The sequence below is a fragment of the Pelodiscus sinensis genome, chromosome Z (genome assembly GCF_052426305.1).
Source record: "Pelodiscus sinensis isolate ZL-2025 chromosome Z, ASM5242630v1, whole genome shotgun sequence".
Taxonomy (NCBI): Eukaryota; Metazoa; Chordata; order Testudines; family Trionychidae; genus Pelodiscus; species Pelodiscus sinensis.
The window spans coordinates 3,358,098-3,462,604 of NC_143085.1; the positions used below are offsets into that span (position 1 = coordinate 3,358,098).

A 104,507-nucleotide genomic window follows, 5' to 3' on the forward strand; every position below is an offset into this window, starting at 1 on the left:
AGTTCTGTTCCTGCCTCTGCAACTAACTCGCTGTGGGCCTCTTTGTCTTACTTCCCTCACCTGTAAAGTGGGGGTCACAATATTTACCCCCCTGCCACATGTGGAACATTGAAGGACGAATGAATGGTGTGCATAGTGGCCACTGGGCGTTAATACTGTATATACGTAGTGTGAAGGGTTGGATCACAGGGATCCCCTTGGGGCAGTCACCCAGTGTGCTGATCAAACCACTGATCATGCTCATCTCCTCTTTGGGATCCTCCTCCCCCCGCATCCTGCTGGACCAGAAGCTCTGGTCTCCCCCCTCAACCAAGGCACGGAGTTGGGGTCACAGCCCCCCTAACAGAGCTACACAGACACTGAATCAGCTCAGTTCTGGGAGAGCTTAGCTATAGCCACTTGCCAGCACCCAAGAGCATAGCCTTCAAAAAAAAGCAACCCCCCCCAATACATCTGTTTTTCTCTGTATAAAAGTTTTACACAGAGGAAGCTTACAAAATTCACCCTCTTGATCAATGAGAGAGATATACAGCGGTGGCACTGCCCCTCTCTAGCTCCTCCCTAACAGTTATTTACACTGGGCTTTGTAATAAACAAACGTATAAAAAACGGGATTGAAGTGATGGCAAGTGAAAGCAGACAGATCAAAGTCAGTTACTAAGCCAAAATACACAGAACACGCCAATTAAGCCTAATACGCAAGGAGATATAGTTACAAAGCATGATTTCTCACCCTAGATCTTATCTTGGGCAAATCCTTCAGGTCAGAACTGATCTTTTTTCTGGGGCTGCTTCTAAGGGAACATCTATACTGTAAGGCTATTTTGGGATACCAGAGGTATCTCAAAATAGCTACCCTGAGTCTTTTGAATGCTTCCACTATTGCAAAATATAGTGGATCTGCTATTTCGGCATCTCTGTAAACCTCATTTCATGAGGAATAAGGGATGTCTCAAAATAATGTATTATTTTGAAATCTGATGTTGTGTAGACATGCCCAATTTTGAAATAGTCTATTTCGAAATAGAATCAAAATGAGATACACAATTTGCTTAGCACAAATTGCGTATCTTATTTCGAGCTAAGGGTGCAGTGTAGATGTACCCTAAACAGCCAATAAAATAATATAAACTCAATAAAATACCTTAAAACCATGGGTGATATTGGCACTCTCAGACTGGAAAATAAAACAAACCCAATTCATCCACTTCCCGTTATTGCCACTTTGCAGTGACCAGTATTTCTTCATACATTCAGATTATATCTTCACAGTAGGGATGTAATAGTGTAGTTAATTAACCTACTAACTGATAAGCAAAAGCATATAGATGAATGGTACAGACTACATGCATCCTCTCCTCCTCCAGCCAGTAAATGTTTTAGCAGGCTGGCCAGCACCCTGGCTTGCACCAGGTCCGGGACCTACCCCCGCGGCAGCTCTGCATTTAAAGTGTATTAGGAGCCTGGTGGGCAGGCTGCCTAGCTCAGTTCTGGCTCACGTCCGGTAACTCAGACCACCCCTGGACAAGGATTGCTGCCACCCTGTGCTGCTGCCTCTGAATCAGAGGCAGCAGTGCAGGGCAACAGGCAGCTGGTCTGTGAGGGGAGCTGGTTTTTAAACTGGCTCCCCACGCCAGACAGCTCCCACCTGGCACCCCACACTGCTGCCTCTGATACAGAGACACCAGCACGGGATGACAGGGGGCTCCTCAGGAGTGGGGCCAGAGCATGGACTACAGAATAGTCGACTAACTGATAAGAATTCACGAGGTTACTCGACTAGTCAATTAATCGATATTGAACATCCCTACTTCACAGTAGCTGGTCCCTAAGCAATGGTGAAGCATGATGATATTAGTCAGGAACCATGAAGTTCCGTCATTGAATACACGTTAAACGTGTAGGTTTCACTTTGCAAGAGTTTAACATGAACACTTTCTAGCTGCGGTCCACATGGCTCTGCTCCTTCGAATTTCACAGTGAGTTTTAGGCTAGAATGACCCCCAAATCTTACAACAAGGTCAGCAGAAAACACCGAGTTTCTCAATGTGTACCTACAATAATGAGGTTTGCATGTAAGGCCAACTTTTTTACTGTCCCCCTGTAACACAAAACACACAACAGAGATGGCAAATCATTGGTATGAGAGTGGATTCAGGGTCACATTATGATATATTATGTTAGAAAGTGAAAAGCAGCAATAGGGCCCAAAGGAACAAGGGAGGGGCATGAACTGTATATAACTGGTATAGTAAGAGTACACCTACTTACATATTGGATTTCTTGAGGGTTATGTTAAAATATCAGCCTCAAAATTCCTCTTTTCCCCAGCTAGTGTGCACTGAATTTCATGGCATGACACAGCTGTTTTATGCTGGGTCAGAAGCAGGTACGTGTCTCCTACAAAAGATCAGGTGACTGACCCATCTGATTCCAGTTACTTATTTGGTGCTGCTGACTTTTTACCCACTTCCCTTCCCTAAATGACCTTACTGGCAAGCAGAAAAATGCTCTGTGTAACATTAACTGAATCAGCGGCTGGAATGGATTTTGGAGCATAGGTTAAGGGCCCGATCCAAATCCCATTGAAGTAAATGGAAAGATTCACATGGAAGCCAATGGGAGTCTACCACTGACTTTAATGTGAGTTGGACTGAACCTTGGGGAACCTATATTCAAATCAATTTCAGGGCAAAAGGAAAAGCTGCCCCACTGACTTCATGTTTCAGCAAATTAATTAGCAGCAGTTACCTGTGTGGCTGCCCAGTGGTCTGCATATCTTCTGCTGTTCCTGTCAGCCGTCAGCTAGAGTGCCTCAACCACACCACCAACCTAGGTGCTAGTTCTAGTACCCTAGTACCTGCACCCTTCTTCTCTTACCTAAGAACCACTACTAAACCCACACATTTGGTAGGGAAATGTGGGGGTGATGAGGGAGTCTCTTCAAATGTGGCGAAAAGCTGGATGGAACCCTACACATCTTACCTCATCAAATCCCGACAAATAGAGCACCTGGAGCCATCTGTATCACAGATGCCGTATGAATACAACCATGCAATACTGGCCAGTTTTTATACTTAAAATATATTTTTAGTTCTTAGATTTAAAACATCATGGATACATCTACACAGTGGGGCTATTTTGGGATGGCAGAAGTATCCCAAAATAGCTACCCCGCGTCTTTGGAATGAGCCTGCTATTTCGAGATAGGCCTCGAAAGAGTGGATGCGCTATTTCGATATCCCTGTAACCCTAATTCCATGAGGATTGAGGGATGTCTTGAAATAGCATGTGATTATGAAATTTGGCACTGTGTAGGAGAACCTGATGGGTATTTAACTTTCTGTAGTATCAGAGGGGTCGCCGTGTTAGTCTGAATCTGCAAAAGTGGCGAGGAGTCCTGTGGCACCTTATAGACTAACTGAAGTGACTTTTTGCCCACAAAAGCTTATGCTCCTACACTTCAGTTAGTCTAACTTTTTGTAGTGTCTTGGGACAGGTCTTGGTTGGTCATTGCTTGAGTCTGTAAGGGAGGAAGAGAGACAAGGAGCCTCTCCTCCCCTTCTCATTCCTCACACCGGGCCTGCTACAGACTTTGCCTCTTTGTTCTCCAAAGCACAAGGCCTGCTGATGCAGCTGCTAGAGAGGAGCAGCTCTCCCCCCACGCTGCTCAGGAGGTGGCGAAAGCCTGGTCTACACCTGCATTTTGGTTGATTTAGCTACACATCTCAGGGAGATTAAAAAAAACAACCCACACCTCTGAGAGATGTAGTGATCTAAGACCCCAGAGAGACACTGCTAGGCCAGTAGAAGAATACTGTCAGCCTATCGACCACCTCTTCCAGGAGTGGATTTACTACAGCCATGGAACTGCCCCTCTCATTGCTGTAGCTCTGTAGCTTTGCCACTGTAGCACTCTACAATAGAAAGACAAAGTAGAACCCAGAGTGTAAAGAATGGTCTTATTACCAGCAGAGGTGCTGACACTAAGAGTGCTGGCCACGCTGATGCATCCCCTCTCTTGAAATGGTTTCCATGATATACAGTGTTTATAGTTTGGTTCAATGACTCTCAGTACCCCTAGTATTCAAATTGTTCCACCTTCCCCTCTCCCCCATCACCAGTGAATGAAAATAACTGTGATGGTGTTATACTTTCAAAAATTAGGTCACAGGTTATGCAAGCATCACCAAGAAATTTAAAAAAAACTCTGTAGAAATTAAAACTTGTAAATGAAAGAAAATTGTTTAAAATCTCAAGCCAATAAAACAACAGGGCTGTGTCTAGACTGGCAAGCTGCTTTTGCGGAAAAACTTGCCAGCTGTCTACACTGGCCGCTTGAATTTCCGCAAAAGCACTGACGATCTCATGTAAGATTGTCAGTGTGTCTTGCGGAAATGCTATGCTGCTCCCGTTTGGGCAAAAGCCCTCTTGCGCAAATGCTTTTGCGCAAGAGGGCCAGTGTAGACAATGTGGTATTGTTTTGTGCAAAAAAGCCACGATTGCGAAAATGGCAAAGTGATTTTGCAGAAAAGCGCCCGTGCCAATCTAGACGCTCTTTTCCACAAATGCTTTTAACGAAAAAACTTTTCCGTTAAAAGCATTTGCGGAAAATCATGCCAGTCTAGATGTAACCCAGGTGTTTTCAGGAGCTTCTAAATCCATTCCCACTGCACAGCAATGAAGGGTTAAAGTTGTTGGTAAGCAAAAGGAGATAAATGCAAAAATCACCTGCAAACTTTAGGGCTTTGTCTTCACTGTGAGGTCTTCTGGCAGAAAATATGCTAATGAGGGACTCATTAGCATAAATCGTGATCTCATTAGCATATTTTCTGCTGGGTTTTTTTTTTTTTTTTTTGCACAAGGGGTTTTTGCACAAAAAGCAGCAGTGAGAACTTGGTTTTTTGCGCAAAATCCCCGCTTTGCACAAAATCCTTATGCCTGTCCTGGAGAGGCATAAGGATCTTGTGTAAAACGGGCGTTTTGCACACTGGAAAAGATTAAAGAAATTGGGCATAACCTCATCCTGCCGACGTGTGAAAATTACAATCTGATTTGTCTACACAAGTATTCGAATGTACATTAAAATTCACTTTATTCCTAGTGTATATGTGATCCACATGTATGCACAGTGCCCAGTATAGCACAACAGGAGCCAATAAACTCCCCAGTCTTCCCAGTTTTAGCACAATCCCAGGAAATAATTTTACCACTCATCTCTTCCAGAGAGCTCCTCTCATTATCCACCAACTGGGGCTATCATCTTCCGTCTGTATTAGTTAGTGTATCCTCTGCATTTGCTAGCCATGCAGCAAAGGACCACTGCAGCTTTACCTATATCTGCACTCAATTCCTTTGAGATTATCGCTGTGACCGGGAGAGTTAATGCAGCTGGCCAGGAAGCTCAGAGCCCTCAGAGACACAACTAAATCGTTGATGAAGATATTGAACAGAACCAGCCCCAAAACAGACCCCTGCAGAACCCCACTTGTTATGCCTTTCCAGCAGGACTGTAAACCGTTAATAACGACTCTCTGAGAATGGTTATCTAGCCAGTTATACACCCGCCTTATAGTAGCCCCATCTAAGTTGTATTTGCCTAGTTTATTGATAAGAAGGTCACGCAAGACCGTGTAAAATGCCTCACTAAAGTCTAGTAATAGAGATGAAGCCATGTTAGTCTGATCTTGCTGAAACAAAAGGAAAAACTATGCAGCACTTTAAAGACTAACAAGATGGTTTATTAGATGATGAGTTTTCGTGGGCCAGACCCACTTCCTCAGATCAAATTCTGGAAGAGGGATACAATGAAAAAAAAGTGAACACATTATAAAACTGACAAATCAGATTTAGAACAGAAGGGGAATGGGGGGGGGGGGCTTGTATCTATGAGATAGTGATAGTAGGGATAATAATTGGGGAAGTATCTTTGTAATGGGTAAGGTAATTAGCACCTTTGTTAAGGCCCATTCGTAAAATGTCAAATTTAAACACAAATGACAGTGCTGAGGTTTCCCTTTGTAGTCTGGTGTTAAAGTCTCTTTGAAGTATGATACATGTAGTAAGGTTGGTTGAAAATCTAGGTATCCCACGTCCACTGCTTCTCCCTAATCCACAAGACTCATTATCCTGTCAAAACAAAAGGAAAAACTATATAGCGCTTTAACGACTAACAAGATGGTTTAATAAGTGATGAGCTTTCATGGGCCAGGCCCACTTCCTGTCAAAGAAAGCTATCAGATTGGTTTGACATGATTCATTCTTTACAAATCCATGCTGGCTGTTCCCTATCACCTCATTTTCTTACAGATGTTTGCAGATGGATTACTTAATTATTTGCACCATTATCTTCCCTGCTCTGTAGTTTCTTGGGTTGTCCTTATTTCCCTCTTTGTAGCGGGGCAATGTATTTGCCCTTTTCCAGTCTTCTGGAATCTCTCCTGTCTTCCATGACTTTTCTAAGATGATAGCTAAAGGCTCAGATACCTCCTCTACCAGCTCCTTGAGTATTCTAGGATACAATTCATCATCAGGTCCTGGTGACTTGCAGACATCTCACTTTTCTAAGTCATTTTTAACTTGTTCTTTTCCTATTTTAACTTCTGATCTTACCTGATTTTCACTGGCTTTCACCATGTTAGGCATCCAACCTTCACCAACCTTCTCAGTGACAACCAACACAAAAAAGTTGTTAAGAGTCCCTGCCGCTTCCACATCTTTTGTTATTTATTTTCCTTTTTCACTGAGCAATGGATCTTCCACTTGCTTCTCGTGTATTTGTAGAATGTTTTCTTGTTACCCTTTGGCTGTGTCTATACTGGCAAGTTTTTCCACAAAAGCAGCTGCTTTTGCAGAAAATCTTGCCAGCTGTCTACACTGGCCGCTTGAATTTCCACAAGAACACTGACGATCTCATGTAAGAAATCAGTGCTTCTTGCGGAAATACTATGCTGCTCCCATTCAGGCAAAAGTCCTTTTGCGCAAAAGCTTTTGAGCAAAAGGTCCAGTGTAGACAGCTCAGATTTGTTTTGTGCAAAAAAGCCCCGATTGCGAAAATGGCGATCGGGGCTTTTTTGCGGAAAAGTGCGTCTAGGTTGGCCATGGATGCTTTTGCGCAAAAGCACTTTTGCGGAAAAGCATCCGTGCCAATCTAGATGCTCTTTTCTGCAAATGCTTTTAACGGAAAACTTTTCCGTTAAAAGCATTTGCAGAAAATCATGCCAGTCTAGATGTAGCCTTTATGTCTATAGCTAGTTTGAGCTCATTACTAAAGTCTCCCATCTTGAAATTCATTATCTTTAATTTGCTGTTCTCCCCTCTTACTTTCCTTAGAATCAAGGGTGGTTGGCAGATGTAGGGCCAGGGGATGCAAGCTCCAAGCCCCACCCCCAGCCCTGCCCTTTCTGCTAATACCCTGCCCCACATGGGAGCCAAGCCACAACTACGCGCCCCACCACAGCAAGGTGGGGCAGTGTCTGGTGTGCACCTCCCACCACAAAAGAGAGCAGGGAGGGCTGGCAGGCCCATGTGTGCGCCCTCTTCTTCCTGGCCACGGAGCACAGGGTGGGAGGGAGAGAAGCACATGGCCCCAGCTTCCCCAGCCCCAGAGCAGGAAGAGCAGACGTTGGGTTAGCAACACTCTGTCTCCAGAATGTCTACAGTAGGCGGCGTGTGGGCAGGGCCAGGCAAGAGGTTTGGGAAGTCAGAGCCTTCCCCCCACCTAGGATCCCAACCTCCCATGCTTAGAATCATGAACTGGTATCATTTCATGGTCACTTTCACCCAAGCTGCCTTCCACTGTCATATTCTCAGCCAGTTCCTCCCTATTTGTTATAATCAAACCTAGAACAGCTTCCCCCACCCAGTAACTTTCTTCATCTTCTGAATTAAAAAATGGTCTCCAGTAAATTCCAAGAACTTTTTGGATAGTCTGTGCCCTGCTGTGTTATTTTCCCAATAGCTGCCTGGGTAGTTGAAGTACCTACTGAATAACAGAATGAACACAGACAAATTTTAGGTGTACTAAACCTTATCTAATGGGCACACACAAAACCCCTAAAAACAAAGCAAACAGTACAAAGTAAAATTTAACTTTGACAGGTACAAACGGACAAGCTTCTTTTAGTCACTGGATTATACACTTAGAGAGGAACGTCCGAAACCAAACTGATAATTCAAGAGACCAGCCACAAAATAAAGAGCTAAAAAACTCTTAAACTGAAGATGGGTGACTTTCTTTCAGACGTGGTGAGTTTTCTGTCATTTATCTATGTGCCAAATACTTCATAATTCTATCTAAAAATTCAGCAGGGTGGCAGGGGAAAGAGAGAACATTGGGCAAGCTCTGTTTATTTTCATGCTTCCTGGATTTTTAGAATGGACATTAAATTTAATAATTCCATTATTTTAACCTTTTTCCCAAAATCAGAAAAGTAAATGTGATACTTGATACTATTTGCCCCTAACATTTTATTTTTCTAAATTCATATTATCCTGTTTTCAGCAATATGCAGTCAGTAAAGAATGGGCTTATTCATTCGATGTAGATAGTGACCCAAAGTTAGAAAACAAAATAAAAAGTAAATATTTTCAATCCTTAATATCTATATTTGACATAGTCCTATACAGCTGGAGAACACTTCCACTCTCAGAGAATGTCTATACTAGGAAATTATTTTGAAATAACTAAATTCAACTTAATAACTCTTGAAATAACAACATCAAAATAGTGTGTCCTTACTATGTGGAAGCCTCAAAATTAACCCGAGGCAGGCTCTATTAATGAGGATGAGCTACCTTGACTTAGCACCCGGGGAAGCACTGGGGAGTGATTAGTCAGAATGACTCTGGGGAGTAGTTATTTTGAAATAGCAGCACTGGAGTGTCCACACAACCGCTGTTTGGAAATAACTATTTCAAATTAGCGTTATGCCCCAAGGAAAGCAGGCGTACAGATTTCGAAATAAGTGGCTAACGTAGACGCTTTGCTTATAAATTTGACCTAAGGGGGTTATTTCAAAATAAGCCCTTAGTGTAGACTAAGTGAGAAATGTCCCTCTAATTCAAAACATTTCAAGTAACAATTTGTTGTTCAAATTCCCTGTTAACACATTCGAAAATCTGCTAATTTCTAAGAATTTTGTATGTGCAATGTGAGGAAGCAAGGCCAAGAATGTCCTAAACATAGTAAAAACTTCTCTTCCATCTTCCAGGTTCAGTGTCGGAAACTATTTCTACTGATCTTTCTATTGGGAATTGGGGGAACTTTCTCATACGGCTTCCAAATTTCTATGATCAGCTATCCTTCCATGGTAAGCAAAGCATCTGCAGCAATTAATTAGTGTCACATTCTGGCCTGGGAATGTTCTTCAGGACACCTTGAAATTCTTTCAACTCTTTCCTTTCTCATTCTGACAATAAAGAAGGGTAAGAATAGTTGGTAAAACCCCAAGGGATGGCCGCTTGGCAGAATTTATTCAGGGTCATGGACTTTTGTAAAGGAACCAGAGACTAACAGCACCAGAAACTTTTACTAGAAGATGAAGGCTCATGCGGACTGGCTGCTCTTTAAAATGCTTCTATTTCATTGCATGTATCCATATTTATAGGAGTCTCATATGGACCTTGATGGCACAAGTGTCCTTTATAATGAAAGAAGCAAAAAAGTGAAACAATATACAAACTAAAGCACTGAGCTATTAAAGCAAATTAAGAGCCTTCATCTCCTATACCAAAATCATCATAATGCTTCAAATGAAGGACGACAGTTCAGAATATGGAAAGAATTGATCGAACATACACTATATTTTTTTTCTACAATAAAAATTGTAGATACAATAAAGACTTCATTGTCACAGTTAAGGATAATGGGGCCTGTAATCCCCCTCCATGTTCCAGCATGGGCATCCAGTCTAAGGATATTAAGGACTAGTCAACTAGTCGATAAGCAAATACTTATCACATAGTCGAGTTGTCTAGTCAATTCCCCCCCTTGCTGCCTCTATCAAATAAGGGCAGCAAATGGGGGGGCAGGAGAGGGTACTTCAAAGGGGCAGAGTTTCAAAAGGGCAGCGCCGCACAGCTGATCCCGCACTCCGTACGGCGCTGCCCCCTTGAAACACCATCCCGGCGTTTCAAAGTGGCAGCACCGCATGGAGCTGATCACAGGCTCCATGAGGCATTGCCCCTTGGAAACCACATGACTGCGAGCATGCAGGCTGGGGACAGCTAGGACTCCCTAGCTAACCCTGGGCTCCCTGAGGCATTTCCCCCCGCTGACCCCAGGCTTCATGAGGGCACTTCTGCTCTGAAATCCATTCGGTATGTCTACACTCCACCCTAGTTTGAACTAGGGTGGCTTATGTAGGTATTCAAACTTGAAAATGAAGCCAAGGATTTAAATATCCCAGGCTTCATTTGCATGTTCCTGGGTGCTGCCATTTTTAAATGCCCCGTAGTTTGAACTACCTGCCTGCGGCTACACGCAGCACGGACTAGATAGTTCAAATTAAAGCTCCTAATTCGAACTACCGTTATTCTTCCTGCAAGGAGGTTTAACGGTAGTTTGAATTAGGAGCTTTAGTTCGAACTACCTAGTCCGTGCCGCGTGTAGCCCCAGGCAGATAGTTCGAACTACGGGGTATTTAAAAAAGGCAGCGCCCGGGAACATGCAAATGAAGCCCGGGATATTTAAATCCCAGGCTTCATTTGCAAGTTCGAATGGCTACATTAGCCACCCTAGTTCGAGCTAGGATGGCAGTGTAGACATACCCTAAGAGTCTCCTCCGCCCCACCCGAGGGGGCTCTTGTGCATTTCAAAGGGTAAGCGCCCTCATGGAGCCCAGACTCCGAAGGACTTCCTGGTGGCCCTGGGCTGTATGCAGAGTTCCGCATTCCTCCTTTGAAATGTAGAAGAGCCGCAGTGAGGCATTTCAAGGGAGGAATGTGGAAGTGCCTATTGACTAGTTGACTAGTTGATGGAAATTCCATCAACTGCTCGACACGTAAATTAGTCGCTAGTTAGCATCCTTAATCCAGTCTAGAGTCCCAGATCTTCAGCCATCAGCTGCCTTAGACAGAAATGTATTTTTCTCCCTCCATCCTGACCAGGATGCAACACCCCCATGCTGAAACCATGATACTCCCCCAGCAAGGCAGACTGTCTACACAGCCAGCTTCAGCACTGCAGCTTTGTCTTCAGAAGCTAACAACACTGTAATTGGCAACACTTACACGTCACCACACAGCTCTTAATAAGCAAGAACACTTATTCATGAGGCAAAAGCATTACAAAGAAGACCTTAACAGCACCTACCCGCATGTTAATAAGTTTACCGAAGATCGCCCCATCTCCAACACGGGCTCTGGCAACTGAACAGTTTTTCAAACTTACACAACGACTACCTATTCATCCCAAAATGTTTTTGCTCCAAACAAGAATGTTCAGTCTTATGGGGCCCTCTGTAACCCAAAGTCTTCCCAACTTTTCCATAAATATTGGGGCTCCCCTTGGATCAGAAGGAAGTCAGTTTTAACTTGGGCTATTTAACCCAAAACCCTTTATTTGTCATTTGGTCCCTGGCAAATCCAATTTGAATCAGTATATGCAAGCCTTTCTCCAGATGGAGGTAATTCATTGGAGAAATTACAACCTAAGTGAACATGTCTGACTACACTCCACTATTCTTAGTGGATTATGATCCTTCAGCCCCATAGCCATACATATAATCTTTCAATAGCACATAAATATTTGCACTAATACACTGAACTTCTAAAACACTTCAATTTAATTCAGTGAAGGAGGGGACTTGATGATTTCTCAAGGTTCCTTCCAGTTCTAGTATTCTATGGTTCTGTGATTCTATGATTTCTCAAGGTTCCTTCCAGTTCTAATGTTCTATGGTTCTATGATTCTATGATTTCTCAAGGTTCCTTCCAGTTCTAGTATTCTATGGTTCTATGATTCTATGATTTCTCAAGGTTCCTTCCAGTTCTAGTATTCTATGGTTCTGTGATTCTATGATTTCTCAAGGTTCCTTCCAGTTCTAATGTTCTATGGTTCTGTGATTCTATGATTTCTCAAGGTTCCTTCCAGTTCTAGTGTTCTATGGTTCTGTGATTTAATTCAGTAAGATCTGTGCAGCATATTATCATATTCAGGGCTCAACAAACTATAGAATCTATTCGCCCGTGGTGAGTAGATTTCAGCCGCGTGCCCCGTTTACCAGCGGCGCGCGCATGCGCAATGTGGGTCTTGCACATGCGCAGTGCGGGGCTGGCAAGCAGCTTTCGCCACCATTTGTCAAGCCCTGATCATATTTGTCATGCTTGTAACAAGGGAAATTAGTATTGAAACTCCTTCTCCTCCACCACCAATTTTTCTTTCTAGTACATCAAGAACTTCATCAATGACACCTGGCAAGAACGATACCACACTGTCGTCGATGAGCAGATCCTCACATTACTGTGGTCTTTCATTGTCTCTATCTTTAGCATTGGGGGATTACTGGGAACCATCAGCTCAAGATTCCTGTCTGCAAAATATGGAAAGTCTGTATCAAGTAAAAAAGCACTTTTTAAAACTGACCACTGTAGCAAGGTAGAAAAAATATGGTTGGCTTTGAGATTATTGTCCCTACAGAAAGGAAGAACAGTCCATATTTTCCCTGCCAGAATGTTGCATTAATTCACATATCCCTCTAATTAATGTTGTTCTATACAGTTCAGTGACAAGTTCCCTATTTTCCTCTTTTATCTAAGTTTTCAGTCCGTAATATTGATTAATACATTCACAGAGATAAGTAGATTAAAATTGACTGCGGTAAAAACAGTCTGGTGGCCCAGGACCCTGTAGTCCCATGCAGGAAATAAAATATTAATGGCTGTCAATGCTTCAAAACAGGTTGAACCTCTGTAGTCCAACACTATCAGGACTGGTGGCAAACCAGAGAACTTGCCAGACCACAGGAAGTCAATATTGTCTAGCAGCACTGGCAACACTTTTATAGCTCACTGGGCTCTGAGAAGACTCTGAGGGGTAAATCAGAGCTAAAAAACAGCACAGAACACTGAGAGCCAGGACTGGCATCTGTAAACAAATTTTATGGGATCACGGGAAACTTGGCCTCATCCATGATAAGTGGACTAAAATCATGCCGGATCACAGATATTGCCAGACTACAGAGTGCCGGACTAATGAGGTTCAACTTGTCATAGGTGCATCAGCTGCTGGAAAAGAATACTTTATGTTACTCAACTTTTTCATGAGTGAATTAAGGAAGGCACTGACCTACTCCACATGGAATACTGACTAATCCTCCTTGATCCAAAGTCTTATAGGACACAAAAACAATTGGAGAAATATGACACGCATCAACAGGGAAATTATTGTCCACTACTTCTAAATTCAAAGCAAATACTTTGGATTCCTCAGATGCTGTAATTCAACATGGTTTAATAGACTTCATCACACTTATCATACTTTTTAATAGACTTTATCATACTTACCCTTATTTGATTATCTTCACTGGCATAAATTAGCATCTTTCTTGGAAGTCTCAGCAGAAAATGAGCAGGAATGAATTAAAATGGAGATTAAGTGACTTTTTGGTCCCTCCTAAACATGGTGCAGATACATTAATGGAATAGGGTAGAGAAATTTGCACCGCAACTGGCATATGTGTGTGTTCAGTAGATAAACAGGATACTACCTATTATAATCACCAGCTACAATCTCTTTTATGAGCACTATACTCATATGAACAGAAAACATAATATCCAATAATGGATTTGACTCAATAGAAGTTGTTATGTTTCTAGGGAGGAAAGCTCTAAACTAAGAAGGATTTAGAAAATAAAATGCATGTTTATGAAATCTCCAAGGAGAAATGACTTACCAACAGTTAGAGAGACATATTGGGTGAGGCACTATCTTTTATTGGACCAACTTATACAGATGGGAAAGACAAATTTTTGAGCTCTAGTTGGCAATGACTCATGTTGGTCCTGGGGGCCTGCAAAAACCCAAGATGGGAACAACCCAGTCTCAAAGCTGCAGAGAGCCAGCTCTGCAATGAAATGTAAGTTCCACGCACTACTTCATTTTTCATCTTTTCCACCGTAGGAAAACAAACAACTACAAATGTAGCTTGAAATTTATGCAAGACGTAAATTACTTTTAAAAGAAACACATTTATAAAAGGACAAAATTCCTTGGATTTGTCCAGGGTTTGTTTGTTTGTTTTTTAAATATATACACAGGAATAAGATATGGGGACTCCAAAATATATAAAAACATAAGCAGTAAAAGGAAAAATAGAGGCACCCTGAAAAATTAAAATTCCTAGAAGGCAAGAGGGCTTGGAGGCCCCTAATTTATTGATGGAGGTTGTGTGACATCAGTACACTCTGATTATCTCCTGGTCCTGGATGTCACTGATCACAAACTTGCTATCACAGCACATTTATTTCACATGAAATCAGCCTTGACCATGACGTCGTGATGCAATATGATCAGAATATAGCAATCATACACATATGTTTTTTTAGAAAGAGTAGAGCTATGGATGACTCTGGTGGAATTTCATCACTTTCTTTGGAAGTAGTATAGACTATTACCATGCCATTTTAGAAGAAAAAAAATGAGTTCTCAAATTCAAGATGACTAGGATGAATGAGTCTCAGAGAGTTTCTAGTATAAAAATCTTTCCTTTCATCCAGTGGTACGGTCCCCAGGCACTTTTCACCCCATGAGACAGATTTTCTGATATACATCCTCATAGCACTGTTCAATTTTAGAGCATTTTTGAGGGTGGTGAGCTATTTCTGACAATTGGATAATACCGAGAGAATAATACATGCAAGACAGGGAGGGGAAAATCATCCCAAGCCTTCCTCCTTCGCAAGCTGATTAAATATGCATGAGCCAGGGGAATAAGCTCTGACTTCAGTAGGAATGCTTTCTGATTTTGCTGGGATGCTTTCCCCTTTGCAGGCATTAGACCAGTGTTTCTTAAACTTTTTAAGACCGAGGAACCCCAAACAATAATTTATTTTGTGAGGAACACCAAGGATTTTTTGTTGAGCCAAAAAAAAAAAGTTAGAGAAAAAAAAGGTCTCCTGCCCCTATAAAGGCAGCCATTTTGAATTCTGTTGTTCTCCTTGGCACACCTCCAACTACCTCACGGCACACCGCTGTGCCGCGGAACACAGTTTAAAAAACACTAAATTACAGGAAGTTTGGGAGAGGGAGGCACTAACTTTGAGTATCAATTTAAGTAATGTCTCAGCAGCACAGAATAAGCAACTATTAGGTCCCCCTTGCAAATTCTGAATTCAGTGATAAAATCACCACTATCTGCATGTTCAGAAGATAAAAAACAGAAGGCATTAGGGGAAAGCAAGAGCGGTGGTGTTACCTGTTTTGTGAACGTCTTTTATGTGCTGTTACAGAAAGAAATGTCTAATATACAATAACCTGGTTCTGATAGCAGCTGCATTACTCTGGGGCTTCAGTAAGATGGCAAAATCCTTTGAGATTATTTTGATTGGACGTTTCCTTTGCGGGTTTAATTCAGGTAGGTTGTGCTTCATTTTTAATTGTATAATAATCATGCGGGATTTCCCTGGATTTTGCATGGCTGTAAAGCAGAGGCAGGATAAACATTCCTAAGTGTCCAAATGAAAGGGGTCCGTAAATTGTTATAGGGTGAAAGAAAAGAGACGATAACCCAAGGAATGTGGGATGAAGGAGTTAAGAGAGAGAAATGAGAGAATGTGTTTGACTGCTTAAGACTACTTTTCCACATAATAATATTCCAGGCTAAGGGAAAACACCCTGGAAGGGTGAACTTTAAAAAAACAGATAATAAAACTGACTACTAAAATATTGCAGGCTTGCAAATAATAAATAAATACAATGCCAAATATATAAATAAAAGGTTCACTTCATATAGCTAGTATCATGCCCAGATTGAAAAGTTTTGCCTCTTTTATCCTTTATCTCTCCCTATGTTTATCAAAATTATGCTTTAGTCTGACTACACTCTGGCTATGTCTAGATTACATCCCTTTCCTCGAAAAAGGGATGTAAATTAGACACTTCAAAATTGCAAATGAAGCCATGATTTAAATTTCTCACACTTCATTTGCATAATGGCGGCCGCAGGGTTTTTTTCGAAAAGGGGCTTTTCAAAAGAAAAATGGCAGTTTAGACGGGGTTCTTTCTAAAATAAAACCCTTTTTGAAAAGATCCTGTACTCCTTAAAAAATTAGGTTTACAGGATCTTTCGAAAAGGGGTTTTTTGTCGAAAGACCCCCATCTAAACAGCTGTTTTTCTTTCGAAAAGACCCTTTTCGAAAAAACCTTCATTATGCAAAATGAAAAACCTCCATTATGCAAAGGGAGCACAGGAAATTTAAATCCCGGCTTCATTTGCAATTTCAAAGTGTCTAATTTACATCCCTTTTTCAAGAAAAGGATGTAGTCTAGATACAGCCAGAATATAGGAACAATATCAGTTACATTTGTTATTTTTTAAAGAGTAATCCAGAATTCACTCTATTTTTTAATTTGTAAAAATGAATTTTGACCTTTCTTATTTTCCACTCAGCCAGAACAATTCTCCTTTTCACATTAGTTTGTGATACACAGAACTAAACCTACTTCCATTGACATTAATGGCGAAGCCACTAATTTCTGTGGGACTCCAGTTCCATTCCCCCTCTTTTAAACAACTTTGTCCTTTGTCTCTTCCCCATTCAAGGTTTGGGTTGCTGTTTACATGGCCAGTATGTGGGAGAAATTTCCCCTAAGAAGCTGCGTGGATTTACAAGTGCCACTCTCACTCTTTTTTTAATCATGGGGAAATGCACAGGCCAAATTGTAGGACTAAGGTAAAATAAATGTATTAAGCTTCACATCTACATTCCTGGGGCTGGTGGTGGAGAGGGGTTTCTATTCATTCTTTATCTATCCATTGTTATCCCGTATACTTTAACTCAGTCACCCCATATATCACTCAAATATATTTGGTAAGGTTCCCAGAACTGTTTGGATTCTTGTTTTAACCCTATGCTCTCTAGAGAACTTTTCGGAACGGAATCCTTGTGGCCTTTACTGATGTCAGTCAGTGGAACCGTAGCACTGGTGCAGTTGGTCATGCTTCCATTTTTCCCTGAGTCTCCACCCTACCTCCTGATGCAAAAGGGAGATATGGAAAGCTGCCAGAAAGGTAACATGGACAGTCTTATCTCTCACTTTTTTCTAGCTCCTTCTATGCATTTACTCAAGCTGGAATTTTGGGAAAGAATCCTATATGTATTTTGAAGTCACAAAATACCATGTGTACACTATCAATTGTCATTCTGTTGTCAGGAGAGTTCAAATACAAGTTTCAGAGGGGGTTAACATGACTGTTAAAATTAGTGACCTCTAATTCTTTACTCTGATATATAAATCATGCAACATTAACATTAAGGCTATACTGAGTTGTGGTTATACTCAGAAAAGTGAAAGAATGGCATCTTATTACTGAACAGAAATATGATTTCTGTGTGTTTTCTCAGCTGCGGAATTTTTTTAAATTTTGTTGGGAAGGCCTAATATGCATCATCCTGAACAGCTAACCAATAATAACACTTCACAGCACAATCAATGGATAGTAACTATGACTAGTGGTGGTGAAAGTAATTTAACATTTCTTACAGGTACTCTCCTGTAACAACCCAGGTCCCTGCCAGCTCTTTAAATAGCTCCCTACGGGCTTTTGCTGCAGCCAGCTTCTGCCAGAGTTACACACCAAAGTGCACCCGTGTCCTTTCACCTCTGTTAAGACTGAGGAATGAATTAATTTATTTCAAATTAAACACTTTTATTTTGTATAGTCTTTCATAATAAAAGTATCCCAAAATACTATCCCAATAGACACTAGATAAGTTAAACCAATGAAAGAAGAAGAGAGAAACAAACAGGCACAGCCAACCAACAATTTTAAAAATAACATGATATAAAGGCAAATGAAAGAGGCAAAGAAGTAAAAGAAGACAGTTTCAGCAAGCAGGAAATGGAAGGGAAAGGGCTGTTACACCAGCAGTGTGAAGGCTGTGAAAGGAAGCAGAACAGATATTGTTAAACAAAGTAGCTAGAGGGAGAGAAGGAGCGTAGTAAAAATGGATTAAATGTGGGAAAATTATAATATAGCCCACAGTGGGAAACACTAATTCAATAGTGAATGATGAAGAAAATTAGAAAAAACAAATGCCAAAAGAGACACATGGAAGATAGTGGTACAGCAAGTGAGATAACCTGAAATAAATACTTATCACCAACATCACACCCCACAACAGAAACACTAACCCAGGAACTAAGCCCTATAATAAACCCTGTTGCCAACTCTGCCTACACATCTACCATAGTGACGCAATCCCAGGACCTAACCACATCAGCTATGCCATCAAGGGCTTGCTCACCTGCACATCTGCTAATATGATACATGTCATCATGTGCCAGCATTACCCCCCTGCCACGGACATTGGACAAACCAGACTGTCTCTATGCAAAAGAATAAATGGACACAAATCAGATGTCAGCATTAGTAACATTCAAACATCGGAGGGAAGCCCTTTAACCTGCCTGGACACACAGTTTCTAATTAGCAAGTTGCCATTCTTAGGGGAAAACAAACAAACAAAAACTTTCAAAAACCTTCAAGGGGAAACCGCTGAGCTGGAATTCATATGCACACTTGATACTGTCAAAAAGGGCCTGAATAAAGACACAGAATGGCTCCCTCATGACAAATAATTTCCCCTTCAAGTATTCTCATCTTTTCATCACTATTGGAGGTGAGCCACATCCACCCAGACTGAATTAGCACTAATGTTGCACTCCCATCTCTGTATCCTTGCCTTTCTGTTGTTATAAGCATCTGAGGAAGTATGCTGGATCTTACAAAAGCTTATGCCCTAATAAATTTGTTAGTCATTAAAGTGCATCTAGATTCATTGTTGCTTTTATTCTACTTCCTGACATATAAATTATACATCCTTACACATAATTTCTCATTTTGGCCCCTTTGAGTGGGACTGTGTTTGACTGGTGTATAATACACAGCAAGGAGATAAAAGAAGGTGTGTGTAACCCTCACCGTAAGGAAGAATCCTTCATCTTAATTTTAAATTAATTAGATTGATCCTCCTAGTAAGCATTTTTTGCATCTCTTTCCACCCCTTGGCTGTGTCTAGACTGGCCAGTTTTTCTGGAAAATCAGCCGCTTTTCCGGAAAAACTTGCCAGCTGTCTACACTGGCTGCTTGAATTTCCACAAAAGCACTGACAATCTCATGTAAGATTGTCAGTGCTTCTTGCGGAAATACTATGCTGCTCCCACTCGGGCAAAAGTCCTTTTGCGCAAAACTTTTGCGCAAAAGGGCCAGTGTAGACAGCTCAGATTTGTTTTCCGCAAAAAATCCCCGATTGCGAAAATGGCGATTGGGGCTTTTTTGTGGAAAAGCGTGTCTAGATTGGCACAAATGCTTTTCCGCAAAAAGTGCTTTTGCGGAAAAGCGTCTGTGCCAATCTAGACGCTCTGTTCCGAAAATGCTTTTAACAGAAAACTTTTCTGTTAAAAGCATTTCCGGAAAATCATGCCAGTCCAGACGTAGCCCTTGTGTATAACTTATACCAACTTATATTTTCTGAGATTCAGTGGCCCAAATGCAGAGCTGATGTATAATGAGTGAAAATAGGTCCGAGTCTGATGGAGTTGATACTAAATTGTAAATTTAGGCTGCTCTATGTTTACATAATTTCACATCTTCTGTTGGCCCAATGATAGTGCTATTGTTAGTGTTCCTGGTAGCAGGCACTACCAAGTGCAGGAAGTAAATGATGCTGAAGAGATCAATATCTAACCTCCACCCACCTATACATTACATAGCCTAACCCAGTTGGGTTCATGTCACAGATCTACCATTCTCTTCTCCCTTCTTCTCTTCTTCTAACCCAAATTCAAAAGATCTGGACTCTTTTGGCACCTAGAAGGAGAGAGGATTTTCACTAACTGATCCATGGCCACGCATGGAGAACCCAATGAATCCACTGATGGGTTGTTAAAGGACCAGGAGGCTGACAAAAGCAGATCAAGGAGCAAATTTAAGAAGTTCACCTGTTCATTGCCGAATAATTTTGAGATTTTTTTCCTTTACAGCTTTGAGGCAGCTTTGGGGGGAAGGGAATCATCAAGGAGCTATTGACGACATGGTGAAGGAGCAGGCTACAATGAAAAAAAACAAACCCATGAGTATCCTGGGCCTCATAAAAGACCGGTCTATGCGATATCAGCTATGTTTATTGATCGTCCTGACGGCTTCCATCCAGCTTAGTGGCGTCAGTGCAGTTAAGTATTCTCCTCTCTTTAAACTTTAGTGTATTGCTGAGGAATAGGGATGTGAACGGGTAACCTGTTAACCTTATCAGGCGCTGGTTAACCAGCACTTAGGAGCAGCTCCCCAGATCCGCCAGCCCTGAAGGGCCCACTGCAGGGCCAGAGGAGGTGGCAGCTAGAGCTGAGGGGGCCAGCAGCAGCCCCACATGGCGGGGGGAGAGGATGGAGGTGGCCCCATGAGGTGGGGGCTGCTCTCGGTGGGCTGCAGCGGTCCTCTCCCTCTCCCACTGAATCGATTAACTGATTAAACCCAAGTTTTAACTGGTTAAAACAGGATTTTACATCCTTACTGAGGAACCAACTTATTGTAATATCAGGTGTATTCAAAGATATGAGGCGAACTCACATAGTCTAGTGGTTCCACAAACATTAATGCAGCCAAAAGCGGCGACCACACGGCTCTGCCTCCCCTGAAGATACAGACCAGCACGTGTTCCATCCGCACGTTTGTTCCATTTTCCAGTCCCCTTCACCTCTTCCAAACCGTGCCCACCAGTGACTCAGCAAATCAGCGGGGAAGCTCATTGCAATTTGCACACTTAGGAGGGAGAGGAGTATAAAATGAATTTGAAAGGCATCAAATCTAAAATGGACCGAGGCATTATTTTTAAAATAATGCATCATTAATACACTCAACTCACTGCCACATAGCATCATAAGTCCAAGAGCTTAGCAGGACTAAAAAATGACTGGACATTTATATGGATTTATATGAAAATATCCTTGGTTCAGTATATATATTTGCAATTTACAGAGTTACATATAACCACAAGTTTCAGGATATGTGTCAGCAACTAAATGATGGGATTTAGGAAGAATCTTCTGTTACCAGCATTTTATACTATAATTGTCCATTATATGGGCTTGTATGAGGAATAAGGGTTATTTTGAGAGAAGGGTTTTCTCTCAAAATAACCGCGTCTTAACAGCGGCTGTTATTTCAAAATACTGCCATTTCAAAATAGCGCCATAACGCAAATATGCAAATGAAGCACAGGATATTTAAATCCTGGCTTCATTTGCAATTTCAAATGTCTTCATTTGCATCCCTCTCTCAAAAGAGGGAGCAAGTGTGAACATACCCTTAGAGACTAACAAAAATATGTATCGTACCATGAGTTTTCATGGGCACAACCCATTTATTCAAAAGAGATGAGTGTTGTTAATTATACATTTTTTTTCTTCAGCCAGAAAACTTGGACCAGATCTGGTGTGAATCGATTCAGCCCCATTAACTTTAATGAAGTTATATCAGATTTACACCAACTGAGAATCTGTCCTGTAGTCTTTCTAAGGGTGACAGGCTTTGTACCCTTGCATTACGGGAATCTGACATTTAGCAAGCCTGCAGTTAAATGTCCGCGTCTCAGTCTTACTCACCTCATTTATCCACAATGCCCCTGAATTCCAAGGAGAGCTGTGAATGAAAGCAGGAAAAGGGTTGACCTTTCCATTCATTTTTCCTGATTCTCAGTTTTTTATTTACATTCCAGGAGGCCACTTAGAAAGACAGGCAAAGTTTACTGAGCTCAGAATGGAAGGTGAACGTGCCTTAGAATTACAATATTTTTCTATTGCTATCTTACCGTAAAATGTCGAGTATAATGCGCACTTTTTTCACGATCAAAGCCGGGGTGCCCATTATATATAGGAGTTAATTTTTTAAGTTTTAAGCTGACAAACATGTAAGTAGCCCTGGGCCAGGGAACTCCCCCTGTCCTCTGCACAGAAACATTCCCACTGCAGTGCGGCATGGGGGCTGCCGCCTCTCCAGGCTCACGGACAAGGCAAGAAGCCGGCGCTGCCGCCAGACTGCAGCGCCCTGGCTCGCTGTCTGCCCGGTGCTCCTTCAGGCTGCGGCAGGCGCAAGCTTGGTGCAGTGCAAGGGCAGCTGTCTGGAGGGCAGGTTTCAAACTCCGCCACCAGCTCCCTGGGCTGCACGTGCATTTTCGGGGTGAGCCTGCAGTGGGAGCAGCACGTCCCTCCCTCCCGCTCTTCTGCTGCCCGGGGCCGGCTCCGGAAAGTGGGCGAGGCTGGGCTTGGTGCTGGTGGGTCGGCTCCTGGCTGCGGGCTGCACACAAGCTATATAGGAGTATAGATATATAGGTGCTGTGTAGGTGTGCATTTTATATAGGAGTTCAGATTTTTTCATTATGCTAAGATTCAAAAGTCAGGGTGCGTGTTATACATCGGTGCGCATTATACTCGAGACTTTACGGTAATTCAAAACCACTCAAGTAGCTTGTAATTCCCCACCTCCTGCTTTTGTGATTCGTCATAGTAATAGACTTTTGTATGTCCACAAAGCTGGAAAGCTCTTTCAGTAACAAAACTTCTTCCACTGAAGCTATTAAAATCTGTTCCCACATAAACAGCCTGACATAAATGTAGAGTAAGAGCTGAATATTAACTTGACTATGAAGTACAAACCAGATAAGCGGTCAGTAGGTGAGAAGCATTCTCTCCGAAATCTGGCCCATTACTCACAGGTGTGCATCAGTGATGTTTTTTAAAATGCTGTTCCTTTCATCCCAGATCTATTTCTACGCCTTTGATGTGTATCAGACAGCTGGATTTACTCAAGATTGTATCCCCTACATATCACTGGGGGCCGGGGGGTGTGAGTTCTGCGCTGCCATAGTGTGTGTAAGTTACATTGCAGTGGAAATTGACAGATGGAAAATTTCCACAAAATGGGTGAGGGGTGATTCTCTGAATCAACGAAAAGGGAGATTTTATTTCTGCAGAAGGTGTTCCCCCCTATGAAGTGGTGGACTTCTCTCCCATTCTTTAGTTGCATCTGGATAGACAAGGCCACCATTTTGATTAACTCTTGGCCCAAGCAAGTTTAGATGACACGACAGAATAAAAGCCAGCAGACACAAGTGCCTGCCCTACCCTCGTGCTTCCATCATCCTTCTTGCTGGAGGACCTCCCCTCGTGGCAGTGCAATGGAGGGAAATTATAATTTAAAAAATGCTCTGGCATTGGGATCCACAAAGGGCATTGCATGCCCAGCTAGCAGTAACACAATTTACTAGAACACCTGTAGGACAGGGAGAGCTTCCTCAGAGGTACGGTGAAGTATGGTAAGTGGAAAGAAGAGGTGGCAGAAGAACCTCAATAGAACTGAGGCACAGGTGAGGACCAGGCCTCTCGCGCCTCGTAACTCCAGGTTACGTGCCCCTGATTCTCTGACAATCTCTCGACCGGCATGCTTAGCTCATCCCATGGTCCCACTCGGTGTCTACTCAAAGAGAGCTCAGCCAATGGAATTCACCTTTCTAGGCATTCCAGGGAGGAATTTACACAACAAAGGGCAGAACGGGCACTGGGAAAGGACATAATTTCTGTGCCACATCTCTTCTCATGTGGGAGGGACACCCGTTGCCAGTTCCATGAGGCACTTGCTAGGAAAAGATTTGGAATCAGTGAGAACTAGAGACATTAAATTTAGATTAAACAGCTGATCGAGTAGTCGATGGAATTTCAGGGCATCCCTTCTCTCGCCTTCCTAATGCCAGAGGCTGCTCCATCCCTTGGAAAACTAGTGTTGGCCGTCCAGCTGCTCCAAGGGTGGGCAGGACTCAAGCTTGCCACTCTGTGCTCCCCAAACAATTATCCTAGCTGCTAGGCCACTTCAGAACTTACCCCACCACTTCACCTTCAGGCCTTGATAAGGAGGGACGGGCACTTGCTATCCCGCTGTACCTCTGCCTTTGAAATGTACAATAGCTACCCGCAGGTCTTGAACATTGCAAAGGAAGAGGTGCAGTGGGGAACCCACGCAAGGGGGGACTGAAGCAGTTCCCACTCACACGGGGTCCCAACTGCTGCGCCTGTCCCTTTGCAATGAACAAGAGCTGCCCGGGGCTCCTATCCCATTGTTTGATAGGTTGTTCCACCTTGCTTTCTATTACACTCATCCTTTCCCCTGCTGCACCTCTGCCTCCCCTACCTCCCACTCCTGAAGAGATAGTGCTGGGGGAACCAGCTTTTAAGACAGCTCTCCCTCAACACCAGCTCCTGCTCCCCCCCTCCTTGCTGCCTCTGTTTCAGAGGCAACAAGGGGGAGGGCGGGGAAAGGCTAATTGAGTAGTCATCCATTGACTAGCTGAATAGTCACTTACATCCCTAGTGAGAACTACAGAAGAGACAGGTTCTGCACCACGGTTCCACTAGTGCTCTTTTCCACAGATTACAAGACCAGAAGGGACCACACTAACCCTAGTCTGCACTCCTGCATAATACAGGCAATAGGACTTGCCTGAATTAGCTCTTGTTTCACCTACAGCATCTCTTTTAAGAAAGACTTCCAATCTCGATTTTAAAAAGTTTCCAGTGATGGATCCAATAATTAATTAACCTCACTATTAACAACTAGTGCCTTATTTCAAATCTAAATTTGACGCGCTTCCCCCGCTCAGACGACCTTTAGGCCATTAAAGCAGCATGGAGAAAGCAAAGTAAGAAGCTGCATTCAGAATGGAGATTTGCTTGATGAGGTCAAATAGCTTATTGCGCCATTGCAGTTAAGCAACATGTTATCTTTGACACTTTTTGTAGGGATTATTTTTCCTGTACCACTCTAGTTTTCATACTGGCAGTGGCTATACGGGAAGCCAGACACAGTAAGAGGAAACAGAAAGAAAGGCCTACCCCAGCATCCCAAACCGAAACACAATAGCAGGATGTAAAAAACCCCAATGAAGCCTGGAACCTGATTACAAATTCATGGCCCTATTACATGCAAGATAGATTAATCCTGTTTATGTCGCCCCAATCCCCCCCAAAAATAGGAAAGGTGGTTCTAATGTCTGACTGTTACTTTTGCATTTTGTGCCCTTCAGAGCTTCATGGTCGATAAGTTTGGCAGAAGGATGCTGTTCTTGTGGGGATATGGACTAATGGTTTTGGTACTCGTGCTCCTCACAACAACTCTCTCCTTGCAGGTAAAAAACCAGCTCCCTTTCTCTGTGTCCTTTACCAATAACTTTCCCAGCTGGGATTCTTGTCTCCGAGAACACATGCTGTCTACTGCGGCACTCAGTCAGTGTGTTCTCTTTGAGGCTTGCAGAACAGTCACCTCCGAAAAAGGAGAGACCTTGAGATCCCCTTAAGGTTTTCCAGATCCTGCTGGCAACAAGAAGTCAGCCTGGAAGTCTAGGAAGGTATCAACAAAGACTCACCACTATCCCTTTGTCTTCCCCTTTAGCATCAGTTCTTCTGGATGCCGTACTGCAGTGTCGTTCTGCTTTTCCTGTTCATTATCATCTTTGCAACTGGGCCAGGTTAGTACCTGGACGTGAGGAGAGAGAGAGAGACTGAGGAATCCAAATACACTAACATGGAGGGACTATACGCAGATAATGGAAACAATGAGATGAAATAGAATCTGATATTTTGCACAATGACAGCCGGAGTTTGGTACTCGGGTTAATACTAAGTACTATCACTCACCCCTCCCCCTCAGCAAGGCCAAATGGCCCTTCAGGCACCATGTTCGAGCCATGTTCCTTCCTTTCCCAAGGTGTCCCCCATACAGGGGGCTGGCACAGCAAACAGCCATCTTAGCGGCTCTGTATTGCCTGGGAACAAAGCGGCCCCAGACGCCAAGCCCAGGGTGGCCTGAGGGATTACTTGGGGGCCTGGTGTGGGGTGGCAGCAGGGATCGCATGCACCGCCACCCCCCTCCCCCCACTGTGGCCGTGAGAGCCAGAGCCACTCTGCAGCCTGCCCCGCCCACGATACCACCCTCTCCTGGCTAGATCAGCGAGAAGCAGGTGCCCCAGCTCCGGCCCAGGGTGCTCCCCTCCCCACCGCCACAGTGAAGCGGAGCACAGCAGAGTGGGACAGGCTGTCTGGTCGCTTCAGCTCCCACTGCCGTGGTGTGTGCAGGAGGGGGGGCCAATCCCAGCTGTCACCCCATGCTAGACTCCCCAGGAATCCCCCAGTTTACATCTGGGGGGGGCTTTGGGCAAGGGAGGGAGCAGGGGCAGAGCTTGGAGAAAGGGGTGGAGTGGGGTTAGGGAGGGGTGCGGCATAGCCCGCATTAAGGGGGCTGCCCTGGGACCCACACCTGGGGCACCGAGGAGATGTCCCAGGCCCCACATCCCGCTAGGGACAGCCCTTCCTGGGAAACACCCTTACAATAGAGCTGTTCTTTGAAGGCTAATTCTACTAACTATACACTCCTAAGACTCACTGTAGAGCAAATATGAAGCATGAAGGTTCTTACATTATAAATGTTACTGGCATGATCTTGATTTGCTCACACCTTTATAAGTTAAACTTAAAAAACAAGGAATAGTCTGATAGCGCTTTATAGACTAAAAAAACATGTAGATGACATCATGAGCTTTCGTGGGCACAGTCCACTTCTGCAGATGACCGGAGTATTGGATGTCCAGGACCAAAAAAAATAGGGGAGAAATGGGGGGGGAAGGAAAGGCAAAAATAGGAGAGGAGGACAAGAAGAGGCAGTGGGTAAAAAATATATCAAAGGGAAAGTCGAGCTGGAATGTAATAGGAAAAACAAAAAGTTTCTAAGTACCTAAAGGATGGATAGTCAAAAGAGGCAGTTTCTAAACAAGTTGCACTGTCATAAGTTCTTTCAAATGACACTGATCAAAAAGGAAGTTTACGACTGGAAAAATCTGAGTTCCTCCACTAGGAAAGACAGAAAAAGAACTTGCCACTGAAAATACTACTGGTTGTGTATGGCTGATGAGAACTGAACACCTCTGATTCTTTTTTCCCCATCTGAGACCAGTGTAAACTAGTGGTAATGCCACTGATGTAAATGGAATTATACCAGTCTAAAACTGGAATGAAATTAGAATCCGGTCTGATATCTGTAAACATTACACTAACATGTCACTGGATTTCAATAGCTTAGAAGTGAATGAGCATTTTATTTTTGTTACTATTTAATTATTATTCTGAGAAATCTGCTCTTCTCCAGCTGGAGCGTTTTTCCCAGTCATGGCTGACCTCTTCACCCAGTCATCCAGATCATCCGCATTTGTGATTTCCAATTCTCTCCACTGGACAGGACTCTATGTGATTGGGATGATTTTCCCTTATGTAGTGGTAAGTGAATCTAAACTAAGCTCTTCTTGAGGGGACCTGATTAATCTTTTTTTTTAAAGGAGACTATTTATGTGCCATACAGTGGCATCCCAATACACTAGCATACCATTTGCCGGGGTTTTGGAACAATCATAACACCCTGGCTTCCTAGCCAGGGACAGACGTACCTTATCACTGATATCAGCCCCTGTCCCTGAGGTGAAAAGTGTGAATTTGCTCACTTCATCCAGTGCCTTGTATTATCCTATCAATCACCATTTGAAATTAAGATAGCTCCTTTAAAAATTCCCAAGCCAGAACAGTCCAGAATAAACAAGGAAGAAAATTAACTTTTTTTTCTCCTTTGGTTTCAGAGGAGCCTTGGTACTTTCTGCTTCCTCCTTTTTATGGGCTTCATTTCTATAACATGGATTTTCATCTATCGGTTCCTTCCAGAAACAAAAGGCAAATCTCTCATGGAAATCAAAGAGGAATTCAGTCATTTACATTTCAGGAAGAAATATGTCCAGGGTAGGGAAGAGAATCCTGACAGGCATGTCACATGCACCAAGCTATAACTGGACAGAAGAGTGTTTCTTAATAGCACAGAAAATAGCGTTACTCTGAGATGACTATAAAAGAGGATTAGCTTACATATTTTACTCCTGTTATTCTGTATTCCATATGCATTTCATCATGCACCCAGACTTACTAGCATATCACCCCCATGTGATTCAGTAATATGAGTATCAGAGGAATAGCCAAGTTAGTCTGAATCTGCATATACAACGAGAAGTCCTGTGGCACATTATAGACTAACAGATATATTGGAGCATGAGCTTTCATGAGCATAGACCCACTGCGTCAGATGCACAAATAATAATCATAGTATATATTTTAGAAATGTGTGTCTGTCTGTCTGTCCGTCTATATGTGTCCATTTATTCAAGAACTCCTCCTAACCTGTAAGAGCGAGGACCACCACCTTTCATCCTAACTTAAAGCAAGGTCAGGGTTTGCTTGTGCCAGGACAATGGGATGTGCTTGGAATGGGATTGCTTCTCATCAAACGAAAAGAGGGGAGTGTGATAGCAGAGACAGTTATACTCACGCATGACCCCATGGGGGGGCAGCAAACACAGAGGACACTTATGAATGACTAGAGAAGGACTCATGAATGACTATAGCGTTCCAGCCCCTGGGAGCAGCTGCTGGCCAGCAGCATGCCCTCCCCTCCCCCCACGTCACAATTGGGGCATAGGGGCTGACTGTGCCACGTGGCCCCCACCTCATCCCAGGCCAGACCTGGGGAGACCCCAGAGGGCAGGCTGTGCTTCCCTTCCCCCAGCCCAGGGAGAAGCCGGCAGCGGGTCTGTGCACTCCCATCTGTCCTGGCGGGCCCCGGGAGAAGCCGCCAGCCACTCCCACTCCCTACCCTAAGCCCTCCACCCCTGACTCTCTACACCCTCTTCTGAACCCTCCCCCCTGCCCTGAGTCCCTCCTTACCCCTCTAGCCTGACTCCTGGGCCCTCCACTCCTCCAGCTTCCTGCCCTGAGCCTGCTACACCCCAAATCACTGCCCTGGCTCCCACACTCCCCATACCTCCAACCCCCTGCTCTGAAGGACTTCAGAAACACTGGGCAAATCTTCCAGTAGGAAATAAATAAGTATATGCCTGACTGTGTTGCCCTGTTGGTCTCTGTGATTATGCTGTCCTGTGGTTCAATAACCATGTCGATGGAGCACACTTTCATCCAAAGTGAGTAACTTGCAGACAATTCTGGATCTGAGAGCCCACGTTTAATCCAACAGAATATCACTTACAATTTGATTCCTGAAGCATCATTTTTCCTATCCTACAACGCAGACATAACTGTGCTGACACGCGTCCTCCGGCCATGCTAACCCTTGCCCAATCACTGACAATGAGAGCGGCCAGGAGCTTACTGACAATATTTTTTGATAGAAAACACCCATTTGTGGAGAAGGTTTATCAGGTCCAGGATGAGATTTCTGCAGTGATTTGAATCTGGGTCTCCAACGTGGCAAGCAACTGCCTTAATCAATGGGTGCTATACCAAGTATTCAAATCGGGGGCTTCTATATCCCAGGTCAACACACCAACCACTGAGCTATAGAGGGAGGGGCCAACAGACTTGCCAGGCCACTGAGCAAGGAGGGGGAGGCCAGCTCCATGGTCCCAGAAGGGGGGGGCCTTGGATGGAAGGGGTGGGGCTGAGGGCAGCCCTCCATACTGTGCAGAGATGCCCCTCCCCCACCCAGCCCTGAAAGCTGCTCTGAGCAGACTGCTCAGTGCTCCAGCGGCGATTTAAAGGACCCAGGTCCCTGGCCGCCACCAATCCTGCACCAATCCTGCAGCGGCGTCAAGGAGCCATGGGCCCTTTTGCCATTGTCTCCTTCCCTCCACCGCCCATCGGCAGCCGTGACTATAGAGCCAGTCTCTCGTGTTCCCCATTGTGTTGGAACTGCTCAATTTTGTATAAATAATTAAATATTCATTGGCCAGACAAAGAAAGACACTGAATTGGAACAGAGATTTGTACCAGCATTCCTGTTTTGTGGGGGCATTCACCTACCATTGGGCTATCAGCTATTCTGTGGTCTGTCTGTCTGTCTGTCTGTCTCTCTCTCTCTCTCTCTCTTTCCCCGCAAAACATTTCAAAAGCTCCTGTTTCCATTCTCCACTTAAATAAAAACAAAGTTCTTAGAGCTCCATTTTTTAAGAATCAACTTTTCTTTTCCATCAGACTTCCTGAAAATATTTTAATTCAGTGCAAACAATACCAATACCAGGAACAATTTTATGCTGAGTCACTTCCCTAATCGCAGATACTCAGAATTCCCTCCCCTGCACGTCGAACACTGCCCTTTGGGACATTAGCAAAACTACTGATTGGAACTGACATTTGGAACACAGGTCAAATCTGAAAAATGCTCATGTTTTGGCAGCAGTTTTCTAAGAAAAGTGTGTTCAGGTGACTGGAATAGCAGGAGGGCATAACGCATGTATGCTTGTTGGACAGCATGACAAACATAAATGTCAGAATTCTTAAGTATTTCAGTGTTAAAGGACCTGATCTTTCCTTCCTGGCTTAAGTTCAGCAAGAATAACAGTGAAATAAAGCCAAATAAATCTCTTAAAATCTATTAAAACCACCTTCCCTCCTTATTTTCCTTCCTTCCTCCTTCCCTTCCTTCCTTCCCATAGCAAGTCTAGAGCACTGAGAATCCACACTGTGCTGCAGTGGAAGCATGAAGAGGACTACAAATTAGATAGTTACTCGAAAGTTTCAAAAACATGAAAGTAATCTTTAGAATAAATTTGTGATGCCCATGCTAGAGACCTACGCTATAAATTTAAGTCTTGTGAATGTGACCAGCTAATACAAACTAAATTTTTTATTAAAAAAAATTACAGAGATTCTAGTGGGAAAAACCTGAGCATTATTGTGACCTGGAGTTTGGGAGCAGAGTGCACTAGGATGGGGATTAATTTGGCTACAACTACTCAAGAGAGAGATCTTGGAATCATTGTGGATCGTTCTCCGAAAACGTCTACTCCGTGTGCAGTGGCAGTCAAAAAAGCAAACAGAATGTTGGGAATCATTAAAAAACGGATAGAGAATGAGACAAAGAACATCTTATTGCCTCTATATAAAATGATGATACGCCCACATCTTGAATACCACATACAGATGTGGTCACCTCATCTCAAAAAAGATATGTTGGCATTGGAAAAGGTTCAGAAAAGGGCAACTAAAATGATTAGGGGTTTGGAACAGGTCCCATATGAAGAGAGATTAAAAAGAGTTGGACTTTTCATCTTAGAAAAGAGGAGACTAAGGGGGATATGGCAGAGGTCTATAAAATCATGAGTGCTATGGAAAAAGTGAATAAGGAAAAGTTATTTACTTATTCCCATGATATAAGAACTAGGGGTCACCCAATTAAATTAAAAGGCAGCCGGTTTAAAACAAATCACAAGAAGTTTTTCTTTACTCAGCGCACAGTCAACTTGTGGAACTCCTTGCCAGAGGATGTGGTGAAGACTAGGACTTTAACACGGTTCAAAAAAGAGCTAGATAGATTCATGGAGGTTAGATCCATCAATGGCTATTAGCCAGGATGGGTAGGAATGGTGTCCCTAGCCTCTGTCTGGAGATGGTGTGATGAAGTGTTGGTATCTTGCTGGTTGTTGGGCTTGGGCTGTGGGTGACCCCCACTGGCTGCTGTCTGTACCACAGCCCAGCAGAGTAGCTGATGGGACAGGGAGGTAACCTGTTCGACCGGTTACCTCCCAGGGAGAGGAACAAAGGAAGGAGGGGAGGCCAGCCTCTGGCTGGGGGGGCAGGGCTGGAAGGGACGTTTTTAGTTTCTGTCTGGTATCATGGAGGAAGCAGCCTAGACAAGGGGCTGGGATTTAGGGGCCCAGTCTCCCCCATCTCAAGGGGGGCTGAGGCATCCTAGGCCTGCCCTGGAACCAGATTCCATCTGTGCTGTGCTGTATCCTGGAGAAGCAATAAACACCCTCTATTCTACTGGCTGGTGGAGTCTGTTCGTGCCACCACAGTGGTGTCAGAAGTGGGATGCACTGCACCCCGAGGATGGAGCTCCCAGCAGTGAGTGTCAAGGTGCAGTAGAAGCCCCCCCAGCTGACTGGCTGCTGGAGCTCATTCCCGCACTGAACCAGGAGGCTGCCGGGGTGCTCAATCAGCTGGAAGACCTATAGCCAGGGGATTACCAGTGGGTAAAAGAGGCCCTGCTGCACAAGTTCGGGCTGACCCCCGAGATGCATAGGAAGAAGTTCCGGGGGGTACAGAAGAAGCCGTGGGAGACCTATGTAGACCTGGCCTCCCGCCTGGCGCAATACTGCTGCAAGTGGCTGTCCGGGGTCAGAGCCCAGACCGCAGAGGAGCTGCTCAAGCTGGTCATGATGGAGCAGTTCTATGAAGCGTGCACACCCAGCCTGAGGCTGTGGCTCAAGGACTGAAGTCCGGAGAACCCCCAAGAAGCCGGGAGGCTGGTGTACAAGTTCACAGAGAGCCGGTCTGGGTGTGAATGGGAGTCCCAGAGAGAAAAGGAATCGCACAGAGACCGGTTCTCAGCTGAGTGACAGACAGCGGCAACTGCGAGGCAAGCCCAAGAGATAAGGACCAGTCGTTTGCACCCCAGAGAACCAGCCAGGGCCCTGGCAGGACCTAACTTGCAATCTCTGTGGGCAAAAGAGCCACAAGAGGGCTCAGTGCACCAGGCACCGAGACCTGGGATTTCCCAGGATTTACTGGCTGGGGCGGGAGGAAGGGCAGGCTGCCCCAGAGGCAGGGGCTGGCAGGCAAACCTCAGCTCAGAGTGGGGGGAAGGATGCTCAGTGCACCTCCCCTGAGAGGTCTGACCCTCAGGAGGTGGATTTCTCCGTGTACCGGGTGGGGGCAGGACGGCCCCGCAGAGCAAATACCTCGTATTCCTGCAGGTGGATGGCAAAGGGGTGACGGGCTACTGGGACACGGGAGCAGAGGAGCCTCTGGGCTTGCTGAGAGAGTTATGGGAGGGGAAGACCCCCCTGGATGGAGCGTTGGGGGTGGAAGATGCCCTGCCTGTCCAGGAAAGGCTCGCTGGGCTCATGGCCCCGGCCCAAGAGACCCTGGCCAGAGATCAAGGCCACTGGAAGGGTGGGTGCGACCACAGATGACAGGCCTGTGCCAGTCTGTGCCAGGCCTGGAGTGGTGCAGTGAGTGATCAGAGGGAAGCCGATTCATGTGAGGCCTCGCTGCGGCCGGCCCGAGACAAGGGGAGCACCCATGGCCCCAGGACGGGTTCCCACGCAGAGGACCCGAACTTCCCTAGGTCACGAGCGGAGAGACCCTGCTCAGTTCACTCTCGGAGCGGGGAGAACTGTGACGTAGTGGGGGTACCTTGCTGGTTGCTGTGCTGGGCAGTGGGTGACCCCCACTGGCTGCTGTCTGTACCACAGCCCAGCAGAGTAGCTGATGGGACAGGGAGGTAACCTGTTCGACCGGTTACCTCCCAGGGAGAGGAACAAAGGAAGGAGGGGAGGCCAGCCCTGGCTGGGGGGGGCAGGGCTGGAAGGGACGTTTTTAGTTTCTGTCTGGTATCATGGAGGAAGCAGCCTAGACAAGGGGCTGGGATTTAGGGGCCCAGTCTCCCCCATCTCAAGGGGGCTGAGGCATCCTAGGCCTGCCCTGGAACCAGATTCCATCTGTGCTGTGCTGTATCCTGGAGAAGCAATAAACTCCCTCTGTTCTACTGGCTGGTGGAGTCTGTCCGTGACACTACGGGGGTGCAGGAGGCGGGGGACCCCGATGCGCCACCACAGATGGGCGACGGGAGGGATCGTGTGAAGATTCTCTGTTCGGTTCCTTCCCTCTGGGGCACCTGGTGCTGGCCACTGTGGGCAGACAGGACGCTGGGCTGGATGGGCCTTTGGTCTGACCCCGTCTGACTGTTCTTATGTGCAGGCTCTGGGCGGGAGCAGAGGACTGGAGTGTAGGAGGGAAGAGGAGGGGCTGGGCTTTGCGAGGGAATGCGGGTGTCGGAGAGGGCTTGGGGTGCAACTCTGGGACAGAGCTTGGGTGCTGGGTGCCAGGTGGGGGGCGAGGGGTGCAGGTTGTGGGAGAGTTTGGGGCCTGGAGGAGGTGCAGGAGGGGGTGGAGAGAGCAGCACTTACCTGGAGCACTCTCTGGCAGCAGCTCTCAAGCAAGGGGGACGATGGGTTTCTGTGCACAGGCACCGGCCCCTGTAGTGCTGGCAGCCACTCAAGTTCACTGTGCTGCCGGTGGTGGTGGAGGGGACCCAGGCCATTAAAAACCTCCTGGAGGCAGCAGGCAGGACCAGGGGATGTGCAGGGTGAGAGGCACTTGTGGGGGTGGCAGGCAGGGCCACGGGAGAGATCCGGCTCTGAACTTTGGTGGAGCGGGACCCCAGTGCTCAGCAATGCTCCATCTAATCTTTTCCATCTATGTGCAGAATAAATTTTTCCTTTTGAAGCCCAGGCATGTGCCAATGAGTACCATTGCTAGAAACACAAACCTGGCTGCAGGCGCTCTGCTAACCAGCTAGGTGGCACTGGAATCTCTCCTGGGTGGCCGTTTACAAGGAACACTGTCGCCCAGCCACTATGGGCCCATCCTTGAGTGCTGGAAAAAGATCTCACACTGTGCTGCCGCAGCCTGGGGGTGTGGTCCTGTCCCTGTCCCCAGGCTGAAGGAGGCTGGAAAGCTGGGCTCAGTAACTAGGATTACGGGGTTCCCAGGCTATCAGAGAAAGCAGGCTCAGTGATGTCTCGGCCCATGACGTAACTATCCTAAGGGAGTCCTGACCCATCACAAACACAACTTGTGACTTTTTCACACTTTGCAACCTTACTGAGAACCGAGTGAAAACAAGTCACCCACAAGAAACAAAACGGACTTTGAAAAGAGCAGCGGTGATTAGCAAGAACAGTGAAAACTATGCTCTTCAAATTGGTGTTACATCATAGTGTTAAAGCAATGAAAATGAAGGGTATCTCATTAAAACGCACACTGAGGCACAAACAGAATAAAAGGGTGAGTCCACATTTGATTTCCACAAGTGTGGAGGTAATGTAAACACAAAAGGTGTCCAAACTCAAGGATAGCTATAATAAGAGAAAAGCAAAAGGTCTACAGAAGGGAGTTACTCTCTCCACAAAGTAGTGCAAATCAAAATACGTTCATAGACAGAACCGGAGGACAAAATTCTGATGAACAAGACACAAAAGGAGCTTTGTTGGGTTCTTATTTATTCAAAAAGAGTGTATAGTAGATTGGTTTGCTGTACTGAAAATAAAGGAACAAAATGGTGAATGTCAAAATGTGTACTAAAGCACAATACAGGCATATTAAGCAAATATAAAAGGGTTCATGAACAGGGCCGGCTCTATGCACCAGCAAAAGAAGCAACATGCTTGGGGCGGCACATTTTCAGGGGCAGCATTCTGGCCCACAGGAGGAGCAGGTGGGGAGCCCCGCGGAGGCCACCCCAAGCTGAGAGCCCTGCGCCCGGCTGCTTGGAGCCTGAGCCTGGACCCAGGGCGCTGGGAGGCCAGGACAGGGTGGGGCGCTGGGACGGCAGGGTGCCTGGCCCCAGCACAGGGCAGCCGCGGCTGGTGACGCTGAGCCCGGCAGCCTCTTCTTCACATGCGTGAGTGCGGCCCCCTCACCCATGTGCCCTCTCCGCAACTCCCCCTCCCCACCCCTCCCGTCCACCTGTGTTCTCTCTCTCACAACTCCCCTGACTGTGAACCCCCCCTTGCCCAGCTGTCCCCCCTGGCCTCTGTGCCCCAGCCCACTGTCCCATGATCCCCCCCCCCCCGCTACCGCCCCCAGCTCGGCCTCTGCCCGGCAAACCCACCTCCTGGCCCACTGCAACCCTGCTGGGACCCCATCTCCTCTTCTCCCTCCCCCAACCCCCGCCTCCCACCTGGATCCCCATCTGTCTGTCTGGCTCTCTAAATAATCCCCCCTCTCCCTACTCTCTGGGCCCTGAACCACCCCTCTATTCCCTCCCCCCCCCCCCACACACACACCTGCCCCTTGTGCTGTGTCCTGACAACCTCACCCCTGCCTGGGACCAGGCGATTCCCCGCCCCCCCTTTGTCGGAGGAAGGGGAAATCGGGTGTTCCCGGTGCCTGTGTCCCCAAGTCCCTTCCTGTCTGGGGCAGGAGAGCATCATTAAAATTGGAATTGTGATCCCATTGAAATAGGCTTTGTTTTAAATAATAGACCTTTAAAATTCAATTAAAAATTGTTATGGCCTAAATTTATCATAACCTATTTAAATAACATATGAATTAATTTTTAAAATTAAATAGAACATGTCTCCTGTTAACTATTAAAGACATTCTACCAGTTCACTAGTGTAAGTATGCAGAACCAGTGTTTACATCAGCAGTAGCTTCTTCTGCAGCTGAAGAGAGAATTTTTTTATCACTTTGGTTTATTCAGCTAGTTCAATTCAATGATTAGTTCATTCACCGTTGCAAAACTGAGAGTTGACGAAGCAGAAAAACTTGTTTTCCTCTTCTCTCAGTAAAAAACTGGTTATGAGAGTGTTCTAACATCTTGAAGAACATGAGGACTAGATTCAATCTGTTAAATTCACTATGGATATTTCCTTTGTTTAATAAATGAATTTTAGATGCAAAATGTGTTTGGATACCTTTTTGTTACGTGTCCTTCACATTTAAGGTAGTTTTATTTCATACAAAAATTAAATGCTGGTTTTGTTTATTTTGAATAGAATTTCTGTCCAGACAGAAGTAGATGCAAATCATAAGTTTTAAAAAAAGTAGCCACCACTTAGCAAATAATAAATGGGGTAAAACCTGCCTCTTAAGTGTTCCTATTACACACCACTTTGTAATAGAATAGAAATGTAAAAATTAAGAATCTGATTACATGTAAGTTACACAATTATTTGGGAATTTATTTAATTGGTAGCTGTACTGAGTGTATTCTCCTGGTTAGTAAATAGAAGCATCAAATTTGGCATAAAGGTTATATTTAGTTGTAAATCAACATGTTTTAAAGCTTGCTAATCAATAAGACTCAACCATCCTTTAGGAAAATATTTTAAAAGTATAATTTAAATGATTAATTGCTCATTTAAACCTAGGTTTTTCTGATTGCCGGTTTAAATCATGATTAAAATTGGAGATTTAAATCAAAGCTATTTAAATCAATCCACCCTGCTTCAGAGGCTGTTTGGTCCATCCCTGAAGGAGAAAGCACAGGGCTGCGCTCATGGAATAGGTCCTAGGGGTTTTGTTGTCTGCTGCCTGTCTTGTTCTGTACAGTTGAGCTGGGAAGTTGAAACAAAAGTTCTCTTAATCCCTTTGAACTTTTTCATTGTACAGTGAGGCTGATTCTTGTCCATGGACTCAAAGAGTTGGACAGCTTATGGGTTGGGGTTGGAGTCTGAGTGATTATAAGACTTCTAGTAATAAAATCCCTTTGCAGAGTGAGGAGTGGGACTGGGACTCCAGCACGAGGTGATGTGAACAGCTGCCTGCTTTGGAAGTCTGTAACTGACTTGCTGTGGATGAACCTGCCCTCCCATTGTCCTCACATGGGGAGTCCCTGGCGCTCTCCTAGGAGATGAAAATGCTCTTGGGTTTGGGCTGCCCCTGAAGCATGAGCCCCACCTCCCAGGAAGCCGCACAAGCTGCATTTGCGCGCGTCTAACCCACACACCTAGTGTGGATACTGAGCAATGCAAGTGGTACCTAGACCACAGCAACAGTTAAGATCAAGAGACTCTATAGCATGGGCTGGGAGCCAGCTGGCTTTTAGCTCAGAGGGTAGAGGCTCCTATACTCGGCTTCAGAGGTCACAAGTTCAAATCCACCTGGTGGTGGTTACACACACCCCCTTCCCGAAAAAAAAAAGTTGGGGGAAGCCAAAAAATTTTTTACTTGGGGTCGCAAAAAACCTACAGCCAGCCCTGTTCATGACAAACCCAGTGGTAATGGGTTGTAAGTCTGTTTGAGACAGAAGTCACAAAATGAGCCCACGTGGGATGTGGCAACACTACACTCTCATTTCTGTACCAAGAACGAGGTCATTCAGTCACATCTGAAATAAAGATGCTGCGTCACATCATGATCTCCAGCATCCAGCATTACCACCAATTCATGCTCATAGGAACAACTGCTGAATTTTCAGCACTGTTTCTTAAAGATTCCCACTTCATGCTTAGAAATCCCCTTGGAGCAAAGAGAAGGTATACCCAGACTGGCTGGCAGGCAGGCCAAGACAGCATGGCAGAGACAATACAATAAAAGGAAATAAATTCAGAGCACAATGTCATAGGAAAAGAAGTTGGACTCTGATTCATCTTTATCAGTTAAGATGCAATAATTAATATTCCATCATGAAAAAATTGCCATTCCAGATCAATCATGCCTTGCCTAAAAGAAGACCCTTTTTACAGGTTTTAGCTCTATAGCATTGATCTGAAACCTTAACTGAGAGCTGGACCCCGTATATCCTTCACAACCAGACAGGGTTAGTTTTGTTCCTGCTTGGCTCCAACTCAAAGAAGAAACAACTATAGAAGCTGAAGCCAGAAATGGAGCCAGAAGACCACCTAGAGGCAGGATACAAGAAAGCCAAGGAATTGTTTTCCTTGATGAAGGGAACAGAGCTCAGAGGAGTAGCCGTGTTACTCTGTTTCAGCAAAAACACGGAGTCTGGTGGCACTTTAAAGACTAACAAATTGATTAGGGCATAAATTTTCATGAGATACAACTCACAGAAAAGAAAAGAAAAGAAAAGAAAAGAAAAGAAAAGAAAAGAAAAGAAAAGAAAAGAAAAGAAAAGAAAAGAAAAGAAAAGAAAAGAAAAGAAAAGAAAAGAAAAGAAATCAGGAATACAGTTATGTGAGTGTGACATCAGTGCTAATTAAACCAGAGTTGATGTGGCTCCTCTCCAACAGTGATGAGGAGGTAAGAGTACCTGAAGAGGAAGTTACCTATTGCAATGTGAGAACCACTCCAAAGGTGTATCTGGACTACAGGGGGGGGTTTTCCCCTGCATCTAGACGTGATGCCACGTTCTTTCGAAAGTAAATCAAAAGAATGCGGCAGTTTTTTCGACCGCAGAAAACCTCATTTTACGAGGAATAACGCCTTTTTTCAAAAGTGCTCTTTCGAACAAAGGCGCTATGTAATGCAAACTGTGCTTTTTCAAAAGAGAGCATCCAGACTGGCTGGGTGCTCTCTTTCGAAAAAGTGGTCTTGCTTTTTCAAAAATACTGGTTATAGACTAGATGCCCTCTTTCGAAAGAAGCTTGCAGCCTAGATGTAGCCTAAGTATGTGTCTAAACTACAGGGTTTTTTCCAAAAAAAGTGGCCTTTTTTTTTTCCCGAAAAACTTCCCCTGCGTCTAGACTGCTACCATGTTCTTTCGAAAGTAAATCAAAAGAATGCAGCAGTTTTTTCGACCGCGGACAACCTTGTTTTACGAGGAATAACGCCTTTTTTCGAACGTGCTCTTTCAAAAAAAGGCGCTATGTAATGCAAACTGTGCTTTTTTGAAAGAGCATCCAGACTGCCTGGGTAGTGATCTCTTTCGAAAAAGTGGCTTGCTTTTTCGGAAGTACTGGTTATAGTCTAGATGCTCTTTTTCGAAAGAGGCTTGCAGTCTAGACGTAGCCCAAGTGTCTATTTAAATCTCTTTTTGGGCTGTCAAATTTGCATATGAATTCCAGGTCAGCAGTTTCTCATTTCAGTCTGTTCTTGAAGATTTTTTTGCCTGAGAATTGCAGCTTTCAAGTCAGAAACTGTGTGCCCAGGGAGGTTAAAATGCTCCCCCACTGGTTTTTGTATGTTGCCATTCTTAATGTCTGATTTGTGTCTATTTATTCTTCTGCATAGAGGCAGTCGGGTTTGTTCAATGTCCATGGCAGAGGGGCATTAGCAGATGTGCAGGCGGACGAGCCTTTGATGATGTGCCTGATGTGGTTAGGTCCTGGGATGATGTCACTTGGGTAGATGTGTGGGCAGAGTTGGCATTGGGGTTTGTTGCAGGGATTGGTTCCAGGGTTAGTGATTCTGCTGTGGGGTGTGACATTGATGGTATTTGCTGCAGGTTGGGGGGCTGTCTGTAAGCGAGGACTGGCCTGCCCCCCAAGGGCTGTCACAGTGAGGGTTCATCATCTAGAATATGTTGTAGACCCTTGAGGATGTGTAATAGAGGGTAATGGTTAGTGGCGTTCTGTTGCTTTCTTTGTTGGGCCTACCCTGTACTAGGGGACTTCTCCAAGATGCCTGACTGCTTGGAAGAGCTTTCCCATTTGTGAGCTCTGTATGGAAGTTAATTCCAGGGTAAACCTGTTTCCGCCTAGGAGACTGAAAACTTGCAAGGTTCACGATCAGACCAACAAAAGATTTAAAGTCAGGAATATGAGAGCTCCTGATTCTAGGTGAGAATGCCCCAGACTGTCCCGTGAATAACTATGATTGCCTGCTTCCAAGGGTGAATTCCTACAACTGCAATGGGTCTTGTAAAAACTCTGGGGTTGAAAAAAGTGGGGAGGGAAGTAATACAGGTTGAAGGGAAAAAGGGAAGAAGAGGGACTGTGGAGCAATCAGCATATGCAAATAAGTATTGCGTAGAACAGGGGTAGGCAATAATTTTTTGCCAGCTCTGGACTGCTCCGGAAGGAGCGGAGCCTCAGATGGCAGGGGCAAGGCCACAATGCTGCCAGGCTTCCCCACTCACAGACCATGATCCGTCTGGGGTGGGGGAGCTCCACCCTCTCCCCCCCCCACTGCAAATTTCCTTTAGGCACCCATGCCCCTGGCGGCGAGAGGAGACTTCATGTGCTCCCCCACCTGTGGGTTAATTAGGACCCTTGCCTCACCAGCACAGGGTTTGTACAGGCTGGCACAGGGAGACAGACTTAAAAAAGAGCTAGCAAAGCAAGCAGCAAAAGTTGGAGGGAGAGTAGTAAATAATGAATTGGCACTGAATGCTTAGCTGGTAGACCCTGTGTAATATAACAGCGGCCTGGGGGCACTGTTGAGGGGGTTAAATCAGGGCAAATTCCTTAGAACCAGGGCTACTTACAGCCCAAGACTGGGGCCCCTCCCTGTAAGGCACCAAACCAATCACACCGAGTACTCTAGTGACCAATCTGGCCAGCAAGAATTTGCACAAGCAAATCCCCTTAGACATTCCAGCTTTACCTGTGCCACAACCAGCCCCGCTCCTTACACAGAGGAGAGTTATGAAATCCACCCTCACTGCCTTCAAACAGGTTCTCATGGTCTCAAAGGACCAGCCACAGTCCCAGGCCAATCTATACCTCAGATTTGATCCAAAAGAGCCTGCTGGCCTAGTTCTTTAGAATTGAAAACTGAAAGTTTTTTCAATAGAAAGACAGAAAAGGTGGAGAGTGAGATTGTTAAAGAAAGCCCATGACACACATCAGTCACCAAAACAAAACACAGGACTATGTAGCACTTTAAACACTAACAAGATGGTTTATTAGATGATGAGCTTTCGTGGGCCAGACCCACCTTCCTCAGATCAAATTCTGGAAGAGAATTGGCACAACCATATATACCAAAGTGATGCAATAAAAAAAATGACCGCATGTGAAATTGACAAATCAAATTTTAGAACAGAGTGGGGGTGAGGGGGGAAGGTAAGTTTCTGTGAGGTAATGTCATTAGGGGTGATAATTGGGGAAGCTATCTTTGTAATGGGTGAGATAATTAGAGTCTTTGTTTAAACCCATACATAAAGTGTCAAATTTAAGTATGAATGACAATTCTGAAGCATCTCGTTGAAGTCTGGAGTTAAAGTCTCTTTGAAGCAATATGCATGTTTTACGGTCATTAAGGGAATGATCAGTCTGGCTGAAATGGCAGGCGACAGCTTTCTCTCTCATCAGTCACCAAGCTCCTGATGCCGGCTCTTCGCAGAAATGTTACAAATGGCTAACTTAGACTCTCGGGAGTGCACCCTGCATTCGGTGGGCTGACGCGATTTCCCTGCCTTCTGTCCTTGACAAAGGTGCTTCTGGAGTGGAGAGCAGGAGTGAAGACAAAGATGGAGGCTCCCTCCCGGATGCTTTTATCACCTTGCCTGTGTGGAGGGAAATCCCTTGTTTTGATGGGACCTCCCAAACGGGAGCTGATCACATGATCCAGTGACCTGTCCACGTCTCCGTAGCCTAGAGCCACAGGGTGCCTGCTGTTCTGCAGGTTCCCAGCCACATCCCTCAGGTGTTTATTGGCAACCTTGAGAGCCATTGTCTGTGCAGCATCGCTAATCAGCACAGTTCCTCACGGACTAACCACTCCTCACAATAGGTGGTCGATGCCTATTGCTGTCTCCCAGCCAGAAAACATTTCAATCGCAAGTACAGAGCCCACAGTCAGGTCTTTCTATCTAAAATCCATACAGGTATGTGAGTAGCGCACAGAGCATTGGCTTTCGTTAGATGCCTCACTTGGCCCACGTGGCACAAAATTTGGGGCAAACACCACCCGTAGGTGCAACAATTACCTGCTTGTTCCTGTCACGAATCAACGTTTATTCGGGTTCTGGGTCCCATTACTCTACATGTCTCGCATGCCCCGATCACCTCGGGTTATCCCTACTACCCATGTCTTCCCCACCCCCCGGTCGCGGGGCTGTAGCAGGGCCAACAGTTCTGCCTCGGCGTAGTGTGTGCCATTCAACTGCTGGTGGCAGGGAAGGGGGTCCGGGCCCACCCACGCTCCCAGACCCAGGCCCAGGGCCCTAACACTGGGGATCTTGCCCCCAGTGGAAGCAGGCGGGGGTTTACCCCTAAACACACCTACTCTCGGGCTCCATGACCCTACCCTGGGCCGCAGTCGACCCTGCCACCGGAACCCCTATCGGGGTTACATTCTCCTCTCCTCTCTCCCCTGAGTTCTGACCCCCATACCTTTCTCCGTTCCCCACCTTTCCCCTACCTGTGTTCCCTCTCCCATTTTTATCCTTCTCCCGCTCTCCCGCCCGACGTGTGACATCACCCCTCTCTTCCCCGTCCGTCGCTCCGGTGATGTCATGCCATGCCGCCGGTCCCGGATGCTCTCCTGCTGCCCCACCTAACCCCTGGCTGCCGCGTTCCCCACCGCACTCGCTCGCCCCCACACACACGAGCGTCTGGCAGTGCCGGTTCTTCTGCTGACCGAGTCGGCCCCTCCCACACACCGACACCGACCCGACCCACTTGCGGGAAATAGTGGCAGGGTTGCCTCACCCCGTCACAGTTCCTATTAAAACCCACTCACATAACACCCTGATTCCCTGTTGCAGGGCTGTTTAGCAAAGCATCCACCACTAAACCAATGAAGCAATTCAACTGTCGTAAATAATGGCTGTTGTAAAGTGCACTCCAATTAACAGTAGAACAACGGGGACAGACTTATTCACTTTTATATTACAGTCCTAACATTCAGTGTCCGAATTCCACCCATGGCACCTACCACTTCTGCCAGATAACAACTCCCAACTAATTTTCAATGCCTATTACAGACAAAATAAGCTACAATAGAACGAGTCCTATTTAGAATTGAAGCCTACACTAAATTCCTTCCTTTCCTGCTGTCAGTGAGAACTTCAGAAAATACGTTTCTCACCAAAAAGGCCGCTTCATTTGACTGGGCATAACTCCTGGTTCAAATATTTAATCCAGCCTCACTAAACTTTGTACAGAAGCTGAAATAGACTGAAGGTAACTGAAAAGCCTGAAAGTAAAATTTAACTTGAATCACATGGTGCCAGTTTGCTACTGGTGCCACCGCATAACTCAAATAAGGACACCTAGAACACACTTCCCTTTGACACCAAAGAGTCTGTGACCAACAGCAGGCAGCCCTTCCTAGGACATGGCTAACAGTCTCTCAGATCTGGTGAGTATCTGGTCATTTAATCTGGGGGCTCTATTTAGCCATAGCAGACCAAAGAGCAATATAATACTAGAAGAATAGGAAAGATTCAACATCTTTAGACTGTTCTGTCTTCTGTGTTAGTAAAGCACATCACACAGTGGGGTGCTGGACTGTGACAGGGGCTTGTAGGTGCTGTCACAATGCAAATAATAATCTTGTGTCCTGTGACCACTACTGAAATCACTGGCATCTTTTCATCATACTGCGCTTATAATGACCAAATTTGATAGTTTGTTTAGCCAGACAAAAGCCATTAATCACTTTTTTTCTCTGATCACCCAAATGGTGCCTAAACTGTTCCAGCTTTGATTTTAAAAAAAGATTCAGCAGTCCTTTGTTTCCTGTAATGGCAGAGATAAGTCACTTTGAAAACGTGGACCGGTTATCACGTCTATATGGGGTGAAATCCTGACTATATTAAAGTTAATGTCAAAGCTCCCTTTGATTTCATTAGGGCAAAGATTTCACCCTACGTAATTCTGTTAGCATCTGTTGTGTCCAGTTGCCTCCAGAGAAGGGTTTCGGTTGGGACCCAAATATGGGTTGCCATTACATTTCAAAAGGGTCGCCAGATGTCTCCCCAGGTGGCTCTTAAGGAGCCATTCACACATTTCTTTGAATTGCCCCGAGTCACCAAGTCTTCCTGAATTGTCAAAATGAGTCCCCATCTGGAAAAGGTTGGGAACCGCTGCTCCAGAGAGACAAAATGATCATCTCTCCTCCTTTCCCACAAGCCTTGAAGAGGCAGGACTAGAAGTCAATGAGATGAAATTCAGGAAAGACAAATGCAAAGGACTACACTTAGGAAAGAAAAATCACACGCACGAAAGCAAAATGGAGAATTGCTGACCAGGTGGTAGTCCTACAGAAGGGGGTCTGGGGATTTATAATGGATCACAAACAAAGCATGAGCCGGCAACATGTCATAGTTGTGAAAAAAGCGAATATTCTGGAATGCATTAACACGGGGTGGGCAATAATTTGGTAAACGGTCCAGGGCCGTACTCTTCCATGGTGCAGAGTCTGGAATGGAAGTTGGGTGCAGAAGGGGTGTAGGGGTGAAAGAGGGAATTCAGGGTCTGGGAGGGAGTTTGAGTGAAGGAGGCGGCTGTGACCCGGGGCAGGAGACTGGGGTGCAGGAGGAGGTGCAGAGTTTGGGAGGTGATTTGTGTGAAGGAGAGGATTCTGCCCTGGAAGAGGGGTGTGAGGGTGCAGGGTCTGGGAGTGGGTTGTGATCTGGAGGAGGTGCAGGGGTCTGGGCTGTAACAGAGGGTCGGAGGGGATTCTGACCTGAGTACGGGATTGGGATGCAGGAGGGGGTGGAGAGTCTGCTAGAGAGTTGTGATCAGGGAAGACATGCAGTGATTTGGGCTGTGACCTAAGGCAAGCGGGGTGTGATCTGGGGCTGTGGATTGAGGTGCAGGAGGGGGTGCAGGGCCTGGCAAGGAATACAGGTGCAGGAGAGGTTTTTTATGTTGTTAGTTTTAATATTACAGTTAGCAGTTAGTCATTAGGAGTGCAGCTGAAAACATGAGCAACAAAGTTCCTCTTGCTAGACAAAGGCAGTGAACAGTTATCATCATGAGTTTGTTTTTTTCTGGCCACATTTTGAGAAGCTCAACATACAGGAAAGAGCTAAGAGCCACTGGAAAAGTCACTTGCCTCCGACCCTTGCTGAAACAGTGAAGAACAGTTATTCCGCAGTCATGTATTATCCAAATACATCCCCTGCCACACAGACTGCACTAGCAATTCCTCTGAACCCATACTCCCCTACCACGGACCATGCATCGGGTGGCAGTGGCATGAAATAACCTAAGTGCCACAGCACAGCGGAGTGAAAAGCGGATGAGTTGTTTTTATCTTTTTGTACCTGTGTGACAATTGTTTAGGGTTATGTTTTTATGGATGAATCATAATCTCTTAACTGGTCTGTTCAGACCTTTCTCCTGCAGCACAAACCAATGCGCAGCCGACAATCCCAGTTAGGATTGTTTTGGAATAGTCAAGCTCCATAATAATTAAGAGGTTCCTGCTGTGTTTAGCAGCCCGGACAAAACCAACAGGTTTTGTTAAAATAGAGCCCTAAATACTAGACCAGTGGTTCTCCACGTGCGGTCTGCGGACAACTACTGGTCCACGGCCACCTCCCAGGTGGGTCCGCAGTTCAGCCTCTGTCCTCCCCATGCATCAGGGAGTCCAGGCAGCTGCAAGGCTGGGAGCACCAACTCCGGCTTCTGGCTCAGAGGGCATGCTGCGGGGGGAGTGTGTGAAAAAAGCACCAACCAGACCCAGCTCCCCCCTCACGTCTGCTCCCGAGAGCCACCCCGGCTCCCTTCCTGCCTCTACTGGGTGGCACAGGGACCCCATGCAGAGCTGGGACCCACCCCCAGGGTTATGGCTCTGCCCCCACATGCGCGCTGCTGCTGCTGCTGCTGCTTCTCTGCCCACCCCAGCACCGCCAGCATGCGGGGACTTGCAGATGGGGGGCAGGAACAGGCCCCCCTGCCAGGACCATCCCCAAGCAGCTGCCACAGTGCAAGAATGGCAGGGAGGCCTGGGGTATTGAGGGCTGAGTGGGCCAGGACCAAGGAAACAATAGGGTGGGGGAGACTATGGTGGAGCCGGGTTGGTGGGCGACGAGGCAGTGGGGGGACTGTGGGAGAAGGATGCAAGGGGGGGAGTCTGCCCCCGGTGCCCCCGAGAGCCACCTCCGAGAGTTGCCCCAGCTCCTTGCCTGCTGCCACAGGTGGCACAGGGACCCTGCACAGAGCCCCTCCCTCTCCCGTGTGGGGGGCGGGAAGTGGGGGCCAGGGCGGGGGAGGCAGGACTGGGGTGAGTTGGGGACTGGGGTACTGATGGGCTCAGAGGTTGTAGGACCTGGTGGCACATGGTCAAATGTGACCCCTCCCACCAGGCAAGGCTGTGCAAGGATCAGACCCCGGGGGCTGCCCACAGCTTGACCAGGGAGTGGGACACAGACAGATGGACAGAGCGCGAGGCCTGGACCAATGCAGGAGGAGTGGGGGGCGGGGAGAAGAGGCCTGGCCTGCTCTCAGGGAGGACAAGGATGCCCAGATCACCCACTGCTCTAGCAAACTAGACACCCACCCACCCCAGCTGGGGACAGACCATTGACCCCTTTAGCATCACATCAGGGAACTGAGGTCAGTGTCAACCCACAGCTCTCCTGGAAAGCCACCGACCGACTGCGCCGTGCTGCTTTTGCACAGCTCCACCCCAGAGGTGGCTGCATCTCAGCACTGAGCAGGGGATCTCTTCCCCACCCCGGGACCAGCTGCTTCCCGGCACAGGTGAGAGATCCCTGTGTGACCAGCCCTCGTGCCAATGCCGCACGGGCCCTGGCTGTCTCGCAGCCTGTGACGCGTCCCTGAGAGTCCTGCTATGGGGGGACGCTGGGAGCCAACATCTCTGGCAGGGCAAATGATGGACGGTCCCGGGCGTGGGGAGCCAGGAACTACTCGCTGGCCAGGAGGGAGTTGAGTTTCCCCACACACACACACACCCTGCTGGGGGAACGGCAGCGCAGTGATGCACCGTCCGGAGACTTTCCCCGCTGCAATGGGGTGCAGAGCCTGATAAGTGTCCCTCTCATGCTCAGACCCCTGTGTCCCAACCCCCCTAACTCACTCCCTTCACGCTGCCAGGACTCCACACCCCTAGCTTGCTCCTGCATCTTTCCCCGGACACCCACCCGCACCCTGCTCTTGCATCCACCATTGCTCCTGCACCCTCCCTCCTGGCCATCACTGCACCCTCCCTTGCTTCTGTTCCCTTCCCCTTGGCCAGACACTGTACTCCCAGCCTGCTCCTGCATTGTGCCTCCCATCCAGACTTTGCACCCTCACCCCCTCCTATACCCAACCTCCTGCACCCCCATCCCTATCCCACTCACAGGCAGTCCTGCCCTATACACTGCACCCCTTATGTGGCCTGTGGGAAGCCCTGTTCCTTAGTCCTCCCTGTCCCTCCCCCTCACCCCACGGGGCTAGAGGTCCAGAGGAGTGAGGTGTCTCAGTTGGGGGCCACATCAGTGAGGGTAGGGGGGTTTTTGGAGGAGTATTTTTGCTTCTTATTTGTGTGGTCCCCAACTGATTTTTCTGTGGGTCTGTGGCCTCCCAACCCAAAAAAGGTTGCCCACCCCTGCCATAAATAAAGAAAACACTGAAACCTTTTGTGTTGGATATTTAACATTTTACTTTATTTAAAATGAAGTTTGATAAACTAACATGGAAAAGTTAAAACGCCTAATTTGTTTAAAATTTTAAATTAAATTCTCGCAAGCTGCAGCACTAGCAAAATGGCTCAGATGTAATTATGTAATTAACAGTGAGTTTCCATTAGCAGCTGGTGGTCCACAGAAAAGTTTGCATTGAGCCATCTGGTCCAAAAGGTTTGAGAACCACTGTACTAGGCCAGCTATGACTATTCTTTGCAATACAGTACAAGACTCATTTTATGACTGGATCACAAAATGGTTTGAGTTAAACAGCAGCAGAAGGGGGACAAAAAGAAAAAGTATAGAGAGAAACCTGCACTACCAGCTGGGGCCCTAAAGGCTGGTAAAGTAGAGCCCATTTACAAGGGAAAAACAGAAGAGCACAGAGGATTAGAAAATTACAAAATAATGACGCCTATTACCATTCAGAATGGTGATAATACCTCACTTTTCATCTGTCCATCTCAAAGGGATTTGGAGCCAGTAGAATTTGGATAAAGAGAAGAATTAGGGTCTGGTAAACAGCATATAGTTGTTTTCTCTTGTTCTCTCTACCAATGCTGAGAGAAGAAGGTATCTTTCTATTATATTTAAAGTTAGAGTGGGTGGACGGAAAGGTTTGGTTGTTTTTAAAAATTCTGTGTTTGCAATGCTGCTGAGGGGTACAACTTTATGTTAAGCCTGGGAGAGAGAAAGTCTTGTTTTACTTTCAAGGGAGTCTGATCTGGAGAGGCCTTGGGGGTAAAACAGTTATGGTTTATGAACAGTAAACAAACTGCATATTCAATAGTGATAGAAATGTAGCCGTGTTAGTCTGGGGTAGCTGAAGCAAAATGCAGGACAATGTAGCACTTTAAAGACTAACAAGATGGCTTATTAGATGATGAGCTTTCGTGGGCCAGACCCACTTCCTCAGATCAAACATATTTTCAAGGTATTAGAACCTCATCCTACCTGGACAGATGCCCTTTTTCCTGTCGGATTGTCACACTGGCTCTCAGATCCATATGGCAAGAGTCAAGCCACTGGGAACTTTTTGTTTAATTTCTGCTACCTTGCTTCTAAGCAAAGATATGTAGATAATTTTGCAATACATAATAATTTTCCTGCACTAGGTAAAATTTAGCCTTAATCTGGTCCTATGGCCAATTGTTCTGCTTTTGGGGTGGGATTATGTGTTTTTGGAAGAATGTTTACATCTGAAAGTATCTGTAGTGAAGACAACTTATGCTTTTAGAGAGAATTGGTAAGTATGGCAGACAAGGATGCAAGACCATGAGGGAACCAAGATTTATGACAAGTTGATGGAGAATTGTCTTCACTTTGCAGATTCAGCATCGGGGACTGTGTCAAATGATCTTAGTGCTGGGAATTGGTGGAAGTTTCCCATATGGGTTCCATATTTCTGTGATCAACTACCCTTCCCTGGTAAGTAAAAACTCCCCCAGTGAGAGTTCACTTAGTGGAGGTGCTTAAATTAAGGATACTCTCAAAACTTGATGAGCATTTCAACAAACTCAATTGCCGTGTCTTCAAATATCATATGGGTAGAACACCTTATCCACCGATTGTAGAATATTTAAAAAGAAATTGTTAGTCCTGTAGCAGACGGAATATCTTGTTTTGCAATCTAAATAAAGTGACATGCAAGATGAGTTTTCTACATTTCAGAACTGATGAGCCAAAATGTTGGGAGGTATTTATTTATGTGATTAAAGGCCAAGCTTTAGGGGACTACCTGGTACAGTCAATTTGTGTGCAAGCCTTTTATCTTTAAAGACTTGGGTTTAAATTTTCTCTTACATAACAAGAGAAATCAAATGTGGGGATCTTAGTGTAAAACCACTATACCTGAAAGCACAATTTTGCAGTCTCTCCTTAAAGGTAATACTTAAATCCTCTTTGAGAGAAGGTTTTAAAAATGGCTCTGGAAACAAAAATCAGTAACCATATTCATTTAGCAGGTCATCAGGAACCAGGCAGGAAGCCCAGTTTATCCCTAAAATAAAATGTGTTTCTTTTGTATAGCTCTGATAAACATAGGCTTCCACGCAGTTCAAGTCCACAAGCCTGCATCTGTGTTGTGAATTTACAAAGTGAAAATGTGGTCAGCTTTCTGAAATCTCAGAGAACGCAGACTTAGAATATTTGTTAGACTTATGAAGTATCTAGAGTAAAATCCTTCTCTTGGGCCTGCTTGGGGGACTTTTTCCTATGGTTCCCAACATGGGCGTCCTGTAGCCTAGGCAGGGGAAAGCTTTGCCTTCCCAAAACTGCCAGCCTGGCTCTGCCCACTCTCCGCCCTCAGAATGCCTGCTGTAGGCTTACTGGGGGCAAAGTGTTGTTGTCCCCAGTACCTGCTCTCCCCGTGATCTGGGTCAGGGAGACTGGAGCCATACACAGATCTCCCTCCCTCTGCTCCAAGGTCAGGGAGGCTGGCGTCCACACCCTCACCCCCTCGTGGTGCTGGGGCCAGGGAGGCTGAGGCTGCATGATGCTCCAGTGGGACTGGAGGCTCCTGGGGGCGGGGCCTAGGCAGAAGGGGCGGGGCTTGGGGCAGGGTGGGGGGTTTGCCTCCCCCAGCTACCTTCACCCAATATGAACAACCTCACATTTCACAACAAACAGCCTGCTGCAACAGGCTGCTTGTTGTTTCCAGAGTAGTGTGATCAGGATTCCTGTCAGAAAGCAGTGGTGCTAGCTTCTTGTGTAGAGAAGTTAACAGCTTGTTTTAGAGATCCGATTTCTACTGAGCCATTAGAAGTGACATTTTAAGTAGTATGTCTTCCAACTGCACAGGGCGCTGGGCAAACAATATAGTTTTCAGTCACTCACAGAAATTTGCACTGTAGTGTGAGGAGAAGAAAACTCTTTTAAATGTGTAAATGTTTGGGGGGGTTTTCAAAACAAAATTATATCGTGCCTTTTTAAAAGTGTAAAAAGATTTTTTTAAGAGAATCGGCCAAGTTTTCTGTGTTAATTGCATTTAAATAAAAAAACCTGCTTTAAATTAGGCCAGTTTAGTCTGAGGCCAAACATGTTAGAAAACCTCATGCATTGGAGGAAAAAGAGTATCTCTTGGTGGAACATTTCTATTGTCATTCCTTCCTTTATCTGTAAGTTTAATCGAATCCCCCCTCACTCTTCTCTTCTGCAGACTAAACAAACCCAGATCCCTCAGTCTCTCCTCGTAGGTCATGTGCTCCAGCCCCCGAATCATTTTGGTCGCCCTCCGCTGGACCTTCTCCAATGCATCCACATCCTTTTTGTAGTGGGGGGCCAGGCCCGGAACTGGACATGATACTTCAGATGTGGCCTTCCCAGAGCTGAATAAAGGGGAATAATCACTTCTCTAGATCTGCTTGCAAGGCTTTTACTAATGCACCCTAATATGCCATTAGCCTTCTTGGCTACAAGGCCACACTGTTGACTCATATCCAGCTTCTCATCCATTTTAATCCCCAGGTCCTTTTCTGCAGAACTGCTACTTAGCCAGTCGGTCCCCAGCCTGTAACAATACTTGGGATTCTTCCGTCCCGAGGGCAGGACTCTACACTTGTCCTTGTTGAACCTCATCAGATTTCTTGTGGCCCAATCTTCCAATTTGTTTAGGTCACTCTGGACCCTATCTCTACCCTCCAGCATGTCTACCTCTCCCCATAGCTTGATGTCATCTGCAACCTTGCTGAGGGTGCAATACATCCCCTTGTCCAGGTCATTCATAAAGATGTTGAACAAAATAGGCCCTAGAACCAATCCTGTGGCACTCTACTTGGTACCAACCACCAACCAGACATCGAGCCGTTGATCACTACCCATTGGGCCCGACAATCTAGCCAGCTTTCTATCCGTCTTACAGTCCATTTATCCAATCCAGACTCCCTTAACTTGCTGGCAAGAATTCTGTGGGAAACCGGTGTGTTGTAAGCAAAACTCGTGAAGTCATTCTGCCGCTCTACTCTGCGCTAGTTAGGCCTCAGCTGGAGTACTGTGTCCAGTTCTGGGCGCCACAATTCAAGAAAGATGTGGAGAAATTGGAAAGGGTCCAGAGAAGAGCGACAAGAATGATTAAAGGTCTAGAGAACATGACCTATGAAGCCAGGCTTCATGAACTGGGCTTGTTTAGTTTGGAAAAAAGAAGATTAAGGGGGGACATGAGAGCGGTTTTCAAATATCTAAAAGGGTGTCACAAGGAGGAAGGAGAAAATTTGTTCCTCTTGGTTTCTGAGGACAGGACAAGGAGTAATGGGCTTAAAGTGCAGCAGGGGAGGTTTAGATAGGACATTAGGAAAAAATTCCTAACTGTCAGGGTGGTCAAATATTGGAATAAATTGCCAAGGGAGGTGGTGGAATCTCCCTCTCTGGAGATATTTAAGAACAGGTTAGATAGACATCTGTCAGGGATGGTGTAGACGGAGCTTGATCCTGCCTTGAGGGCGGGGGGCTGGACTCGATGACCTCTCGAGGTCCCTTCCAGTCCTATTATTCTATGATTCTATGAACCATATCAAAAGCTTTGCTAAGGTTAAGGTCCATCAACTCCACCAACTACTCCATTTTATCACAAGCCTCATGAGATTTGGTCTCTCTCAAAATCATAGCTCCAGAAATCAAGTGACTATAGAAAATGTTCAGCTTCCATTTTAAAAGTGTCTAGCCTTCATGCCCCAATGGCTCAAAACCAAAGCAAAAATAAAAAGACTCCCAAATTATATTCAAAATCTCATGGGTTTTAGACCAATCTTATGATGGAGGGAGGGAGCTGACTCACTACTTTTCAATGTTTGGGTTTGGGTTTGGTAAAACAGCTAGCTCACCCTCAGCTCAAGGTCTACAAAAATTCAAGTCCAATTTAGCAAATATACAAAGAGATTGGAGACAAAACCCTGAATCGTCATTACAAAAAGCATATAGCTCTAATACTTGTACTGATGCTTGAAGTCCGGGAAAGCTCCTTCCGTTGTAACAGACTGTTCTGGTTGCTGGGTCTAGCCAATTAGGAGGAGGCATGATAAACCATTCTAAGCCAGTCTATTGCATCAGAGTTTCCCACGAGATGGCTTCATTAGAAAAAAACAAAACAAAACCTCCTTGACTAGCTTATAAAGAAAATAAACTCAAGGTGCACTGAATATCTAAACTTACAAAAAGTGTAGCTCAGCTTTCGGCAAAGTACACAAATAAATTGGCCAGCTTGTTTTGACAGTAAAGGTTATTTTTAAAAGGGGTTCAAAGCTGCATGCAACCTTAGAGCGGAGCTGAGGTACAGTAAAAGAACTGTATGAAGAAAATCCATGTTTACGATTAAATAAAATCTCATTTTTCTCTCGCAGCACATTAGGAGGTTTATCAATGAAACCTGGATACAGCGATATGGCTCTCCCCTCCGTCAAGAGACTGTCATGTTGCTGTGGACCCTCATTGTGTCTGTTTATGGTATAGGAGGATTTCTAGGGAGCGCATATTGTGGCTACCTTACTACAAAATATAGAAAGTAGGTATTTCTTTCAATGGCTTGGTAATCCAGGCATGTGGGGTACAGTGTGCTAGCAAAGCACACATCCAGCTATTCTTGTTCAGTATAGCCTGACCATAAATACATGCACTAAATTGCTCTAGTTTGCTATCATAGCCACCTAGGTAACTAGTCTTTCATTCAGTGCAGGTAAACAATATGCTCATGAAGAAGTGTAGTCGCCTCTGAAGATGTTCTTACCAACTCTCCACATTGGCTAGGGCTTTGTTGGTGGAGCAACATGTGGTGCGGTTTCCGCACATCATCCTTAAAAATCACGTATCTCCAGGACAGAATGTCCGAGGAACTCAGGAACAGGAGCTATGCATATTCATTCAAACACAGGTTTCTTGGGAACTATAACATCCAATTTCCACATCTGGGCTAGCCTGAATTTAACTTTTGAGAGGTGTCGCTAAAAACACTTAAGGTTTTTAAACATGAAAGTGCTCGTTTGAAACAAAGTCTGATTTCCAATGAAATATATTCATTCTGGGGAGCATGTTGCATTAAAGAATTAGTGCCTATTCTAATGAAAACCTGAAATTGAACAGAAAAGAGACCACGCAATTGCTAGTAAGCTCCTCTATTAAAAGTCTGTTCCAAAGTAACTCCAGTAGGGATGGAGAAAAGATTCCTGATGCATCTGGTGTGTTCCCAGTGTCTTGTGTATAACACCAATAATTTCATTTGCAGAGAAATTGGCAAACAGATCTGCTGGCATGTTCCACTTAAAGATCTGCTCTTCCACGCACTGATCCAGAGGCCTCTCATGTGGGTCTCAACCATCTTAGCCTGACCACAATTGTTCTTTCCTGCCAGATAAGTGCCCCCCAAGAAGTTTCTTGTGGGACACTGCCTAATACCACATTTGAAGGCCCCCTGACACAGGAAGCAAGATCCTGCTCTGCTCCACTTGTTCATGTCAACCTTGGTAGTCTAGGTACCCAAGAACCACCTTTTAGGTACAAGGCCTCTGTATGGTCCTACTGTATAGCCACCTTGAATATTTTAAATAGAAAGGTGGGGTAAAAATATTTAAATAAATAAAAATAAACAAATACTGCATACAAGATGACATTCATCTCAAGAGCAGCTATGCGCAGCCACTGGTCTTGAAGACACTAACAACTCGGAGTAAAAAGCTACTCCAGGCAGGCTCCTTGTCACAAGTGGATCCAGAGTTATTATTTGAATCAGAGAATCTGCAAGACCTTTCCAAGAGCGCTAAACATCTCTGGACAGTAACCCAGACAGCGTGTTTCAGAGACCACTAGTCACCCAGATGCAAAAGTCTATCTGGTTCAAATCAGACACATCAGGGTCCACTGAGGGGACATGCCATGTTACTGCACCACGTAGACATGCTACTGCAGCAATCAGGCCTAAAATTTACAACACCGTCTTTACTCAAGTCTCTCTTTGGTAAATCCTTTCTGTTAGATCCCTAGGTGCCTTGGATCCTGTACTTTGACTGGAATGTCTCATAGGGTTGCTAACTAGGGTTGGATGAATTCCTGGAGGTTTCATCACGTGATACTCTATTTAACTAAAGGTTATTCTTTAATTCCTAGAGACTCTAGAACCGTGGTCCCCAACACGGTGCCCGCAGGCGCCATGGCGCCCGCAGGGGCATTTGCATGCACCCGCCAGGTGCTCGGGGCTGGCCTGGCCCCGGGCATATGGCGCACGGTGAGCGCCGGCCCCGGGTGTGCAGCACTTGGAGGGGGCACGCGGCGCTTGAGGGTGGGGGCACCGGCCCCGGGCGCGCAGCCCTTGGAGGGGGCACCGGCCCCAGGCGCGTGGCTAAGGGGGGGGCCCTGCCCCCGGGCATGCGGCTATGGGGGGGGCGCCCCCAGGCATGCGGCTATGGGGGGGGCCCTGCCCCCAGGCATGCGGCTATGGGGGGGGGCCGCCCCCGGGCACGCAAGTGTCTCCGCCCCCTGGCGCCCGGCAGGCGAACGGCCACACCCCCTGGTGCCCGACAACCTCAAAAGGTTGGGGACCACAGCTCTAGAATAATCCTGGAGGTTTGGCAACCTTAAAGTCTCATAATAAGTCACATTAGCATTCATGAGTGCTAGTGAATTCAGTGCCCCAATGGCAACCCATATGCTTGTACCTCTCTTCATACTATCTTTGATCAACCTGTGAGTACGACTCCACATGAATTCCCATCCTACAGAAATGCTGACACTCGCTACGCATTTATAAATGAACTTGCTGCCAGGATACATTCATAAAGTAAAACTTTTGGACTCTGAAAGTGAAGAGTCATTTAATTTCTCCTTCACATACCCAGCTCTGTTATTTGCATAAACCATGCCACAAAGGGACAGTAATTACTGTACAATGCCTACAGTTAACTTATTTAAGGAGTTAAGTGCTTGTATGCTGGATAAGTAACAGCAAAGACATTAATCACCTGCACAGGAGGTAAGCACTTTGTATCATTCTCTCTCTCTTTTTGTTTGTTTGGTTTTTTGTTTTCAGAAAGAAGTGTCAGATTGTCACTAACCTGATCATGCTGGTAGCTGCTCTTTTCATGGGCTTCTCTAAGATGGTCAAGTCCTTTGAGATGATTCTGATTGGACGCTTCCTATATGGCATTGGTACAGGTAATACTTCTGTATACATCAAACGGGAGTCTTTTCACTGTCCCAGTCTCCCTTCATTTCTGTAATTCCTTTAGAATTATTTTATATTACCCAACAACTATACTTTGTATGACATAGAAGACACTGACATACAACTTTTGGTCCAAGGGGCAGGGAGAGGAAATGAACAATGGGAAGATCATGTGATGAGATGGTTAACATTTTTCTCAATTTAATGGCCATCTCTTGCTCTCTCTTTCTTTCCTGTCAAGGTTTCTCGCTCACTATACATCCTCAGTATGTAGGAGAGATTTCACCCAAGAAGCTGCGTGGATTTTCAAACTCCACTGTCTCTGTTTTTCTGACACTTGGAAAAGTTTCAGGGCAGATTATTGGACTAAGGTAAAATAAAATCATATACCATTTTTTTCCATATAGCAGCAGAAGCTGGTCTAAAGGGTTTTTTTTTTTAATTAAAAAAAATATAAAATAAATGCCACCTTCTAAAATCCTCAATAAGTCCTTTCATCTTCACATTTAAATGTTTTTTGTCTTAAACCAATAGACAGCTTTGACCAATCCTGAGATTTGAATGTTAAGTCATTGGGCATAGAAAAAATACAACAAGTTAACCACAATCTGAATTTTTTCCTTTATAGCCTTGCTACTGAGCGGCTTACCTTAAAAACTTGCTGAGGTTCATTTGAAATATTTTGGTGAGGTCTAGCACATTGGATCACATCTGAGAAGAGTAGCATATTAGATAGCTACTCAGTTAAAAATTAGTATCAGAATTTCATGGACTTCCTAAAGTTCAGGTGGGACCTAATAATTATCATTAGAAAGTTTTCCAAAGTGCTGTTGAGTTTCACAAAATTTGCCAGACTGTTAACCCAGCTACCTTGCTGAAATGCATTCACCACTGCAATTGGGTCCATCTGCTGTCTCTCTTACTTATCATTCAGAGAAAGTTATTGAATACTAATGTACTGGTTTGACCATAAGTGCACTTATACATATATTCTCCAGAGAGCTTTTAGGAAATGAATCGTTGTGGCCATTGTTGTTGGCTTCTACAGGACTCACAGCACTGATTCAGCTGATTCTGCTGCCATTCTTCCCTGATTCCCCATCCTACCTTCTGATACAGAAGGATAATGAGGATGCCTTCATGAAAGGTAAAATGCTTACTTCCCTTATTTCCATAAATTGTCTAATTTGTTCGAATGTAAACCACTATAAGAAAGTCCGTGGAGGGGAAGGGGGAGCCATGTTAGTCTGTAACCTTTAAAACGAGAGGTCCTGCGGCATCTTAGGCTGTGTCTAGACTACACCTCTCTGTCGACAGAGAGATGTAGATTAGGCACGTCAAAACTGCTAATGAAGTGGGGATTTAAATATCCCACACTTCATTAGCATAAACATGGTCGCCGCTTTTTTTTGAAATGGAGCTTTTTTGAAAAAAAAAAAAAAGGGCAGTCTAGACACGGATCTGTCGAAAATACACCCTTTTTTGACAGATCCTGTAAACCTCATTTTTTGAGGAATACAGGATCTGTCAAAAAAGGGTTTATTTTCGACAGATCCGTGTCTAGACTGCCGGTTTTTTTAAAAAAAATCTGTGTTTCGAAAAAAAGCGGCAGCCATGTTTATGCTAATGAAGTACAGGATATTTAAATCCCTGCTTCATTAGAAATTTCAACATGCTTGATTTGCATCCCTCTGTCAACAGAGGATGCAGTCTAGATGTAGCCTTAGAGACTAACTGAAATTATATATATTGGATCATGAACTTTCATGGGTTTTGAGGAAGCTCATGATTCTCTCTCTATCTATATTTTTATTAGTCTCTAAGGTGCCACAGGACGACTTGTTTTCACTGCAAGAAGGGAGAGCTGACCCCTCTAAGTCTCTCACTACTTGAATAAACCTGCTCTCTCTACATGCATTTGTATTAAATACATTTTTAAAATGGTGACATTGAAGTCAACTCAGTATTAGTGTGAAATGACTTACTGTTGGCCCGGAAGCCAAAACTCTTCTAGTTATCTATTGGACAAGTGCCATCTGGGCAAGAAGACTAGACGTCATTGGCATATTGCGCTCACAACATACACCAAATCATGACGTGGTGAAATTGTTCTTCCTGGCCTCTGAGGCTAGGACAAGAAGCAATGGGCTTAAACTGCAGCAAGGGAGGTTTAGGTTGGACATTAGGAAAAAGTTCCTAACTGTCAGGGTAGTGAAGCACTGGAATAAATTGCCCAGGGACGTTGTGGAATCCCCATCTCTGGAGATATTTAAGAACAGGTTAAATGTCTATCAGGGATGGTCTAGACAGTATTTGGTCCTGCAATGAGGGCAGGGACTGGACTCGATGACATCTCGAGGTCCCTTCCAGTTCTAGTGTTCTATGATTCTATGATTCTATTAAAACAACTCTATGCACAGGCAACTAATTAAGTCTCTGTGATTCAGACAGATTTAAAGGATTTGTTAATAAACCATGATGGAAATGAGCCAGTAGATTAAAACTATATATATATAAATATTTTTTCTTCTGCATAGCCATTAAGCAGCTCTGGGGTGACAGAGATCATCAAGCGGAGATTGATGACATCCTGAAGGAAAAGGCTGCAATTAAAAGCACTAAAAGCTTGCGAGTCCTGGAAGTATTTAAAGATCAGTCCTTGCGCTGGCAACTGTACGTGCTGGTCATCGTCATGACCACCTTGCAGCTTAGTGGCGTCAATGCAGTTGAGTGTTTCCCCTGTGTAAAAACTCGGCGTCGTTGCAAGGCAGCATAGAAGATGGCTAGCTATTTGTTACACTGTTATAGTCCGTGACACATGTTATGCAGGATGTCAGTCTAGGTGATCATCACATAATCCCTTCTGGCCTTAAAATCTAAGAATCTTGTCCCTTTTCTTCCTGGACAATGTGTCTCTGGTGGTTGCCTTTATAACTCTGCTCTGACTTTTCTAGTATGGAATCCTGAACGCATTAGAGAGTCTGCCAGTACAGATGATACCTTCCCTAAATGTCTCTGGTGCTAGTTCTTCCAAAGAGCCAGCATGGGCCTCTCTCTGACATAAGGGAACCTTCCCAGAATTACTACAAGCAGCATGACTGGGAGCACATATTCAATGCCCAGTTCTAGGGTCAGTGTCTACCAAAAGAGGAGATGGACAGAAACACACCAGTTCTGCATCACACTCTGGCTGTGTCTAGACTGTATTCCTTTTCCATAAAAGGGATGGAAATTAGACATATCGCAATTGCAAATGAAGCAGGGATTTAAATCCCCCCCGCTTCATTAGCATAAAAATGGCTGCTGCTTTTTTACAACTCGGAGCTTTGCCGGAAAAAAGCGCCTGTCTAGATGCAGATCTTTTGGAAAATAAAGCCTTTATAAAGGGATAAGGGATCTTTCGGAAAAGGCTTTATTTTTCCAAAAGATCCGTGTCTAGACTGGCGCTTTTTTCCGGCAAAGCTCCGAGCCGGAAAAAAGCGGCAGCCATTTTTATGCTAATGAAGTGGGGGGGGGGTTTAAATCCCCGCTTAATTTGCAATTGCGATATGTCTAGTTTGCATCCCTTTTATGAAAAAGGGATGCAGTCTAGACACAGCCTCTGAGTATGTCTAGACTGCATACCTCTGTCGGCAGAAGGATGCAGATTAGGCAGGTCGACATTGCAAATGAGGCAGGGATTTATATATCCCATGCCTAATTTGCATAAAAATGGCTGCCGTGTTTTGCCGACTCAGCACTTTGTCGGCAAAAAGCAGCAGACTAGAGGGGGATCTGTGGAGAAAGAAAGCCTTTTTCAACAGATCCTATAAACCTCCATGCGGGAGGCATAAGGGATCTGTTGAAAAAGGCTTTCTTTTTCAACAGATCCCCCTCGATACTGCCACTTTTTGCTGACAAAGTGCTGAGCTGGCAAAATGTAGATCTGGCACCCCAATCTCCTGCCCCACATCACAATCTCCTCCTACCTTAGGGCACATCCCAAACCCCTACACTCCAGTCCCCTGCTCTAGGTCACAACTGCCTGCTTCATCCCAACTCCCTCGCAGACTCCAGTCTCCCTCCTGCACCCCAGTCCCTTACCCCAAGCTCCCCTCTGCATCCAGCCTCCATCTCAGACCCCGCACCTCCCCCATTGATATCCTGGAAAAGTGTGGCCCTCAACCACTTTCCAAAATCTTGGAGTGGCCCCTATCAAAAAATATTGCCCCCTCTGATGTAAGAGTATATATAATTAATGGAACAAAATACAGGACTATGTAGCACTTTAAAGACTAACAAGATAAATAACAAGGTAATAAAGTGATAGGGAATAGCCAGAATGGGTTTGTGAAGAACAAGTCATGCCAAACTAATCTGATAGCCTTCTTTGATAGGATAACGAGCCTTGTGGATAAGGGAGAAGCGGTGAATGTCATATACCTAGACTTTAGTAAGGCATTTGATACGGTTTCGCATGATATTCTTATTGATAAACTAGGCAAATATACCTTAGATAGGGCCACGATAAGGTGGGTGCATAATTGGCTGGATAACCGTGGTCAGAGAGTTGTTGTTAACTGTACTAAATCCTGCTGGAAAGGGATAACAAGTGGAGTTCCACAAGGATCTGTTTTGGGACCCGTACTGTTCAATATCTTCATCAATGATGTAGATATTGGGATAGAGAGTACGCTTATTAAGTTTGCAGATGATACCAAACTGGGTGGGGTTGCAACTTCTTTGGAGAATAGGGACATAATTCAAAATGACCTTAGCAAGTTAGAGAAATGGTCAGAGGTAAACAGGATGAGGTTTAATAAAGAGAAATGCAAAGTGCTCCACTTAGGAAGGAACAATCAGTTCCATACATACAAGATGGGAAGCGACTGTCTAGGAAGGAGCATGGCGGAAAGGGATCTAGGGGTCATAGTGGACCACAAGTTGAATATGAGTCAACAGTGTGATGCTGTTGCAAAAAAAGCAAATATGATTCTAGGTTGTATCAACAGGTGTGTTGTAAGCAAAACTCGTGAAGTCATTCTGCCGCTCTACTCTGCACTAGTTAGGCCTCAGCTGGAGTACTGGGTCCAGTTCTGGGCGCCACATTTCAAGAAAGATGTGGAGAAATTGGAAAGGGTACAGAGAAGAGCGACAAGAATGATTAAAGGTCTGGAGAACATGACCTATGAAGCCAGGCTTCATGAACTGGGCTTGTTTAGTTTGGAAAAAAGAAGATTAAGGGGGGACATGATGGCGGTTTTCAAATATCTAAAAGGGTGTCACAAGGAGGAAGGAGAAAATTTGTTCCTCTTGGTTTCTGAGGACAGGACAAGGAGTAATGGGCTTAAAGTGCAGCAAGGGAGGTTTAGATGGGACATTAGGAAAAAATCCCTAACTGTCAGGGTGGTCAAATATTGGAATAAATTGCCAAGGGAGGTGGTGGAATCTCCCTCTCTGGAGATATTTAAGAACAGGTTAGATAGACATCTGTCAGGGATGGTGTAGACGGAGCTTGGTCCTGCCTTGAGGGCGGGGGGCTGGACTCGATGACCTCTCGAGGTCCCTTCCAGTCCTATGATTCTATGATTCTATGGTTTATTAGGTGATGAGCTTTCGTGGGCCAGACCCAATTCCTCAGATCAAACAGTGGAAGAAAATTGTCACAACCATATATACAAAAGGATACAATCAAAAAAATGAACACATATGAAAAGGACAAATCAAATTTCAGAACAGAAAGGGGATGCGGAGGAGGAAGGTAAATGTCTGTGAGCTAATGGTATTAGAGGTGATAATTGGGGAAGCTATCTTTGTAATGGGTAAGATTGTAATGAGTAAGATAGCTAGAGTCTATTTTACCCATTACAAAGATAGCTTCCTCTTATTTTCTGGAAAGTCCCTGTGTGCTGCAATCCAGCCTCACAGACTACAATTCCCATGAGCCATTGGGGGAAACAGGAAGGAAGTGACTCTTGTGTGGGAGATCAGGGGCTCTCCACATGTGGGACTCTACCCTTGGATTGTGGAAGAGAAGGGAAGCCAGGCTGCTGTGGAGGAGTCTGATCCAGTCCCGGGGCTGTTGGAGTGCAGCTGCAGACGGGACTGGAGGCCTTTGGAGCTGGGATCTAGCAGGCTGCTTCTGATAGGCACAGCATGAGGCTGTAAGCGATTGGGCCGTTTTGGGAAAGTGGTGCCTGGGACAGAGCTGCTGCCTAGCTTGGACCCTCATACACACTGCCGACCGAGAACCTCCACCACAGCTGCAGCTCCTCAAGCCCACGCAAGCCAGAGTGTGGGACTCTGAGTCCAGGGGTGCGCACACTCTGGGGTGGCAGTGCAAAAGCTAGATATATATGCACTTATTGTTGTGCACTTTGTCAATGCTGTTCATTGCTAATCTGTTAAACCCTGTTTATTTAAGTTAAGTAAAGAATGTTTATCTTAATGTAGTCTATTAGATGTATATGATTTGTAGTTGTTGTTCAGGAATTAGATCCAGATTTATGTTGGATGAGTATGTTCCTGGAGGCTCTCAAGGCACACCAGTGTGTGTACAAGGCCAGCCAGATCGAGGCACCGCCATTTTACATTCATTACGAGCAAGGGACTGCAGTAAGGGGGTGGCTAGGGCTTTCCCCAACTAAACACCATTGCCACTGGGATGCTCAGGATCTCCCTTTGGGTTAAAACCATCAGGCGCCCAGGCACACCCGTGAGTGTGACCTGCTCCCGAGTAGCCCGGGGTGGAAAAAGGGGGTTACATGAGTTACCAGTGTGCAAACCTAGAAAGCTGTGGTTAGAAAGACAGGAATGGATAGAGACAGAACTTCACTTATACAAGGAGCTTGTGATTCGTTATCACACATATAGCGAGCCCTAAGTGGCACCAAAATGAACATACCAGTGAACTGAATGAGTGGATGCAACCTACCCATCAGTAAATTTGCATTGTATTAGAATATTTTTTGTCTGATCTCTGGTTCACACAAAGAATTTCACAGCAGGCCTCCAACATGACTGTTCACACTATCTTCTCTCTGCATGTTTCAGATCTATTTCTACTCTTTTGAAGTGTTCCGTACTGCCAGGTTTGAAGAAGATCTTATCCCCTACTTAGCAGTAGGAGTTGGCGTGTGTGAATGCCTTTCAGCTGTATTGTGCGTAAGTCTCACTAAACTTTGTAGGAAGAGAGGGATGTGTTCAGAAATAGCAAAAAAAATTAATGTGTGGCTTTGGCAGAAGGGAGCTAATCACTTAGCTGTAAACTAACCAAGAAATTTCCTCCTACCTATAAGCCACATGAAGCTGCGAAAGGCCCTTCCCTCCCATTAACTTTGTCCTCATTTTACTCTGTGAAATAAGTTTCACCTCATGCTTTAACCAAGCATGGCTTTGTACAGATTACTGCTTTGTGAATAGACAGGAACAGACAGGAAGAGAAAAAGGCACAGGTCCAATGGCCCCTACAAGGGCAAAATAGTGGATTACGTGAAGCCCTGTGAAATTTTGAATTGATTTAGGATTGTGCAGTTTGGCCATGGGCGGCCCGTCCATATAGGCAAACTAGGCGGTCACCTAGGGCACCAAGTTAAATGGGGTGCCAAATGGTGGCGCAATATCGTTTGAGGGGGTTAGAAGTGAGGGCGCGCCAGTTGCTGGCAGCTAGTCTAGGGCCGCCCTTGAGTTTGGCACAGATCTGCATGTAACAAAGGAATTTATGTCATTTGCCAAGAAGCTGATGCATGTCTAATCACTGCCATTGTGGGTCAAAAGATGTTATTGCCTGCAGGGAATGGCTATCAATTGGCTGGACACTTTCCTTATTCAGATCAGGGAAAGTTAATAGTTCCTACCATGGAGGAGACTAAAGTCCGTGAACTCTTTTATCCCCTCAATGTTTAAGGAGTTGCAGTGGTAGCTCCAGCATATATAAGCCTTTCAAAAATATGTGCTTTGAGCCTTATTTTCTGTGATAAGTCTCAGGTTTGAACTACCTATGTGTTGACTTATGATCTTTTCTCATGACACAAGATAATACAATAATCATTCCTGTAAATAGGGTAGATATATATAGCTCATGTTGGCACATACAGCACTCTTGGCTAAAAACAGATTATCTCTAGATATCCAGGGATCAAGACTGACACACAGAAATTAAAGTAAAATATACCTCTTCCCCATGGTTTTAAAGAGGAAATATTAAAATGGGAAAATATTTCTGAATAAGTCAATAGGAGATGCTGAAGCAGAATCAGTCCAACCATACTGCATAAATCAGTCTTTCTGGTCTAAAGGCATACTCCCCAGTACAAGGGATGAACTGAAACGTCCATAAAATTCATCAGATATTTAGAGAGTCTCTCAGGGTATGTCTACACTACCCCGCTAGTTCGAACTAGCGGGGTAATGTATGCATACCGAACTTGCTAATGAAGCCCGGGATTTGAATTTCCCGGGCTTCATTAGCATAAAGCCGGCGCCACCATTTTTAAAAGCCGGCTAGTGCGAACCCCGTGCCGCGCGGCTACACGCGGCACGGACTAGATAGTTCGAACTACGTAGGCATTCCGAACTATCTGTACTCCTCGCAAGTTCGGTATGCATACATTACCCCGCTAGTTCGAACTAGCGGGGTAGTGTAGACATACCCTCAGTTACTCACTGAGAAAAATGTTAGCAGAATGGGATGTCATCTGTTCATTTGAAGCCGGAGTTAGCCACATTTGTGCTGGTGTGTTTTCTGGTTTCCAGAGCTGCCTTATCGAGCGGTTTGGCAGGAGAATGCTGTTGTGCGGAGGATACGTTCTCATGATTTTTGTGTTAGCACTCCTCACAATGACTCTCTCACTGCAGGTAAGGAGATTTCCTAATACTTGAAATTGGGTGGGGGGGGTGTTCAAATAAAAGGGGAGGCACTGGCGACATGCAAGGAGAGTCTGAGGGGCCACGGGGCTCCCTGCAATGTCAATGGTGGGAGGGATAAGGGGCCAAAGCCTCAGGGTGGCTGGGGGGATGCGTGGGGGGACGTGGCACACAAAGCAGGAGTCAGGCCTCCTCACATTCACCAACGGCCGCAGGGCAATCCGGCTCCACTCCCCAGCGTATCACCCGGGGGAAGGGATGGGACTGCCCCCCACACTCACCAGCAGGAAGTGGGGCCATGCAGCCAGCAGCTGGGAAGCAGAATCATGTTGTTCTGTGTCCCCACTGCTGCTGGTGAGTGTGAAGGGGGGTGGACCCCTGCTGCAGGCACCAGCCCCCCCTTCACTGGCCCCATTGCTGGGGGAGGGAGCTAGAAGGAAGAGATGGGGTGGAGCAGCAGCAGGGCAAGGGCAGAAAGAGCAGGGGAGGGGTGGGGCCAAGAGTAGAAGGGGGATTGTCCTGACCCTCCCCCAGGTAGCATGGGAAGGAGTCATGTGGGGGAGGTCACATGGCTGGTGCTCCGCTGTGTGCACATTTTTTCCAGAAAAACGGCTCTTGCGCAAGAGGGGGGGGGTTTGCGCAAAAACGGAACCTCATTAATTATGCAAATGAGGCCTGGCGATATGCCACGCTTTGCCTCATTTGCATATGTTTTTGCAGAAAAGGCTGTAGTTTAGACATAGCCTAGCTGTTTACTGAGTGTGAGCGAGCAGACCCAATGCCACTTTTAACGTTCCCACAGGGCTGAGAGCCGAGGTCATGTTATTTATCCCATAGTCGGCTCCCAGCTAGCCAGCCTAGGGAGTTGTGGCCGACAAAGGACATCTGATAGAGAACCCCTGGCGTTTGCACTTGCAGGGTACCAGGCTGTGTACAGCTAGGATGGAAACTTCCTTCCTGGCTCTCTGAGGCCTGCCAGTGTGTCATATGACAGTCAGTATTTGCAATCTGGCAATATTGATCAGTCTGGCTCCTCCACTTATATAAATCCATGGTATGCCCACATCTTGAATACTAGGTGCAGTTCTGGTCACCCCATCTCAAAAAAGATCTATTGGAATTGGGAAAGGTACTGAGAAAGGCAACTAAAATGATTAAGGGTGTGGAACAGATTCCATGTGAGGAGAGATTAAAAAGACTAGGGCTTTTCAGATTGGAAAGGAGACATCTATGAGAGGATATGATAGAGGCCTATAAAATCTTGACTGGTGTAGAAAAAAAATAATAAGGGGAGTTTTATTTACCTCTTCACTTAACACAAGAACTAGGGGGTCACATAATGAAATTAATAAACAGAAAGTTTAAAAACAAACAAAACAAAAGCAAGTATTTCTTCACACAGTGCACAGTCAACCTGTGGAACTCCTTGCCAGAGGATGTTTTGAACACTTTAACAGGGCTCAAAAAAGGACTAGATAAATTCATGGAGGTTAGGTCCATCAACAATTATTAGCCAGGATGGAAGGGAGGTAACACCCTTGCTCTGGGTGCACTAGACAAAAGGGGGTGGATCACCAGAGGATACTCTATTCTGTTCATTTCCTCTGAAGCACCTGGAGTAGCCACTTTCGGAAGACAGGATAGATAGACCATTGGTCTGAGCCAATATGGCCATTCTTATTTAAAAATGAATTACAATAAAAAAGTTTAGTACAGAAATTCTCCAAGACAGTGATCTCTCAAGATAGCAGTGATGTGAAAGAACACCCCTAATAAATAAATGCATTTTAAAAATCTTCGTCTACTAGGAAACATATTTATGTAAGTTTCCCAGCCACTAATCTAGCATTCAGGAGAGGTCACTAAAACGTACTGCAACCAACAAATGCTCTGGCTCCTGTTGCTTGTTGTGCCACCATTCAAAGTAAGAATAAGAGCCTCCGGAAAAGGGCACTTTTTCCGGAGGATTGGGGCCAGTCTAGACGCTCTTTTCCAGCTTTTTTAAAAGCCGGAAAAAAGCGGCGGACATTTTTATTTAAATGCCGCGGGGGATATTTAAATCCCCCACGGATTTCCCTACGACGACTAGTGAAATTTACATGCCCCTTCCGGAAGAGGGGCCAGTGTAGACGTAGCCATTATGTTTTCTCAGGTACAAATATTGTCTCCTCTATTGTACAGTCTTTCAGAGTGTGTATTATTGTTTCAATTTCAATTCACATTTCCATGCTACGACTAAATGCACAACACTGCATGTAAGCGGGGAGGCTGTTGGGGGCAATTATGGGAGGTGTACACCCCCACAGGGGGTGACTAGGGAAATCCCTGCTTTTCAGTATCAGCTCCCATTTCTGATCTTTCCTCCCAGGCAGGGACTTTTCACAACAAAATAACCACCAAAGTGAACGTCAGTCACCATGGTAGAAAGCAGGGACCAGGGCCGGGTTTCCAATTAGGGAAGCAAGGATGGTGGGGATCCAGGGGTATCAAAAAGTGCAGAGCTGCACCCAAGTAAGGAGGCTGCTGAAGGCACTGGGAGCGTCTCGGCTCCTTTCCAAACTTGGCTGCCCAGTCGACTCTGTTCCTTGCCAGGGAAGGGCTTGGCAAGGAACCCCTTTACTTGCACAGACAGAGCGGGAGCACAGCTGCCAAGCTGGTCTGTGAGAGGGATGGAAGATACCCAGGGATCGCTCGCCATGGGGAGAGGTACACTGCCCCACTTGCATCTCACCTGGACTGGGGGTGCTGTACCCAGACCGGGCTAGAGAGCCATGCAAAGTGGAAGGGGGCGGGTGCTAAAGATGCAGTGTCTAGGGGTGCGCACGGTGTAAAGGCAGCCCTAGAAGGGAGCGTGCTGTTCAAGAGTCTGCTCTCACTTTTCCTTTTTCACTAGCATCGGTTCTTCTGGATGCATTACTTCAGCGTCACGCTGATCTTCCTGTTTGTTATCTGCTATGGAATTGGACCCTGTGAGTACATCCATTTTAGAGAATGGTGGGGTGCATCAGAATGGATGGGTTCTTTGCAGCAGCCAAAGAATTAAAATAACGAAAGAAACATCTCTTCTCCAGCTGGCGCCACGGTAGCCATAATAACAGAAATCTTCAGCCAGTCATTCAGACCATCATCTTTTCTCATTAATGGATGCATCAGCTGGATGTGGCTTTTTGTCCTTGGAATGATTTTTCCTTACATTGTGGTAAGTGACTCTCTGAACCATAAACCTCATGACGCCATCTGGCTGAGGGCACAGGAGTACACTAGTCAAAAGACTATCCAATAAGCAAATGCTTATTGGACAGTCGACTAGTCTTTAACATCCTTAGTTCAGTCCCCTATGCTGAGGCAAAACTAAGTATTAGCTAAACCACCCCACAGACGTGTGTTTCAAAGAGCCTGTTACAAAGGTTTCACACCACTCCAGAGGCACTCAGAAACCTCGAAAAGACTGCTGAGCTACATTGAGGGGAATATGGGCCATGTAGTGGCCTGTTTCTCAAGGAAGTGGATGAAGAGTAAAGGGACACACGAGTCGGTAGATTTGATCACTCAAGGGCAGAGGGGCTCAAACCGTGCGGAAGGCCTCCCAAAGGGAGGTAGAGGAATGCGTCCAGGGAGGCGTGAGCTGTGGAGTTGTTGTTTTTTTAAAAAGCTCTGTAGTAAAGGTGACAGGGGCTTGTGTGAAAGGGCCATGCACACCTGGCTGGGGGGGATGAGATAAGGGGGAGAGTAGGAGTCACATCACTCAGGCTCTCCTTCTTCACCTCACCAGGAGGTGCCAGGGCTCCAGCTGTTGGCACCAGGTACCAGGGCTCCAGCCCAGGGTGGCAGCAGCAGCACAAAAGTAAGAGTAGCCATGTTTTGAAATGTGATATTGACAAATCACATTGCCACCCCACTGTGCTGCTGCTGTCCTGCCTTCAGAACAGGGCACCCGGCCATCAGCCTGTTCCCCACTCTCTCTCCAGAGCTGGGCGTACGTGGGCAGGGAGGGGAGGTGTGCATGACTGGAGCCACAAGGGAAGTGGGGCTCACTCAAATAAGTCTGAGAAGCGTTGCAGTGGAGCAGTTCTGTGAGGTCCGCTCTGAGGAAGGGCAGGCCATGGCCAGGGAGAAAAACTCCAGTATTAGTGAAAACAGCTGCAGAAGTAGGGAAGTCGTAAATATGAGTGAGACTATTCAAGGTGCACAAAGGGAGGGGCAAAAATTTGGCACAAAAGGGGATTCCCAGCTTTTCCTTGGAAACAGGGAGAGAGCTGAGGGAACTAAGTCCACACCACCCATGAAATCAGCCTCCTTCTAGTAACCTTAATAATTGGGCTGCACCCCAAGGAAACATTATTTATGTGGGTCCTTTGACCACATGGAAAGGCAATGCTCTAAGTATGGGGGATCCCAATTCACTCCCTGATGTGTTCAGGCTAATGCAGTCAGCCAGGAGTCAGAGACTTCTGTGGTGGCAGAGGGAGAGCTGGTTAACTTGTCGGGTCTGACCTCCTGAAAGGTGGATTAGTTTACAATTTTGGCCACACAGAAATGTTGATGTGTGACGGACGTGGCAAGACATTGGTGCTTGGATTTCCCTGGTCAGGAGGGATGTGATGCAGGAGGGTAAAAGGACTAGCTTTAGGACAATTTAAAACCACCGTGGCCTGATCAAATCGGAATGGGAGAGTTAAAGGGGTACTCGGAAAGTAGGAAGTTGTTTAAAACGTACCAACAGCTGTGTTGCCTGAGAATTACGTGATGCCACTGCCCAAAGCTGCCAGCACTGTGACCTGCAACAAGGGAACAAATCCCTGAGTTGGCAGACGTTCCTCCGAGGAGAGAAAGGGAGCTGAGGGGGAAGAGACGTCTCAGCCCCCTTAAAAGGACAGAATGTGTTCCAAGAGAAAGGGGAGGCGCTGTTCCCCACTCCAGCACCTCAAGGGCCACAGGGCCTGCTTAGGGCTGGTGGGGGCGCTGAGCAGCATAGAGTGCTGGCTGCCCCTAGCCCCACCCTTTCTGCCTGAGGCTCCACCCCTTCCAGGAGCATGGAGCTCCCCCCTCCCCTTGCCTAGGGTCCCAGGCAAGCTGTCGACTCCCCTGTCATGAAGAGTTCCAAAGGACTAACACTGTGGAGCCACAGCCTGCCCCTCGCAGAGCAGAGCACTGGGAAAAGGAAGCAGAGAATTCGTTCATAAGGAGATAAAACTCATGCTGCACATGGGGATAGTGAAAGTGTCAAACAGTCTCTGGATTTCTCCAGGTGGTACAGTGCTCAGAAAGGATGCGACTGTACGTTCTTGTGTGGATTACACAGACGGCTTAATATCATCACAGTTCCTGAGCATAAGAACATAAGAACGGCTGTACTGGGTCAGACCAAAGGTCCATCCAGCCCAGTGTCCTGTCTGCCGACAGTGGCCAGTGCCAGGTCCCCCCGTAGAAGTGACTTGAACAGGTAATGATCAAGCGATCTCTCTCCTGCCATCCATCTCCACTCTCTGACAAACAGAGGCCAGGGACACCATTCCTACCCATCCTGGCTAATAGCCATTAATGGACTTAACTTCCATGAATTTATCTAGTTCTCTTTTAAACTTTGTTATAGTCCTAGCCTTCACAGCCTCCTCAGGCAAGGAGTTCCACAGATTGACTATGTGCTGTGTGAAGAAGAGCTTCCTTTTATTTGTTTTAAACCTGCTGCACATTAGTTTCATTTGGTGGCCCCTAGTTCTTATATTATTGGAACAAGTAAATAACTTTTCCTTATTCACTTTCTCCACACCACTCATGATTTTATAGACCTCTATCATATCCCCCTTAGTCTCCTCTTTTCCAAGCTGAAAAGTCCCAGTCTCTTTAATCTCTCCTCATATGGGATCCATTCCAAACCCCTAATCATTTTAGTTGTCCTTCTCTGAACCTTTTCTAATGCCAGTGTATCTTTTTTGAGATGAGAAGATCACATCTGTATGCAGTATTCAAGATGTGGGCATATCATGGATTTATATAAGGGCAATAAAATATATTTGCCTTATTCTCCATCTTTTTTATTAATGATTCCTAACATCCTGTTTGCTTTTTGACCGCCGCTGCACACTGCATGGACGTCTTCAGAAATATCCACGATGACTCCAAGATCTCTCTCCTGATGAGTTGTAGCTAAATTAGCCCTCTTCCTGCAAGCTGCATAGAAACTTTTTAAAGACACCATAATAGAGGCCCAACTTAAATGTATAGCCCAAATTAAAAAACATAGTAAGAGACCTAAAAAAGAGTCACCTTGGCTTAACCACCATGAAAAAGAAGCAGTGAGGGACAAAAAGGTATCTTTCAAGAAGTGGAAGTCCAATCCTAGTGAGATAAATAGAAAGGAACATAAACACTGTCAAATCAAGTGTAAAAATGTAATAAGAAAAGTAAAAAAAAGATTCTGAGGAACAGCTAGCTAAAAACTCAAAAAGCAATAGCAAAATGTTTTTTAAGTACATTAGAAGCAGGAAGCCTTCTAAAAAACCAGTGGGTCCCCTAGACGATCGAGATGCAAAAGGAGAAATCAAGGACAATAAAGCCATTGAGGAGAAACTAAATTATGTCTTTGCTTCAGTCTTCATGGCCGAGGATATTAGGGAGATTCCCAAATCTGCACCGTCCTTTGTGGGTGATGAATCTGAGGAACTGTCCCGGATTGAAGTGTCATTAGAGGAAGTTTTGGAACAAATAGAAAAACTTAACGTTAACAAATCACCAGGATCAGATGGCATTCATCCAAGGGTTCTAAAAGAACTCAAATGGGAAATTGCTGAACTATTATCCGTGGTTTGTAACCTATCCCTTAAATCGGCTTCCGTACCTAATGACTGAAAGATAGCTAACGTGACTCCAATATTTTAAAAGGGCTCTAGAGACGATCCTGGCAATTACAGACCGGTAAGTCTAACTTCAGTACTGGGCAAATTAGTCGAAACAATAGTAAAGAATAAAATTGTGAGGCACGTAGAAGAACATAATTTGTTGGACAAAAGTTAACATGGTTTCTGTAAAGGGAAATCCTGTCTTACTAATCTATTAGAGTTCTTTGAAGGGGTTAACAAACATGCGGACAAGGGGGATCCAGTAGATACAGTATACTTGGATTTTCAGAAAGCCTTTGACAAAGTCCTTCACCAAAGGCTCTTGTGTAAATTACATTGTCATGGGATAAGAAGAAATTTAATGTGGATAAGTGTAAAGTAATGCATGTTAGAAAAAATAACCCCAACTATACGTACAGTATGATGGGGGCTAATTTGGCTACAACAAATCAGGAAAGAGATCTTGGAGTTATCGTGGATGGTTCTCTCAAAACGTGCAGTGGCAATCAAAAAGGCAAATAGAACATTAGGAATTATTAAGAAAGGGATAGAAAATAAGACCCAGAATATATTACTGCCCCTGTATAAAACTATGGTACGCCCACATCTTGAATACTGTGTACAGATGTGGTCTCCTCACCTCAAAAAAGATATTTTGGCCTTGGAAAGGGTTCAGAAAAGGGCAACTAAAATAATGTGGGGTTTGGAACAGGTCCCATATGAAGAGAGGCTAAAGCGATTGGGGCTTTTCAGTTCAGGGAAGAGGAGACTGAGGGGGGATAGGATAGAGGTCGATAAAATCATCAGTGGTGAGGAGAGAGTGAATAAAAAAAAGTTATTTACTAGTTCCCATAATAGAAGAACTAGAGGACACCAAGGGTGCGTCGAGACTACAGGGTTTTGTCGACAACCCGCTTTGTCGACATAACAGTGTGGACGCAAAGGACAGTGTAGATGCAATAATGCCTTCTATCGACAGAACTCTGTCAACAAAAGGTGTTATTCCTCGTAGAATGAGGTTTACGTACATCGACAAAACTGCTGAATTTTGTCGACGTTATGTCGACAGAAATCAAAGGCAGTGTGAACGCAGGTATAGTTTTGTCGACAAAAGTCCACTTTTGTCAACAAAACCCTGTAGTCTAGACACACCCCAAATGAAGTTAATGGGTAGCAAGTTTACAACTAATAAGCGAAAGTTCTTCTTCACACAGTGCACAGTCAACCTGTGGAACTCCTTGCCAGAGAAGGCTGTGAAGGCTAGGACTATAATAGAGTTTAAAGAGAAGCTAGATGGTTTCATGGAGGTTAGGTCCATAAAAGGCTATTAGCCAGGGGATAAAATGGTGTCCTTGGCCTCTGTTTGTCAGAGGCTGGAGAGGGATGGCAGGAGACAAATCGCTTGATCATTGTCTTTGGTCCACCCTCTCAGGGGCACCTGGTGCTGGCCACTGTCGGCAGACAGGCTACTGGGCTAGATGGACCTTTGGTCTGACCCAGTACGGCTGTTCTTATGTTCTTATCATATAATATGTATAGTTGGGGTTATTTTTCCCAATGTGCATTACTTTACATTTATCCTCATTAAATTTCATTTGCCATTTTGTTGCCCAGTCACTTAGTTTGGTGAAATCTTTTTGAAGTTCTTCACAGTCTGCTTTGCTCTTAACTACTTTGAGGAGATTAGTATCATCTGCAAACTTTGCCACCTCACTGATTACCCTTTTCTCCAGATCATTTATGAATAAGTTGAATAGGATTGGTCCTAAGACTGACCCTTGGGGAACACCATTAGTTATCCCTCTCCATTCTGAAAATTTACCATTTTCCTACCTTTTGTTTCCTGTCTTTTAACTAGTTCTCAGTCCATGAAAGGAAGTTCCCTCTTATCCCATGACTACTTAATTTACGTAAGAGCCTTTGGTGAGGGACCTTGTCAAAGGCTTTCTGGAAATCTAAGTATACTATATCTACTGGATCCCCCTTCAAAGAACTCTAATAGATTAGTAAGGCATGATTTTCCTTTACAGAAACTATGTTGACTTTTGCCCAACAAATTATGTTCTTCTATGTGTCTAACAATTTTATTCTTTACTATTGTTTCAACTAATTTGCCTGGTACTGATGTTAGACTTACCAGTCTGTAATTGCCAAGATCGCCAGTAGAGCCCTTTTTAAATATTGGTGTTACATTAACTATCTTCCAGTCATTGGGTACAGAAGCTGATGTAAAGGGTAGGTTACAAACCATAGTTAATAGTTCTGCAATTTCACATCTGAGTTCTTTCAGAACTCTTGGGTGAATGCCATCTGGACCTGGTGACTTGTTACTGTTAAGTTTATCAGTTAAATCCAAAACCTCCTCTAATGACACTTCAATCTGTGACAAGTCCTCAGATTTGTCACCTACAAAGGACGGGTCAGGTTTGGGAATCTCCCTAACATCCTCAGCCATGAAGACTGAAGCAAAGAATTCATTTAGTTTCTCCACAATGACTTTATTGTCTTTAAGTGCTTCTTTTGTATCTCGATTGTCCAGGGGAACCACTGGTTGTTTAGCAGGCTTCCTGCTTCTGATGTACTTTAAAAAAATGTTATTACCTTTTGAGTTTTTGGCTAGCTGTTCTTCAAACTCCTTTTTGGTTTTTCGTATTACATTTTTACACTTTATTTGGCAATGTTTATGTTCCTTTCTATTTACCTCACTAGGATTTGACTTCCACCTTTTAAAAGATGTCTTTTTGTCTCTCACTGCTTCTTTTACCTGGTTGTTAAACCACGGTGGCTTTTTAATTTTGGGTATACATATCCCATGCCCAGAATTAGACTCTCTAGGCAAGGCAAAATATTTCAGAATTCTATACCTAATGATATTAACAATCCCAATAGATCATGCATTCAAAAGTCCGCCTTCATTAATGACTGGGGATTCTGTTTTATTACAGAATTAAGAATTTTCCTCATTCCTAAAATATAACCCTACACTCAAGAACCAAGAGACTCAGAGTCAGAAGGGCATTTTTCTTGTAATCTTCTCTTGTTTTTGTTTTTAGGAACTCCTTGGACCTTTCTGCTTCCTTATTTTTTTGGGGATCCTTGTGTTCTCATCAATCTTCATCTACCTATTTCTCCCTGAGACAAAGGGGAAGTCAATTATGGAAATTAAAGGGGAATTTAATAAGTTAAATTTTGGAAAGAGTCAAGCTGTGGACACAGAAAATAATTTATCTAAAGAACATACCCTGTGTACCAAATTCTGACTGCTCAGATGGAAACAGTTATGTATTAGAGGGACAGGAAGCACTGTTGCAAACAGATTGAACTATATTCCTAATATGGACTGTTAGTTTTACTGTCTTATTATTATTTTGATAAAATTATATAGAGATGAAATTTTTCATGCTTTAGTCTTATTTTTCTGCAGATAGCCAAACATTTTCAAGACTGCTTATGGCATTCAATTTGAACTCTAGTCAATCCTGCCCCCGGATTCATTTACATAAGACCTATGCTTAATCAGTTTCCCATATTACAGTGTGTCTTTCATATTGAACAAAGAAACAAGTTTACAAAAAACAGAGAAATGGGACTTAAAAAACCCCACACAGTTGAGGCAACTCAAGAACGTGCAGTTCCTGAAATTACTTCTATGTATTCACATAAGTTGACTGCATTTCATATTGATTGTGGCCCCGATCCAAAACCCATTGAAGTCAATGGATCAGAACTGTTCATAAGAAAGAAGCAAGACTGTGTGTTTAGGAAGCAATGGAAGACCTTGTCAAGTAGCTATTGATAAAGAAGAGGTAACAGGTTGCTAAAAGAGGGTCACTAAACAGTTCAGCCAGACTGGATGACCCATATCAAGGGAATTAAATTAGGGTACGTCTACACAGCAACATTATTTCAAAATAACTAGCGTTATTTTGAAATAACTTAGTCCGTGTCTACACAGCAGGCAGTTATTTCAAAATAAAGTAGCCCAGTGTCTGTGAGTCTGTAACGCTGACGTACACGGCCACACCCCCTGGCTGTGTACATCAGCACCTTGCCCCCCTTCCTCATCCGCTGCGGCGCTCTGCACCGCTCAGCTGGGGGGATCAAGCGGCGGCAAGTGGCCGTTTGGGGTCCACACTCCCCATGGAAGGAGAGTGCAGACCCCAAATGGCTGCTTGCCACTGCTTGCTCCCCCGCGGCGGGAGGGGAAGGGAGGTGGGGCGGTGATGTACACAGCCCCGCTTCCTGGCCGTGTACATCACCGCACCGCACCGCACCGCCCCCCCTCCCCTCACAGCAACCCGGCTGAGCAAGCGCCATGGCGGGAGGGAAGAAGAAGGGAAGGGGGGCAGGGAGAGACGGTGGGGAGAGAGGCAGGAGGAGGAGAAGAGAAAGAGATGGAGAGAGAGGCAAGAGGCGGAAGAGAGCTGGGGGGGGAGAGGCAGTAGGAAAAGAGAGAGAGAGAACGAACTCAGGAGAGAAGACCTGAAAATCCCGTCTTATGACAGGCTAATTGGCTAGTTTTGAAATAATGTTGAAATACTGTCAAACTGGAGGACTTCTTACTGTAATTCCTGTAACCCTCACTGTACAAGGAATAAGGGAAGTGGGAGGAAGAGTACGCTATTTTGAAATAAGTGCTGTATAGATGCTCCCAATTTCGGAATAAGCTACACAATTCACATAACTCGAAATAAGCTATGCAAATTGAGCTAAGCCCTGCTGTGTAGACACGGCCCTTAATGAGTTTACCAGACAAGTGAAAATCACCATGGAAAAACTGGATGCATTTACCGAAGATTGGGACAAAGGCAAAAGGACCACTCTGCAATTAACTAAAGAAAGCATGTCAAGTCTAACTTCTGGGCAGCCGGTTTATAGAATTTTAGGTGCTACCCAGAATGGATCCAAGCAGAGTTGCCCAATCCAGAGGCTTTGGGGGCCCCACCCTTCAGGGCAGTCTGGGGCATTAGCAGAATGCCTGGTGCCAGCAGTAGCGAGTAACTTGGCCCGAGCCAGCACCTGCTCCTCCTCCTCCCAGCCCTGCTGCTCCTCTTGCCCCAAACCCCTGCGACCACTTTGCCTCTTCCCGACTTCAACCCCACTGCTGGCATCAGGCTCCCCACTGGTCCCCCAGACCATTCCGGACCCAGCATGCACCTGAAGTGCAGGACCCCTCAAAACATGGGACTTGGGGCAGTTGCCCTGGTCCATCCTATAACATCAGCCCAAACCCTGGTGGAGCCAGGTCCACATTCCTGAATATGGGTGGAGCTCAGGCACCCTGAGCCCAGATAACTTGCCACCTATGCTGCTCAGATGAAAAATTTGAATCTATATCCATCCGCAAGTCACAAAAATGGTCTGCAGATGCCAATATCTGTGGACCTAGTGCAGATATCCTTGGACTTGCAGGACTCTATCACTAGTAAAAATTAATGGAAATAATGGGAAAAGAGCATCTCATCACAAACAATTGCTTTTTCCCATAGATGTATAAACACAACAGATGAAGTGACTATGCTAAACATTATATTTGTATTTTAATAAAGCATTTGATACAGCTTCTAATAAAATCTTTAGTCTTACCTCTTATTGGCTGGAATTAGAATATTGCCATATGACCTCAATACTTTGAATTTAAAAATGACAACTATAAATGGCAACATACTCAATTGACAAGAAATTTCTAATGAATTACCAAACTGTACATTGAGAATAGTTAAGAACTCAGTTCTTCAGCTCTTCACTTAGGAAGGTTAGAAATACGTGAAGGAAACAAAATGGCATTCAGTCCAGAAAAATACTGTGGAACATTAATTAGTGGGAGCAGTAAGGATAAAAGAAACGATACCAGGTATCATTAAATTAAGCAACAATTTGCATTAAGAAAGATGGTTGTATACCAAAGCATCACACAGCTCAGCAAGGAAACAATTTTCTCTGTATGAGTTGTGTTAAAGTGAGACCTGGAATACTTTGTTCGGTCCTAAGCATCTCAGTTTCAAAACATTGACAAATTATAGGACTTCAGCAAAGAACACCAAAAAACAGTAAGGGACTGATTTATGAGGAAAAATGTGAAAAGGCTAAATAGGTATAACGTGGCTAAAATGACTGCAACAGAACAAGCAGCGACAATTTAAAAATATCTGAAGGCCAGGCTATAAAACATCAAAGAGCAAGAGAAATTATTTAGGACAAAAAGATTAACTGGAATTTTGGAGGTGGAGGGGGGGCCTGCGCAGGCCTCCTGTCGGTGTTCCCTGGGCTCAGGCTACCCACTGGCATTTCCCAAGCCCAGCCCAGAGCAGGAGGAGCCACACTAGGCAGCCGAGCAGTGCTGGTAGGAGGGCCTACTCAGGGACAGGGGGAGGAGTTAGAGATGGGGGACCACTTACCCCAGCCTGTGGCAGGCCACATGATGAGCCCTGTCCTGAGCTGGCCACTCTTTGTGGTGCAGCTACCCCAGGTGGTCACTTTGCCCCCAGTGGTGACTGTGAGTATCACATCCCTCCTCTCTCTACCACCTCCCTTTCCATGTTATGGAAAACTGTCCCATTCCCAGCACTTCCCATTTTCCTGGCACAACCAATACCTGACCTTGCTTTAGGTTAGGAGAAGAAGCAGCAACATCCAGGTGTGGTGGTCCTAGCTCTCACCGTTTAAGAGGAGTTCTTGAACAAACTGACTCACAGGGAGACAGACAGGCTTACAGACTGACACACACATCGCTAAAATATATCAATATATACACAACACAAAAAGCATACATGAGAGTTCTGGATAAAATTAAGAAAATTCAGGCTGAAAATCAGGGAAAGTTTCTTGCTGATTAAATCAATTTGACTGTGGAATAGTCTTTTCAGGAAGGTAATGGAAACTTCCTTGCTTCCCATGACCCTGTGGAGTGCACTAATAAATATCTCCAGGATCAGCCCTGGACTGGCACAGAGATTGGCTTAAATAACCTACCAGAGAGAGAAAAGATCTTGTGTCAGTGAGAAAGTGCAAATGGGTATCAGAAACTGAAATACAAACTCCTGAAGTGTTGGATTATCTAAGGATCACAGTCAATGGGAGCTATGAACACCCGTGAATGAGTGCAGTTCATGGCCACCCCACCTAGGAGCCGGACCTGGACACAGCACCGAGCTAGGACAGGCAAAGAGCCCGCCTTAGCCCCCTTGGGCTACTGACCGGGAGCCACCTGAGGTAAGCCCATGCCCCACCCCTAAGCCCTAACCTCCTGCCCCAGCTCTGAGCCCCCCAGACCCAAAGCCCACTTCTGTACCACAGACCCCTCATCCCTGGCCCCACCCCAGAGCCATCACCTCGTCCAGCTTCCCAATCCCCTGCCTCAACCTGCAGCCTCCTACCACATTCAGAATCCCTTGGCTCCACTCCCACCTCCCCAGCCTGGACTCCCTTCCTGCACCCCAAACCTCTCATCCCCAGCCTCACCCCAGAGCCTGCCTCCCCAGCCAGAGTGCTCACCCCCTCCTACCACCCAAGAGAGCCCCCTCTTGCACTCTGATCTCCCTATTTCTGGCTCTACCCCAGAGCCCACATCTACAGCAGGAGCCCTCGCCTCGTCCTGCACCCCAGCTCCCAGTGAATGGGGGAATGGAGGGAGCTGAGGGTACAGCCTCAGAAAAAGGGCAAAGGTAGGGTGTCCGTGCATGAATAGAAGGTTGGACACCCTCCTTTTCAATGCCAAAGAGTCAGAAGGGGATACCATAAACAGCCACCGCCAAGGAGTAAGGAGAACAAGGATTATGACCTAGTCTGTCTAACCCTGAAAACTGAAAAGTGGCCTTTTCCTCTACTCCACGCAGCACACAAATACCTTCTCTTCCCCATCCGAGCAAGGCGGCTTTGTTGAACTTTTGGATGACAGGTCTTAGGCCCATCCCTCCTTCTCAAGTCTCAGAGACTTGACTCAAGCCAGGTGATTGGGCTGAAAGCAGAGGTGGGTATAGCAAAACTTTCCAGCTTCAGTGCTGGTAATAATATAGTTAGGCCTCGGGAGTGCATGGCACCACATGCTGCCTTCCCTACAGTGTAGTGTTCGTACATTTGTAGTATGCCTTTCAACTCAAAGGGCTGTAAAGAGCCAGCCACATACTCACTCCACCTAACACTGAAATGCAGCCGTGTCAGATAGAGACCTCAGCTGCTCTCAACAGGAAAACTTTATAGTGCAGTGGCTCAAATAAACCAAAAACCTGATCTGATCACTAGATAAGCTGCAGATCTACTCTTAAAAATGCTAGGCTTATTTATTTTAATCTGAAAATGAAAATTGGTCTCCCACCTCCATCCTGGTAAAATTGGTCTCCCACCTCCTGCATACCAACCCAGCCTCACTACTTCAACAAATTTTCTGGTGGCTCCAAAATAAGCAGCCAGTTGCATTATCTATTACACTCCGGGATGGGCAGACCCAGCTAAATATGTATGGATACACAAACAATGTGAGAACTCCATTCTTGCATCAGGCAACAACATTTGTGATGCAGGCTGTCTTCGAAGAAGCCCTTCCAACATTTTTATTTGTCCTAGACTGAGACCACAACGGACCTCTTCAGGAGAGGAAGTGAGAAATCACATATCCAACTACAATTGCTGGGGTCATATAGGAAGGTACTCCGAAGTTTCCCATGAAACCATGACTACAACCTCAATTCCTCTTTAAGGAGACATGGTCACACCTCAGACCGCTGCAGCCATCTACACAGCTACTGGTAGAGAGACACTGGCATACGTGTACTGGAAATGTCTACGAGGCTGAATGCTGCGAGTGGCGCTCAGCTCTTGTTACTGACCTCCCTGAGCTGGAATGGACCCTGGAACAGCTCAGGCAATACACGGCCACGGCGGGCACTGTCCCACCCCCCACCGAGCAGGAGACTCACCTCAGCTGCCAGAGTCTCTCCAGCTCTCTGATCCAGCCTCGTGGACTCTTGCAGCATCCCTGGGGTGAAGCAGTCTGCTCTTTCCCAGGCTCCCTCCGCACAGGGCCTGGTCCCTCTGGTACAGCCTTTCAAGGGGCCTGATGCTGCCCACAGCCAGTCTGAACACACCCTCGTCTCCCCACGGCCTAGCTCCTCAGGGGCAACAGGGAGGCTGATCCTCTCACTGTCCCCTCGGACACCCAGCTAGACCCCCCCCCCCTCAGGCAGGCCCTCCGTTGCAGGGGGGGCATTAACGACCGCCTCTCGGGAGGCAATTCAGAATTCAGCGGAGCTTCCTTGACCCCACCTTTGCTGGGGGCCAGGTCGGAGGTGTCTGTCTGTCTGTCTCCCCTCCTCCCCAAAACTGCCCGCACTGCCCAGCCGCCCAGGAGAGGCTGCAGCTGTGTTGCACGGCAGCCCCGGCTCCCCAGCAACTGGAGAAGGCTGGGGCTGCGCCATGCGGCTCCCCAGTCCTCCACTGGGGTTGGGCAGGGCTTAACTGCAGAGGAAGGATGTGAAGGGGCGTGGTCTCAGGGAAGGGGTGTGGCTTTGAGTAGAAGGGGCAGGGCTTCAGCTGCCTTCCCCGGTAGGGCCTTCACCCAGGGCCTTGCTGCAGCCCTCTGTAAGATTGCCCATTTTGGTTGGATGCCTTCAGTCACATGACAATCGTGACGTTGCCAATCCTAGCCCTTGCTCTAGCTAAAAGGAGGGAACAAAGTAAACCCTGGCAGAATACCAGCATGCTAAGTATCAGCTGCCCAACGAAGCACCTTCCTCTGGAAAGGAGAACACGGAGCCTCCATCGCTCTCAAGTAACGACATCGTCAAATTGCTAGAGAGTGGTTCAGGAACATACAGACCCACAGGCAGACTAGTAGTAAATCACCTTACTCAAGGGTGGGCAAAAAGGGCTCCGCGGGCCAGATCTGGACTGCCAGGCAGGTTGATCCAGCCTGGGGAGATCCTCCCCCCAATTAGAGTCTGGGGGCGGAGAGAAGTGCCCAAAGTTTCCTCCGCCCTGCAAGGAGCATGCGGTACTTAGAAGTGCCACGCACTCCTGGCAGGGTGGGAGGAGACTTTGCATACTCCCCTGCCCCCATTTCTTGATTGGCCAATGGGCAGAAGGGGGAGGGCACATAATCTCCTCCCACCACCGGGGCCAGGGCGCCTCGGGAGAACCTCTGGGGAGGCAAAGACTTCACATGCTCTTCCACCCCCAGACCAATCAAAAATTTGTGAAATGGCCCCTGGCAAAAAATGATTGCTCACCCCTGCTCTAGAGCCTACAGCACATGTGATCGCTACGATTTTCAGCGGTTACACAGTTACCTTTTCACCGACTTTTTACATCCCTACTCAATGTTTGAGTGGACAGCTATCAGGGTTGCCAATTTCGGTGGGAGGTATTCCTGGAGGTTTCATCACATGACATAATCTTCAGTTAAAGGTTAATCTTTCATTCCTGGAGACTCCAGAACAATCCTGGAGGGTTGGCAACCCAAACAGCACTCCACATTAGGAACAAAAGTCACACCTACCCGATTTTGCCACCCATAGTCATTCTGTGTAGTATCTTTTGCTATGTGCATTCCCACCGATCTCACATCCTGTGGGCCACAGTGGGACCACTTGTAGCATACTGGATGACGAATTCAAGGACTAGTCTTTTCCTTTTAAGATTATCAATCACAGCACCACTGAAAGAAAAAGTCAGAAGACCTGATCTGAAGTCGACTGATGGCAATGGGAGTCTTCCACTGAGTCTGGGCTCAGCCAACACAGCAAATGGTCTTTGCGTTATTTTCTCATAATCTAGTCCATGTAAACTGCTTCCAAAACCTACAGTTATGGAAAGTTTCTGCATTTATTATTATACTGAACATTGCAAAAAATTCCTATTATAAGCCCTCTTTTTACTGACTTACTTATACTTACTTGTAATTTTCTCAGACATTCTCTTTTTAAATATTTTTCAGGATTGGTCTGTATCCAAAAAAGAATTATTGTTTAAATTGCAAACAAAATCTGGTTTTGCTTTTTCTGAGAGACTGAAAAATACGCGATTTCCTCACTGTCGTATATTTACAGTTCCTACTTGTATGGTCCAGCAGCTGTCTTAGTCACCCTCTTCCCTCATTCTAACCCCCTATCACTGAATCAAAGTAGGAGGTGGGGAGGGAACGGATGACTATTAGGAGAGACTAATTAATGATTATGCATCAGTGGGGCTTTTTACAGCAGAGGGAGCAGCAAAACAGGTATACTGTGAAACAACACAGCAAGTAAGCGCTTCAGTGAGGATTTTAACAAAGGCATACAAAAAAGGCTCTCTTGTAATCAAAGATGCCTAAATTCATTATTAACACAAATGTGAGCAAGGATGAAGTGACGGATTGTTTTATAGGAGAGCTCACCCAGCAACTACCAAAAGCACTGGGCAAACCAGCACAGGTAAGCAGAAAAGGTTCAAACAATTATTGTATTTATAATCATGTACAATACATTGAGGTAGATCCATGAGTGGACTTTGCTAGAACTAACATTTACATTGCATTATGAAATCCTGAGATCTGGGTTGTAGTTCCAGTTTTGCCACAAGCTTTCCTGATTTTTTTATTTATATTTAGGCATTCAATACTCAACTATGTTGTTGCACTGACATGGAATTTTGCACTGAAATTATTTGCATTGAAATTTTCAGTCTTTTTTTTATTAAAAACAAATGGACTCTAATATATGATTCAAATAAACTGATGTGCCAATATTTGAAGTCAATAAAATTGTCCCTACTAATAGTAATAGTAATTCTGAATTAGGCCCAATGTCTTTATGTGACTTTTTCTATGTATACTGGGCAAAAATTGAAGTAAATGTATTGTTTGTTTCAACTGGCCAGATTCTCATCTTGGCTTGATAGGAATTATTCTGATCTGTCAGCCAAATGTAAATCTAGAAGGCACTCCACTTGGTGAAGTTCCCAAGCCTTCTCATTGCAGTTTTCAAAATGTAACAATGTGCTTTCTGTATGTGATAGTCCAGCAGTATTTTCAAAACACATCTAGTATTTCTAAACTAAGAGGATCCAAATCGGTTGTTGTCTAGCTAGATTTAGGTCAATGTTTTCAGAGGCATTTTTCCAATTTTGAGAAGTAAGTCTATGGCAAATCTAAACAAGTTTTAAACAGCAACTACTTTCCAGTTATCGAATGTTTCTTACAACACGCAAACATTTTTATAACACAAACAGATTTCTTACTAACCAAAGAAAATGTAGTTTGGGACTAAGAACAAGCATGTAAATGTACAAAACACCTGCTTGAATAATGCCCTGATTTAGAAGAGGAGCAGACATTTGGTTCAGTATTGTGCAATCAGGATGCAAAAACTAAAAATATGATCTAAAAATAAATAGGTAATTAAGCATTCTAAGGGGAAACTTTCAGATGGAAGTGTAGCTTTTTGCTGAAAAGTAACTTAGTTACAATGGTATCAATGGGGGCTAATATTCACTTGTGTTTGCTTGGTGCAGTCATTTTTGCAACTAACACCAGGGCAAACTCAACTTTAAGTCAAGAGGAACCCTCTTCCTCACTCATTATACCTCCAAAGTTTGCTTCCCTCAATTACACAAGTGCCAATCCTATTATCTTCATATTCAGACTTCTATTTCCCATATGCAACCACAGATGTGCATAGGTATCAATAAGATAACAGACTGGCCTCTACTATCTTTATTTCGGGTGAAAGTGCATGAGAGAGAAAGAGCCCAGCCTGATGAATTTCAGGACCCAGGTCTCTGAGTCTGCAGTGCTGACAGTTAGAAAAGACAGCTTTTTGTTTGCAAGCTGACAATTTTGCAATCAGAGAGACACAGTGAACTTGAGATCATAAAATTAAGGCTCGTGGAAATGTTTCCATCAGAAGTGTTTTTTACTTTAACGTCTCAATCAGTGGTACACACAGAGAGGTGGCTTTCAATGGTAGCATATGGCATGTCTACCCAGCAGAGCTAACCTTGAAATAAGCTATCCAATTTGAGCTATGCTACTTGTGTAGCTTACGTCAAAATAGCTTATTTCGACTTTTGGTGCTGTCTATACAGCACTGATTTCGAAATAGAGCACTTTTCCCCCGACTTCCCTTACTCCTCGTACAATGAGGTTTACAGGAGTTGGAGTAAGAAGCCCATTATTTCCAATTTATTTTGAAATAATGAGCTTGCTGTGTAGAGGCGCACTGCATTATTTCAGAACAACAGGCGTTATTCCAAAAGAACACTCTTGTGCAGACATACCCATAGTGAGATAAGTGTGGTGTGAAAGCAGATGGGAGTAGAAACTTGATGGTGAGGGAGAAGAATTGTTATTCAAACAGAACTGATAATAATGCAAAACTGCTTTTTGCGTAAACATGCTCCTCTTTCCAGATGCAGCTCCTTTTTGTACAAAACACTTAGAAAACCCAAACTATGTTCAATGTGGGGGAAAAAAAGACCTTGAGTACAATGAACTGCAGTCAGCCCCCACTTGAGTTGTTTCAGTGGGAAGCTACAGTTTTTAGGAATGAATTGGTTGGGAAAAGGCTGGTGATGTATTTAATTATTGCCTGTGTTTCACTATTAGGTGGCCACTGAGGTAGGAAAAAGAATAGAGATGAAGTATAAGTTTGCAACATAAGAACATAAGAACGGCCGTACTGGGTCAGACCAAATGTCCATCCAGCCCAGTAGCCTGTCTGCCGACAGTGGCCAGTACCAGATGCCCCAGAAAGGGTGGACCAAAGACAATGATCAAGCGATTTGTCTCCTGCCATCCCTCTCCAGCCTCTGACAAACAGAGGCCAGGGACACCAATTCTATCCCCTGGCTAACAGCCTTTTATGGACCTAACCTCCATGAATGTATATAGCTTCTCTTTAAACTCTGTTATAGTCCTAGCCTTCACAGCCTCTTCCAGCAAGGAGTTCCACAGGTTGACTACACACTGTGTGAAGAAGAACTTTCTTTTATTAGTTTTAAACCTGCTACCCATTAACTTCATTTGGTGCCCTCTAGTTCTTCTATTATGGGAACTTTTCTTTATTCACCCTCTCCACACCACTCATGATTTTATAGACCTCTATCATATCCCCCCTCAGTCTCCTCTTTTCTAAACTGAAAAGTCCCAGTCGTTTTAACCTCTCTTCATATGGGATCCATTCCAAACCCCTAATCATTTTAGTTGCCCTTTTCTGAACCCTTTCCAAGGCCAAAATATCTTTTTTGAGGTGAGGAGACCACAACTGTACACAGTATTCAAGATGTGGGCGTACCATAATTTTATACAGGGGCAGTAAGATATTCTGGGTCTTATTTTCTATCCCTTTCTTAATAATTCCTATTTGCCTTTTTCACCACCACAGCACACTGTGTGGAAGTTTTCAGGGAACTATCTATGATAATTCCAAGATCTCTTTCCTGATTTGTCATATCCAAATTAGCCCCCATCATACTGTACGTATAGTTGGGGTTATTCTTCCTGATGTGCATTACTTTACACTTATCCACATTAAATTTCATTTGCCATTTTGTTGCCCAATCACTCCGTTTGGTGAGATCTTCTTGGAGTCCCTCACAGTCTGCTTCTGTCTTGACTATCTTAAACAATTCGGTATCATCTGCAAACTTTACCACCTCACTACTTACCCCTTTCTCCAAATCATTTATTAATAAGTTGCTCAAGTTTGTGACTATCACTATTAGTATCAAATAACTGCTTTGCACAGATTCTTCGACTGCCAGTCCAGACAGGGACATATAGTTGAGGTTATTCTTCCCAAGGTGCATTACTTTACATTTATCCTCATTAAATTTCATTTGCCATTTTGTTGTCCAGTCACTTAGTTTGGTGAGATCTTTTTGAAGTTCTTCACAGTCTGCTTTGCTCTTAACTACTTTGAGCAGTTTAGTATCATCTGCAAACTTTGCCACCTCACTGCTTACCCCTTTCTGCAGATCATTTATGAATAAGTTGAATAGGATTGGTCCTAAGACTGACCCTTGGGAAACACCACTAGTTACCCCTCTCCATTCTGAAAATTTACCATTTATTCCTAGCTTTTGTTTCCTGTCTTTTAACCAGTTCTCAAGGACCATGAAAGGACCTTCCCTCTTATCCCATGGCCATGTAATTTATACAAGAGCCTTTGGTGAGGGACTTTGTCAAAGGCTTTCTGAAAATCCAAGTATACTATATCTATTGGATCCCCCTTTTCTGCATGTTTGTTAACCCCTTCAAAGAACTCTAACAGATTAGTAAGACATGATTTCCTTTTACAGAAACCATGTTAACTTTTGTCCAACAAATTATGTTCTTCTACGTGCCGTACAATTTTATTCTTTACTATTGTTTTGACTAATTTGCTCGGTACTGAAGTTAGACTTACCGGTCTGTAATTGCCAGGATCGCCTCTAGAGCCCTTTTTAAATATTGGTGTCACGTTAGCTACCTTCCAGTCATTAGATATGGAAGCCAATTTAAAGGATAGGTTATAAACCACAGATAATAGTTCAGCAATTAGCCACTTGAGCTCTTTTAGAACCCTTGGATGAATGCCATCCGGTCCCGGAGATTTGTTAACATTAAGTTTTTCTATTTGTTCCAAAACCTCCTCTAATGACACTTGAATCCGGGACAGTTCCTCAGATTCATCACCCACAAAGGACGGTACAGATTTGGGAATCTCCCTAACGTCCTCAGCCATGAAGACTGAAGCAAAGAAATCATTTAGTTTCTCCGCAATGGCTTTATCGTCCTTGATTGCCCCTTTTATATCTCGATCATCTAGGAAGTTTATATTATATAACATGTAATAGGAAGTTTTACAGTTAGAATCAGGGCAATGTAACAGTTTTTACTACAGATGTTTGAATTCCCGGTAAATCATGTTTGCTGCGAAGATGGGCAACATCTCAGTAATTCACAGATACGTGTTTTTATCAACTTGCTCAAGTTTGTGACTATCACTATTAGTATCAAATAACTGCTTTGCACAGATTCTTCGGCTGCCAGTCCAGACAGGGACCACTTCTCTTGCCTGACCTCCTGTATAAAAGGTGCTCGAACTTTCCCAGTATAGTTTATTTTGAATGAGGTATTATCTTCTTTTAAAAAATCTTGATTCTAAAACTGCTAGGAATGGAGAATCCACAAGTTCCACAACTTTTAGTAATTAGGCAAGAATCCTGCATAAAACACAGATTCTTTGGAGGTACCATCAAGCAGTAACAGAAACACTGAGAAGACCAAACACTTGTGCAGGAGGGGTGAATGGTGTGAAAGTACCCTTTTGGTCCCCAAGTAAGCATGCCCCCACTAGTCCAGGGAAGGCAGGAGTGCTTGCTGCCTGAGCCTACCTCCTCCATGCTCTGGTCGGCCAGTAGAAGGCTGGGGCTGATTTCCGCACTTACTTGGGGGACTTTACAGGATGCAGTCACACCCTGGTGGTCCACATTTACAAAAACAGCACACACCAGAAATTCTGGCATACGGGCCTGAAGGAGATACTAGCATATGCGTTCTTGCTGCCTCCAGCTGAAGCTAACCTAAGAAGATGTGCTAGATAGTAAGTAAAAGTCAGAAGGCAATCATCATTTGAGTGAAGGTTTAAAAAAAAAAAAAAAAAAAAAAAAGAGCATAGCATGTCTCATTATAAGTTTTCTGGTCATGTCATAAACTAATAGGAGCAGTCAGAATACCCAGTACCACATTGCTCTCTGCTTGCCTCATTACCAAATCCATGAGGACTTTTTAGCCAACAAAGATTCTTGACTGCATGAAGGTCATCAAGGTCCTAAGCACCTCTTTCAAACAGCTATTGTTCCCAAGAGCCTTTACAACGATCTGTTTTCTTCATGAACACCAAAAAGCTGCTGGGAATTGCATCAGATGTTTACTGAAAAACTGCATGAGAAGTTTTATATGAAAAGCAAGGCACAAGTGGCTTGTTGATCAACTTTAAAGAAATGGCTGCGAAATTAATTGGTGACTGTCTCAACTTTTATCAGGTCAGAATAGACTGTATTCCTCACAATTCAACACTCAAAAGTAGTTGGCAGCACTATGTCCCATATTAATATGCAAGTGAAAGGTCTAAAACATTTGCACAATTTAATCTTTATTTAATAATATAATTTTAGAAGCACAAGCTAATCTGTCTAGTCCTCCCTAAAGCAGCTGCAGCTTTCATGAATAATACACAGATTGTTCACCTACTGTACCCTCCTGACCCTTTTTCATTAGCAGAGGAGCATTTGAGAAAGCTGGGTTCCCTGTTCCTGTCTAGAACGACACCTTCCAACAAAAGAAAAAAGATGCCAGCCCATAGGAGCATTCCCTCAGAATGCTGGCTGTATAATTATGAGTTTCATAATGCTACACCACACAGTGTAGTATCATGGTAGGGCAGTTCTTCAACAGGACATTGATATCAATAATTGAAATTGGACACTCCATTTGTAATCTGATGATTACCAATAGCCAACAGGTGTTGGACTTTCCACTGTGAGGGACTAATTCCTACATGTAGCTCACTCTCCACTGGTCTCATCCTCTTTTCCAAGAATCAGTCCTTTTTTAAAACAATTGAAAAAGCCAATCTCATACCTAGCTACCACTGTGCCTTTGGAAATACTTAAATATTAACTTCACTCTCTGATAGGCACAGCTGAGTCAATTCAGTGACCCAAATTCATGCAAGGTATAAATTCAGGAAAGTCAGTGACATTACACTAGGACTTAATTTCCTCACTAATATCCCATACTAGTTACATTTTTCTCACAAACCTTGCTCCTTTCTCTTACAAAAGAGAAAGTTTTCCCTCCAGCTCCTACAGTCATGATGTTAGCATAATTTTCAACACCTCTTAGCTTTCTTCCACAGTCATGTTTTTAAGAACTCCTGCCACTTCTGCATCATCATTTAAAGCCAACCCTTTCCTCTTCATTCCTATTGCTAAGAATCTACAGTATGGTCACCTTTGTAATCTTTTCTCTGTACAGGCTCTTCCCCTGACACTAGTCAGAAGTCCATTAAACAGAACGAGACTTTGCATCCTCAAAACCTGCAGTCTGATTCCCTAGGAATGTCCTTTCAAATCAACAGCGTGTCAGGGAACACAAATTACTTTGCTTCTATGAATGGCCAGAATGATACAGTAGAACAACATGCTGCCAGTCGGCAAACTCTCCACCTCAACAGATATTCATAGGGAAAAGGAAATTAAAAATTACAAAACAGAACAACTTCCAGGCCGAGTTTCAAGCCACTCTAGGAGCTCTGTGCATGGAACTTGATCCCCCCCTACGATTCACCAGTCTCCCTAGCAGCCACTCCTATAGCTCTTCTATTCAGCTCCTACGCAAGGGGACAAGGAAGAGCAACTGTTAACTCTTTACTTGCTGGGTACCAGCTTCTGTTCCTACACAGACCTACTAGAGAAACAACCTTGACATTTCTAGTTGTATAATCAAAAAATTAAAAGATTAACACAGTTGGCATATAATTGGCCATAATGAAGCTTGAATTTTAAACCCCAAAGATACAGGGAGGGCACCTTCCCTTTCTTTGAAATTCTATCCATTTGACTGCAGAATCAAGAGACAAGAATGCTAGCTTGGTCAATTCCTCCATGTGCTGATTTTAAAAAGAGAATGAGTAGGCATGTGAGCATATACATAAAAGGAAATAAGGAAAAACAATATTGACCTGAAACTTTAATATTCTCGTTACTCTTTTCACAAACATCTTTATTTTATAAAAATAGCAAAGTGTTAGCTCCGTGTGGCTATTAAGTGACTGATGCGCTTTCAGAAACCTTTCATGATTGCTAGCTGATTCCCCACACAATGGCATAAACAGGGTCTGAACTGTAGAGTGCAGAAATAGACAGGAAACAAAAGAAAGGGACTGCAGGTCAGGGACCGGTGACAGGTGAGGTCGGCAACTATACCCAGAGCCTTAAAGGTATTTATGCACCTAAGTCCCATGGATTTCATTCCAGGTCAGGGACCAAAATATATTTGTGGATCTGAGCCCTGTACTCTTTAGAAAAATTGAACTGCATCATTAGCTACCTATATACTGTTGTGAATTTGTCCCTTAGTGACTTTTTGAAACTAAATCTCAGAGGGGTAGCCATGTTAGTCTATAACTTTAAAAAAATAACAGGGAGTAGATAGATAGATAGATAGATAGATAGATAGATAGATAGATAGATAGATAGATAGATAGATAGATAGATAGATAGATAGATAGATAGATAGATAGATAGATAGATAGATAGATAGATAGATAGATAGATAGATATCATGAGTTTTCATGGAGAAAACCCACTTCACGAAAGCTCATGATACTACATATATAGTTTTGTTAGTCTCTAAGGCTGTGTCTGGACTGCAGGGTTTTTTCAAAAAAAAAGTAGCCTTTTTTCGAAAAAACTTCACCTGCGTCTAGACTACAGCTGCGTTCTTTCAAAATTAAATCGAAAGAATGCGGCTTTTCTTTCGACAGCGGTACTCCTCATTTCACGAGGAAGAACGCCTTTTTTCAAAAGTGCTCTTTTGAAAAAAGGTGTTCTTGAATGCAAGTAGGGCTTTTTCGAAAGAGAGCATCCAGACTGCCTCACTTTTTCGAAAGAAGAGGTTGCAGTCTAGATGCTCTTTTTTGAAAGAAGCTTTTTCGAAAGTATCTTGTAGTCTATACATAGCCTAAGGCACTACACGACTACGCATTGCTGTTTTTGAAAGAAGTAACAGTTCCAACATGTGTACTCGGATAACATTTTGCTGCTTCCCCCAGCTGTAAAAATCTTCACCATGGTGCATTTTAGTGTGTGACTAAGTATCCTGTTTTTAAAGGGACAGTGCCTTATTTAAGCCCTCTTGCAGGGGTCCCAACATTTAAGTGGGAAGATTGTCCTGTATTTTCTGTCTCTTCCTTCCCATCAGTACTGGTAAGTCCCGCTGCTGGCCAGACCCTTGCTCACCAGCTGCCTGCCCACCAGCGGTGAGTGGGGTAGGCGGGGGAGGGGGGAGGTACAGTAGCTGATGCTGGAGTGGATGTACAGGGCTGGCAAACCTGCAGCGTGCGGGGCCAGTTGCTCCCTGCTGGCCCATTAGTGCAGTCTCTGCTGCGGGGTCTCCCCATAAATTAATTTTTTATTTTATTTAAAATGAAGTTTGATAAACTAACAAACATGTGAAAGTTTAAAGCGCTCAGTCGTTTTAATAATTTAAACTAAACTGTTCTCCCCACATTGCAAGTTGGGTTAATGCAATTGCAGTATAGTTGCATGGGAGGGGTCTTACAGCCCCAAGCCCATTGGTAAAGGACAGTGGGAGGAGTTTAGAGGGGTCACATGACACCCTTTATTTTCATGTGTCCATCTTGACCCCGAAAGTACTCCCTTCAGGGGCAGGTCATCCCCATTGGCAGGTGGGTACAGCTAAGGGTCAAAGGGCGTGGCTAACAGAGTAAGGGACATGGGTAACATATCCCCATTTTTGGTTCAGAAAATAGTGGTCACCAGAGCCATTGTGGCAAGCCATTGTGAGGCACTTGAGAGAACAAGGCACAGGGAAACATTTCCTCACAAGCGTTGAATGCGCCTTGCACGTGACAACAAGTCACGGTAAAATGAGGATACAAGAGGAGAGTTCCACAACAAAGAGCAGATAAAGGGATTTAGGCACCCAAGTGTCATTTGTCTTTTTTCCCCCTCCCTCTTCTCACAGTATGTAGCGCTACAGATCTCTACTGATCAGCTGATGTCCTTCCACGGCTCCACAGGCCCCTGCGCCATGTGCTTTCTCTATTGCATTGGCAAAATAGGAGAGCAGGAGAATAAGGTCTATTCCAAGCTGCTGTGTGACCTGCTGAGCAAACATCTGAAAATACCTGCAGACAGGTGAGCCTGGACTGTAGCTTGCCTGATTTGGGATCTGCATATCTGCTAAAACTACTAACCCCAAACTACTCACCACTTTGCAACAACACTTTTTTGAACAGCCTGTTTGAAGATGCTAAAAATAAATATTTAAACTTGGTATTGCCATTTGTCAAAAAACAAGAAGAAATAGCCCCTTTATTACAAAAGTAGTCTGCTTTTGGTGCTGAACATCCCCGGTTTAGTCAGTGGGCAAGGCCAACTAATTAGATACAACCAGACTAAATATTAGAAAACAAAACAGATGCTATGAGAACTGAAAAAGAGGGGCAGGAGGAAAGTGTTGAAATCCTGTCAGTTTGAAAGCCTTATTAAAAATACCTCACTTGTGTTACAATGCTTCTAATTAAAAATAAAGGTTTAACACATTAAGTCACTTTCCACAACTTGTTTTCTTTTTCCATCTCATCTTCCAGAATGTAAGATTGTATTAATCAGCATCACTTGCTAGTTCTTATTAATTTCACTTTCAGGTGCTCATGCACTTGCATTTCAGTGCAGCATTAGGGCAACAAAACTGCCAACTTCCAAGCAATTTTTTTTAACTGTTTCCAACAGAATTTTTACAATATGAAAACAGCACTTCTATTGCTCTTCCTGGGCATGGCAACTTTTTAAATAATTGGAAGCTTCAGGAGGTAGCTGAGTTAGTCTATACAGCAGGTAGCCAAGTTAGTCTGTACCACTTGTTGTTAAAAAACAAGTGGTCTGGTAGCACTTTATAGACTAACAAAACATGTAGATGGGATCATGCGCTTTCCTGGGCACAGCCCACTTCTTCAGATGACCAGAGTTTTAAATAATTGTAAGTTAAGTAGAAACAATGTGTACAAATTGCCTGGAAGTTAAGAATATATTAAGCTTTTGCACATGCTTGACAATTTAAGGCACATGTAATTCAGATAGTAAAATCTGGAGAAAGCCTCAAGAATTTGGCGATATTTATGCTGTAATATGTTAGTTTCACATAGTAAAACTCAAAAGGTTTGCAGAGCTCTGTTCTTAGCATCTCTCTTTAATTTCAGAATCTACATCAGCTACTTTGATATGAGTGCTGCCAACATAGGCTGGAATTGTTCCACCATGGCTTAAGGAACCTACATAAACTAACAGGTTATTCTCGGATTTGTATTCACTGTGGCTCCAGCCATACTTTCTGCACTGGGCGAGCAAATTTAAGGATTCTGTGATAACATGCTTACCTGTTGCTGCTTGTACATTCTTCTGCACCACACCTGTAAAAGTGAAGTAAAGACTTTGAAAAAATGCTTGAGTGTAAGCCTCATTACTTTTCAGAGACATGGGAAGATGGACACACTTTCTGATGATCTGCATGAGACACACTTTTTAATTGTACATTAGATTTGCTACCACTAGAATTAGTTAACTTATTAAATGTCAGCAGCAATCTATCTACACAAAGGTTCCCAGGGCGAAATTTGAGTTTTCATTGCACAATGCCAGGAAAGAGGTAAGCATAGCACTTTATGCCAGACTGGATAGATTTCTGTTGCCATCGAAAGTTTAGTCAGTCTGCACCAAGCACTTGATTTTTAAGGCAATTTTGAAAGTAGTATACATGATCTGACTTTAATATCAGTTTTACCTGAGGAAGAAGTACAGGACTGGGCAGTAGAACTCCATTAACAGCTGGCCAAAAGCCATATTACTGAGCAGGTTTTAAAATCTGGTCAGGTTAATTCATTTTAAAGAACCTATTTGGCCCAAAAATGTAGCCATTTTGGATTTGCTAAACCACAACCGAAACTAATAGAAGTTGGTCAATATTTGTGCAGCATTACCACAGCTCATACCATTGTAAATGGCTTTCTTGGATTTAATTGAAAGTGCAACCAGTTAGTCTTTGTGGAAATATGTATTATCATCTGTAGTTCAGAGATCTTGGGAAATTGAATTTATCACCATTTAGCTTGTCTCCTGCCTGAAGACTGGTTTTACCCAAACAAGCACAAAACATTGGACTCCCTCAAGAGCACTTTTCCAATGAAAGTTTTCTTTAAAAAAAATAAAAATAAAAAACAAAAAAACCCATCACAACTACCACCCCCTTTAAGCACCAGCTTCCAAACACTGCAGTATTTCAGGGTCTCAGGCACTACAAACTCACAAGAAACCAGAGTTATCCCAGGTAGTCCACTTTCAAGCAGAAATACCAGACATAAACAGCATAAAAGTAGTAAAATGTCAGTCATTTAAATTGATTCAGGGCTTGCTCTAATGTATAAAAAGCACATCATCCAACACAAACATCCTCCTAGCACTGTGGATATTCTACCACAGCGTCCCCAACTCAGTTATCAAGAAGTTTAGCCAAGGCTTTTACATAGCAAACAAGCCCTTCCCCGATTCTGAGACTCTCAGATATTAACAGAGTACACAAAGGTCTTCCTCCAGGCTTCTGTACTAGGCGACAGTTCATCTCAGTCTCAGGCTAGTCCCACATCAGGTAAATCATTGGGAAAAAAAAAATTCTGGGGTGGGTAGCCAAAGTTTGTCTTTCTAATGACCGTGTCCAAAGTCAGGGAGAAGGACAAGCAAGGAATAGAAGACAAAACAGAGCACAGAGACCTAGGAAGAGTCAAGTAGCAGGTAAGAATAATTCCCCATTAACCATATGCCACACAGCAGACCTGGGCCGTTCTTACAGCTGCAACTCTTCTGATTGCTTCCCTGGGCCGTTCTTACAGCTGCAACTCTTCTCCCGACAGCGTACAAGCCCTCACAAACCAGGCATCCTGCACCTCTCCAGCCAGCTCCTTTCCTTAGTGGGCTTCTCTCTGCATAGGGGCACCCTGAACTCTGGTAGCCATTTATCAGCGGTGACTGCTCATTAGACATGTTAGTTGCCAACCATTGACCTAGACAGTTAATTAGCAGGTGGGCCAAAATTGGCTCATTCTCCTTAAGACTTCAGTTATAGATAGCCCAGGCTCAGACTCACCTTAAGGGCTGCTAGGAGGAAGGGGGTGGGAAACAGGGCTGGGGAGGGATTGGGGGCCAGTGGGGATGGACAGGAGGAGGAGGGGCCAGAGGAAGGGGGGCAGGAAACAGAGCTGGGGGCAGCCACTGGCCGGAGTCCAACAGGCCATGCCCCCGGTGTGTGGGACAAACAGATGATATCTTTCTCTCCAAATGCAAACGGATGGATATCATACCAAATGGAGTGAAGGTGAAAAATCCATTGCTATCTACATACTGCACAGACTACGATGAGAGATTATGCGATACACTATCTAAAAAACTGAGGAACCACCTGATCAGAATCCTGTACAGCTGTGGTCACCAACAGGTTGATCGCGATCGACTGGTCGATTGCGAGGCCTTGACCAGTCGATCGCAAGGTATCCTGTCCACCCCACCCCCATTTCCCTCCCACCCCTGAGAAGCCCCACTACCTACCTCAAGTGAAAATGGAGGTGGTGTTGGCTTCCCAGCAATAGACAGAAGTCCCGCAGCTTTGCACCGCTTCCGGTGATTCTGGAAGTGCGCTAGCTGCTCTGCCAGGTGTACTGTGGGAGGGGGTGTCGGCTCCCTGCACCTCACAGGAGGGGTGAGTCAGCCCCGGGATAGGCGTGCGCGTGCGGGGTATCCCGGTGCGTGCGGGGGAGAGGTCGGCCCCAGGGAAGGCACGTGCGGGGCTTCCCTGCGCCGGGGCGGGAGCGTTGGCACCAGGGCAAGTACACGCGGAGGTTCCCTGTGCAGGTCAGCCCCCTGGGCAGGTGCGTGCGTGGGGCTTCCCTGCACGGGTTTGTGGGGTGGGCCCGGGGGCAGGCACGCATGGGGCTTCCCTGCGCCGTGGGGGGTCAGCCCTGGGGCAGGCACACACTGGGGGGGAATCCTGGGAGGAGGCAGATGCAGGGGACTCTCTGCCTCCACTGGCACCCCGCCTCCTGTCCGCACTCCCCAGCTACAGAACGCTGTTGCTATTGCCGTCCCCACTCCCCGAACTCTGTCCCCACTGGCACCCTGTCCCCTGCTGCAGAACCCTGTCCTCTGCCCTCCCAGCACCTGTTCCCTCTCCCCTACCCCGAGCCGCAGAACTCTGTCCCCACAAAATGTATAATTATAAATGCTTCATTTTAGATTTAAATAGCATGAATAAAAACAGACCATTTATTTCATAACTATAGACACCTGATTTTAATTTTATATATCACATAATTTAAAAATAAACTGTTTATCAGAGCGTGTAAGTAAGGGCTGGGGATAGCAAGTGATGGACAGGAGGAGAATTGAAAGGGCGGGGCTTCAAGGAAGGGGCGGGGCTTCAGGGAAGGGGCGGGGCGGTAGATCTTCGCCTGTTCTGAAATTTAAAAAGTGATCTTGGGTGTAAAAAGGTTGGAGAGCACTGCTGTACAGCAGGAAAACATCAAAAGAGCTCTCCAGTCTGGAGTCTCTCATAAAACACCAACCTTCCCCACAAATGAATTTTACTAAAATAAGACAAGAGATCACACACTACACACTACAGAGAAAAAAGGACTGCAAGCTGTCTAAAATCCTACCTGCCACATGGGGCCACAACAGTGGTACCTCAAATTCACCCAGCAATATCGTCAATCTATCCAACTACACACTCAGCCCAGCAGAAGAGTCTGCTCTATCTCAGGGACTCTCTTTTTGCCCCACCACCCCCACTAACATGATACAGTTCTGCGGTGATCTGGAAGCCTACTTTTGCCATCTCCGTCTCAAGGAATACTTCCAACACAAACTGAACAGTGCACTGACACACAGATACCTTCCCACCAACAGCATAAGAAGAAGAACTCCACGTGGACTCCTCCTGAGGGCCGAAATGACAGTCTGGACCTCTACATAGAATGCTTCCGCCGACGTACACAGGCAGAAATTGTGAAAAAACAGCATCGCTTGCCTGGTAACCTCAGTCGTGCAGAACGCAATGCCATCCACAGCCTCCGGAACAACTCTGACATTATAATCAAAGAGGCTGACAAAGGAGGTGCTGTTGTCATCATGAACAGGCCTGACTACCTAAAGGAGGCTGCCAGGCAACTCTCCAATACCAAATTCTACAGGCCACTTTCCTCAGATCCCACTAAGGAATACACTAAGAAACTGCACCATCTGCTCAGGACACTCCCTACACAAGCACAGGAACAAATCGACACACCCTTAGAGCCCCGACCAGGGTTGTTCTATCTATTACCCAAGATCCACAAACCTGGAAATCCCGGACGCCCCATCATCTCGGGCATTGGCACTCTTACTGAAGGACTGTCTGGCTATGTGGACTCTCTGCTCAGACCCTACGCCACCAGCATTCCCAGTTACCTCCGTGACACTACGGATTTCCTGAGAAAACTACAATGCATAGGTGATCTTCCAGAAAACACCATCCTAGCCACCATGGATGTAGAGGCTCTCTACACCAACATCCCACATGCAGATGGAGTACAAGCTGTCAGGAACAGTATCCCTGATGATGCCACAGCACAACAGATGGCTGAACTATGTGAATTGATCCTCACACACAACTATTTCAGATTTGGTGACAACATATACCTCCAGACCAGTGGCACTGCTGTGGGCACCCGCATGGCCCCACAATACGCCAACATTTTTATGGCTGACCTGGAACAAGGCTTCCTCAGCTCTTGTCCACTTACACCCCTTCTCTACCTACGCTATATCGATGACATCTTCATCATCTGGACCCATGGGAAGGAGACTCTGGAAGAATTTCACCATGATTTCAACAGCTTCCACCCTACCATCAACCTCAGCATGGACCAGTCTACACAGGAGGTCCACTTCCTGGACACCACGGTGCAAATAAGTGACGGTCATATAAACACCACCCTATACCAAAAGCCTACTGACTGCTATGCGTACCTGCATGCCTCCAGCTTCCATCCCAGACACACCACACGATCCATTGTTTACAGCCAAGCACTGAGGTACAGCCACATATGCTCCAACCCCTCAGACAGAGACCTACACCTACAAGATCTTCAACAAGCATTCTGTAAACTACGATACCCACACGAGGAAGTGAGAAGACAGATTGACAGAGCCAGATGTGTACCCAGAAGCCTCCTGCTACGAGACAAGCCCAAAAAAGAAACCAACAGAACTCCACTGGCCATCACCTACAGTCCCCAGCTAAAACCTCTCCAACGCATCATTAGTGATCTACAACCCATCCTGGACAATGATCCCTCGCTTTCACAGTCCTTGGGAGGCAGGCCAGTCCTTGCCCACAGACAACCCGCCAACCTGAAGCATATTCTCACCAGCAACTACACACCGCACCATAATAACTCGAACTCAGGAACCAATTCATGCAACAAACCTCGGTGACCACTCTGCCTATGTCTATACACCAGCAACACTATCACAGGACCTAACCAGATCAGCCATACCGTCACTGGTTCATTCTCCTGCACATCTACTAACGTAATATATGCCATCATGTGCCAACAATGCCCCACTGCTATATACATCGGCCAAACTGGACAGTCCCTACGTAAAAGAATCAATGGACACAAATCTGATATTAGGAATGGCAACATACAAAAACCTGTAGGGGAACACTTCAATCTCCCTGGACACACAATTGCAGATCTAAAGGTAGCCATCCTGCAGCAAAAAAACTTCAGGACCAGACTTCAAAGAGAAACTGCTGAGCTACAGTTTATCTTCAAGTTTGACACAATCAACTCAGGATTAAACAAAGACTGTGAATGGCTCGCTAACTACAAAAGCAGCTTCTCCTCTGTTGGAATTCACACCTCCAGATCAGCTGCTAGAAGTGGGCCTCATCCTCCCTGACTGGACCCACCTTGTCATCTCCAGTCTGATTCTGGCCTGCATATTTATACCTGCCTCTGGAAATTTCCACTACATGCATCTGACGAAGTGGGTCTTTGCCCACGAAAGCTTATGCTCCAACACTTCGGTTAATCTATAAGGTGCCACAGGACTCCTCACCGCTTTTGTTTAAGGGGACCAGCCCCCCTTTGACAATACTTAAGGAAATGTGCTTCCTAAAAATGCTTTTTAATATATAAAATGGTTCCTTTTAAACAGAGTTCAGTCACGTTAGCCTGTGTGGAGAAATTAAAAATTAATTTAGGAACGTATGTTCTACTAGGTAAAAATCTGGGCTTCTAAATGAAGTTTAGATATGCTTTTTGGCCTGATTATAGTAGCCGGTCTAACAAAATGTAAACAGAATTAACTTGAACTGATTTTAAATTGTATTTAAAAATAGTTTGAATAACATGGCTTCCCTGGCTCTGCCCTTCTTTTAGAATCAGGCTGTGTCTACACTTCCATGTGACTGACAAAACATTTATTGACCACGGGTGCTTAACCCCACCCCCCTCCGTGAAGGACAAAGTTTTGCCGCAGCAAGTGAAAGTGTGAACACTGCTGTGTCAGCAGGAGAGCTCAGCTGTCCCCGAAGCGGAACCCCCTTGTTGGGGGCACAAGTGTTCAGTCAACACAAGTGCCAACAAACTGGGCTCACACATGCTGACTTCTATCCAGGGCTGGTGTGATTATCTGCCGGGTTTAGTTTGAATGGGGCATTGTGGCCCAGGCCACCAGCGATGCGCATCAGCCCAGAGCTCTGTCTCTGCCCATGCAGAGCTTCAGCAGCTGCTCCCCCAGCGAAGCAAAGTGATCCTGGGAAGGCAGCAACGGGCATGGGGGCACATGGGGCACATTCAGCACCAGTGTGCATGGCAACTTCCTCCTCCTGTGGGCTGGGGGCCCCTCCAGGGGGGAGGCCACCACTGCGATGTGCTGCCCACAGCTTTGGGACATGCCTTAGGTAGAATCCACCACCCAGGACAGAGGGGCCAATAATAAAGTGCAGGGCCATGTGCGGGGGAACTGACTGCACACACCTCATGCTGGCCCTGCTTTTCGTGACAGGGCTATATCCACACAGACTTGTGGCTAAAAGCTGTAGAGTGAAGATATAACCTCCGTCGGCACACTTTAAACTAACGGTAGGGCGGCCCTGCGAACCCTGCCTGTATCTGTATTAGCAAAAGTGTGTCCAAAATTGTACTTACACTAAAAGAAACCCATAGTTGTCGGTAGGTAGGTAACTGCTTAGAGGAAAGCAGATCACATCTGCTTCAAAAGGGCAGTATCAGGTCCTAGGATTTGGAATGTGCAGAGACAGCAAATGGACAAACTCCACTCATTTATCCCCCCTCCCGCTTTTCAGCAGCTGAGCAATTTCCAATGACATAGAAGACTGGAATGGAAGCAGGGCCAGCTCTAGTTTTTTGCCACCCCGAGCAAAAAAAATCCCGCCCCCCTTTTTTTGTTGGCTTTTACATGTTTGCACTTTGCAGTGTTTTGTTTGTTTGTTTTCATTTTTGTTGTCCCGGCATTTTAGCCCTATAAATAGCAAATGTAATCTTAATTATTTTTTTTCCATAAATGCAAAAGCACTTCAAGTAAACTCCCTCTCCCCTTTCACTTGCTGCTGGGTCACAACAGCCTTTTCCATGCCCTGTCCAGCCCCGCCCTATGGACAAGCACCCCTCACTCCCAACTCACCGGGGCAGCAGAGCCAGCACAAAGCCAGAGGGGCAGGGGCAACAGGGGGAGCAGGGGGACTGGGGTGCTGGGGTGCACAGAGCCAGAAGGGTGCAAGGAACAGTGTGGGCATACAGGGGTGGCACAGGGAATGGGAGGCGCAGGGTGCGGGGTGCAGAGGAGGCACAGGGAATGGGATGCAGGGAACGGGAGGGGCAGAGGGATCGGGGTCCAGGAGCAGTGCGGGAAATGGGGGGCACAGACCCAGAGGAGTGCAGGGAAAAGGGGCTGCGGGGTACAGAGGTGGCACAGAGCCAGAGAGATGTGGAGACTGGGGTGCAGGGGCAGCGCAGGGAACGGGTGGCACAGAGCCAGAGGGACGAAGGGAACAGGGAGAGCAAAAGGACTGGGGTGCAGGGGAGCAGGGTGCGGGGTGCAGGGGCGGTGTGGGGAACGGGTGGTATGGAGCCAGAGGGGCACGGGGCGGGGCGGGCACAGCGAGCCGGGCAGCCGGCAGGGAGCGGTCTCTCGCCGGCCAAGGGAACTGGGGCCGCCGCAGGACTGGAGCCAGCAGGGAGGGGCAGAGCCTGGCAGGGCGGGGTGGGGCTGGGCAGTGCCGGGGGATGTCTGCTTACCTGGAAATGTCGCCCCTGGAATTGTGCTGCCCCAAGCATGTGCTTGATTTGCTGGTATCTAGAGCCAGCCCTAAATGTTAATTAGGAGCTTAACCCTTTTGAGGATCTGGACCTAACTGCTTTGCATTGCATTAAAAAAAATGTTGGGTGCGATTCCAGCATCTTAATTTTTTCAATACCTTTCTTCCTGAGATTTATTATTTATTATTATTATTATTATAAAATACAGTAGAACCTGAGAATTACAAATACCTCGAGAATGAGCATTCTTTGTAACTCTGAAATGTATGCAGCCCTGAAGAAAAAGTTATGGTAGCTCTTTCAAAAAGGTTACAACTGAATACTAACAATACAGCTTTGAAACTTTACAATGCAGAAGAAAAATGGTGCTTAACTTTTTTTTTTTGTAAGTTTACATTTAATGCAGTGCTGTATTGTATTTGCTTTTTGTTTGTTTTGTTTCTACTGCTGCCTGAGATGTACTTCTGGATCCGAATGAGGTATGTGTTTGACTGGTCAGTTCATAACTCTGGTGTTCATAACTCTGAGTCTCTATTGTATGAGGCCATGCTTAAGTGAGAACAAAAGGCACAGGTCACATTTTATAAAGTATGCTGTGTAACCAAAAATGAATGCTTAAACTTGTGTGTGCATGTGCAACATATACACACTCCAAGTGGGTTACACATGCACATGGGCAGTTTTAGTGAACATGCAAGCCCTATACATACCTGAAATCCAAAGAGAGGGCCCAACATTGCCTCTCAGTGTGTAGGGGAAACCCGCCAAAGTGAAGAAGAATACATCCACAGCATCACTCCCGAGAAAGACCATAGATCCTCTCCGTACAAGAACAGCAGCATGGCTGGGGTTCTACTGTTTTGGGGTTGGCAGACCAGGGAAAGTGAGAATATCTGGGGTGCAGTCACTGACTGCAGCACGCTCCTCCCCCTCTTCCCGTATTGCATAAATTCCCAGAAGCAATACCCTTACCTTCCTGCAATCTTTCAGGGAGCTGGAGGTTGGGGAGCAGAGAAGGAGAATGATTTAAGCAATTGCAAGGAATAATAGAGACAGCTCATTTTTTTAAATGGTATTACAAAAACATCTTAAAACATTCACCCGTGTTCTTGACCCAGACGCTGCCTTTCATTATTTATTGTACACTGGTTTTGTGGGTCATTACTTATTATAGGATTATGTATATATTGGCTGTGTGTGTGTGTGTGTGTGTGTGTTGTGGCCCTCCATTTTGTGAGTCATCTGACTAGTGCGAATTGGGGATGACATGCTACCTACCAGTCTGCCTGAGCAGCATTGGGGAAAGCTACGTGCATCTCAGCACGCAGCCCAGCAGAGGGCTCATGTCCCAAGCAGCCTTTGGCTTCTACATAAAGGCAGCTCACTCCTCTTCAGGCACGAGCCAGGATCAGAGCACGTCTGCATAATTCAGTTCCAACAAGAACACAGACTATAGACTAGTGATAGAGATGCAGCCCTGTTAGTCTGGTCTAGCTGAAACAAAAGACAGGACACAATAGAGAAATCGTGGCCACAATCGTTTCCTATGTAAGAGTGAAAAGCAAAAGAGAAGAACTGTAGAACTCATGCCAGCAACTCAGACATAAGCCATGGTTTGCATTATGTGATGGGGGTGGGGGGAAGAGAACCAGGCAAACCCAAACACACATGTTTGTATATAAAAAAGTGCAGAGGGCTACCATTTATTTTGCAAATAAAAGAGCACTTTCTGGGTAGAACTTGCGTGTTTGCCCCCATCCTACAGACCGGCTTATGGTAGGTGTCACCCCACCATCCATAGTCCCACTGAAATCAGAGGATGGGCGGGACCCATTCACAGCATAAGTCTTTATCTGATATTAGCCTCATACAATGGCTTATCTGAGCCAGGGCCAGTTCTTACAGCGCCCAGCACAACGGGGTCCATAGGAGAGCCTTTGGGTATTCCCGCAATATAATATGTATATAAATATTTATCAGTATATAAAACACAGAATCTACACATTTCATAGTACAGGGATATAAATTCTATTGATATAGAATGTATACAGTTATTTAATAAAATAATAATAAAGCAAATGCCTGAGCAAAGGGAGGCATGGGGAGACGCCCGGCAGGAATGACGAGGGGAAACTACACACACTTCACATCCAGCAGGTGCCCCAGGACCGCGCTTGAACGGATTGTGCAGTTGCCAAAATGCGCTGCGGAGAGGGACCCTTGTTTAGGGCGCTGCTGTCCCTTTAAGAATCTGGCCTAGCGCTGATCACATGGGCTGCATTTCGGAGCATCCAGC

At 45.2% G+C, this 104,507-nt stretch overlaps 3 protein-coding genes across 6 annotated transcripts; all 3 read left to right on the forward strand.

Moving 5' to 3' along the window:
- The first annotated feature begins 8,088 nt into the window (after positions 1 to 8,088).
- On the forward strand, positions 8,089 to 29,194 carry LOC102445010 (solute carrier family 2, facilitated glucose transporter member 11-like). Of its 2 annotated transcripts, XM_006130241.5 has the most exons (12): positions 8,089 to 8,247; positions 9,213 to 9,311; positions 12,389 to 12,549; positions 15,451 to 15,575; positions 16,764 to 16,893; positions 17,083 to 17,231; positions 20,207 to 20,394; positions 22,979 to 23,089; positions 25,294 to 25,395; positions 25,659 to 25,734; positions 27,408 to 27,535; positions 27,889 to 29,194. In XM_006130241.5, exons 1-12 carry the CDS (start codon positions 8,224 to 8,226, stop codon positions 28,090 to 28,092), a joined length of 1,497 nt encoding a protein of 498 aa, XP_006130303.1. In that variant the 5' UTR covers positions 8,089 to 8,223; the 3' UTR covers positions 28,093 to 29,194. The 2 variants fall into 2 exon arrangements, with proteins under 2 accessions (XP_006130303.1, XP_075754058.1); XM_075897943.2 differs by lacking the exon at positions 22,979 to 23,089.
- A 14,671-nt stretch (positions 29,195 to 43,865) lies between these two features.
- LOC102446145 (solute carrier family 2, facilitated glucose transporter member 11-like) lies at positions 43,866 to 77,169 on the forward strand. 3 transcript variants are annotated; one of them, XM_075897941.2, is made up of 12 exons: positions 43,866 to 43,969; positions 49,578 to 49,676; positions 53,582 to 53,742; positions 56,257 to 56,381; positions 56,633 to 56,762; positions 57,390 to 57,538; positions 58,929 to 59,116; positions 63,424 to 63,534; positions 65,125 to 65,226; positions 68,129 to 68,204; positions 68,307 to 68,434; positions 75,128 to 77,169. In XM_075897941.2, exons 1-12 carry the CDS (start codon positions 43,946 to 43,948, stop codon positions 75,332 to 75,334), a joined length of 1,500 nt encoding a protein of 499 aa, XP_075754056.2. In that variant the 5' UTR covers positions 43,866 to 43,945; the 3' UTR covers positions 75,335 to 77,169. The 3 variants fall into 3 exon arrangements, with proteins under 3 accessions (XP_075754056.2, XP_089631324.1, XP_075754057.2); XM_089775198.1 differs by lacking the exon at positions 75,128 to 77,169 and adding an exon at positions 70,484 to 72,763; XM_075897942.2 differs by lacking the exons at positions 68,129 to 68,204; positions 68,307 to 68,434.
- A 6,044-nt stretch (positions 77,170 to 83,213) lies between these two features.
- LOC102445441 (macrophage migration inhibitory factor-like) lies at positions 83,214 to 94,172 on the forward strand. Its single transcript, XM_006130243.5, has 3 exons — positions 83,214 to 83,479; positions 92,800 to 92,972; positions 94,037 to 94,172. The coding sequence occupies exons 1-3, from the start codon at positions 83,372 to 83,374 to the stop codon at positions 94,101 to 94,103; spliced, it is 348 nt and encodes a 115-aa protein (XP_006130305.2). The 5' UTR covers positions 83,214 to 83,371; the 3' UTR covers positions 94,104 to 94,172.
- The last annotated feature ends 10,335 nt before the right edge of the window (positions 94,173 to 104,507 follow it).

What these genes read in the sequence shown, in the direction of transcription:
- LOC102445010 (XM_006130241.5), top strand. Translation starts at nt 8,224, where the DNA reads ATGGGTGACTTTCTTTCAGACGTG. An exon ending in TGATCAGCTATCCTTCCATG is followed by an intron (nt 9,312 to 12,388) that starts GTAAGCAAAGCA and finishes TTTTCTTTCTAG; the next exon opens with TACATCAAGAACTTCATCAA. An exon ending in AGCTTAGTGGCGTCAGTGCA is followed by an intron (nt 20,395 to 22,978) that starts GTTAAGTATTCT and finishes CTTTCATCCCAG; the next exon opens with ATCTATTTCTACGCCTTTGA.
- LOC102446145 (XM_075897941.2), top strand. Translation starts at nt 43,946, where the DNA reads ATGGCTAACAGTCTCTCAGATCTG. An exon ending in CTTACTACAAAATATAGAAA is followed by an intron (nt 53,743 to 56,256) that starts GTAGGTATTTCT and finishes TTTTGTTTTCAG; the next exon opens with AAAGAAGTGTCAGATTGTCA. An exon ending in GCCTTTCAGCTGTATTGTGC is followed by an intron (nt 63,535 to 65,124) that starts GTAAGTCTCACT and finishes TCTGGTTTCCAG; the next exon opens with AGCTGCCTTATCGAGCGGTT.
- LOC102445441 (XM_006130243.5), top strand. Translation starts at nt 83,372, where the DNA reads ATGCCTAAATTCATTATTAACACAAATGTGAGCAAGGATGAAGTGACG. An exon ending in CACTGGGCAAACCAGCACAG is followed by an intron (nt 83,480 to 92,799) that starts GTAAGCAGAAAA and finishes CTCTTCTCACAG; the next exon opens with TATGTAGCGCTACAGATCTC. An exon ending in CTGAAAATACCTGCAGACAG is followed by an intron (nt 92,973 to 94,036) that starts GTGAGCCTGGAC and finishes CTTTAATTTCAG; the next exon opens with AATCTACATCAGCTACTTTG.